The sequence below is a fragment of the Pocillopora damicornis genome, chromosome 10 (assembly GCF_964200805.1).
Source record: "Pocillopora damicornis chromosome 10, jaPocDami1.2, whole genome shotgun sequence".
NCBI lineage: Eukaryota > Metazoa > Cnidaria > Anthozoa > Scleractinia > Pocilloporidae > Pocillopora > Pocillopora damicornis.
The window spans coordinates 2,726,565-2,857,500 of record NC_142679.1 but is presented as its reverse complement, the minus strand read 5'-3'; the positions used below and the strand labels follow the sequence as shown (position 1 = coordinate 2,857,500).

The following is a 130,936-nucleotide window of genomic DNA, read 5'->3' as shown; positions in this document are numbered from 1 at the left end:
GTAAAGCTCCGCTTGCTGAGCGCTTTCTGTGTCCGTATGTTGACGGTCTGCAATTGGCTGATTCTAACTTCCGGGCCAAAGAGCACCGGAAGACGTTCCGGTCTCTGGTCATTTCACCTCGCGTGGGAGTACACGCATTACCGCTAAATTCAGCATTAGGCTAAACTTCCCAACCGCTCTCTATTACTTAAATACAACACGTTCGCTCGATATTAAGAGACGACTTCGACAAATAAGCTATCATCAGGCTAAAGGGCAAATCGTAATCTCAAACACAAACACTGGCAGTATTACGAGGGTCTACAGGGATGAGATCTAGAAATTACTGGGATTCGCGTGTCTCTTGCATCTCGGATGTGCATTTTAATCAGGGCAGCCGCGCGTCAAATCAAACAATAGAAATCATGAACCAAATGACAATCATTGAAGCAAAGTAAGTGGCCAATGAAGCACGATAGTCATAACAAAACAAATAAGTCTTGGCTTATCCATTTTTTCTCTGTAATTCTTTAACGGTATGTTTAGTCGGTACGACAGTTACCCTAGCGAGTTTTAATGCAAACCTCTGCCACCCGTAACTTTTAAAAGCCACTGCAGCCCGCCTGATGACATAAACTCTGGAAAGGTTGTTTTGGTTAGCAGAAAAAAATTTAAAATTTAACTTAATTCAATTTTCAATCAGACGTCTTCCATGAGACAGCAACTCAGAATTACTCTCAAAAATACGAAGCGTACGTTTTTCTGAAACTTATCTGCTGGTATACCGGTGAAATCAAGTCTTTTAGTTATAATCGTGATTGGAAAACGTTTCCCAACAATATAAAAGTAATCAACCTAACGAAACAGAACTTGAATGAAACCGTTTCTTCACCAGCGGGTGGCAGGTTTGGGGATTCCCCGCCAGTATATTTGCGTAATGATGACATCAGTGCTCTTTTGAATGTCACGTCACATCACCCAATCTTAATTATCATTAAGTGCCTTCAAGCAGAATTTCAGAAACAAAAGGGGATAGAATTTAAAACTCCCCCCCCCCCCCAAAAAAAAGTAGTTTTTAAGACTTTGTATTAAGTTATGTCGTCTTTATCTGCCGTAGAACACCGCGACTCGATCACAATGAATATGGCTCAGGCTGCATTCGTGGAAGAGGTTTGTAGTCTCTAGTTATGTTAAATTAAATCGTATTACCTGTTCCGACCTCAAGGCATAGAGGCTGTCTTATCTTGTGGTTACTCGCATCAAAACACAGGTTTGAGTGAAGATAAGAAAGCGTCAGTCGGGGGATTCTACTTTCGCTTCTTTTCAGCGATTCTGTAATTTTCCTTCTTTTTTTTAATCAGATCATATTTAGACCGTGAGGCAGAGCATAACGAGTTAAACATATCAAGGTTGAACTAAGAAAACGAAAGAACAAGGATAAAAAAACCAAAAAAAAAACTGAATGAAACAAGAACATCAACAACACCAAAATTTTGAACATTCGTCAAATGCTGCTTCATGCATTCTGAAAGTAACCCGTTCTCAGCTACATCAACGAGCCGATTAAGGAAACAAAAAGGCAGATCACTTTCAAAGCCTGGACGTGCTCTGGGCGGGAATATGGCAATGAGATCACTTTCCATGAAGAGGAATCCAAAACCATTTTTACAGCGACACGACAACTTCGTTTTTGAAGGACTGCCAAGATTTCCTTTATCAATAATTTTCAAATACTGAAGGTCACGCCAATTGGACGAAAATTACTTGTACACGTGAACTCACCTTGGTATCTATTTTAACCCTTCACTCCCTAGCATCATTATGCATATTCTCTATACTGGTCTCTACAAATTTCCTAGTTTGCTGACAAGGAGAATTTGTTTAGCAATCAAGAGCCTCTTTACTTGGTTATAATTTCCTTTATTTTCGCGACCTATAACCGCTGGAACAAGGGAAGCGAGGATTCCACCAACTTCATTAACAGCGCCCCATTAAAATCGTAACCGACGGTTGTCTATCGTCGTCTGTCACAGACAAACTGAGGGTGTTAGGCACGTGGGCGGATTTTGTTAGTATCACGATGCAAAACTTCCCTAATCCCCCCCCACGAAAATCGGCGGTGTAAACTGCAATAAAAATTATATGAAAATAATTTTCATCGAAGGAAAGAATGACTGAAAAAGACGAGAAGAATTTTATGCTTGCTTTGTTGTTTGCTTTGTACATGTATTTGCTTTCTCGACGCTACAGCTTATACTTAATGAGAAACATAATTGTTTACACTATTTCAACTGAGAATATCTACTGTCCTGTCAAACAGAGTGCGTAATACAGCATAAGACAATTCAGCCATCAAATGTTCTGTCCGTTCTTCTGTTGTAAGTCCATCATCGAATCGTAAATTCCTGTAAACAAAAGTTTCCGTAAGTCTCTTTTGACAGCGTAACTAATCAAAACATGGATAAAACTAAGCTGTCCCGTCTGAACCCAACTGGAGATGATATTTTAATCCCAACTAACTCATCAATTCATGGCGTAACCAATCATTGCATGATGAAAACTCGTTTCCCCAAAATTTTTTTGTTGATTGAGTGAAAAGCAAAAAAAAGGTATTTCATAATCAGGAAACTGTGGAATATCTTAAGAGACGAATGATTTTTATTCCGGGGTCTTGAAGCAATAACCATATCTTGAGGAATCACACTTAAACCCGCGCGTCCCCGCGCCCGCGCAAAAGTTTGGTTTGCGAAATTACTAACTAGTCGACAAAACTTCTATATGATTGAGATCAGGAGGTTCAGGACAGTGTGCACCATGGTAGTTTAGTCACACTCTAGAATTCGGCAATTTATCAATTTTTCTTTCTTCCGTTTCGTCTCTTCCAAGCGCTTCCACTCACCTGAATATAAAGTAGGCATCATCTCCTATCCCCATCTTTCGTCATGTTCTACTGGTATCTTATGGTTCCTCGTCGCTTCATTCTGCGGCGAATTCCAAAATTTTAACAGGAGAAATGATATTATGCCGCCAATAGCAGCGGATAATACGTACAACCAAACATTTTGATACACACACATCCTTTCACCTCCGTATCATACGAACAGCTTTTTTCGACACGCGCTATTTGGTCTGCAATTGGCTGATTCTTACTTCCGGGCCACAGTGTCACAGCTACCTAAAGACGTTTCCTGCTGACCATTTTATTTTGCGTGGGAGCTACCTTGGCTAAATTCCCAACCGCCCTCTATTACTTAATAATACAACACGTTCACTCGATCTTAAGAGACAACCTCAACAAATAAGCTAGCATCAGACTAAAGTGCTGGTATTAAAAGGATTTATGGGGATGAGAAATTACCTGAATTGTTAATAAAAGGAGTCACAAGCCACTTTTTTTCGTTAGTCTCTAGCATGGCGGAGATGCATTTACCAATCATTTCTTCTAAGGGCAGCCGCACGTCAAATCAAACAATAGAAATTATGAACGAAATAACAATCATTGAAGCAAAAGGTGGCCAATGAAGCAAGTTAGTCATAACAAAACAAATAAGTCTTTGCTAAAATTAATTTTTTCTCTGCAGGTTTTGATGCGAACTTCTGCCGGTCATAACTTTAAAAGCCTTTTGGGCCAAAGGAAGGCCTTCACTCAACTTGGCAAATCTGTTTACGTTTTTATGACGTGCTGACGTGTTGAGCGTTAGCCCTTCATCTCAACAATTGAATTTGTTCTTGAAACAAAAACCGTGATCATTGAGTAGTCTGATAGTTTCTTTTCAATTATGATCGAGGAGATGTGGAAATGGTTCAAAATCGCAAGCAGAATGTATTATGAATTTATTCATTTCTGATGTAAATAAGATCAGTAACCTTAAAACCATCTGGAGGCTCTCGCTGAACGTATACAAATTCTCGAGCGTAAAGAATGCTTGAAATCACTTTTTGACTTAATAATTGAGCATTTACATTTACAGCTGAGATCTTCCTTTTAGTCACGCGACTGGAAAAAGATCACCCAATTTTCATTTCTTTTTTATGGACGACAACACTCAAAAGAACTTGATTGAATTGTGACGCCACTACCTCTACAGTCTCATAGGACACATCGTTTACACTATTCCAAAAATCAAACGATAGTTGGTTGAATAAACATTTACATAAGCCAATCAAAACTAAACAGTCCATCGATTAACTGTGCTGTTTCTTCCTCCGTTGGGCTCGACAGGCAATCTTAACACGTCTTAAAGGAGACAGAGAGAGGGAGAAATGCAAAAAAGTGACGAAGTTTCTTTTAATTAGTCTCTTTCATAACATATTCAGGCAAAGTGGAAATGGGGTCCATGTCCCCACCAGGAAATGAGGGATGCTCGGGAAATCGAGATTATAAGTTGGAGAACAAACAAAATTATTTTCGCTCACTCACCGAAAATTTGTTTTCAACTAGCCCATTCTTTCGTCATGCTCTTGTGGGACTTTACGTGTCCTCATCGCTTGATTCCCACATCTTGGCTGTAACACGGACACCAGGAGTACTATAATAGCACCCCTGGCAGCGGATACAGCACACAGCCATATATCTTTGGATGGAAATATCTCCGCTTTGGCCTCTGTGCTCATGACGGCCCATTACAAGACATAGTGAATGCAAATAAGTTGGCAGCGGGAAAGGCGATTCGATTCTTTTTGTCCGGAGTGAGCGTTACGATTGGTCGCAGCTATGCTTGCGATAGTAAGGGGATTCCCCTTTCTTGAGGATTTTTCTTCATAATTTGCATAATATTTGGATGTCGCGCTATTTTGGTTTAACACTTTTTTTCGTTCTTTTATCGGACAGTGGGCCTCTTTTATTGTTGGAAGTTTGAAGATTGCGACCAGAGCCTTCCAAATGACAATTTCAGGTGAATAAATCGCCTGATCGACAGCAGTTCTTGCTGAAATGTGAATCATATGCTATTCTACCGTCACGAAATATTCGACCTGTCTTCTTCCTGAATACAAACCACGCGAGTGCGACGACATATATCTCACATTTTTAAAACTATTATGACTTGAACCCAAGTTCTAAATTTTAAACTTTAATAAATGGGAGCAAAACTTTTTAAATCAGAATTTAAAAGTAATTTTAGATTCATAAGTCGCAAAGACCGAGAGGCCTATGAATAATCTCAGATAAACAATTATATTTCCCAGTCATAAATCATTTCTTTTAATGAAATGTTTAGTATTTTACTATAATACATTTACAGAGCTGAGGAAAAAAGTACTATATCAAGGCAGAAGCTCATTACCTATCATGGAAGTAATGGGCTCCTGATCAAGGTTTATTCGTGTCCTGTTACAAAGTTTTTTGGTTGCATTCGTGATTTAACTGCACCTAGTGTGGAAAATTCTGGAACTATGAAACCATTGTAACACTTCTTTCACGGCTACTCTCCTTTTTAGGGAGCGCTACATGTCCGGGGTTAGTACAGCGTAGAACGGCCAATTAAGTCTCTAGTTGAAGAAGTAGGGACAGTGGGAAACTGTAAATTTTTCGTTCTAACAGTAAAGCATGATAACATGGCCGCTTAAACACATTATTGTGCTTCAAACTTGTTCGATCGAGCATGTCGTTAGACGAACTTCGTTGATGCTGTGTAAAAGTCTGAATAAAGTTTACATAGATCAAACATAGCGAATGGTGTTTCTATAAAAAGAAACCGCGTCTCGAAAAAATTTCGCATGCTTGGCGAAACGAAAATAAGGTTGTATTGAATGATTATCTTGATAACGACTTTTCAAAACAGTGACGTGTTTCCAATAATTCACTAACCGTGGCCATGATGCACCAGTTTGATGTTTGAAATATATGCTTACTAGAACGACGTTGAATTCTGTCAAACAGAGGATCAGTTTTAATACATAACTATCAAACTTTACTCTTCTTTGGCGAGAAAAGAGATTGTTTCAGTCGGGAAGGATCCACTACCTTTTGTGCTTACTGAACGTCAAATCAGGGAGACCATGATCTTCTGATTTGTGTTTCGCAGGCAATCGCTCACAAGCGTGAGGTAAACTCCCGAAAAAAAAATAATAAAGCGTGTCCCATTTCAGGTAATTCAACTAACAACTTCAGCCTCAAAACCATTTTTAAGACTAAAAAACCTTTGTATAACATCATCTCCCACGATTAGTTTTTTTTTAGAAAGCTCTTCATACCCGGAATTGGCGCGGCGGAAAAAGGCCTTTAAGTTTCCGGTTGAAGAAGTATGTACACTGGGAAACTCTATAACTATTCGTTCAGAGAGACCTTTCTTCAAGGCACGCGACTGGAAGAAGGTCACGGAATTTTCATTTCTAGTTTATAAATTAAACTATTACCCGTTGTTATATGATTTAAATAAACTCGTATATGCATGTCGATGAGATATTTTGCCTTCGTAAGCAAACCCCGAAACCGCTTTCAGCTCTTACGTTTTACTAAAAATAAAAACATTAGCATAACAGCACATCACGCAAGACGACCCCTATGTTTTCCGTGAGTGACGTGATTATTTCTAAGTCGAGTTCAGACGCAGTTATTCAGTTACTGCAAATAGATCACACGAGTGTAATAACGGTAACTTCTTTATTTTGTCGATAGTATTTGTCAACAATGCGGTAACATTCAATACATAACAAGAACTTTGACAACAGAAACATAGAGGGCTTGAAATATGTTACAGAAACATCACAAAGAGGAGCTCATTGACGATATAAACAAATTGCAATATCCTCTCTTACTTTTCCACTATGGTCTATATATAATATAACCTCTATAAGCATAGGCCGGGGCACATTTATGAACTGCTGCACGCATTTTTTACGTTAAATATGCAAAGTTTTTGTTCTAAAATTCTTGACACTATAACACACGTCATGAGACATTAACTGGATCACAGCGCTGAAAAATAGGTTTATTGATTTTACAGGAGATCTCCATATCTGCAGAATTAAAAAAATATAAAATGTTTGACAGTTCATATTCTTATCTAAAATTTGCCTACATTTCCTTACATTAACGACCTCATTGTTACTTGTTTCCGCGAAAATGGAACGCATGCATTTTTCTGGACTTAAATTTCGCAATTGGCCAAAAATAAATTTTCAAAGCAGCAAATTTCGCAAAAATCATCAAAATATTGACCTGCTTTAACAAACAGACAGTCTCAACCGATTTTGATTTTCCAGTTTCCATGACACCGTAAAAAAGAATTTTGTATTGGTCAAGGCTGTGAGATAATTATTTGTGTGATGCACGGTTAGATCTTTCATTTCTGTTAGCTTTCTCTTATGTCCCTTGCCCCAGCCTCGCAAACCATAAGAATCATCCACTGTATCCTTGAGTGGGTTAATTTAATATTTACTGGGCTAAAGAACGAAAAGTCCAATAGTGTCGAAGCACTTAAATCTGCAAAATCAGTTCTCATTTTTCTGCCAGAATTCGCATCGCGTTTGGGAATCGTAGAATTGTTCACTCGAAAGCTCTTTCCGTCACTTCGAAGTCTTAGATGTCCATTGCTTTCCAAATTGAGCATCCTTTTCGTAGTTTTGAGTACTTTTGATTTAGAGCTTCTAAGAGGTCATTCTCAACGGAAGACCCAAGTAAAAAACTCGTGGATGGATTTTCGACTACGTGACATCACAAAAGATTTGAAGGAAGCAATGTCGACATGAAGTTTGACAAAAATTATTAGAGCACTACCGTACGTCTTGGGCTATAGGAGGGACATATTCATCTGTCAGCAAAAATATATTTTCCCCTCTTTGATCCGAACGAGAAGCATATGATTATTTTTCTGCTTTAACATTTCACGTGAAAGTGTCTTCTTGTAAAGAGAGGACGGAGATGTCAAAGAAGTCATTAGGAGAAGAGTTAACATACCTCGAAAAGTTTTTGGGAGATAACTATAGTTCTACCAGATGCATAAAAAATTACTCTTACCTTCTCAGTTAAACCTTTCGTCGTTTTCCTCAGGCTGCCGAGCCTCGTTTGAATCAAATTGTCTTCTGATTTCTCTCAGCAGTGATTCTTTATTTTCCCAGATCTTTAAAATCGCAATTGCACTTACTCCACCAACAGCGAAGAAGAATACAGCACGCAAATATTGATCGGAGAGGAATGCCATTTCTCCCAACTCGTTTAGTTCTAGACAAATCGCACCTCGAGCTTTGCCAGTGAAACACAATCGGCAAGCGCCAGCGCAAGTGGCTCCCTAACTTGTGCTCAAAGTATTTATTTGCCATTAGTGAGTGACAGCGATTATAAATAATAGCCTTTTGTCTCGTTTGTTTTTTCACGATGTGATTTCTTTTGTTTATTCCCCCAAGCCTCAGAGCCAAGTTTGAATTTTAATATATCGAAAATGGCCTATTTACCACATTCGTCCGAAGGTATAAAGACATCCTTCCCAGTCGAACTTAAGTGCTTTATCAGTCTAATCCCGAACGTAGCTATATGCTCGTCGCAACCTGTAGTATAAAAGCCGCGCTGCTCTGTCATTATAAATAGTAGCTCCGTAGTCTCGTTTGTTTTTTCACGATGTGATTTCTTTTGTTTACTCTTCAAGCCTCGGGGCCAAGTTTGAATTTTAATATAATGAAAATGGCGTGTTTGCCACATTTTATCCGAAGGTATAAAGACATGCTTCCCAGTCGAACTAAAGTGCTTTATCAGTCTAATAGCGAAAGTAGCTATATGCTTTTCGCAACCTGTAGTATAAAAGATGCGCTTCAACCAGACGTCAACGATAACACAGCGACTCAGACGTATTCTCATAAATACGATGCGTACGTTTTTTTGAAACTTATCTGCTGGTATACCGATGAAATTAAGTCCTCTAGTCATAATCATGATCGAAAAACGTTTTTCCAACAATATAAAAGTAATGAGCCTTAACTGTAGAAAATATCTTTCTTTTTTTTTATTTCAAGTAACAATTCAGTTTCTCGTCCTCTCCCTCCTTCGTATTCTTTTTGTATTTACAAGCGGGGCGCGTGATTTCCCAAATTAGCCAATCACGTCAAAGAACTCTAACATTGACATTGGAAAACTGACGTGGACATTTTCCGCGTACATTTAATTTGTTTTCGCGGAGGTTTAGTCAGTTGTTTTTGAGCTTTCGTTCGCGTAAACTCGTTACCCTTTGTTTGGAATTTTAAGAAGTTTCGGAGCTTTTATTTCAGCAAAATGTTGTGGTTCATTTAACAAGTTTAATAAATATATTTTAAGAGTTTGGACTCCAGCCTCTTTTTTCGTAAATTGATTATTTACACTTAACGAAACAGAACTTGGGTGACAACCGTTTCTTCTACTACGGGCGACAGGTTTGGGGATTCCCCGTGAGTTTATTTGCGTAATGATGACAGAAGTGCTCTTTCGAATGTCACGCCAGACCACCCAATTTTATGTGTCATTAAATGCCTTCCAGCACAATTTGAAAACAGGGGCTTGAATCCAGTTCTCCAAAATACTAACAATAAGTCATTTTCAAGAATTAATATTAAAAGCAAGAAGTTTGTAGCCTTTAGTTATGACGTCTTTATATCCCATATGCCACTGTGACTCGATCACAGTGAATATGACTCTGGCTGCATTCGTGGAAGAAGTTTGTAGTCTCTTGTTATGTTGAGTTAAATCGTATTACGTGTTCCGACCTCAAGGCACAGAGGCTGTCTTATCTTGTGGTTCGTCGGATCAAAACACAGGTTTGAGTGAGGATAAGAAAGCGTCAGTCAGGGGATTCCACTTCCGGTTCTTTTCGGCGATGCAATGTTTTTTAATTACTAAGTTTACTTGTACTGGATAAACTCTACAGAATTGCGATGATCTGTTCATGCGAGTCAGGAAAATCAAATTCTTTGTTCTACATTTGCCTTTGCTGTATTGAAGTTCAAACACTAATCGCACACAGCTTCTACTCTTCGCTCCATAATTAACTGTGTACCCTGAAAAAAAAATCATAACATCAAACAAGCACTCTTCCCTCTGCTTAGTTGATTAACGGATTACACAAGAGAAACCTGCCAACTTGTGTCACGGAAATCACATAAATAAATTGACCTGTCAGTTAAATAGGGCTTGTGAGCAATTAATACTTGAGGATCATGTGGCGTTACTTCATTCGTGTCATTAAATCTAATCCCCTTAACAGAAAGCCTTGGCATCTACGTAACAAAAATGCTATTTATTAAACGATAAATATGTTCCCGAATGACGGCCTCAAAAAGCAGCAACAATAAAAATTTATTCGAAAAACTAGATTCTTGTGAAGCTATGGACTTTAAACCTAATGTTTTTGAGGGGAAAGCCTTAAAGGCAACGAGGCTTCGAAAGAAGTTTCAGTTCCTTAAATACTATTCCGTCTAAGGAATGTATAGTCGTATTCGTAGTCCTTTATCAGTCATATCACATGATGGGGTTGCGACTGAAAGTGCTGCGTAAAGCTTTTTTAGTGGCTGGGTGCCAAGTCGTTACATCTTCAGCCGCATTTCTCGCTTGCTCTACCAGGCGTGGTTGGGCGCTTAATACATAACAGCGGGAATTATACTCTCGCGTATTTATTGTAAAGGACAAGAAGTGAGATATATTTGTGCAAACTAAAGTCAACTCAATACATGGCATAACAAATCAATGCTGGATCACAACTTTAAACTAAGATATCGTTTGACCTTCTTCCCTCAGGACCTCATGCGTGACTCGTTTTCAAAAATTTCGATTTTTTTGTTGATTTAATGAATAGATTTTCAAAAAGGTATCTCATAATCAGGAAACTGTGGAACATGTTAGGAGACGGATGGTTTTTATTCCGGGGCTTTGAAGCAGTATTCACATCTTAAAGAATCACACCTAACTCTAGACTTCCCCGCAGCAGCAGTTCACTCACCTGAATATAAAAAAGGCATCGTCTCTTATTCCCGTCTTTCGTCATGTTCCACTGGTATCTTGGGCCTCCTTGTCGCTTCATTCTGGGGCGAATTCCAAACTTTTAACACCAGAAATGATATTAAACCGCCGATAGCAGTGGATAAAAAATACATCCAAATATTTTGAGACACACACATCTTTTCACCTTCAAGTACCGGAGTTTAAGTACCGCCAAAGAACCAAACATTATTATTTTCAGCCAATGTTATTCTTCATCTGACGACAGCTACTCCGTTATGATTGGCTGATTCCACTTGATTGGCGTCTGCGAAAAGCGTGATGACGCACGCCGCATTTGTTTCGATCTTGCAATCAGCCGTTGCATTGACTTCCAGTTTTGAAAGGGCGATTTCGTGCAGCTTAGCTTATTGATGATATCAAATCTCATGATCATAAAAAAAAGTTTTAACGTTGGAAATCGGAAGTTGTGCAAAACTGTCTACTGTGTCTAATTCGAATTTGCATAACGTATTAGAATTGTCCCTATCCCCATCTATTACTTAAGTACAACACGTTCATCCGATCTTAGGGCCTGTTTACATGGAAGTGGGGGACCCCAGGGAGGTGAGGTAACCCGTCTGTCCATATAATTTCTTATTTTATTTTGATCACGTTTATATGATAGGTGGGGTGACCCGCCGAGGCGGGTTGCCCGGTCTGCCAGGTAGGGTAACCTTGTCAGCCGGGGTGACAATTTGCCATGCATGTAAACGTATCAGCCGGGGTCGCGTTTATGGCAAAAAGCTCAAAAGCGAAACATGTATGTTTTAAAACTTTGTACATTTCCCAGCCGTCTCATGGCAGAAATCACCAGAAACCGCAACGGACACACAAGGAGTGTAAAATGTTCACATTTCGGAATATTTAGCGTTGTAAATCGACCATATTTGGTTTCCAAAACTATTCCGTATAACGTATTAAGTCAACGGTTCCTCGCGAAACCAAACTAAATAATACTAAAGGGCAAACCGTAATCTCACACATACAACACTTCCGGTATTACAAGGGTATATAAGGATGAGAAATCACCGGGATTCGTCAAGAAAAGGAGTCACTAGCCATTTTTTTCTCGCTCGTCTCTAGCATGGCGGAGATGCATTTCTTTCAAGGGCAGCCGCACTTCAAATCAAACGACAGAAATCACGGACCAAAAGACAATCATTCAAGCAAAGTAAGTGGCCAATGAAGCAAGTTAGTCATGACGAAAACAAATAAGTCTTGGCTGATATTAATTTTTCCTCTGTAATTCTTTAAGAAGCTCTTGGTTTATAACTTCTGAGGCGCGTGAGATAACCGAACGAGAAAAGATTCCATTCCCACAGCTGCTCTCTACTAACTCTCGTTCAGCGCTCTTCCCTGTGCGTGACAATCTTAGTCTTGCGTAGGTTTTTCAGATATTGAAATATGTCTGCTAGTAAATCACACGACATATATATGTTGTTTAGGCTAATACACCGGTTAAACTAAAGTTTCTAGCCTCTGTATCATGAGCACTATTAATGTGAAACATTTATCTTTCCGAGGGAGATAAAGAATCAAACGGTGTAATAGGACACCGTTCACGTCTCACTTTTAGGGGATTCCCCTAAACGTTTAAACACAATGCCATTCGGGTCACAATTCTTTCACCGCAGAGAGTCAGAGTAATCCTCTTTCTACTTTGATTTTTTGAACAACTGTTAGCTTTTCATTCCCATATTAATCCATTTGACTAAAACTCCCCCTCCCCCCCCCCCAAAAAAAGAAGAAAAACTCAAAGAAAACCATTTACTCCAGCAGAAAAAAAAAGCTGCAGTTATGTTTGTCGTGACCAGGTATAAAAAGAGAACACTAAATATAATTGAAACCGTTTACACACCGCGCGAAACGACTGATCCATTAAAAATTTACAAGCTCCTTCACGTTTTAACAAGGCGTGGATAAAATACACCTTTAGTTATAACTTGAAGACTACAAAAAGTCTTCTTTTTCCGTCCCGATCTTGAGCTACATTTGTCTACAAACACAAAGGGAAGACATTAAACAGCGACAGGATTTAATTACTTCAGGTTTTCTAATAAAACGACTTAATATTCTGAATTCAAGTCTGTCTCATAAAACGTGAACTTCTGAAACGAGAAACAAATTATTAGCCTCTAGTGACTAGAAAGCAACCGTGCCCTAATGACCACGGCTTGACTCACTTCGACGAGTCATGGTTAAAGAACGATGCGCGATTTGCTTCAGCGCGAGCGTGTTTTGCCACATGCTAGAGGCAATGGAAAGAGTTACCCCGAGGATTTGTGGGTTACGTCGAAAATTGTAGCCTGAATTTGAGCAATGACACTAAATGGGACATTCCAATTATCAATTTTGCCTTCACTACACAACCGAACACACTCAAAGGTTGAGGCATGGGCGCGTTGGTCAGCCAGGCCCAAGATAGATTTTAATTGTGACAATGAATTTACAACAAAGTGGATAAGAGATACATCAAGTAACGTCCTACATGCGCCAAAGCCGGACACGTAAACCCCAAAAACCTCTTGTTAGGAAAATAGGGACCGTGTACCCCCGACCAAATGCAGTGGCGCCACCTTTGGGGTTTTAAGGTTGATCTATAAACAATGAAGAGAATGAAGAAAACAAATCATATCAGGCTAATTACACAATAAAAATAAACCTTATGGGAAAGTGCTAGTGGCAAGGCTGACCGTAGAATGCCACAAGTTTCTCAACGATCTCTTCTTACAAACATACTACCCATGAGCCTCCGCGTACTACGCTCGCACCCAGTTCTCTGTTCCGTGTCGGCAAAATATTAATTTATGTCAATACCGATTAACACAAATTACATATTTTGCCTTCACTACACAACCGAACACACTCAAAGGTTGAGGCATGGGCGCGTTGGTCAGCCAGGCCCAAGATAGAAAGCTAAAGGTAGGGCTTGAGCTCAGAGAAACAGAGCCTTGGAAACTTCTAGCCTACTGGAAAGAGAATCCTTAACATAAATGTTCTTTGCTGTGACCGAGGCCCAGCGACCATGGCGCTGAAGATTCCTCTCCGAAATGCCAGAGCTGGCAGCTAAAGTAGCTCCACCTGACCTAGCTGAATGAGTGCTATACTTAGAGATATATGGTACAATATTCGCGAAAGACTTCTTAAAAGGACTGCCTTTAGGTAGAATAACAAATCGGCTTGTTTACAGAGATAAGGCGCTTGTGATTGCCCGAAGCTGAAATGGCCCTAAAAAGATACTCGTCTGAATTTTCAGGAATCTGGGCCTTATGCATATACAGCTTAAGTAAAGAACAGGGACACGTGATAGATGAGGACTCAGCAATAACGACCGACCTGCCCTCCCTCAGTTGGTCCGTCTTGCTTTTCTCTATGCTGATTGTAATGTAACCCTCGTTAAACTGAACATCTCTGCTACGCATAACGCATAACTCGGAACTTCTAAGAAAACCGGAAAATGCGAGAATGAACATAACTAAATTTCGTAATTGTAAAAGGTCTTCTAGATTAGTCTCTGCAGCAAGGACCTTGAGGTGGTGGGCGTCCAGGGGCTCCTTTCTATTGACTATTGGCTGACTGGCAAGGCGAACAGCTCCTTCCTTTACGGCAATAACAGTAGGGTGTAATGTTGGAGAGTCTACGCCTGCAAGAAGATGTACCCACTTGAACGCGTAAAAGGCGCAGTTGATGGAAGCGACGGACTTGGACGACCCGAAGAAGTGTTGCAAGTAGAGGGCACAATCGATTGGACTGACTGGAAACTCCGAGGTACCCAAGACATCACTAGCAAAGGGTCTCCACTTGTTAAACGCCCTCAAGTAATTTGCGAATGTCCCAGATGCTCTGGAAGCAAGCACGGTAGAATTGAGATTCTCTATTAGCTGATCCACTCTCGGGGAATTCTGGGCCTCTGAAGACCAGAAAACGGAAGTGAAGATATCTAAGGATAAAAAAAAAAGAAAAAAGGGACAAAAATCAATGAGACAGGCAGCAATGCACACAATGCTGAATTACATTCAACTCACTGTCATCACTCAGGAAGACCACTTTGCCGATCAGGCAATACACTTCTGCGTAAAACGATACAAGAGAAAAAACCATGCTATTCTAGTGGACGTACCCCTCTAGGGCGTTTGCACAATGCCAACAGAAAATACCCCTCTAGGGTACAAAATGAAAATACATATGACAAATCGCCCCTCTAGGGCCTCTCCTGGATGCCTCTCTAAGGCCTAACACGTTTAACTTAGAAAATGATTATCAACAAATAATAAGTACTTCGCGCAAATATAATACGCCTTATCGGTGCATAGTGGAGACAGCAGCGAACTCTAACCCGAATGGAATAAAGCACAAGGAACTAGAAAACTTTGACGAGATAACTCGGAATCTAATCAGGGAATGATGCTAAAGACAAGACGTAGAGCTAACGAAACGAAAGCCAATGGCTTGCTACCAAAAATAGAGTTCTTAGCTTTTCCTCTAATGAACAACTTAGGAGACTTAGGCAGGATAACCCAGTCATGGATAAATGTACTCCAATGGAAACCATCCGAACACAGGATGGGCCAGAAGTGGGCTGACTTCCAAAGGGGAACGATCAGAGTTCCTTGAGCACAGCACAGCTCCATATGCTTAATAACTTTACACGTTAAATACACAGGGGGACGCAGCCAGTTATTATGATGAGACCAATCCTGAGAAAACGCATTGACGCCACTCGAACCAGGCTGGTAAAACCTTCAATTAAAGCATTGGACTTTGGCATTGTAGGAACAAGCGAACCTATCGCAGGTATGTGGACCCCATAAGTCGTCAAGAACACTGAAGACCGTATCGTTGATCGTGTAGTCGTCATAATCAATGAAATTGCTTATATCGGCCGCCGCACTATTTAGGTCTCTTGGGATGCATTGCATATCGATGTTAATAGCACTAAGCAAACAACTACGACGGATATCCATTGCAAGCTCTTGTAATGCTGGAGTCTTAGACCTTGAATTAACGATCCGGACAACGTTCTGATTATCCGTAAACCACGTGAGCAGTGGCAGAAACTTCAGAAGTGGAAGTATTGAGAACGGCTCCGAGCCAAGTAATAACCTGAGTGGGCTCCCAAACGCATTTGGTTTCAATAGACAAATCCTCACACCTGAATCGGCATTTGTAAAGGAACTGATTAACGTGGCGAAGGTCTAAAATTAGACGCTTTTCGCCTGATTTTTGAACAGATACGGACAAAGGATTGATGATAACAGGAGCTTCAAACACTTCAGTGACGCAACCGTTGATAAAGAGATCGTTAATGGCACTTTCGACAAAAGGTGCCTGCTCCAAAGCCGAACTGTTATTTTTAGCTGTGAAGGGCGGAGGAATTTGGAGAAGCGGTAATTTATAGCCATAATCAATAACAACCAGGATAAATTGAGGGGCGTGAATGTCGTTCCAGAATGCGAGGACTCCACGTAGCCGTCCTTTAACGGACGAGAAATCATCGCCGGATTTAACCTCGAAAGAATTTCCATTGACACGAAGAGAAATTAATTCATCGCTATCCTCAAGAACAAGGCCTTGTTCCAAATCGACGTCCGAAGTGAGTCATTTGGGATTCTGACCGGTATTAGAAAGAACATCAAACCGCAAATTAGGGCAGAAAACCCTCCAATGCCCGGGTTTGCCACAAGCAAAGCACAAACCAGAAGACGAACTCTGGGACGAAAGCTGCGGGTTTACACGCGAAAACAAATCGGGTAGCTGTGAGGCGGAAAACTGCGGAGTTGTTGAAGTCGATGTAACATTACTTCATTGCCGGGTCGAGCGAGATGTGAAACGCTTCGTGGACCTAGCTGCTCTGGATTCGGCCCTGTATATCTTTTTCTCATCTTCTTCGTCGTCTGCGAGATCATGGTGCTTGTATTCGAGGACCGTCTTCCACCCGTACTGTGATTTATCAGCCAGTAAAATTAATTTTTGACGCTCTTGAAGCAGCTCCATACCTTTATCCAAGGATTGTTTGATCTTCTCGACGTCGTTCCTTTCGAGGGCAATCTGGGCGTCTTCAACAGCATCTTTAACAGCTTTGTTAGCTTTGTACTGCTCCTCGTTGCTCTTTTTGTTGAAGTGAGGAACGGAATCGCGTTTCAACCTTTTAATCTCTGACATCTGACGCCTGCTTCGTCCATAACTAGGCAAGGAAAAGTGATGAAGACAAGAAATAAACCTTATGGGAAAGTGCTAGTGGCAAGGCTGACCGTAGAATGCCACAAGTTTCTCAACGATCTCTTCTTACAAACATACTACCCATGAGCCTCCGCGTACTACGCTCGCACCCAGTTCTCTGTTCCGTGTCGGCAAAATGTTAATTTATGTCAATACCGATTAACACAAATTACATTTTCAGTGACCGAACTTGCTCAGGTACATTAACGACCTCTAAAGGACTTTTCCTATTGGTTAAGAGAAGGAATGGTTGTCCTCTCGTGATTGTGTAGCATGCATACAGAGAAAAATATACTGACTTTTTGATGTGACCTTGGTGTAAATGATAGCTCGCAAAAGATAGATTTATATAAATTTTTTTTTTTCACTCAAGCAGACTGGCATCTGATGGTCTATTGACCTTCTATTGTGATAACAATAAATCATCGTGACCTTTTTGTTGTTTTTCAGAAAAATCTCACTTGGAAATCGTGGAGCATGCTAAGAGACGAACAGCTTTGCTTCTGGGACCTTGAAGCAATATTCTTATCTTAAGGAATTACACTCAGCTCTACACGTCCCCGCGCCGCAAAAGTTTGGCCAGCGAAATTACTAACTGGTCGACGAAACTCCTATATGATTGTGATCAGGAGGTTCAGGACAGTGTGCACCATGGTAGCTTAGTCACAAACTAGAATTCAAAATTTACCAATTTTCTTTCTTTCTTTTCGTCTCTACGAAGCCCTTCCACACACCTGGACGTAAAGTGGACATCGTCTTCCATCTGTCTTTCGTCATGTTCCATTGGTACCTTGGGCTTCCTCGTCGCTTCAGTCTAAGGCGAATTCCAAAATTTTAACACTAGAAATGATATTATGCTGCCGATAGCGGCGGACAATACATACATCCAAACATCCTTAGACACACATCTTTTCACCTCCGTGTACCGCTCGTTTACTTTTCGCCACTGCTATCCTTCGCTTGATGAGTGCTATTTCTTTGGAGTATCTTAATGGTCTGCACTTGGCCAACTCTAACTCCCGGGCAAAGGCGAAAACAGCTGAAAAGTCAATGCGAGTGCCACCAATTGTTGTGGTAACGGATCAAGATCAGTTTTGGGTACCCAACTCAAGAGTATTAAGCTCCATTCCTTGGTTATCGAGCTCGATTTAATGGTTTTAAAAGTTGGAAAGCAACTAAACAGAGATAATCAAAAGTTGGGCAAACTCTCTACAGTCTCTCGCGAATTTGCATAACGTATTAGAATTCTTTTACTTAAAAACAACACGTTCACCCGATCTTTGGAGACGATTTCAACAAATAAGCTATCGTCAGACTAAAGGGCGAATCGTAATCTCACACACAAACTCTGCCAGTATTACAAGGGTCTACAGGGATAAGAAATTACCGGGATTCGTCAAGAGAAGGGGTCACCAGCTATTTTTTCTCGCTCGTCTCTAACATGGCGGAGATGCATCTTAATCATCTGTATCTGTATATTTCAAAAGGAAACAGAGCAGTAACTTCAAAATATTCCAACGTAAATGTCGTTCAATGGAGAGTAAAAGAGAAACCACTTCCAATTTAATTGAAATAACATTAGACATATTTTGTGGTCTATTGTCACCGGTGTCTGAATACTCATAGGAAAAATAAACTGCATTGGTGCCAAACTAACTGTGGTTTCCTTCGCGGCCGTTGATTGGTCTTTTTCTGCAAAGCGTTCTCTCTCCCCGTTGCGTGAGGTGATCGAACAACGACTACGAAGGAGATTACGCGAGCTGGGCCCTAATCATTCGCATTTGGTTACGGGCGTGTCTTCCTCCACGAGGAAGTAAAAGCCACACGGGCTGGAAAGTGGTCTGCAGGGAGTTCAGCCCTGATATTTAGTGCCAGACCCCCGGAAAACCTCTCCCTAACTTTTCTCAAATCTTCCCGCGGGCGGACAGACGCCCGTCCAGCAGTGCCAATACGCAAGCTAAGACTATGCTTACGGCCGTTCCTTCGTCAGAGACAAAGTTATTATTATTGGATTACAGTTAGATGCGTCGAAAATGTTCTTCCACATATTTTGCTGTGGAAGGACACACGAAAGACATGAACCATTACTGGGTAAATGAGCACACTATTCTTTATTTTAAAATGTCATTCTTGGTGCATACCAATGTTGGATTGACTCCATGGAAGCAGCATTTTGCGGTACCCTTATTCATGATATGATTGACATGAGGACAATCCACCTAATGGTGCGAGCTTACCCCAATGATGTGATCTGATTGGTGCGGATACATACCACTCGATATACTAGGTTGAACTAATCAATAAGACAACTTTCTGTGACACTCAATTTCACGCTTACGCGATCATCATACAGATTTTAATTTTAATGATCGCGTAAGCGTGAAACTCAAAGTCACAGAAAAGTTGTCTTACTGATTAGTTCAACCTTCAGATATATATATATATCTATATATATTAAATCAAGAGGAAAATTTTGGAATCTTCTTTGTAGTTGTCCAGTGTGCGCCTTTCTTTCACGTGAGGTATGTTTAGGGCGAGATAAAATTTTCGAAATTTTCCACTCTTTTCTCACATTTTCATTTCATTAAGTAAGTACAAACATACACTTAAACTTTTTCCTACTATTACGTACGTAAGTCGTATAATTAGTCATTCTGATAGATGGAAGTCCATTATCAATGAAAACTTTACCTCAGGCCTGAATTTTCTCTTCTGCAGTGTATTTAATTGCATAATATCGTTCAGTATTTTACTTCAGATTGACCAATCCCTTAAATAAATCAATATTCCGCTTGACACTTCGTTACGGCTGGTCCAGATGTCTTATTTGGCAATAATTAACTTGCAATTTGAAACTTAATTTTACCTACTAAAATATCTTGCAAGGTAAGTTCGACATTTTTACCAGAAAACCCAAACCAAATTATTTTAAAAGCTTTCCAAAACTGATTAGTATAAGAACAATCATGAAAAAGGTGATGAACCGTTTCGGGACTATCTCTACAAAAAATACAAAGATCATCTGGGAGGTAATCTATTTTGACTAAACGAGAATTCATGAAAATTTGTTGGAAGTAGGATGTAGCAGGTTAGTGTCATTCATTACATTGACCAATGAAAAAATGAGACGCAGTTGGAGAAAAGGAAAGGAAGAGAAAAAGCACTCATTTTGTAAACCTAATCCAAGTTGATGATTTTGAAGGCTCAGTAGTGATGAATTTATCTCAAGGTGTTCGGAAACCAATGGAACATAAAAAATTGATGATAAAATAGCTTTAAGATAAACGTAGGAAAAAATGTTCTGGTATTTAATTAAATTTTCTTATTGATGGTTCTTGTATGTTTTGTACTACTTTCCTAAGAAATAATACCTGCCCAGATTGCCACTTTGAATTGAGGGCAGTACGAAAATTATTCACATGCTCTTGATCACTCTGGACAGCCACTCTTCCTTCCGCTCTTGAGGTGTTAACTGAAAGAAGAAACAAAAACCAAAAGCAGCACAGTGAAAAGGTTCATTCATTTTTCCTCAATTCAGATTACACAAAAGTTTAAAAAAAAATTCCTTCATATACATCATAACACTTCCTTAGCTAATTTGAGACCAGCTCTCTCGCAGATCAGAGACTGTCCATGTGATTTTTACCGGTTGTCATGCAATATTTCATCGGGCACGAGATCGTGTTAACGATCAAAACAAAATTAAATTCGAGGTTGTTATATGCGGGTTTCCACTGTACTTTAAAACTGTCCGTGTAGGCGAAAATCATCGAAAATAACACGATTTATTTGAAACCTAGAGACTGGCTCACTAGTCGAAAGATCTTCGAGATCTGGAACTCTTCGCAAAGGGTTCGAATAAGGAGATTTGAAAGACCTTTAAACCGTTTGACGGTTAATGTCGAGCAGCTCTATTGATGGTTGACCGCTGAGCGCGCCACTTTTCTTTGAGGTAAGCAGCTATATGGTTGACATTCGCTTATGATGATTCACGTAAAATCTCGAGGTTCATAGTATACTCAGGCAAGTAAGGAGAAAGAGGAATCAACCCATTAACCCCTTAGAGTGACTAGCATCTAGTTTCTCCTTACAATATCACCCCTGAATCCAACATTAACGTCATGAGAATAAAGGAAATGATCACCAACAAAAGAAGCTCTTGGTTGTTAGACAGCTTTTCCTTGTTAGGATCTTAGGAAATGTATTGGGAATAGTATGGAGAATATGCATTTTGATGTTAGGGTGTAAAGGGTTAAGAAGAAAGCGACGCAAGACGAGGACTTTTGTCACGAAAGTACATTATCCGCTCCCACTTCAAACCATACAAACTCTCTTATAAAAACGTAACAACTTGCTTAGTGACTGCCGAACAGAGGTTGCCGACTTAGAGATTTACGCCAAATGTTTATTCAGTCACCACTGCGCTCCAAACGGTCGAAGCCTGGAGTGCTGACTTCATGAATAACAACGCTCTAAGTTGCAACCAATTTGTCACCATGACGACTTGCAAAAGATTTGGCAACTACATTTGCAACCCGAGACGCTAATTTGGAGACCCGACTATGTTGGGCGGTCATGAAGTTTCTTGAAACTTCTTTATAACTTAGTTTTTACGTCCTGGCGTCAAAGGAGACAATCGTTTACATGAAATATTATTTATATTTCGTCGTGTTTCTCACAAAACTTTGCAGCTTTCCTCTAAGTTGCGTATTACTAGTTCGTATGGTAAAATTGCACAAAGTAACCACTTCCCTGATGAAATTGGACTCGACTCTAAGAAAAGCAAATTAATAAAGAAGGTAAGTTTCTAAAGAAATTGTGGTGCTGCGTTGGAGGGAGAGTATAGCAGATAATTTAGTATTGTCAACTGGGTTGATAACGTAAATTGGCCACCGTAAAGGGTTTAAAGGCTGACATTTCGAGAGTTAGCCCATCGTCAGAGCGATTGGAGGAATTGTGGGTTGAGTATGGGTTTATAGTCGCAAAATGGAGCTACGCTATTGGTGGGGATATGGTGACGAGAAAACAAAAATAAATTAGGTGAATGAAAAGCGCTCGTTACTACCAAGGGGATCAAGAGAGCCAATTTGAAAGGTAAATCTTGGTTCTAGAGTTTCGCGGCTTCCCGAACTGCCTAGATGTAAGGAAAGGCCACAAACTGCCATATGCTGCTTAGAATGATTAGGGAGATTTTAAGTGTTTCGCGGCTGGTTTGGGTGCGTCCTTATCATTTCTTTCTACGTCGCGAAGGTGTTCTCGGAATCGGTCACCTAGTCGACTTCCTGTTTCACCAATGTATAACTTTATGCAATAAGTGCAAGTTATGCAGTAAATGATATAAGTGGAAGCGCACGTAAAGTGATCTGTGATCTTAATGGATCTCTTGGGTCCCGACATTTTCTCCCCGTTATGAATGAAAGAACAAGTTTTGCATCGTGAGCGAGCGCATTTGAAAGTTCCAGGTTAGTCAGTGGTTTGAAATGAACTTCTAACAAAAAAGTTGCCAATGGTTTTTTCCTTTTTGAATGAAATTGGTGTCGGCCGCTTTAATAACCATGTCTTTGCGTTTTTTAGACTTTTCAGTGCCGACCACTCTTCCGAAGAAAGGTTGGTAAAATTTGGTGTTACGATTGAATTTAAGTTTGTTGATATCGTGGCAACATTTTTAAGTGTTTTGAAAGTATCTCAGTTAGAGGTGTTAGAATCACCCTCTTTCTCGCAAAAAAAGGCTTTCAGTTGAACGCGGCGAAGGAATTTTTCAACGTCTTGCTTAACTAAAAATTCGTCGGTTTTTTTGGAAATGGGAACAAAATTTAAGCCCTTACTGAGAACTAATTTTTCTGAATCGGAAAGTGGTAAAATTTTCTGGTATGGTAAATACAGTTTCGAGGCTTTACACACGTAACAGATGATTTTCTCATGGCCATTGATAAGAGTGAAGTGTCCGTTGTCGTGCTACAAGTCTGTGTGCTACATCGATGACTGTAAACTATACCTATCCTTACGCTCAACTGACATCGCTCGCGTATTTGGTTATCTGAACGAAGATTTGAGAGAAATTTGCCGATGGTGCTGTCAGAATTCCCTTTTAATAAACCCAGCTAAAACTAAAATCTTACTAGTTGGGGTTCCTCAAACTACTACGGAAATTGCCTCCAACGTCAATTTCACTCGTGGGAAAGGAAATAACACCTGTCCCTGTGGCAAAGGACCTTGGAGTCTACATCGACCAGTCCTTAACATAAAACGATCATGTTGCTAAAACTACTTCTAACTGTATTTTCAAACTAGTACAGATTAGCAGGATTAAACACCTCTTGATCAGGAAAACCCTTTTACTTTTGATGAATGCTTTTGTTTTTAGTATATTGTATTACTGTTCAACTGTATGGGCCGACACATCTCAAAGAAATATAAAGAAGCTTCAGCTAGTGCAGAACTTTGCTACCCGTATTGTATTAGGTTTTAAGAAATTTGACCACATCTCCCAAGGCATAAAATCTCTTAATTGGCTCACTGTTAAGGAGAGACTTTATTTTAACGATGCTGTAATGGTATTTAAATGTGTAAATAATTTAGTTCCTGAATATCTGGCTAACATGTTTGTCCCACGATCTCGTATTCATAGTAGGGTAACAAGATCATGTAATCTGCTCCACATCCCACGATGCCGCCTGTCCTCTGGGCAACGTGCATTCACGTATCGCGGATGCAAATTGTGGAATAACCTCCCAAATGACTTAAAAGCAGCTGAGAATGTAAACGCCTTTAGGCTCCGCCTACTGAATGCGCTCCTTAGTGGAAATGTTACGCACAGATGAATCATTTCAATCTTCTCTTCTTGTCTAATTTTAGTTTTAGTTCACTATTGTGTTTTTAACGTGCACTGGCCTTTTGTATTTATATTGTACTAGCCTTAGTTTTCACTTATATATGTTTTTAGGCCAAGACAATGTTACTATAATATTACAATAATTTTAATTTAGGCTTTGCAACTGAAAACCCCAGCTTGGGAGTTGCAATAAACGTATGTATGTATGTAGTAATTTGAGGACCGATAAGTTGGTCGAGTTTTTGGGCTTTAATTTGGTGCAAATGGTTAAAAAGTTTAGAATTGGCATCCTGAATTTTTGCACGAATAGATTGTACTAAAACAGCTGGACAGATTTTGGAAAGCGGTGATGGAGAATTTATTCATTGAGTTCGTAACCTTTTTGACACACAGCTCTGATTGTGATTCTCATAATATTATGTGAAAAAGAATTTTGGGCACACTGAATTTGGTGACGATATTGATTAGAATGAGAAAAAGAAGGTACATAAATATTCTGACTCTATCGGTGGATGTGGGCCACCGATAGAAAAGGAATTATGAAAGGGTCAGAGCGATTGACGAAGAGCTAACGCTCGAAACGTCATATTTAAAACAATTTAAAACCCTATCCAAACATTGCGCTTGGGGCAATGGATTGTGCATCTCCCCCGACAGCGAGAGGGTGAGGGATCGACTCCGGGCGGGAACAAGATCTTAAACTTTCTTTTTTAAATGCATTCTTCACAAGCATGTTTTCTTTTTTCATCCGGAATGTTGCCCTTTTCAAAACAGAAAACGGTATTCTAGAAGCCAATTACCGACGCAAGTTACTACAACAACGTTTGCATATGAGGCCCCTACGAATGATGACATTGTTCACGGACGGACTAACGGCCACAACAACAAGGAATTAGCCTATGTGTAGCCGTACCCTACCGGACGGACGCTGATCGAGTTTTGTGAGGTCACTCTTTTGCATGAAAATATGTGAATTTTTTATTGATTAACTCCTTTTGTCGATTACTTCGTCAATTCGGTTGGCTAGAATCGGTAACTTATTTTCATATTAACGAACAAGATGGTGAACAAAATGCTTTCATGGTCAACTTTTCAGACAACAGCGATCTACGACGAGGTTTTAAGGTAAGTTTGGGTGACTTCTGGGATAGAGACATTTTCAAGAAGAGCAGCAGAAAGCGATAGATATGGCGGAATGGCGGAATGGTGGAATGGTGGGATGGCGGAATGGTGGTGGAGTGGTGGAATGGTGGAATGGTGGAATGGTGGAATGGTGGAATGGTGGAATGGCGGAATGGTGGAATGGCGGAATGGCGGAATGGCAGAATGGCGGAATGGCGGAATGGTGGAATGGCGGAATGGTGGAATGGCGGAATGGTGGAATGGTGGAATGGTGGAATGGTGGAATGGCGGAATGGTGGAATGGTGGAATGGCGGAATGGTGGAATGGTGGAATGGTGGAATGGCGGAATGGTAGAATGGTGGAATGGTGGAATGGTGGAATGGTGGAATGGTGGAATGGTGGAATGGCGGAATGGCCAAATCCTAAAACACGGCACGGATGTCAGGGCATGTTGCACAAATTTTGTACAAAGACACCAAGCACTTGGCTCATTTATCCCCACGACGATAACGCGCGTGACTAAAATTAAGTGTTATTAATTTTTTTCTTTTACTGAGTGGTATAAATAATATGCTGCGACTTTTTATGCCGCGACTAAAACTCATTGCAAATTTTGCATAACAAAAGGTAACTAAACAGGTTTACAACGCGAAAACGCAGCTATCTTTCATGCATAATGGTTCATTATTATTTATACCACTCAGTAAAAGAAAAATAATTAGTAACACGTAATTTTAGTCACGCGCGTTATCGTCGTGAGGATAAATGAGCCAAGCGCTTGGTGTCTTTGTACAAAATTTGTGCAACATGCCCTGACATCCGTTCCGTTCCGATTTGGGGTCATTTTCTGCCGTTCTGTGTTTTAGAATTTGGGGTCATTTTCCGCCGTTCCGTGCTTTAGGATTTGGGGTCATTTTCCGCCGTTCCGTGCTTTAGGATTTGGGGTCATTTTCCGCCGTTCTGTGCTTTAGGATTTGGGGTCATTTTCCGCCGTTCCATGTTTTAGGATTTGGGGTCATTTTCCGCCGTTCCATGTTTTAGGATTTGGGGTCATTTTCCGCCGTTCCTCGTTTTAGGATTTGGGGTCATTTTCCGCCGTTCCGTGCTTTAGGATTTGGGGTCTTTTTCCGCCGTTCCATGTTTTAGGATTTGGGGTCATTTTCCGCCATTCCGCCATTCCGCCATTCCTCCGTTCCGGCTTTTAGAGTCGCCCCGATAAAACGTAACGGTCAGCCTTCAGGCGTTATGCTAAAGGTAAAATCGAATAGGGAAAAGTAACCGGCCTCAAGCAACCTTCATTCCGCTTTCCTCAAAGCTGGCTTTTTTTTCACCTAAAATGATCGAGCGAAATTCTCTCATTTTGGTGCTGCTGGGTTTTGCTACGAACGAATCGAGAATGCACGCTTGGGAACACAGAACAGGATTCCCGTTTACCTTTGGTGGGTCAGGGATTCCTGTAACCCACCAGACCGACCAAAGACGGTGACCTTGTAAGAAACGGCCAGCAAATTGTCAAAGAAACACGGTTTAGGTTGCTAGTTGAAGGCCGTTCTAGTGGCACGTATAGACAAACATAGCATGAGTTATGCAGGTCACGTAATGAAATCCTGGGCGTCCGGCATGCGTTCAAAACCTGGGGTATTGTCAAAATGCAACGTTAATAAGAATAGAGGTTGATAACTTAGCCAATCGCAATGTGACTTGTATACGCATGCAAGACAAAAGGCTGATTCATCTGGGCGCTTCCAACATTTCCTTGAGTGAGGAACACGTCAACTATACTTCAAGCAAATAGGTGAGGAATTGGCACTTCACTTTAAAAAGCCATTAAATTTAACAGAGTAATTTAGTATTATCAACTGAGTTAATAGCGTAAATTGGCCAACGCAAAGAGTTTAAAAGCTGCCGTTTCGAGCGTTAGCCCTTCGTCAGATCTTAGAAGACGACAACAACGCCCTTCGAACCAATTGCCTTTAAAAAACAGATTAGGCTCTCACAAACTCGTCTTCTTTTTCAGCACAAGTCTCGAAGACATGGATCAAAGAGAAACGGTGAGTAGTTAGTACACGCAAAAGCAATCCAAACAATAAAAGTACAGCCATTGAACACTAAGCTCCCCTCTGTTGTCTGCCACACGTCTGATTATATACTCGTCAGTTTGCCACACGATATCAAAATACCTGTCCCTAAGGTTTTGAACACTGTTACAGGCGCAAATAAAACGATTCTAAGGTGCACTTAGAAACCTGAGGAAATGAAATATTTGATTTACAATATGTAAAGAGTAATTGTCATAACAAGTCTTTACAAATTTTGTTGTTCTCAATTTATTTCAGGGAAATCAACGCCAAACGTAAGTAGATATTATTGATTTCCTATTTACAAGCAATCCACTTGCTTGCTCTAATATAAGCGCAAGGAAACAGAGACTGCGCCTTATGTTCACAAATAGCTTAGAGGGTTATTTGCAACACCAAACATCGCGAAGAAATAGTTACTGTCACTTATTCCCTGATATCGATAACTCCTCAAAGCAATACAAATGTAGTTATGTCTTGTGGTTGTCTGAGCATATTGATTTCTCAACCATTTCTTGTAAAGTTATTCACGAAAAGGTGTTTTGTTCTCAAACATCAGCTCTTAGTTGATATTCGTTTATGTCCCCATCACTGGTCTGTCAAAGTATTAAAAGTTGTACGTACAAAAAACTTCTTAGATGCACCTGGATATCTAAGGGTATAAAGAAGCACTGCACAAGTGAATTGTCTTACTCTAGACACCAAAAACACACTGACAGAGTTGGGCTAAGATTCACACCACTAACCTCAAGGTCCAACACACTAATCATGAGGCCCCAGTGAAATCTTACATTCAGCAATTAACGCCTCATGACATGTACATTCACCCAGAAAAACTATTTACTTGCAAATCCTTCAAATATTTTTGATTTCAGTCTGCAACCTTAGTTCAGCACAACGAAGTTAGTATTGAAATTGTAACTAAAGAGGACAGAGCCTTTTCAAGCTTTGCTCTTGCACATTATTTTGCCTCTAGAACAAACTGAGTCCAAAAACAAACATTCAAACATATCTTCACACCAGATGGTATTGTTTTTTTCATACAGTCGAACCTGTATTAAGCAATCACCCTGTATTAAGCAGTCAGTTGTCAAAGTCACCAATTTGTTTACCATCAATCATGGTAATTTTCACCTCTAGTGAGTAGTAATATCTATGAAGGGGTCATGGTCACCTTTGAGTGAGTCCCAATAGTCTGTTTGTATTGTCTTTCACCTGTATTGAATGGTCACTTAGCCCTTTAACCTCTAAGACTGACCAGCATCTAATTTCTCCATACAATATCAGCCCTAAATCAAACATTAAGGTGATGAGAAAAGAGGAAATACTAGAGCAGCTCTTGATTATCAAACAAATTCTCCTTGACAGCACCTTAGGAAGTGTATGGTGAATAGTATGGAGAATATGGATACTGATGTTAGGGTGCAAAGGGTTTAAGTGGAACCATTTCAATGAAACTAAGAATAATCGTTCAAGTAAAATTCAATTCAAGTTTTTCTCTCAAAATCATTGTTTGTAGTATTTTTGAGAAAATGTTTGTAAAGGTAATCACATGATTTTTCTCATGCAATTTGGAATAAATAAACACTTTTCAAAAGCCACAAATTGCACTTGCCCATAAAAGAGTTTAAAGTCCAGCTAAACAGTTCTAGGAATTGTTCAGTCTGGTTTGTTACTTCTCTGCACTAAATCAACCCTCTTCTGCATTGAATTACCTGAAAACTGCATTTATCTTAACCCTTTGACTCCCATGAGTGACCAAGACAGAATTTCTCTTTACAATATCCATATAAAATCAAGCAGACAATTGATGAAATATCAATTAGGGGATTATTTGCTAGTCCAATAACAAATTCTCAGAACTAAAATCATAGGAATTGTATGGCAGTCATTCAGAAGAAGAATTACTTAAGAGATCTTGGGAGTGAAAGGGTTAACCAACCAGAACTGAGTAATTTTTCATGAAAATTATTAGTAAATTAAGTGGTCAATTATGGCATTTTTTTGATCCTTTTTTTATTATCACCCTTCTTCATTGAAAACTTTATTTAGCAGTCAACCTGTATTAATCAGTCACCTCACCCCATTCTCCCAGAAGTGATTAACATGAAACTTCTTCCCACGATATCAATATATTATCCAGCAAAGGACTAATGAGAATACCCAACCTTATCAGGCAAATTCGCCTCATTTATTTGCCAGGAATTGTGTAAAAGCTAGAGGTGAGAATTAACAATCAGATCTTGGGAGTTATAGGGTTAACACAGATTTGACTGCATTAGATAATTTTATAATCAAGTAGAGGGTAGGAAGGGAGGCCTACACTTGAATTCTTCTCCTAATATGCAGAGTCCTCATTCATGGAGCAGCCAATTTGAGGATTCATGGCAATCAATCCATGCTTTTTCAAAGGTTGTTTCATTCAACACAGATTATCGCCAAATACAATTATACAGCTTTTATTTCTGTTATGGAATTTCAGACCTCCCACATTTTTAGTAAACACTTGCATTTTTATGTTAAATATGTCCTGACTTGATATAACTTAACTGTAACTACATGTATAACTACCAATGGTGTAAATATGAGAGTTTTAATTTCTAGAATAATAATTTACATGGCAATTGTACTTACTGTGTCCTCCATGACCTACATTCTTCTAGGCCTCCAAGGGATGAGTTGGTCTGGTGGATCACATCTCACAATCCAATTTCACATCTTGAAGAGGTAAAAACTGAAAAACAATAATAAACTGTCTCAAAATATTTCATACCCCTTCACTCCAAAGATCTTATTAGTGGTTCTTCTTACTTTTTGCTCTACGATTCTTATGATGTTGGTTCAGAGAATTTGGTTTTGAACTAATAATCCCCCAATAATAGTTTTTTAAATTCTCATTAGTTTTCTGCTTAATACTGTCATGATATTGTAAGGAGAAATTCTGTCCTGATCACTCATGGAAGTAAAAGGACCAAGTTGGTTATTTCAAACATATATTAATGTTTTCATCCTAAAACTTATAAGCCACTACAAGGAAAGGATAATTACAATTACTTGTCACAGAGGCTTTGTAACTATGTAACTGAGTGAATGAAACAACACCCTTAGCCTTTGCATCCTGACTTGGCAGGGGAATTAAAATCCTTATTTTGATATCATACAGAATATTACTTTTGACTTTGTATAGTGTTTTAAGTGACAGACAGCATCACACAAAATTAAAGGGAAAATTAAACCTGTCAGTAAAGAAATACAAATAACCACATTGATCAAAGGAAAAGTCAGTAATTACCCAAGACCATAAGCACTTGGATATTGACAACTTGGATCTTAATCAAGTACATAGATTTCAATTCATGTTTCATTCTCCATTTACAGCCAACAGAAAATGAAAATAAATTAAGGTAAGATGTAAGTGAAGAAAATTTAACTAAATTTCCTACTGTATGCTGGATGTACATCCCAGCTGAACTGTACAGTAACGTATTTATGATTCTTCAGAGAAAAACAATTGACTTTCTGACTGCTTTGCATAGACCCAAATTGTATTGGGAGGCAACAGATGGCATGTTACAATTGGCTATTCACTCTTTGGCAGGCTAAAGAATTCAGTTTGAAATATATTTTTGTAAATAACTCGCATACCTTTTGATATTTCACAAAACTTTCTCCCAAGAACTGGAGCTGACATAAAAATGTTGAGCTTTACATAAAAAAAGTTGGCCCTTGAAGGTCTACCATATCCTTATCCTTTTAACCCCTAAAAGTGACTAGCATCTAATTTCTCCTTACATTATAACTAGTGGTTCACACATTAATGTCACGAGAATACAGAAAATGATCACAAACTAGAGAAACTCTTGACTGTTAGACAAATTCTCCTCATCAGCACCTGAGTAAATGTACAGAGAACAGTATGAAGAATATGAAAACTGATGTTAGGGTGTAAAGGGTTAAGGGATCTAGATCTGTACAATCTACATGATGCAAGAAGGGATGATGAGCCACAAGGACTGTGTAATAGTCTTCCAACTTCCTTTGTACTGTCGTTGGTTTACTCTGAGAAATGCCCCTTAACTCCCTTATCTACATCAAGTCCTCAACTAGTTAAGAATTTACCCACTATTCTTAATTTTTTAATTTCAGGAAAATGATAGCCATCTGGCTATCACAAAAAACCAAGGTAAGATATGGTTATGATACAAATCAATATCATTATTCATACATGTAGTTCACAGACATGAAGTGCCTGAATAATATTGCACCTTTTAAGTTCACATGGCTCATTTGACAAACTTTCAATCAACAGCAAGACTGGAGATTCTTCCCTCATGACAGAGTAACCCTGTTTCTATTCCTACAAAAAAAACCCAAGCAACACAGCACACTCTTGCCCCTTTACCATTCCCCAATACACTGACCACACATCCCTAGAGTAGATCTGCTTAACATTTAACTCCCAGAAGTGATTAACATGGAACTTCTCCCTGTAATATCTGTATATTATCCAGCAAACAGGTATTAAGAATACTCAAACTTATCAGTTAGAGGTTTATATCTTGATCTAACACCCAATTCTTCCAACTAATTTACAAGGAAATGTGTAGCAGCTAGAGGGGAGAATTGACAATTATATCTTGAGAGTTAAAGGGTCAACAAGCATGATCCTAACAAAAAATTCTTTGATTCTTTTACCAAAATAGGTGACTCAACCTGAACTGTAAAAGCAGAGATCAATTTAGCTAATAAAATTTTGATCTTATTATATAGTAAGCAATTAAAGTATTTTTGTATCACAAGAATGATGTGATTCTATTTTATGGCTTTTGAGAAAGAGAGTGTTTTTTGCCATTTTCATCATCAATGTTGTTTTAAATTAGCAGTGAGCTAATGAGTTACAGTCTGATGCAGCACAAATATGTATTTTCTTTCTATGTGAAAGTGATCAAGTCTTGCAACATTATATTTTTGTTATGTAAGTAACTATGTATTTTTAAAATGCAATAAAGATTTCTTAAATTCATTTTATAGCTTTTTGAGAAAGACAATGATTTGCTTCATTCTTATCAATAATATTGTTGTAAGCTAGTTAAACAGTAATTTAAAAATTAACCATCCTCCTCAGTTGCAGTCTGATGCAGTGTGAATATGTATTTGCTTACTTTGCAGAAGTAATCTATCATCACAACATATTTCCAAAGCTTTCAGGTGGATAGACATTCAGAAACATAAATGTTTGCAAAGATGACAAAATATCATCACCAGTTCACACACAAATCAAGGTTTCAATAACCAGAGAAAAGAGGAACATTAAAAAATAAATTATCAATAACACTCTTGGAAAAAAAATTACAAGGAAAAAAAGGACAAGAAAGAAAGCAAGGATGCAAAAAATTATTTCAAAACTACAATAAGTGTGTGTATATCAACACAGTCGAGCTAAATCCCCACAACTGAATTCAGTAGAAACACAATCATAAAATAACCTCGAAAATTCGCGTGCTCGAGTCAATACGAGTGTTAAATTGAGTGTATAAAAACTCTTTCTGTTGAGACATTTTACAGTTGGTTTTGACCTTCAGCAACAACAATAACAACAACAATCACCCTTTACGTTTAGACTCTCTTCTCTCACCTACAATCATAAAACTTACTGGGTAAGAATGAACAATGATTCAAAACATCAAACACAAGGTTTGAATCAGTGCAACAACAGTGGTACTCGGTCTCTATGGCGTCGCACAAAAATTTCGAATGTTTATGTTTTATGTCGCCATTTTTCCTTTGGCATTAAAATTACCTTCCTGGAAAAGAGTGGATCAGCAGTTAACCTTATCCAAATTCGTTTGCAAAGGTTGAACTCCATTGCTTAGACGAATACCTCTTTGCTCTAACATTACTCTTCTATCTACTGCGCGTGACTAAAGTAATTCACTAAACTCTGCAATCTGATTGGCTCGGGCAACTGGCGGAATTTTCCCGTCAGGCCCGGCCCGCTTTGGATCAATTGCTGGTTTTCACGTGACGTCACTAAATTTCAGACTTCAGAACTATTGATCCTTCTGAGATTTTACTTTCATGATGTATTAGAGCAGCTAAAAACTAATAATCAGACAAATTTTCACTCCAAATGGGTTCTTGGTTTAGTGATAGACTACTCTTGAATTTCTAAGCTTTTGCGTGACGTGGCCTTTACATGACGAGCGAGAGAGCTGTTATGAAGAGGGGTAGTGCCCCGTATGGGACTCCATGTCCCGCTGCACTAACCCATTTGGCGTCCGTCTATCCGTAGACGTACCCAATAAAGTTGTTATAAAGGTATAAAGATAAAGGTAAAAGGTGACTTATTTAGGGAAATTCAGCTATCTGAACAGTTCTTGTATTAGAATAAAGTATTATTGTTACGTTTATGAGTTCTTAGAGAGATAAATTCACGCTTTTGTAGCAAAACTCAGTGACAGATGTTTCTGCTGGTTTCCGGCCGCCATGTTGGTGCCCATCTAGGTAGGCACCAGCATGGCGGCTCCATACAAATCTCTATAAATTTGGGAAAAACGTTTCTCCTCATATCTTCCGTAAGAAAAATTGCTGTGACCTGAATCTTGGCGAGAGTCTTTACATATCTAGCTTCTTTCTATTTCCAGATTCTAGACTAAATCGATTGAACGGTTTTTATTTTTTATTTTGATCTATTTTGAATGGCGTGACACTGAAAACCAGCAATTGGATCAGCAGGTCAGATGGCCACGATACTCTCCATAGATCATGCGACATATACAACTCAACAGAAACTCACGGGCACTGTTGGAAGGAGTGTCATGGAACTAGTTTCCATGACAACATTACACTGACTTACTGAAAGCTAACCAAGGTATGATTCCGAAAAGGCTCAAAATTTAGCGGATACTTGTACGGTTGGGGGAAACTTTGTGCTCACGCGACTTCAAAGGGTCGTACTTTTGTTGGTCACATCTTCAACACATGTATAACAAACTTTACGAATGTATGGATAATAAAAATCGTTCACAAAATTGTAAAGAATTATTCTATACCCTGGGCAGAAATGCAGCGCGTTTTCCCAACAAAACTAACCGAACTTAATAATTTTTAGGGTTGATTGAGGGGGAAAGGAGTTTTTTTTTTGGTGCAAGATTAAGTGTTTTTCATTTCCGTGTCCTGTGAAAATATGACCTTAAGACCCCGTGAAATTTGAAGGTTTTGCTTTTCGCGATATGAGAATTATCCTATTTTCGTGATGCGTTATTTCTACTTTCTGATGTGCGTGAAACATGCACAGGACCTTTCACCCCCTTCCTGATTGATTGATTACAATTGGACTTTCTATAAGAAATCAAGACAACAGGAAATTGCGGATATATCGCGCGCAACTCTCTGAAGAAGGCGAAGCGAAGCGAGTAAATAAAATTAAAATCGGACAGTTCTTAGAGCTTATATAGACTATGGAGAAAAATTAATTTGCCAATGAGGCATTTATTTTCCAATAATTTACTAATTAATCAGCCAGAACTTAGGTAAAATCTTTGGCGAGGAAGTTGCTCGGCTTACACTTTCAACTGGAAAAAAATGCTGCAAAGCAATGCGACAACACAAGTCTATCACGTAGTTGTGAGCCCGCACATCAGGATGCGGCTTCCTTTAACAACGTTAAAACTAACACGGAGGGAAACTAAGTGTTCCTTCGGATATCCAGACTACGTTGTTTTTTAACGGCACATCAAAACGTGGCTTTGAGGCCAAGCTTTTTTTCCGGCTTTTCGAATCTGTCACAGGTAAAGTGTTATGTGAACTAAGCATCGGAAATGAACATCTATGAAGAGCAGGATCAGTTGGATTTTTACGTTAAATGGAACTGGTTACAAAAGCAGAAGAAACATTTGAAGGGATTCAGGGTAAAATTTCTTTACAGCCCCATACTACATTATACATTCAGTTCTTGGATAGAGAAAACAATGACAAAAACAATACATCGCCACTGGGAAAACAGATTTGTTTTACAATAGTATGGGGCTGTGCGGAAATTTTACCGGATTCAGTCATATTGCAGTACTTGTTCCAGATGAGGTGAGCCTAAGTTCATTATTTCCATTTTGTTCCATTTCTGCTTTACCAAGTTTAAGTTAAAGCTTTCGGCATCCATTCGTCTGTAATTCGCTTGTGCACCGTTGCATGTCCACAATTTCTGCCCAAAACAATGTAGCGATGAAAATTTACATTAAAATAGTTTGATGCACAAACCTATGTTATGGTTTTAAAATTTTGCATTAAATTATTCACCAAGAAATTTTTCTTGCAGTCTGTTATTTATACAACTATTTGGTAATAGGACTTTGTCTCCTACAATCCAACACTAACTGTGCTTAATAATCTGTTCATGTTGTAAAAGAACATCTCAATAATGAAAACTCGTCCATGAAAAAACATCTCTATTCCTGCCAGAACAAAGAATATAAAGGCATTGGCGTCAAGATTATTATGAGTGAAAACGACCCTGATTATCTACGCCTTTATGAAGCATTTCACATTAGAATCTAGAATCTAGAATTAGAGGTCCTTTGTCTAGAGACAGTCCATTATTGGAGCCTTGTGTTCCATTCACAGCTTATTTCTACAGTTTTCATACGGAAGTCACATCTTTTAGACATTTCAACCTACTCTTTCTTCAAATATATATATAGCGCACACGAATATTTTTTCATCCCTGATAATGCCTTGATCGGCGAAAGCTTGAATTTTAGATTTTACTTTTTAAACAGCAAAGAAACAGTAGAGTTAATATGATTTGAGTTTCACCGATTAAAGTTGATATTCTAACAAGCAAAGCTCAAGTGATCATTACAGTGCTCATAAATCCAAATTAGACTCATGCTAAGTGTTCACTCAATCTTAATCCCTAACCCAATTATTCCTGTAACAGTATTGTGGCTGACACCACAATGCAGGAAACTTACTGATGGATTGTTTGTGTTTTAAGAAAAAAAATTACACATTATTTGGCCTATAGCTTGATTTGTGATACTGTAACTTTAGCAACAACTTAGTATACTTTTCATATAGTCTTTTCCTTGAATTTGATTGGTTTGCATGTTGTCAGTTGTTAAATCTTATTGGCCAGTTGGAAGTAACATTTTGGCACAACAAATATTGACTGGTTTACTGTAAAATATTGACAATCAAAGAGTTCTGGTGAGGTATAGCCAAACAAGGCATAGGCTAAGGACATTTTCTGTGGATCTTGAACATTCTGAATAACTGGTGACTTCCATGTTGATCTTTGTTGGCTTGACTTTACAGTAGGTATCAAAGTACTGATCAACATGTCTGATCTATTCGTTAGTTTCTTAAATTGTTGCTCACCCTTGAGGGTAATTTTTCCCTATATTTCATTGGTGGGTCAAAATATCATTTATTTCTTTTAATTACAGTCCAACTCCTTTACCAGAAAGAGGAACCATCTAAAATTTGGTTTGGTCCTAAGACATGACTTTGTGGCACAACTGGTTGTAGCCCCTGCCAGTATCTGGGAGGTGTAGTTCAATCTCGTTGAAGCCTTTTTTTTTTCACGCATCTTTCTTTTGATTGCAGCTTTTCTGAGAGAATCCTTCCTTGACTTAATAATAAACCGTTTAATCGTTTGTCTCACGATGTAGTCACTTAAGATGTAGATCACGACGTTTCGACTGCTTACTGCTGGTCTTTATCAGGCGATGTGGTCGACTGCTAATGCGTTGCTGTTTGTATTACGGCGATTTAATGCGATTGGCGGATTTCGATCCCATTGTTCCGGTTAGTACTGATTTTCCGAGTTGTCTTACTCCAAGTTGTTCCCTCGGCGGTCTGCTGTAGTACCGGTCTCTCTTTATGTTTCTTGATCGTTGGTATCCACGCATCAGAAATTCCTGTTGATGGTACCAGAGTGAGGTCTTATGTGGGTAGCTTTCTTGACTCTTCGAGTGTACCAGTGTGAGCCTCGATCAATAAATTTTACTTCGTTCCAAAGCGAGCGGTGGCCAGTCTTGTTGGCGTGCTCAGAAACGGCCGAGGTCTGGGTACGGGCTAAACGTATATCCCTCTCATGTTCCTTTATTTTAGAGGGAAGCCGCGTCCAGCCTTGCAGACCGCACGACGGTAACACCTGCTCAAATTGCAGGCCTCTTAGACTTCGTATTGAGATCCACATACTCCCTGTATCACGGTTCGATCTACGAGCAGCGAGAGGGTTCAGCCATGGGGAGCCCGGTTTCCGCGGTTATCTCTGATTGCTAACCTCTACATTGAGGTGTTTGAAGAATAAGCAATAGAATCTACAACATAGAAACCCAAGATCTGGAAGCGCCACACCTTCGCAATCTTGGATCGCAGTTATGTCCACTATTTCCTACAGCATCTCAACAGCCAGCAACCTACCATCCGATTCACCATGAAAACTGAGAAAAACAGCAGGATCGCCTTTCTCGACACGTCAGGTACGAGGGATTCAGACAGACGCCTGACCACCAGTGTCAACAGAAAACCAATTCACACTGACCAGTACTTAGCGTGTGATTCAGACCACCCTCAATCAGTAAAGCGCGATATTGTTAGGTGTTTGCATAACCGGGCGAAGCGTTTCGTGACAAAACCATAAGTCAACTCCGAGGAAAAGAAACATTTGTCATCAGTTCTTGTTTCTAGCGGTTATCCCTCCTCCTTTGTACAGAAGGTTGCAAAAACAAGAAACTCCTCCCTGAGCAGAAAGCCTGTGACGCAGTTCAAATCCGCAGCGGTTTTGCCTTGTGTAAAAGGTGTATCAGAGCCTCTTCGCCGTTGCCTATAACAACAAGGCGTTCGCGCAGACTTCAGGCTCGACACGACACTCAGATCGCATTTATTACGACCAAAGGACACTGTCAATCCGGTTAGACAGGACAGCATGGTTTTCAGAATTCCCTGTGAATGCGGCAAAATCTACATCGGTGAAACGGGAAGACCAATTCAAGTATGTGAGCAACTCAAAAGAATGGAATGACCGTGACGTGCTTTGATAATAAGGAGTACGATTACACAGCAAATTGGATCATCTCAATTTTTGGCAAAAACAGATTTATATATGTGGGAATGGGCTTGTAATTCGTATTTTCAAACTCAAGGAACTGTAGATATAAGTTAACAGTTGGAAACGCTCAGGAAAGTCGACAACGGGGATCCAGAGACAACTTGGCTCCAACGTTAAGTCAAGAATTTACACATTGATTTTATCACTCTCGTAGGAGAAAATTTCAAAGGACATAAATCATTCTAAAATTTAACCCAGCCATCTATTGACCTTTCTCACTTGGCAGACAAGTTTGAGCCTCCAGGAATAAAAGTTAAGCTTTGTTCCTTTACATCTAACATCTTACATCTTACATCTAAGACTTTTTATGTAAACACAATTCTTTCTGTTGGTGAGGACTCCTTCAATTGTTCACTTACGTGAGTGAACGTGTACAAAGAAAACTTTTGACCCTTAGACTTCATGGAGTCTTTAAAGCGGGCTCTACAAAAGATGGTTATCAAGCATGCCTTTCTAGAAGGTGAAGTTTGTTGGAGCGCAAAGCGTTGTTTTTGATTGGTATTGTTGTAATCTAGATTTCAACTTGTTTTAATTTATGCTCAGTCGAAAAGCAGACTTATCATAGACGTTGTTTCACAAGTTAACAGTATTACCAAAGTGACTTTCACTTCATATTATTGATAAGTGGAATAGGACGACGATAGGATAACTTAGACCTAGTAGCATGTGGCTTATGGTAATCTTAGGATATCAAATTCTTAGGTCCATTCACGAGGTCGCACGTACTTAACTTCGCTGTATAACTCACCTTATAACTAGCAGCTCGTGTTTCAGAAAGACACAGTGTTCAGTTTAACCGAATTGATTAAAAGGATCTATTTAAGGATCTTCTTGATTTTTGTGGTTTAACAGTTCCGTCGGGAGCTAAGAGAAAAGAATACTGGTCACGTTATAAACTCTCTTCGCAAAGGCAGACATTCATATAAAATGATGAAAAGTACCGGAATTGGAAGGAACATAATAAGATGTGTCGTGGTAAGCTGTTCTGATATGTGTACTACGCATATGTATCTTATGTACATCATATGTACATAAGATATAAATGGACTTTTACTTGTTATCTATACCTCAACCACCCACCACTTCTACTATTTAACTCCTTACGAGTAGAACAGAGACAAGAGAGTGATAGTGTAAAAGGTAAGAGTGATTAAGGCACGGTTTGCTTACCATGAATATGCGCCATACCTTCGTTGCATACAATGATAATCGATGAACAAGATCGATTCTGAACTTCGAACGCTTTGAACTTTCGTGTCAGCTTTCGCTTTACGGTGGGAAGCAAGAAGATGAGAAGAAAGCTGTGTATTTGCAGCGAGATCTCGAGAAAGGCTGTAATGATTTGTAAGGTTCTGTCGTTAGGGTGCTGGTGCCCTCCGTCGTGTAAGGTTCTGTCGTTAGGGTGCTGGTGCCCTCCGTCGCCCTGTAAACAACAAAGAATCAGCCATTGCACAGGCTACACAAGACTCTTCGATGTTAATTTTACAACTAAGGTAACACATAGTAGAACGTACCTTCAGTCAAACAAGATCGCCGAAAAGTCAATTTTAAACTTCGGTTTCACTTCGCCATTGCGTCCTTCAAAGGACAGAACTGTTGTCATGGATGGTGACGCTCTCGCCACAAGCAGTCAACTCAACCATGACACTTCACTTCAGTTCTTTGATATCTTACAATAGAGTTGTTTAGCAACACGCTTGGAAATTTTGACCTCAAACTCTTTCAAACTCTTTCAAACTCTTTCAAACTCTTTCGGCCGCGCAGGGTCTGGGCCCATGTACACAAACAAATCAAAATGGCGTCCCAAAGTGAGCCTGACCAAGAAGAACTTTTTAATGGGATCAAAGGAGCATTAAAGCGGCAGAAATCGAAATTCGAACGCCAGATTTCAAATGTTCACAAGTTGAAAGATCTAGATGAGACATTTAACGCACTAGAGAAACTGGCCGAAGCTGTTGTGAAAGGAAAATATGGTCCCCTTCGCTATCGACACGAGCATGAAATCAGTCATGTATATCCAATGTTGGAACGAACAATGATAAGAGCTAAGAATGGAATTAATACACGCCTTACTCCACGGATGAGTAAAATCCATCCTTGGGTGATCTGTTTCGATGTTCCGATGCCGCAGGAAGTGTTCAGTCTATTAAACAAAGGGATCGTAAATCGCACAAGTTATGGTGTAGATGTTTCGGAGAAACCCGGTTCAGTGACAATAACATTCACAAATATGAGAAGACTGTGTGCTTTGTTCAATAAATTTGAGGACTGCGAAGCATTTACAAAGGAGCTAGGAGCTGGAAAAGGGGTGGTAAAACTTATTGTTGACGACAGGAAGAATGGAATTATGAGATACAAGTTTAAAGAGGAAATTTTACAATTTAATTTCCATTACGGGTACTGGAATGCATTTGGCATCATTCAGCATTGAAACAGGAGCAGTTTGTTTTTCCAGTATTGATTGGATGCAGTGGTACATTCTTAAATTGTAATCGAGTCGAGACAACAACATATATGTAATAGATGTTATATTTATGATTTTATACACTTCTAACACAATTGTGGGTACATTAATTGTCTTATATGTTATTGTTGCAATGCCCTCAGTGGAATTAAAATATAGAAAAGGGGAACAGTCTCTGGCAGACCCCTAACAATAAAAATTATTCTCTTAAGGAAACTATTAAGCAGATTTACTAACAACACTGTACATTTAGAATATTCGTTACATTTAGAATATTTTTGACATTTATTATAGTTATAATTACATTTATATTCTTAATTAATTTAAATTTAAATCTGTATTTGTAATTGTATTGTGTTTAGCTGAAAAACCCTTTCTAGGGAGCATCAATAAAAGTATGTATGTATGTATGTATGTATGTATGTATGTGTGTGTGTGTGTGTGTGTGTGTGTGTGTGTGTGTGTGTGTGTATATACATATATATATATATATATATATATATATAGACATACATATATTTAACAAATAGATTCCAAGTTGCCGTGCGTCTGTTCAGTAATAGATCATAGAGGACGTCAAAATGTGATAAGAACAAAAAAGTGGCACACGAGGCACAGCCAAGTGTGTCACTGATGTTCCTACCACATTTTGACGTCCTCTGTGATCTATTACTGAACAGACACACAGCAACTTGGAATCTATTTGTTTTATATAATAAAGAATTAAAAAAGTTTTAATGATGACGTCATCATAAGTGAGAACCAATCAGAATGCGTGCATAACTGAGCTTCTTATATAAATGTATATATATACATATATATTAAATTAAAAGTGGAAAATTTTTCTTGGAATCTTCTTTTTGGTTGTCCAGTGTGCGCCTTTCTTTCAAGTGAGGTACGTCATGTTTAGGGCGAGATAAATTTTTCAACTCTTTTCTCGCATTTTCATTTTATTAAGTAAGTACAAACATACACTTAAACTAGTTCCTACTATTACATACGTAAGTCGTATAATTAGTCATTCTGATGGGTGGAAGTCCATTATTAATGAAAAATTTACCTCAGGCCTGAAGTTTCTCTTCTGCAGTGTATTTAATTGCATTATATCGTTCAGTATTATACTTCATATTGACCAATCCCTTAAATAAATCAATATTCTGGTTGACACTTCATTACGGCTAGTCCAGATGTCTCATTTGGCAATAATTAACTTGTAATTTGAATCTTACTTCATCCAATTTACCTACTAAAATATCTTACAGAGTGAGTTTGACAATTTCACTAGAAACCCCGAACCAAATTATTTTAAAAGCTTTCCAAAACTGATTAGTATAGGAACAATCATGAAAAAGGTGATGAACCGTTTCGGAACTATCAGAGGATCTTTGTATCTTTTTTAGAGATAGTTCCGAAGCGGTTCATTACCTTTTTCTTGGTTGTTAGACAAAGATCATCTGAGAGGTAATCTGTTTAGACTAAACGAGAATTCATGAAAATTTGTTGGAAGTAGGATGTAGCAGGTTAGTGTCATTACATTGACCAATGAAAAAATGAGACGCAGTTGGAGAAAAGGAAAGGAAGAGAAAAAGCACTCATTTTTGTAAACCTAACCCAAGTTAATGATTTTGAAGGCTCAATAGTGATGAATTTATCTCAAGGTGTTCGGAAACCAATGGAAATAAAAAATTGATGATAAAATAGCTTTAAGATAAACGTAGGAAAAAATGTTCTGGTATTTAATTAAATTATCTTATTAATGGCTCTTGTATGTTTTGTACTACTTTCCTAAGAAATAATACCTGCCCAAATTGCCACTTTGAATTGAGGGCAGTACGAAAATTATTCACATGCATTTGATCACTCTGGACCTCTACTCTTCCTTCTGCTCTTGAGGTGTTAACTGAAAGAAGAAACAAAAACCAAAAGCAGCACAGTGAAAAGGTTCATTCATTTTTCCTCAATTCAAATTACACAAAAGTTAAAAAAAAAAATTCCCTCATATACATCATAACACTTCCTTTGCTAATTTGAGACCAGCTCTCTCGCAGATCAGAGACTGTCAATGTGATTATTACCGGTTGTCATGCAATATTTCATCGGGCACGCGATCGTGTTAACGATCAAAACAAAATTAAATTCAAGGTTGTTATATGCAGGTTTCCACTGTATTTTAAAACTGTCCGTGTAGGCGAAAATCATCGAAAATGACACGATTTATTTGAAACCTAGAGACTGGCTCATTAGTCGAAAAATTCTTCGAGATCTGGAACTCTTCGCAAAGGGTTCGAATAAGGAGATTTGAAAGACCTTTAAACCGTTTGACGGTTAACGTCGAGCAGCTCTATTGATGGTTGACCGCTGAGCGCGCCACTTTTCTTTGAGGTAAGCAGCTATATGGTTGACATTCGCTTATGATGATTCACGTAAAATCTCGAGGTTCATAGTATACTTAGGCAAGTAAGGAGAAAGAGGAATCAACCCATTAACCTCTTAGAGTGACTACCAGCTAGTTTCTCCTTACAATATCACCCCTGAATCCCACATTAACGTCACGAGAATAAAGGAAATGATCACCAACAAAAGAAGCTTTAGGTTGTTAGACAGCTTTTCCTTGTTAGGATCTTAGGAAATGTATTGGGAATAGTATGGAGAATATTCATTTTGATGTGAGGGTGTAAAGGGTTAAGAAGAAAGCGACGCAAGACGAGGACTTTTGTCACGAAAGTACATTATCCGCTCCCACTTCAAACCATACAAACTCTCTTATAAAAACGTAACAACTTGCTTAATGACTGCCCAACAGAGGTTGCCGACTTATAGATTTACGCCAAATGTTTATTCAGTCGCCACTGCGCTCCAAACGGTCGCAGCCTGGAGTGCTGACTTCATGAATAACAACGCTCTAAGTTGCAACCAATTTCTCATCATGACGACTTGCAAAAGATTTGGCAACTACATTTGCAACCCAAGACACTAATTTGGCGACCCGACTATGTTGGGCGGTCATGAAGTTTCTTGAAACTTCTTTATAACTTAGTTTTTACGTTCTGACGTCAAAGGAGACAATCGTTTACATGAAATATTATTTATATTTCGTCGTGTTGCTCACAAAACTTTGCAGCTTTCCTCTAAGTTGCGTATTACAAGTTCGTACGTTAAAATTGTACAAAGTAACTATTTCTTCCGACCAAAATGTCATTTCCGGCGACAATTTTGGTGATTTAGCTCAGTGAATAGCGACTTTGAGAAGAAGTGGAACTTGGAGTCCAAGAGAGTAACGCATTTCTTTACCGTTACTCTAAACACAGGTATAATAGCTGGCTAATTTAAACACCACGCACACCTTATTAAAAATAAGCACCCAATGGGTACACGAGTCTACCGTGCTCTTTGTTTTTTACACTGGGCCTCAAATATCCTCTAAAGAGGCTCAAATATCCTGTTACAAGGCACATTTCTCCATATGTGGATTTTCTCAAGCGCCGCATTTAGTTAAAAAGGTCTTTTAAACTCAACGCAAACCCATGAGGATTCATTTTGCAAAGCTTAAGGTGATATGGCTGGAAGCAATTAGGGGGTGATGTGACTCATGAAACCAGCGGTGCAGCCATGACATGTTACCACTTCATCCAAAACTGCTACTAAAAACCGGAAAAAGCTACCAGAACTAGGCATAGCGCTTAGTAAAAAGGTTAATGAATGCTGTGATAAAAGTTACGATTGTGCAACTAAAAATGAAAATTACCACTACCCTGATGAAATTGAGCTCGACTATCAGAGAAGCAAATGAATAAAGGGGGTAAGTTTCGATAGAAACTGTGGTGCTGCGTTGGTGGGAGAGTATAACAGGGTAATTTAGTATTATCAACTGAGTTGATAACGCAAATTTACCACCGTAAAGAGTTGAAAGGCTAACGTTTCGCGAGCTAGCCCTTCGTCAGAGCGATTGGAGGAATTGTGGATTGTGTATGGGTTTATAGTCACAAAATGAAGCTACGCTATTGGTGGGGATACGCTATTGGTGGTGATTTCTGAATCGGAAAGTGGTAAAATTTTTCTGGAATGGTAAATACAGTTTTGAGGCTTTCAGGCGACGAGTCGCTGGTAATTTGAGAACCGATAAGTTGGTCGAGGTTTTGGGCCTTATTTGGTGCAAATGGTTAAAAAGTTTAGAATTGACATCCTGAATTTTGGCACGAATAGACTGTACTAGAACGGCTGGACAGATTTTGGAAAGCGGCAACGTAGAATTTGTTCGTTGAGTTCGTAACGTTTTTGACACAGCTCTGATTGTGATTCTCATAATATTACTTGAAAAAGAATTTTGAGCGCACTGAATTTGGTGACGATATTGATTAGAATGAGAAAAAGATGCATAAATATTAGAGCGGAAACTCTAAGGGATCTTAAGGGTTAGAAAAGCATCCACTTGCAAACGATGTAAACAAACGTGAAAATAAAACTGGCTGTGGGCCACTGATAGAGTCAGAAAAGGAATTAACGTAATATATAATGGCAATTTACACCTTAAAATCAATGCAACGTGTGCTTGGCGCAATGGATTGTGCTTCCCCCTATAAGCGAAAGGCTGAGGGGTCGACTCCGGGTGGGAGCAAATTATTAAATTTTTTTTTTCTTTTCCCTATTTTTTTTTAATGCATTCTTCAAAAACATAAGTTTTCCTCTTTTCATCCGGAATATCACCTTTTTCGAAGCAAATTACCGACGCAAAGCGTTTGTTTTTCCTTTTCCGCTTCTGAAAAACGAGGTGGTTTTAATCATTCCATAATACAGTTCATCGATATCGTAATTTCTTAGTGATCGAGCATTCAGATTCCGGATCAACAAGGTTTAGAAACAAAGCCTAAAAATACTGAAATGTCAGACGGCTTGTCGCACTCCAAAGTATATTTATCCGAGCGCCTCGTGTGCGCAAAATTTGTTTAAACCGTTGTTGAGACCTCATGCACGCAGTCTTAATTTCAATCGATTTTTCATCCTCCAATAAAAACTTTCTGGCCTCAGCTCTTGGCTGTCGGTTAAATACACGTCAGTTCGCAGCAGACTGTTAAAATTTCCCATGCAAGAATTCAAACTGAACATGCGAAAGCCTTAGACGCTAGCGGACTTACCATAAAGTTAACAGGAGTGGAAAGAAGAAGAGGAAAGAAGTGACTGAGTGATGGTTGCAAGGAGTAAATTTTAGGTCAAAACAACAACTCCGAAATTTGCCTACAGCCATTTTCCCACACAAGTTACTACAACAAAGTTTGCATATGAGGCCGCTACGAATGATGACAATGTTCACGGACGGACTAACGGCCACGACAAGAAGGAATTAGCTTACGTGTAGCCGTACCCTACCCTCCTCCCTCCCAGGTAAAACGGATGCTAATCGCGTTCTGTGAGGTCACCTTTTACATGAAAATATGTGACTTTTTTTTGGTTTACCCTTATCGTCGATTACTTCGTCAATTCGGTTGGCTAGAATTGGTAATTTATTTTCATACTAACGAACAAGATGGTGAACAAAATGCTCTCATGCTCAACTTTTCAGACAACAGCGATCTACGACGAGGTTTTAAGGCAAGTTTGCGCGACTTTTGGGATAAAGACATTTCAAGAAGAACAGCAGAAAGCCATAGATAAGTTTTTCGAAGGTAACGATGTCTCCGTTTCGTTGCCAACTGGCTGTGAAAAATCTTTAATATCAAGTAAGCGCCAGTGATCGATCGCCTCTCTTCTCTAGAAGAAACCAGTCACTACACTTACTGTGCCACCCGTTAAAGCTTTCACAGAAGACCAGGAGCACATCATAATTTCCTTGGGCCGAGAGGATTGTCGGCCTTCAACTTTCGGTCTCTTTGCGAACGGTGCTGCGAAGCTATTAAATTAAACTGAGCTAGTTACTTCTTGGAGCGACTGCTGCGACTGAGAAAAGAGTCGATCCTTCTTCACCCTAACAGCGTAACTATTTCTTAAAGAAATCTGCAACAGCCTTGAGATTCTACAGCAAATGGTCCAACCTTTTTCGACGACCGTGGCACTGTTTACAAATGAAAACAGACACCGCGTGGACGTTGAAATCTAGTTTCGCACGCGCGATACTAATCGAACATCGTCCTCTTCTTACTCCAAACCAAAAATCGCTCATAATCTTTTCCTATATCCTTAAAACCAAGTATATATTTGAACTCAGACGCTGAATTGCAAGTTCACCCGAAAAATGGAAAATGAATTCACTTCAAAGTTGTTGTTAATCTCAATAACCTTCACGCTAACACCTGCCAGTTCGCAAAAAAACTTCCTAAGTAACATTATTTTGCATAAATTAGAGTGACGTCACGGAACACGACTGGCTTCCGTTTCATCTTGGGGGAGGGTGCGGCTACACGTAGACTAAAATAAAACTTAGTCAGGAAATGTAATCTTAAACGTCACGTGATCAACGATTTCCGAAGCAAACATAACGGTCAGCCTTCAGGTGTTATGCTGAAGACAAAATCGAAGAGGGAAAAGTAACCGGCCTCCAACAACCTTAATTCCGCTTTCCTCTAAGCTGGCCTCCGGAAAGATAGAAATCGTCCATCACCATGGCGGGGAAATTGAAAACAGTACCTTCATGAAACAAACGTCGCTAGTGAGTACTTAAGATTGCAATCTGAAAAATAATGAGACTACTTTTTGCGCACTTTTACCTTAGATGATCGGACGGAATCCTCTCATTTTAGTGCTGCTGTGTTTTGCTACAAACGAATAATCGAGAATGCGCGCCCGGGAAGGCAAAATAGGATTTCCGTTTTCCTTTGGTGGGTTGGAGAGGTTTGTGTTCGAATTTTAGATATCAGTGTAGAGTACGATTGATGAATATGTGAGTCTATTGCAGATTCAAGTAGGCTTATGATTACTGATATAAGCTAACTGAGCAGTATGCTAAATTGCATTGATTTCTATCGTCCAGGTACTCTAACCAGCCTCTGAAACCCGCTAGGATGGCTGTGATCAATTCAATCACAGATTCCTGTAACCCACCAGGCCGACCAAAGACGGTGACCTTGTAAGAAACGACTAGCAAAAAGTCAAAGAAACACGGTTTAGGTTGCTAGGACCAACGTTCTAGCAGCACATCGCTTAGCGTGCCATAAAACATAGCGTGAGTCACGCAAGTCACGCAATGCAATCCTGAGAGTTGGGGCTAATATGGGTGCATAGTTGCACCAATCGCAGTGCGACTCGTATGCGCGTGCGAGGCAAAAGGCTCTTTCATCCGGGTCGTTTTCAACATTTCCTTGATTGAGGAAGACGTCGATCATACTTCAAGCAAATAGGTGAGTTCCCCGTGAGGAATTGGCACTTCACCAATCGTCATTCTCTAAGGTGCGTTCGGTTCTATACCATCGGACTCAGTTTTCATCTTACAGATATTGATAGAGCAAACAACCACACAATGCACACGTAAAGTACAGTTTTAAAGCAGTAGATAAAGTCGCACCCTAATAACATATTCATTGTTAGGAAAACTCAATTAAAGTTAATAGAGTAATCCAGTATTGTCAACTGGTCACCATAAAGAGTTTAAAAGCTAAATGATTCGAGCGTTTGCTCTTCATCAGCATCTTAACCTCTAATCTCCATCTCACCCTAACCCTAACAAATTGCCTTTACAAAAAAGATTAGACTCACCAACTCGTCTTCTTTTTCAGCTTAAGTCTCGAAACATGGATCAAAGGGAAATGGTGAGTAATTAGTAACTGCAAAAGCAACCAAAGCATATTTAGGCACACAATAAAAAAGTACAGCTATTAAACAATAAGCTCCCGCCTGTTGTATACCACGTAACTAATTATATACCCCCGTTTGCCACACGATATAAAAATACCTGTCCCTAGGGTTTTGAACATTGTTACATTCGCCAGTAAATCGATTCTAGAGTGTACTTAGAAGCCTGAGAAAATGAAATGTTTTGATTTTCAATATGTAAAGAGCAATTGTGCTAACGAGTCTTCGCAAATTGGACCAATTTTGTCTTCAATTAATTTCAGCAAACTCAAGGCCGATTGCGAAATCCGTAAGTAAATATCCTTTACTTTATTTCCCATTTACACGAACAGAAGTGTTAACTCCCAATCCACTTGCTTACTCAAATATATACGCAAAGAAGCAAAGATTGAGTTTTACGTTCACGAATACTCTAGAGAGTTACTGCACCACCTAATATGAAATGATCATCTTTAGTGCAGTTGACCCTCTTGCTTTAAATAATTGAAATTGCTGATAAATCGACAGCATACGAAAAGGTTATTCAAGACAACAAATGTCGAGTAATTCTGTCCCAACGTCTGAGCAAGTCACATTAACAACAACACAGGATTTTAAAACTGCTTAACAGTACTCTCACTAACTCGCCGATATTTACATGTATTTAACACTCTTAAAAGCACTAGATTCCTCAAAGCAATACATAATTGTCTATACATTTCAATTTTTACCCATTTCTTATAAAATATTAATGACTGAAATTTGCTTTGTACTCAAACATCAACTCTTAGTTAATATTCATTTGTGTTCCCATCATTGTCATACAGTCAAACCTGTATTAAGCAGCACAGTATTAGGCAGTCACCCTCTATTAAGTTGTGGGTTGTTAAAGTCCCCAGTTTGTTTCCCATCAGTCATGGTAATTTTCACCTCTATTGAGTGGTCAAATCTATGAAGTGGTCATGGTCACCTTTGAGTGAGTCCCAACAGCCTGTTTGTTTTGTTTATCACCTGTATTGTCTTCCACCTTCAACCCCTAAGACTGACCAGCATCTAATTTCTCCTTACAATATCACCCCTGAATCAAACATTAAGGTAATGAGAATAGGGAAATGATCATCAACTGAACAGTCAATTAAAGCAGAACCATTTAAATAAAACTAAGGATTATCTTTCAGGTAAAATTCAATTCATGTTTTTCTCTCAAAAGCTTTTTTTTAGTATTTTTGAGCAAGTGTTTGTATAAGTAATCACATGCTTTTTCTGATGCAATTTGGAATAAATGAGCACATTTTTTCAAAGACCACAGATTGCACTCATACATAAAAAAGTTCAAAGTCTGGCTAAACAGTTCAAGGAATCAGAATGCCTGGTTTGTTACTTCATTGCACTGAATTAACCCTCTTCTGCATTGAATTACCTGAAAACTGCATTTATCTTAACCAATCAGAACTGAGTAATTTCTTCATGTATATCATTGGTACATTAAGTGGTCAATTATAGCATTTTTATTAATCATTTTTTTTATCACCCCTCTTCTGTGGAAACTGTATTTAGCAGTCAACCTGACCCATTCCCCAAGGGTGACAGCTTAACCCTTAAACTCCCAGATCAAATTGGTAATTCTCCTTTCTGTCAACCATACAATTCTTATCATGTTAGTTCAGAGAATTTAGTATTGAATCAACTAATTATCCCCAAATTGATATATTTCTTAATTCTCATCACCTATCTGGTTGACATTGTTGTGATAGTGTAAGGAGAAATTCTGTCTTGGTCACTCATGGGAGTTAAAGGGTTAAAACAGGTTTGACTGCATTACAAAAATTTAAAATCAAGTAGAGGGCAGGGAGGGAGGTCTACACTTGAATTTTTTCCTAGTATGAAGATTTCTCATTCATGGAGCAGCCTATTTGAGGATTCATGGCAATCATCCATGCTTTTTCAAAAGTTTTTTCATTCAACACAGATTATCACCAAATATAATTATACACCTTTTATTGCTGTTGTAGAATTCCATTTTAAACAAATTTCAGGCATCCCACATTTTTAGTAAACACTTGCATTTGTATGTTAAATATGTCCTGGCTTAGTATAACTTAACTGTAACTACATGTATAAGGAAGCTAATGGTGTAAAATTATCAATCTGATAGTTTTAATTTCTAAAATTATAATTTACATGGCAATTGTACTTACTGTGTCCTCCATGACCTACATTCTTCTAGGCCTCTAAGGGATGAGTTGGTCTGGTGGATCACATCTCATGATCCAATTTTCAGTTTAGAAGAGGTAAACACTAAAAAATAATGGTAAACTGACTTAAAATATGTCCTACCCCTTCACTCCCAAGATCTCATTAATGGTTTCTTTTTACTGTTTGCTTTACAGTTCTTATGATGTTGATTCAGAGAATTCAGTTTTGAATCAATTTATGATCCCCCAATTATAGTTTTTTTTAATTCTCATTAGTTTTCTGCTTAACCCTTTAACTCTCAAGATCTGATTGTTAATTCTCCCCACTAGCTGCAACACATTTCCTTGTAAATTAGTTATGAGAACTTGGTGCCAGATCAAGATAGCAGCTTCTACCTGATAAGTTTGAATATTCTCATTACCTGTTTGCTGAGTAAGGTATAGATATTGTAGGGAGAAGTTTTATGTTGATCACTTCTGAGAGTTAAAGGGTTACTATTGTATTGATGTTGCAAGGAGAAATTCTATCACTAAAAGGAAGGGATAATTACATGTACTTGTCACAGAGGCTTTGTAATTATCTAACTGAGTGAATCAAGCAAAACCCTCATCCTTAGCATCCTGGCAGAGGAACTACAAACTTACTTTGATATCAAACAGAATATTACTTTTGACTTTGTATAGTCTTTCAAGTGAAAAGGGAATACATTAACCACATTGAACAAAGGAAAAAGTTAGTAATTTCACAAGACCATAGGCACTTGGGTATTGATAACTAAGATTTTGATCAAGTGCATAGATTTAAATTCATGTTTCATTCTTCATTAACAGGAAACAACCAAAGGTGAAGATAAATTAAGGTAATGTAAGGGTGGAAATGATGAAAAAATTTAACTACATTTCATATTGTATGCTGGATGTACATCCCAGCTGAACTGTGCAGGAACTAATTTATAATTCTTCAGAGAAAAACAATTGACTTTCTAACTGCCTTGCATAGACCCAAATTGTATTGAGGTAACCGATGTGTATGGAACTGATTTTGACTTCAAAAATTTCAAGTGCTTGTGTTCATTCATAAGCCATGATCTCTTCACAAGGATACCTATAACAGTGGTGGTTGAAATCCAAGAAGCAGAATATTTTGCCCCCCCCCCCCCCAAAAAAAAAAACAACAACAACAACAACAACAACAACACTTCAGAAGTCATATATGGTGACATGTCATAATTGGCTATTCACTCTTTGGCAGGATAAAGAATTCAGTTTGAAATATGTTTTTGTAAATAACTCACATGACTTTCGATATTTCACAAAACTTTTTTTTAGAAACTGGAGCTAACATAGAAATGTTTAGCTTCATATAAAAAAAAGGTGGTCCTTGAAGGTATGCCATATCCTTAACCCTTTAACCCCCAAGAGTGACAAGCATCTAATTTCTCCTAACAATATCTCCACTGAATCACACATTAATGTCATGAGAATAAAGGAAATGACCACCAACCAAAGAAGCTCTTGATTGTTAAACAAATTCTCTTTATCAGCGCCTTAGTAAATATACAGAGAACAGTATGGAGAATATGAATACTGATGTTAGGGTGGAAAGGATTAAGGGATCTAGTTTTAAATGATTTATATGACGCAAGAAGGGATGGTATAAATTTGTCAGGGTCTATGAGCCACATGGACTGTCTGATAGTCTTCCAATTTCCTTTGTACCCTGAGAAATGCCCCTTAACTCTCTTATCTACATCAAGTCATTAACTAGTTAGGCATTAACCCACTAATCCTAATTTTTTTTATCTCAGGAAAATGATAGCTATCTGGCTATCAAAAAAAACCAAGGTAAGATATGTTTATGATACTAATTAATATCATTATTCATACATGTAGTTCGGACATGGGATGCCTAAATAAATATTGCTTTTTAAGCTCACATGGCTAATTTATTCAACTTTCAATGTAAAACAAAACTGGAGATTCTTCCCTCATTACAGAGTAACCCTGTTTCTATTCCTACAAAAGAGCAACCCAAGCAACATGGCACACTCTTTCCCCTTACCATTCCCCATTACACTGACCACTCATCCTTAGAATAGACCTGCTTAGCCTTTAACTTCCTGAAGTGATTAACATGTAAGTTCTAGCTTTAATATCTGTATACCACCCAGCAAACAGGTAATGAGAATACTCAAACTTATCAGTTAAAAGTTTGTATCTTGATCTAACACCCAATTCTTCCAACTAAATAACAAGGAGAAGAAGTGTAGCAGTTAGAGGGGAGACTTGAAAATCATATCTTGAAAAATAAAGGGTTAACATGCCGGATCCTGTCAAATACATGTATTGAAGTTGGTGTCACAAAACAATAAATTCTTTGCTTCTTTTACCAAAATAGGTGATCCCACCTCTACTTTAAAAGCACAGACCAAGATTTTGTTTTCCCTCATTCTTATCAATAATATTGTTGTAAGCTTGCTTAACATTAATAAAAAAATTAACCATCCTACTCAGTTGCATTCTGATGCAGTGTGATTATGTATTTGCTTACTTTGCAGAAGTAATCTATCATCACAATATATTTCCTGGTGCAACCCAAAGCTTTTAAGTGGATAAACATTAAGAAACACAAATGTTTGCAAAGATGATGAAACATCATCACCAGTTCACACACATAACAAGGTTTCAGTAACCAAAAAAGAGAAAACAAATGATCAGTAACAATCTTAGTAAAAAATTACAAGGAAAAAAAAAAAAAGGAAAAGGAAGAAACCTAGGATACAAAAAAAATTATTTTACAACTACAGTAAGTGTGTGTATATCAACATAGTCACAGCTAAATCCCCAAAACCGAATTCAATAGAAACACAATCATAAAATAACCTAGAAAATCCGCGTGCTCTCATAAGTCAATATGAGTGTTTTAACAATAACAACAATCATCCTTTAAGTCTAGACCCTCTTCTCTGAACCACAGCCATAAAACTTACATCCGAGTAAAAATGAAACAATGATTCATTTCAACAAAGGGAAGGTTTGAATCTGCGTAACAGCAGTGTTACTCGGTCTTAATGGCTTCGCACAAAACTTTCGATTGCTTATATTTTTTGTCGTCATTTTCCCTTTGGTATTAAAATTACTTTCCTCGGAAAGAGTAGAGCAGTTAACCTAGCCCAAATTCGTTTGTAAAAGTTGAACTCCACTGCTGAAGCGGATACCTCTTTCCTCTAACATTACTTTTCCATCTACTACGCGTGAGCAAAGCAATTCACTAAACTCTGCAATCTGATTGGCTCGGGGAACTGGCGGAATTTTCCCGTCAGGCCCGGCCCGTTTGAAATCATTGAATCAGCAGGTCAAATGCCCACGATACATCATGCGATATGTACAATTCAACAGAAACTCACCGGCACTGTTGGAAGGAGTGCCAAGGAGCTAGTTTCCATGACAAGATTAAATTGACTTGCTGAAAGCTAACCAAGGTATGATTCCGAAAAGGCTCAAAATTCAGCGGATATTTGTACGGTGGGGGGAAACTTTGTGTCCACCTCCCACTATGCAAACGCTTGCAACAAGTTGCGACTTCAAAGGGTCGTACTTTTGTTGGTCACATCTTCAACACATGTCTAACAAACTTTACAATGTATGGATTATAAAAATCGTTCACAAAATTGTAAAAAATTATTCTATACCCTGTGCAGAAACGCAGCGCGTTTTCTCAACAGTACTAACCGAACTTAATAATTTTTAGGGTTAATTGAGGGGGGAAAGGGTTTTGTTTTGGTGAGATTAAGTGTTTTTCATTTTCGTGTCCTGTGAAAATATGACCTTAAGACCCCGTGAAATGAGAATGTTTTGCTTTTCGCGATATGAGAATTATCCTATTTTTCGTGATGCGTTATTTCTACTTTCTGATGTGCGTGAAACGTGCACAGGACCCTTCACCCCCTTCTTGATTGATTTATTACAATTGGATTTTCCATAAGAGATCGAGACAACAGGAAATTGCGGATATATCGCGCGCAACTCTCTGAGGAAGGCGAAGCGAGTAAAAAAAATTCAAATCGGACAGTTCTTATGGCTTATGTAAACTATGCAGAAAAACTCGTTTGCCAATGAGACATTTGTTTGCTCACAATTTCCTAATTAATCAGTCAGAACTTAGGTAAAATCTTTGGTGAGGAAGTTGCTCGGCTTACACTTTCAAATGGAAAAAACTGCTGCAAAGTAATGAGACATAACAAGTTAACATGTACGTATGAGCCCGCGGATCAGTGTGCGGCTTTCTTTAACAACTTTAAAATCAACATAGCGGGAAACTAACCTTTCTATCGGGCATTTATATTAGACTACTTTGATTTTAACGGCACATCAAAACGTGGCTTTGAAGCCAAACTGGTTTCCGGCTTTTCAAATTTGTCACATATAAGGTGTTATGTGAACTAAGCATCGGAAATGAACATCTATGAAGTGTAGGATCAGTACGGTACGGTTTTTATGTCAAATGCTTGACTGATTTAAAAAGTAGAAGAAACCTTTAAAGGGATTCAATCATATTGCAGTGCTTGTTCCAGGTGAGGTGAGCCTAAGTTTATTTTTCCATTTTGTTCCATTTCTGCTTTACCAAGCTTAAGTTTACGCTTTCGGTATCCATCCGTCTGTAATTCGCTTGTGCACCGTTGCATGTCCACAATTTCTGCCCAAAACAATACAACGGTGAAAATTTACATTAAAATAAATTGATTCACAAACCTATGTTTTGGTTTAAAAATTTTGCACCACCATAAATTATTCATCAAATAAGTTTTCTTGCAGTCTGTTTTTTATACAATTATTTGGTGATAGGACTTTGTCTCCTACAATCCAACACTGTGCTTAGTAATCTCTTCATGTTGTGAAAGAACATCTCAATAATGAAAACTCGTCCATGAAAAAACATATCTATTCCTGCTAGAACAAAGAATATAGAAGCATTGACGTCAAGATAATTAAGAGCGAAAACGACCCCGCTAATCTACGCCTTTATGAAGCATTTTACATTAGAAAGTGTAAGCTTACACTCAATTCCCGGGAAGAATGTAGTGAATTCGCATACCTTCTATTTTAGTATTTTATTTTATAGACCATTCTTTAGCGCTTTTAGAGGTCCTTTGTCTGGAGACAGTCCATCATTAGAGCCTTGTTTTCCATTCACAGTTTATTTCTATAGCTTTCATACGTAAGTCACATCTTTTAGACATTTCAACCTTCACTTTCTTTGTATATATATAGCGCACACGAATATTTTCTCATCCCTGATGATGCCGTTGATCGGCGAAAGCTTGGATTTTTTATTTTACTTTTTAAACAACAATTTAAGGCCTCATGAGAACAGTTTTATATTACAAACTGTGCTTGTTGAAACCGCCTCACTCTCATGCCTAACACGAGTTGGATTACATGTAACACAAGTTTTCGAGTAGAGTTAATATGATTTGAGTTTCACCGATTTAAGTTGATTTTCTAACACGCAAAGCTCGAGTGATCATTAAATTGCTCATAACTTCAAATTAGACTCATGCTAAGTGTTCAGTTAATATAAATCACAAATCCAATTATTCCTGTAATAGTATTGTGGCTGATACCATAATGCAAGAAACTTACTGATGGATTTTTCATGTTGCAAGTAAAAAAACAGTATCACACAGTATCTGGCCTATAGCCAAACTTGTTATACTGTAACTTAAGCAACAACTTAGTGTACTTTTCACAAAGTCCTTGAACAGACCAATATGTTCAATTTATTTTCATTTGTAAGCTACTGCTTGGCAACCTGTTCACACCAATATTTTTCCTTGAATTTGATTGGTTTGCATGTTGTCAGTTGTTAAATCTTATTGGCTAGTTGGTAGTAACATTTTGGCACAACAACTATTGACTGATTTACTGTAAGATCAGTGAAAAACAGAGTTCTGGTGAAGTATAGCCTAAAAAGGCATTGGCTAAGGACATTATTGACCTTAATTTTCTGTCGATCTTGAACATTCTGTTCTCCGTGTTGACTTTTGTTGGCTTAACTTTGCAGTAGGTATCAAAGTAGTGATCAACATGTCTGATCTGTTCTGTAGTTTCTTAAATTGTTTCTCACCCTTGAGGGTAATGTTTCCCTATATCTCATTGGTGGGTCAAAATATCATTTATTTCTTTTAATTACAATCCGACTCCTTTACCAGAAAGAAGAACCATCTAAAATTTGGCTTTATCCTAACACATGGCTTTGTAGCACAACTGGCAATATCCTGTGCCAGTATCTGGGAGATACAGTCCAATTTCGTTGAAGCCTTTTTTTTTTTTTTTTTTTTTTCATCTTTCCTACAATGTCTTTAATTGCAGCTCTTCTTAGAGAATCCTTCTTTGACTTTATGTGGGTAGCTTCCTTGACTCTTCGGGTGTACCAGTGTGAGTCTCGATCACTAAACTGTACATCGTTCCAAAGCGAGCGGTGGCCAGTCTTGTAGGCGTGCTCAGAAACGGCTGAGGTCTGGATACGGGCTTAACGTATATTCCTCTCGTGTTCTCTTTTTTTAGAGGGAAGCCCGAGTCCACCGCTCAGGACATAACAGGCGCTCTCTCAGCTGACGATGCCCGGGGGTGCTGAGTAAAATCAGATCCAACGCTCAGAGAGTCTTAAACAACATAAAAGACCGTCAACAACGCAAGTTGGAAATACTTGTGTGCGAGAAACTGGTCTCTGTTTCACAAACAAGAACAACCTATAGAGAAAGGTTTTTCGTCCTGTCACGAGCGTGGGACGAAGAAAAAATTTTGAGTCCCCATGAGGAATCGAACCTCAGACCTTTCCACGCTCCGATGCTCTACCACTGAACCACAGAGACTCAACGGTGAGCGAGGTCTATTACGAAGTTGATATGACACGCGTCCCGCATACGCGTCTTAGTGACGCATCAATGCTGAGGTGTCCCTGTTAAAGAAAGGATTGCATTTTGCCGTGACTCCTGCGAACATCCTAGCTACCGAGATCATCGCTAATGTTGAATCAGCATTAAGACCACACAATGCGGAACAAGCAGACAACGTCAGAAAAGTCGTCAACGATATCCTTACAGCCTTCAAGAGGACAACTCGATCATGATCCTTGGATGAGGGTCGTGCTAGCGTAGGCACATACCATGTTAAGATGTCAGCGCTGATCGGGACTGGACCATAAACGCTCATTAAGAAAGATCCGACCGACCGTCTGACCCGCAAACTGTCTGAGCAGCTGCTCTCCTTAAAGAGGAACGGGCACATATCAGAGGCTGTTTACGACAAGATCAGACCGCGACGTAAGTAACCACCCAGGATCTGTGGTTTACCTAAGATTCACGGGGCTAACGAACCGTTGAGGCCTATTGCGTCCTGCGTAAACACCTTTGCGTATAACTGGTCTGCTTTCTAAGCTTACATTCTATTTCCCCTAAAAGGAAATTCAGATTTCACGCTGACCAACTGAGCTCACTTCTCTTCCACCGTCAGCAAGGAGGAGATTCAGAACCACAAGACTAATCATGTTGTCCTTCGACGTGTAGTCACTGTTCAGCAAAGTCTCCATCGAGGACGCCGTTGAAGCCGCACGACGAAAGTTCGAGTGTGACCCGTATTCAGACCACCCTCAATCAGTAAAGCGCGGTATTGCTAGGTGTTTGTATGACCGGGCGAAGCGTCTCGTGACAAAATCATCAGTCATCTCCGAGGAGAAGAAACATTTGTCATCAGCTCTTGTTTCCAACGGTTATCCCTCCTCCTTTGAACAGAAGGTTACAAAAATAAGAAACTGCTCCATAAGCAGAGAGCATGTGACGCAGTTCAAGTCCACAGCGATTTTGTCCTATGTAAAAGGTGTATCAGAGCCTCTTCGCCGTTGTCTTACACAACAAGGCGTCAGCGCAGACTTCAGGTCCGACACGACAATCAGATCACATTTAATATGACTAAAGGACACTGTCAATACGGGTTGACGAGACAGCGTGCTTTACAGGATTCCCTGTAAATGCAGCAAAATCTACATCGGTGAAACGGGAAGACCTATGCAAAAGAGGATGAAAGAAGACGAGGGAGATGAAGGTTGGGGTAAAGAAACCTTCCAGCAGGCAATAAAAGGGTCACACAGCTGATCTATTGATTTTCTATGATAAACAATACTCCAGAGAAAATTTGGTCAAAATTGGTGTGTTCACAATTATTCCATAAGCTCGCGTGGGATATGAAATTATGAAAATAAACAGTTATCAGGGGTTGTAATTATCCCATAGCCATCAAGCACACGAGGAAATTTTATTTCTTATATTAAGACTTGGAAATATTTCTTAACCAGTCACAAATATTGGGTGAAAAATGTTCCATTTACGGTAAACGCATGTAACATGTCGTGTGTGGTCCATGGTAAATGAAGTAAAGACTATGAAATTGCAATAATCGGGGCAGCGTTATTAATGATGGTGACTGGGGTGATACGAGTCCTGTTTTGGATTAATTATATGAGCAACTCAAAAGAATGGAATGACCGTGACGTGCTTTGCTAATAAGGAGTACGATTACAGAGCAAATTGGATCATCTCAAATTTTGACAAAAACAGATTTATCCATGTGGGAATGGGCTTATAATTCTTATTTTCAAACTCAAGAAATCGTAGATATAAGTCAACACTTGGAAGCGCTCAGGAAAGTCGACCAGAGACAACTTCGCTCCAACGTCAAGTCAAGAATATAGACATTGTTCCTTTTCACTCCCATAGGTGAAAATTTCAAAGGACATCAATCGTTCTCACTTGGAAGCCAAGTTGAGTTTCCAGGGAAAACAGTTAAGCTTTGATCCAATACATAAAGAGTTACGCAAAAAGAGTTAATATATGCTAAAATAAACTTTCTGTCCGTAAAGACTACTCTAATTGCTCACCCACGTGAGTGATCAACCACAAAGCAAACATTTTGACCTGAGACTTCATGGAGTCATAAAGGCCGAATCTATAAAAGATAGTAATCAAGCATGCCTTTCTGGAAGGTGAAGGGAAAGCGTTGTTTTTGATTGGTATTGTTGTAATCTAGATCTCTACCGTTAGTTTTCTATTATTTAATGAGTTATTGGTTCTAGCACTAATCTTTAATCGTAGGCTAAAAGGAATCTTAATCAAGGAATCTAATTTTAAACGTCATATGATCAACGATTTCCGAAGCAAACATAACGGTCAGCCTTCAGGTGTTATGCTAAAGGCAAAATCGAAGAGGAAAAAGTAACCGCCCTCCAACAACCTTAATTCTGCTTTCCTCAAAGCTGGCCTCTGGAAAGACAGAAATCGTCTGCGCAAGTAGATTACAAAGAATTGGTCCATCATCACCACGGCGGGGAAATGGAGTACAGTACCGTCACAGAGCAAACGTCGCCAATGAATACTTAAGATTGCAATTTGAAAATTGATGAAACTACTTTTTGCGTACTGTTACCTTAAATGATCGGTGTGTGACCGAATTTTAGATATCAGTGTAGGGTACGATCAATGAATATGCGAGTCTATTGCAGATTCAAGTAGACTTATGATTGCTGATATAAGCTAACTGAGCAGTATGCTAAATTGCATTGATTTCTATCGTCCAGGTACTCTAACCAGCCTCTGGAACCCGGTTAGGATGGCTGTGATCGATTCAATCACAGATTCCTGTAACCCACCAGGCCGACCAAAGACTTTGTAAGAAAACGGCTAGCAAAAAGTCAAAGAACACGGTTTAGGTTGCTAAGACCGACGCTCCAACGGCACATCGCTTAGCTTCATTTCAAACATAGCGTGACTTCAAACATAGCGTGACTTCAAACATGGCGAGTCGTGCAATGGAATCCTGGGAGTTCATAGCTTGGGGCTAATAGACAAAGAGGGTAAGTTTCTAAAGAAACTGTGGTGCTGCGTCGGCGGGAGAGTATAGCAGGTAATTTAGTATTAACAACTGAGTTGAAAACGTAAATTAGCCACCGTAAAGAGTAAAAAAGCTAACGTTTCGAGCGTTAGCCCTTCGTCAGAGCGATAGAGGTGCATACGCTAGGCATAGAGGTGGATACTGGCTAAAAGGCTCATTCATCCGATTGCTTTCAACGTTTACTTGATTGAGGAAGACTTCAGTCATACTTCAAGCGAATAGGTGAGTTCCCCGCGAGGAATTAGCACTTTGCCGCTCGTTATCCTCTGAGGTGCGTTCGGTTCTATCATCGGACACAGTTTTCAACAGAAATTGATCGGCAAACAATTACACAATGCACACATAAAGTACAGTTTTAAAGTCGTAGGTGTAGTCACACCTTAATGACACTAGAACACCTTCATTATTAAGAAAACTCAATTAAAGTTAACAGAGTAATTCAGTATTATCAACTGAGTTGATAACGTAAATTGGTCACCGTTAAGAGTTTAAAAGCTGACGTTTCGAGCGTTAGCCCTGTGTCAGCGTCTTAGAAGATGACGACGTCTTTCTAACCAATTGCCTTTACAAAACAGACTAGACCCTCACAAACTCATCTTATTCAAAGAATGGATCATCAGAGGCAAGCGGTGAGAAGTTAGTACACACAATTAAAATTAATTATATACTCGTCAGTTTGCCACACGATATCAAAATACCTGACTCTAAGATTTTAAACACTGTCACATGCGCAAATAAATCGATTCTGGAGTGCACTTAGACACCTGAGGAAATGAAATATTTGATTTACAATGTATAAAGAGCAATTGTAATAACAATTCTTCGCAAACTGAACCTATTTTGTCTTTAATTAGTTTCAGCGAACTCAAAGGCGATCGCCAAATCCGTAAGTAAATCGTTTATTTGATTTCCTATTTACACGTACAGAAGTGTTACATCGCAATCCACTTGCTTCCTCGAATATAATTATGCGCAAAGAAGCAGAGATTGAGCTTTACGTTCACGAATACGTTAGTCACTGCACCACCTAACGTAGAAATGATCGTCTTTAGTGCAGTTAATCCTCTTGCTTTAAATAATTCAAATTGCAGATAATTTGACAAAGCACGAAAAAGTTATTCTAGGCAACAAATGCCAAGTAATTCTGTCCCAATGTCAATACTGGGCAAGTCACATCAACAACAACTCAGGATGTTTAAAACGGCATAACAGTGCTATCACTAACTCACCGATATTTACGTGTATTCATTACTCTTGAAAGCACTAAATTCCTCAAAGCATTAAAAATGATTTGGTTGTGTCTTGTGATTGTCTATGCATTTTAATTTCTCACCCATTTCTTGTAAAATATTAAATAACTGAAAATGTGTTTTGTTTTCAAACATCAACTCCCAGTTAATATTCATTTGTGTTCCCATCACTCGTCGGTTTGTCATACAGTCAAACCTGTATTAAGCAGTCACCCTGTATAAAGTTGTGGGTTGTTAGAGTACCCAGTTTGTTTCCCATCAGTCATGGTATTTTCACCTCTAATGAGTGATCAAATCTATGAAGTGGTCATGGTCACCTTTGAGTGAGTCCCAACAGCCTGTTTGTTTTGTCTTTCACTTTTAACCTCTAGGAGTGACTAGCATCTAATTTCTCCTTACAATATCACCCCTAAACCAAACATTAAGGTAATGAGAATAAAGGAAATGATCATCAACTAAGGTGAATGGTCACTTAAAGCAGAACCATTTAAAGAACGCTAAGAAAAATCTTTGAGTAAAATTCAATCCATGTTTTTCTCTCAAAATCATTGTTTGTAGTATTTTTGAGCAAGTGTTTGTATAGGTAATCACATGATTTTTCTTGTGCAATTTGGAATAAATAAGCACTTGAAAATGTTTTCAAAGACCACAAATTGCAATTGCCTGTAAAAAGTTAAAAAACAGTTCAAGGAATCAGAATGTCTGGTTTGTTACTTCTTTGCATTGGATTAACCCTATTCTGTGTTGAATTACCTGAAAACTGCATTTATCTTCACCAATCAGAACTGAGTAATTTTTCATGCATATTATTTGTACATGAAGTGGTCAACTTTGGCAATTTTTATCATTTCTTATATCACTCCTCTTCTGTGGAACCTGTATTTAGCGGTAAACCTGTATTAATCAGTCACCCTGACCCATTCCCCAAGGGTGACTGCTTAACACAGATTTGACAGCAATACATCATTTTAAAATCAAGTAAAGGGCAGGGAGGGAGGTCTACAGTTGAATTTTTTCCTAGTATGCAGATTTCTCATTCATGGAGCAGCCTATTTGAGAATTCACATCAATCATTCCATGCTATTTCAAAAGTTGTTTCATTCAACACAGATTATTACCAATTATATTATTGTAGAATTCCAATTTGAACAAATTTCAGATATCCCACAATTTTAGTTAACCCTTGCATTTGTATGCCTAATATGTCCTGGCTTAGTATGACTTAACTGTTACTACAAGTATAAGGAAGCTTATGGTGTAAAATTATTAATCTGATAGTTTTAATTTCTAAAAATTATAATTTACATGGCAATTGTACTTACTGTGTTCTTCATGATCTACATTCTTCAAGGCCTATGGGGGATGAGTTGGTGGATGGGATCACATCTCATGATCCAATTTCCAGTCTTGAAGAGGTAAACACTGAAAAACAAAGATAAACTGTCTTAAAATATGTCATACCCCTTCACTCCAAAGATCTCATTAGAAGTTCTCCTTACTGTTTGCTCTACAATTCTTATGATGTTGGTTCAGAGAATTTGGTTTTGAATCAGCTAAGCCACTACTAGGAAGGGATAATTACACATACTTGTTACAGAGGCTGTTACTATGTAACTGGGTAAATCAAGCAACATCCTTAGCCTTTGCATCTTAACTTGGCAGGGGAATTACACCATTATTTTGACATCATACAGAACATTACTTCTGCCTATGAGTGTGTTTTAAGTGATAGACAGCACCATAAAAAATTAAAGACAAAAGTAAACAAGTACATGTAAGTAAAGGAATACATTGACCATATTGAACAAAGGAAAAAGATTAGTAATTTCCCAAGACCATACACACTTGGATGATGATAACTTGGATGTTTATCAAGTACATAGATTTCAATTCATGTTTCATTCTTTGTTTACAGACAGCGAGTGACAGTCAAGAAACATTGAGGTAAGAAGAAAGTATGGAAGCAAAGAAAATTTAACTACATTTCCTAATGTATGCTGGATGTACATCCCAGCTGAACTGTGTGGCAACTAATTTGTGATTCTTCAGTGAAAAACAATTGACTTTCCGACTGCCTTGCATAGACTCAAATTGTATTGGGAGGTAACAGATGTGTGTTGAATTAATTTTGACTTCAAAAAAATTTTAAGTATTTGCATTCATTCATAAGCCATGATCTCTTCACAAGGATATCTATAACAGTGGTGGTTGAAATCCATGAAGCAGAGTGTTTTTCCTCACCAAACACTTTGGAAATCATTTATGGTGACAAGTTATAATAGGTTATTCACTCTTTGGCAGGCTATAGAATTCAGTTTCAAATATGTTTTTATAAATGACTTGCATGCCTTTTGATATTTCACATAACTCTTTCCCAGAAACTGGAGCTAACATAGAAATGTTTGGCTTCACATAAAAAAAAGTTGGTCCTTGAGGGTCTACCATATCCTTCACCCTTTAACCCCTGAGAGTGACTAACATCTAATTTCTCCTTACAATATCACCAATGAATCAAACATTAATGTCATGAGAATAAAGAAAATGATCACCAACTAAAGAAACTCTTAATTGTTAGACAAATTCTCCTTGTCAGCACCACAGGAAATGTACAGAGAACAGTATGGAGAGTATGAAAACTGATGTTAGGGTGTAAAGGGTTAAGGGATCTAGATTTGTACAATCTACATGATGCAAGAAGGGATGGTATAAACTTGTCAGGGTCCATGAGTCACATCAACTGTCTACTGGTCTCTCCATTTTTTTCATACAAAGTTGTTGGTTTACCCTGAGAAATGCTCCACAACTCTTTTATCTACATCAGCCACATGTAGTTGGGAATGAACCCACAAATCTTAATTTTTTAATCTTATTTCCATCATTTTTAGTAAACACTTGCATTTCTATGGTAAATATGTCCTGGCTTATTATAACTTAACTGTTGCTAAATGTACAAGGAAGCTAATGGTGTAAAATTATTAATCTAATAGTTTTAATTTCTAAAATTATAACTTACATAGCATTTGTACTTACTGTGTCCTCCATGACCTACATTCTTCTAGGCCTGTAGGGGATGAGTTGGTGTGTGGGAACCCATCTCATGATCAACTTTTGCATCTTGAAGAGGTAAACACTGAAAAACAAAGATAAACTGTCTCAAAATATATCATACCCCTTCACTCCAAAGATCTCATTAGAAGTTCTCTGTTTGCTTTACAATTTATATGACATTGGTTCAGAGAATTCTGTTCAACTGATACCTGAAAACAAATGTACAGTGTCAGGAAACTATTGCATGACTAGCTATCAACATAAACCATGGTAAGATACGGTTATGATACAATTGTGGTTCATGGACATGCAATGTCCAAATAAATATTGCACTTCTTAGGCTCACATGGTTAATTTATTCAACTTTCAATCAAAGTCAAATCTAGATATTCTTCCCTCACAACAGTGTAACCCTGTTTCTGTTCCTACAGAACTAACACAGCACACTCTTGCCCCCTTATCATTTCCCATTATACTGACCACTCATCCCTTGAGTAGACCTACTTAGCCTATAACTCCCGATAGTGATTAACATGTAACCTCTCCCTATAATGTCTGTATACTATACTATCAAGCACACAGGTAATGAGAATACTCAAACTTATCAGTTAGAAGTTTATATCTTGATCTAACACCCAATTCCTCCACCTGATTTACAAGGAAATGTGTAGCAGCTAGAGGGGAGAAATCTACAATCAAATCTTGGGAAATAAAGGATTGACAAGCATGATGCATGTATTTACATATGTGCTGCAAAACAATAAATTCTTTGATTCTTTCACCAAAATAGGTGATCCCACCTGAGCTGTGAAAGCAGAGAAGAATGATGTGAAGATTCCATTCCATAGCTTTAGAGAAAGACAGTTTTTTTGCCATTTCATCATCAATATTGTTTTAAATTTGCAGTGAGCTAACGAGTTGCAGTCTGATGCAGCATGGATATGTATTTTCTTTCTTTGTAAAGGAATTGTATTTTTTTAAAATGCAACAAATATTTCTTAAACTCATTTTATACCTTTTATACCCTATTTTTATCAATAATATTGCTGTAAGCTAGTTTAACATTAATTAAAAAATTAGCAAGCCTACTCAGTTGCAGTCTGATGCAGTGTGAATATGTATTTGCTTACTTTGCAGAAGTAATCTATCATCACAACATATTTCCAAAGCTTTTAGGTGGAAAAACATTCGGAAACATAAATGTTTGCAAAGATGACAAAATATCATCACCAGTTCACACACAAATCAAGGTTTTAATAACCAGAGAAAAGAGGAACATTAAAAAATAAATTATCAATAACACTCTTAGAAAAAAAAGGACAAGAAAGAAACCCAGGATGCAAAAAATTATTTCAAAACTACAATAAGTGCGTGTATATCAACACAGTCAGGGCTAAATCTCCACAACTGAATTCAGTAGAAACACAATCATAAAATAACCTCGAAAATTCGCGTGCTCGAGTCAATACGAGTGTTAAATTGAGTGTATGAAAACTCTTTCTGTTGAGACATTTTACAGTTGGTTTTGACCTTCAGCAACAACAATAACAACAACAATCACCCTTTACGTTTAGACTCTCTTATCTCACCTACAATCATAAAACTTACTGGGTAAGAATGAACAATGATTCAAAACATCAAACACAATGTTTGAATCAGTGCAACAACAGTGGTACTCGGTCTCTATGGCGTCGCACAAAAATTTCGAATGTTTATGTTTTATGTCGCCATTTTTCCTTTGGCATTAAAATTACCTTCCTGGAAAAGAGTGGATCAGCAGTTAACCGCATCCAAATTCGTTTGCAAAGGTTGAACTCCATTGCTTAGACGAATACCTCTTTGCTCTTACATTACTCTTCTATCTGCTGCGCGTGACTAAAGTAATTCACTAAACTCTGCAATCTGATTGGCTCGGGGAACTGGCGGAATTTTCCCGTCAGGCCCGGCCCGCTTTGGATCAATTGGATCAGCAGGTCAGATTGCCACGATACTCTCTATCGACCTCTCCATGCATCAAGCGACATTTACAACTCACTGGCACTGTTGGAAGGAGTGCCATGGAACTAGTTTCTATGACAAGATTACACTGACTTACTGAAAGCTCACCAAGGTATGATTCCAAGGCTCAAAATTTAGCTGATACTTGTACGGTTGGGGGAAACTTTGTGCTCACGCGACTTCAAAGGGTTGTACTTTTGTTGGTCACATCTTCAACACGTGTATAACAAACTTTATGAATGTATGGATAATAAAAATCGTTCACAAAACTGTAAAGAATTATTCTATACCCTGGGCGGAAATGCAACGCGTTTTCCCAACATAACTAACCGAACTTAATGATTTTTAGGGTTGATTGAGGGGGAAAGGAGTTTTTTTTTGGTGCAAGATTAAGTGTTTTTCATTTCCGTGTCCTGTGAAAATATGACCTTAAGACCCCGTGAAATGAGAAGGTTTTGCTTTTCGCGATATGAGAATTATCCTATTTTCGTGATGCGTTATTTCTACTTTCTGATGTGCGTGAAACGTGCATAGGACCCTTCACCCCCTTCCTGATTGATTGATTACAATTGGACTTTCCATAAGAAACCAAGACAACAGGAAATTGCGGATATATCGCGCGAAACTCTCTGAGGAAGGCGAAGCGAGCGAGTAAAATAAAATTCAAATCGGACAGTTCTTATAGCTTATGTTGACTATGGAGAAAAATTAATTTCCCAATGAGGCATTTGTTTGCTACCAATTTATTAATTAATCAGCTAGAACTTAGGTGAAATCTTTGGCGAGGAACTTACTCGGCTTACACTTTCAACTGGAAAAAAAAGCTGCAAAGCAACGAGACAACACAAGATTATTACGTACTTGTGAGCCCGCACATCAGTATGCGGCTTCCTTTAACAACGTTAAATCAACATGGCGGGAAACTAAGCGTTCTTTCGGATATCCAGACTACGTTGTTTTTTAAACGGCACATCAAAACGTGGCTTTGAGGCCAAACTGTTTTTCCGGCTTTTCAAATCTGTCACATATGAAGTGTTATGTGGACTAAGCATCGGAAATGAACATCTATGAAGTGCAGGATCAGTACGATTTTTACGTCAAATGGAACTGGTTACAACAGCAGAAGAAACATATGAAGGTATTCAATTATATTGTAGTACTTGTTCCAGGTGAGGTGAGCCTAAGTTCATTATTTCCATTTTGTTCCATTTCTGCTTTACCAAGTTTAAGTTAAAGCTTTCGGCATCCATCCGTCTGTAATTCGCTTGTGCACCGTTGCATGTCCACAATTTCTGCCCAAAACAATGTAGCGATGAAAATTTGTATAGGTAATCACATGATTTCGAGTGCAATTTGGAATAAATAAGCACGAGTAAATTTTTTCAAAGACCACAAATTGCACTCGCCCTACGGGCTCGTGCAATTTTGTTAGTCTTTGAAAAAATTGACAAGTGTTTGTTTATTCCAAATTGCACGAGAAAAATCATCTGATTACGTGTTAATAATATACATGGAAAAATGCGAGATGGCTTATCATAATTAAACATAAGCAAAGCGCGCGCATCAAGTGCAAAAAATAATTTTTTCAAACCGTGCGTTCGGTCAAAACAACCGCGTACGATCAAAACAATATTATGCAACGATATCTTCACATCTTTAAGGTTGAAAAAGTTTAAAGTCCGGCTAAACAGTTCAAGGAATTGTTAAGTCTGTGTCCGAATCACTTTCGATGAAATGGAATCGTCGTCTCCGAGGTTAAACCATGTTTGCTTTTTTTTTCGAGCAAATTGTTAAGCTAGGTCGGCTCGTAATTTTCGATTTCCTCGGCAATTCCCTTCTCTAAACACCACTTTTTCCAAACCGACATCCAAAAAGCAGTGCTTTTTACAGTGTTTTCGTTGTTTAAGCTGTTTGTCAGCTGAGGTGGCGAAAGGAAACCTACTTAAAACGCCGGCCACTGTTTCGCTCGCAAATTTTCAAATGTTCAAATTTTGTTGCGGCATCCAAGGCTCGTATTTGATTGGCTCTCTGTGAGTTTCTTTGATTATTGACCAATCAGAATGTCTGATTTGTTTCTTTCTTTGCACTGAATTAACCCTCTTCTGCAATGAATTAACTCTCTTCTGCACTGAATTACCTGAAAAACTGCATTTATCTTAAACAATCAGAACTGAGTAATTTTTCCATGTATATTATTAGCATTAAAATAGATTGATTTACAAACCTATGTTATGGTTTAAAAACTTTGCACCACCATAAATTATTCATCAAGTAAGTTTTCTTGCAGTCTGTCATTTATATAACTATTTGGTAAAAGGACTTTGTCTCCTACAATCCAACATTAACTGTGCTTAATATTCTGTTTATGTTGTAAAAGAACATCTCAGTAATGAAAACTCGTCCATGAAAAAACATATATTCCTGCCAGAACAAAGAATATAAAGGCATTGACGTCAAGACTATTATGAGTGAAAACAACCCCGCTAATGTACGCCTTTATGAAGTATTTTACATTAGACAGTGGAAGCTTACACTCAATTCCTGGGAAGAATGTAGTGAATTTGCATACCTTATATTTTAGTATTTTATTTTATAGACTATTCTTTAGTGCTTTTAGAGGTCCTTTGTCAGGAGACAGTCCATCATTAGAGCCTTGTGTTCCATTCACAGTTTATTTCTATAGCTTTCATACGTAAGTCACATCTTTTAGACATTTCAACCTTCACTTTCTTTGTATATATATATAGCGCACACGAATATTTTCTCATCCCTGATGATGCCGTTGATCGGCGAAAGCTTGGATTTTTTATTTTACTTTTTAAACAGCAGTTTAAGTCCTCATGAGAACAGTTTTATATTACTAACTGTGCTTGTTGAAACCGCCTCACTCCCATGCCTAACACGAGTTGGATTACATGTAACACAAGTTTTCGAGTAGAGTTAATATGATTTGAGTTTCACCGATTTAAGTTGATTTTCTAACAAGCAAAGCTCGAGTGATCATTAAATTGCTCATAACTTCAAATTAGACTCATGCTAAGTGTTCAGTTAATATAAATCACAAATCCAATTATTCCTGTAATAGTATTGTGGCTGATACCATAATGCAAGAAACTTACTGATGGATTTTTCATGTTGCAAGTAAAAAAACAGTATCACACAGTATCTGGCCTATAGCCAAACTTGTTATACTGTAACTTAAGCAACAACTTAGTGTACTTTTCACAAAGTCTTTGAACAGAACAATATGTTCAATTTATTTTCATTTGTAAGCTACTGCTTGGCAACCTGTTCACACCAATATTTTTCCTTGAATTTGATTGGTTTGCATGTTGTCAGTTGTTAAATCTTATTGGCTAGTTGGTAGTAACATTTTGGCACAACAACTATTGACTGATTTACTGTAAGATCAGTGAAAAACAGAGTTCTGGTGAAGTATAGCCTAAAAAGGCATTGGCTAAGGACATTATTGACCTTAATTTTCTGTCGATCTTGAACATTCTGTTCTCCATGTTGATCTTTGTTGGCTTGACTTTGCAGTAGGTATCAAAGTAGTGATCAACATGTCTGATCTGTTCTGTAGTTTCTTAAATTGTTGCTCACCCTTGAGGGTAATGTTTCCCTATATCTCATTGGTGGGTCAAAATATCATTTATTTCTTTTAATTACAATCCGACTCCTTTACCAGAAAGAAGAACCATCTAAAATTTGGCTTAATCCTAACACATGGCTTTGTAGCACAACTGGCAGTATCCTTTGCCATTATCTGGGAGATACAGTTCAATTTCGTTGAAGCCTTTTTTTTTCTTTTTTTAACGCATCTTTCCTACAATGTCTTTAATTGCTGCTCTTCTCAGAGAATCCTTCCTTGAATTAATAATAAACCGTTTGATCGTCACGATGTAGTCTCTTAAGAAGTAGATCTCGACGTTTCGACTGCTTAATGCTGGTCTCTATCAGGCGATGGGGTCGACTGCTCATGCGTTGCTATTTGTATTACGGCGATTTAATGCGATTGGCGGATTTCGATCCCCATTGTTCCGGTTAGTACTGGTTTTCCGAGAGGTCATACTCCAAGTTGTTCCCTCGGCGGGTTGCTGTAGTATCAGTCTCTCTTTGTGTTTCTTGGTCGTTGGTATCCACGCTTCAGGAATTTCTATTCCGCTATGCCTGTTGATGGTATCAGGGTGAAGTCTTATGTGGGTAGCTTCCTTGACTCTTCGGGTGTACCAATGTGAGTCTCGATCATTAAACTTTACTTCGTTCCAAAACGAGCGGTGGCCGGTCTTTTTGGCATGCTCAGAAACGGCCGAGGTCTAGACACGGGCTTAACGTATATCCCTCTCGTGTTCTCTTTTTTTAGAGGGAAGCCGAGTCCACCGCTCAGGACATAACAGGCGCTCTCTCAGCTGAAGATGCGCGGGGGTACTGGGTAAAATCTGATCCAACGCCCAGCGAGTCTTAAACAACACGAAAGACCGTCAATAACGCAAGTTGGAAATAATTGTGTGCTAGAAACTGGTCTCTGTTTCACCAACAAGAACAACCTATAGAGAAAGGTTTTCCGTCCTGTCACGAAGAAAAATTTTGAGTCCCCCACTCAGACCTTTCCACGCTCCGATGCTCCACCACTGAACCACAGAGACTCTACGGTGAGCGAGGTCTATTACGAAGTTCATATGACATGCGTCCTGCATACGTGTCTCAACAGTGCTGAGGTGTCCATGTTAAAGAAAGGATTGAATTTTGCCGTGACTCCTGCGAGCATCCTAGCTACCGAGATCATCGCTAATGTTGAATCAGCAGTAAGACCACTCAATGTGGAACAAGCAGACAACGTCAGAAAAGCCGTTAATGATATCCTTACAGCCATAAAGAAGACAACTCGATCATGATCCTCGGATGAGGGTCGTGCTAGCGTATGCCTCGATACTGAAACATATCATGCTAAGATGTCAGCGCTGATCGGGACCGGACCATACACGCTCATTAAGAAAGATCCGACCGACCGTCTGACCCGCAAACTGTCTGAGAAGCTGCTCTCCTTAAAGAGGAACGGGCACATATCAGAGGCTGTTTACGACAAGATCAGACCGCGACGCAAATAACCACCCAGGATCTATGGTTTACCTAAGATCCACAAGGCTAACGTACAGTCGAGGCCTATTGCGTCTTACGTAAACACCTTTGCATATAACTTGTCTGCTTTCTTAGCTGACATTCTATTTCCCCTAAGAGGAAATTCAGATTTCACGGTGACCAACTCAGCTCACTTCTCTTCCACCGTCAGCAGGGAGAAGATTCAGAACACAAGATCATGGTGTCCTTCGACGTGAAGTCACTGTTCAGCTAAGTCTCCATCGAGGGCGTTGTAGAAGCCGCACGACGAAAGTTCGAGTGTGACCCAAGCCTTGCAGACCGCACGACGCTAACACCTGCTCAGATTGTGGACCTCTTAGACTTCGTATTTTGATCCACATACTTCCAGTATAACGGTTCGATCTACGAACAGCGAGAGGGTACAGCCATGGGGAGCCCGGTTTCCGCGGTTATTGCTAACCTCTACATGGAGGTATTTGAAGAATAAGCGATAGAATCCACAGCATAGAAACCCAAGATCTGGAAGCGCTACGTTGATGACACCTTCGCAATCTTGGATCGCAGTTATGTCCATTGTTTCCTACAGCATCTCAAAAGTCAGCAACCTACCATCCGATTCACCATGAATACTGAGAAAGACAACAAGACCGCCTTTCTCGACACGTCAGGTAAGAGGAAACCAGACAGACACTTGACCACCAGTGTCAACAGAGAACCAACTCACACTGATCAGTACTTAGCGTATGATTCAGACCATCTTGAATCAGTAAAGTACGGTAATGTTAGGTGTTTGTTTGACCGGGCGAAGCGTCTCGTGACAAAATCATCAGTCATCTCCGAGGAAAAGAAACATTTGTCATCAGTTCTTGTTTCCAACGGTTATCCCTCCTCCTTTGAACAGAAGGTCACAAAAACAAGAAACTGCTCCCTAAGCAGAGAGCATGTGACGCAGTTCAAATCCACAGCGGTTTTGCCCTATGTAAAAGGTGTATCAGAGCCTCTTCGCCGTTGCCTAAAACAACAAGGCGTCCACGCAGACTTCAGGTCCGGCACGACAATCAGATCGCATTTATTATGACTAAAGGACACTGTCAATCCGGATTGACGAGACAGCGTGGTTTACAGGATTCCCTGGGAATGCAGCAAAATCTACATCGGTGAAACGCGAAGACTTATGCAAGAGAGATGAAGGTTGGGGCAAAGAAAGCTTCCAGCAGGCAATTAAAGGGTCAAACAGCTGATCTATTCATTTCCTATGGTAAACAATACTCCAGAGAAAATTTGGTCGAAATTGGTGTGTTCACAATTATTCCAAAAGCTCGCATGGGATATGAAATTATAAAAATAAACAGTCATTAGGGGCTATAATTATCAAGCCATCAAGCACACGAGGAAATTTTATTTCTTATATTAAGACTTGGAAATATTTCTTAACCAGTCACAAATATTGGGTGGAAAATGTTCCATTTACGGTAAACGCATGTAACATGTCATGTGTGTGGTCCATGGTAAACGAAGTAAAGACCATGGAATAGCAATAATCGGGGTAGCGTTATTAATGATGGTGACTGGGGTGATACGAGTCCTGTTTTGGATTAATTATATGAGCAACTCAAAAGAATGGAATGACCGTGACGTGCTTTGCTAATAAGGAGTACGATTACAGAGCAAATTGGATCATCTCAAATTTTGACAAAAACAAATTTACCCATGTGGGAATGGGCTTATAATTCTTACTTTCAAACTCAAGAAACTGTAGATATTAGTTAACAATTGGAAGCGCTCAGGAAAGTCGACCAGAGATAACTTCGCTTCAACGTCAAGTAAAGAATATAGACATTGTTCCATATAACTCCCATAGGAGGACATTTCAAAGGACATCAATCATCCTAAAATTTAACCCAGCCATCTATTGACCTTTCTCACTTGGAAGTCAAGTTGAGTCTCCAGGGACAAAAGTTAAGCTTTGATCCAATACATAAAGAGTTGCGCAAAAAGAGTTAATATATGCAAAAAAAAAACTTTCTGTCCGAAAGGACTTCTCTAATTGCTCCCTACGTGAGTGATCAAGTACAAAGCAAACTTTTTGACCTGAGACTTCATGGAGTCTTCAAGGCGCAATCTACAAAAGATACTTATCAAGCATGCCTTTCTAGAAGGTGAAGGGAAAGCGTTGTTTTAGATTGGCATTGTTCAGTGTAATCTAGATCTCTACCGTTAGTTTTCTATTATATAATGAGTTAATTGGTTCTAGCACTAATCTTTGCCTGCTTTGATCGTTTTTATCCGAGGTGCACATTGATTAAACAAAACCTCTCATTTTAGCTTATTTTGTTTACCATTATTTTTATTTTGACATGTAAACAACCTAGTTAACTTTATTTTTCTGGGGAGCAAAAAGTATGTGTACACTTCATTCGAATGGAGTGCATAACTACAGTCAAAGAAAACAGTCCTCCTAGTGGTCCTTGTTAATACTAAATTGCAATCACGTAACCATAATACTAAACTGTTAAATTAATCAAATAGTTCAAATATTTTATCACTTCCGAAGCTGCCAGGTGTGATTTTTCTCAAGATAAAGTCACAGTAACTTGTTTTTATCTATGCTCAGTCGAAAAGCAGACTTGATCATAAACGTGGTTCCACAGTTTAACAGTATTACCAAACGGACATTCGCTTCATATTATTGGTACGTGGAATAGGAAGACGATAGGATAACTTAAACCTAGTATTATATGGCTTATGGTACTCCAAGGTTAGCAAATTCTTAGTCAGGTAATCAAGTTTATGTCCATCCACGAAGCTGTACGCACCTAACTTCGCATTGGAGTGTATAACTCACCTTATCACTAACCTTATCGAAGCAGTAGGTGTTTCAAAGAGACTTAGTGTTCAGTTTAACAGGAGGAATTAAAAGGATTTATTGAAGGATCTAATTGATTTTTGCGCTGAATCGTTGTTGGTTTAACTGTTCTGTCGGGAGCTAAAAGGAAAGGATATAGGTCACCTTTTCTCCACATGCTTAATCTCAAATCTGAAGGCTTGCAAGAGCTTTGTAATATTTAAAAGAAGTAAAACTATTTCTTGCTATTTTAACGTTGACCAAAGTTGAACACACGTCGGTTTATGAAACATATTTCTCTACAATGTAACCGATTGGTTTCGAGCTAGAACGAAGACTCAATGATATTTCAGATATAGGCCAGTTCTCAACATCTACCTTAAATTTCATGTGGAAATGATACCGAACAACTCAATACTACGGTGTTCATATTGGCAGATGAAGCCGAGTGGCTTCGAGTACTTCCATCTATCAAAGTGAATCTTAAATCTTTACATAGTGCCGAAAGAATATGAAGGTTCACAACTAGTGAGGATTACATAAACGTTTGTGGCTGTAGAGTTTCGTTGAAATTAAACGTTAACAGAAAGGAAATGGATAGAATACTGATCATATCTTTCGTATGTTGTCCAGAAGTTTAGTCTCCCAATGCGAAGGCTTCCCAAAGCTTAATAACATCAAGAAGATGTTAAACTTTTCCTTTCTATGAGAGCATTGGCCAAACTTGAACACTGTTAGCTTATGGCAAACCTTGCCTTTGTGAAACCGTGAGGTCTCAAGTTAAAGCTGAGAATGAACAATATTTTTCTTGAACCCCTTGCTTTATTTATCTACGACAACCCTTCATATTTCTCCTCGCAGGTCAGTTCAACTAGTATTGCTCCAGAGAATCGTTGCAGGCGAACATTTATAGAAAAGAAATAGAATACTAATCTTATCTTTTATTTGCTTTACGTTTAATATCAAAAGGGGAAGGTTTGACAAGGCTTAGAAACATTTAGAAGAAACAAACTACTGCATTGCACTTTTTATTAATGTTGCAAACTTGAACATGTGTCAGCTTATGGCAAATCTTGCTCCCGTAAGTAGAAGAAAAGCCACAGATTGTTTATTAGTGCGGGTAACACCTCGCAAGTTTCTCCCTAGATGAAATGTTGGTGAAATGAGTTTTTTTAAATGAATTAAGCTCTCAGTATGAACCGTAATTTTATATTGAACAAATACAGGATTACTCAAGATTACAACGATCCGCGTAGAGAGTGACTATTATCTTTCAAAATTTAATCATGAATCTTTTGATAGCGACAGAATAAGACTACACAATGATTAGGGAAGAGAAATGTAAAAACTTCTGACGACAAAACCTTAAGCATAAAAGGAAATGAAAACTATACAGAGTTTCTGTCAGGAAGAATATTCTACGTCTGATTGTTTACTCTCGCCTAGAAAGTTTTGTGAGTAGAAGTGAAGTGAAGCTAGTATCAAACCAATTAAACGTGCGAAGAAAGTGAATTATGCCTATTTTGTAAGTATAATCAACCAGCAATGGTGTAAGAAACTCTCTTTACAAAGGCAGACACTCATATAAAATGATTAAAATAGCACCAAACTGTTCTGATACATGTACTATGCACATACATCTTATGTACATCATATGCCATAAGATATAAATGGAATTTGTTTTCGTGTGCGTGGAAGAGCGTGTTACATTGTTACTATGAAGCAATAATAACAATATTACAATTTACTTCTACCTCAACTACCATCACTACTAATCAATTCCTTACGAGTGGAAAAGAGACTAGAGAGTGATAGTTTGAAGGAAAGATTTATTAAGCCACTGTTTGCTTATCAAGATACATACCTTCGTTGGATCGATCGATCCTGAACTTCGAACGCTTTGAACCTTGGTGTCAGCTTTTGCTTTACGGTGGGAAGCAGGAAGATGAAGAGAAAGCTGTATATTTGTGGCTAGATCTTGAGAAAGGCTGTAATGATTAGGAAGATACTGTCGTTACGAGTGCTAATGGTCAACGTCGTTCTGCAAAGCACAAGAGGGGCCTTTAGCAGTTAGGACTGCAACACTAAAGAAGACGTCGATTTAAAAAATGAATATAGATTTTTAGTCGGAATCTCGGGAATTACTGGATGTTTTAGTCGGAATCTCGCGAATTACTGGATGTGCTTACTATCTCTTAGGCGCCGCAAGTCCACCTCAGCACTACGTATGAGAGCGGCGTGGAGTACTAAATGGAAACTTATTTGCTGTCGGGTTACGCAAATTTTGAAATTTGCATGATTTGGATGATTTGGATGATTTTGCGTTACTTTGCAGAGGACAGTAAGGCTCAGTTCCAACGTCGAGCTCAACATGTGTCAAACCCGATACCAATTTGGGTCGACTTAATTAAGTTCGGCAAAAAATGTATACAGTTTTAAGACGTACGTGCCGAGTTATTGTTCTGCTCATCAGATTTCTTGTTTTACCACGTCCAAGTTGCCCACTCTTCACTGTTAATTTTTACGTAAGATAACATATAGTGGAACGTACCTTCAGTCAAACAAGATCGCATCAGAGAAGTCAATTTTAAGCTTTGGTTTCACTTCGCCTTTGCTTCGTCATTCTTTCCTTTATAGGATGCAGCCGTAAGGCTTCCCCCGGGAATCCGACACTACTGAGTCGCGTTCTGTGACGTCACCCTTTTGTCGATTCTTTTGTGAATCCTGATTGGCTAGAGTTAGTAATTTATTAACAAACGAACAACGGACAAGATAGTGAACCAGGCCTGATAGTGAACAAAGGGGGTAAGTTTCTAAGGAAACTGTGGTGAAAGTAACAATGGAATTTGGTTTTATCAATTGAATTGATCACGTAAATTGGCCACCGTAAAGAGTTTAAAGGCTGACGTTCCGACGGTTAGCCCCTCATCCATCGCTCTGACGATGGGCCAACGCTCGATACGTCAGCCTTTAAACTCTCTAAGGTGTCCAATTTACGTGATTAACCCAGTTGATGATACCAAATTAAGATGGTGAACAGATTGCTTTGATGGTCGACTTTTCAGTCAACAGCGATCTACGACGAGGTTTTATGGCAAGTTTGCACGACTTTTGGATAGAGACATTTCAAGAAGAACAGCAGAAAGCCATAGATATGTTTTTCGAAGGTAACGAAGTCTCCGTTTCGTTACCAACTAGCTATATGGAAAATATTTTATATATCAAGGAGAGCCAATGATCGATCGCCTCTCTTCTCTAGAGGAAGCCGGTCACTATATTTATTGTGATGCCTGTTAAAGCTCTCATGGAAGACCAGGGAACGGCTTCACGAAGGCTTCAGTGACATATAATAAACGCCGCATCTGAAACGCTTGTAATTTACTATCTGGGTTTCGTCGAGTAAATAGGGAAAAATCAACTCAAATCCAAGAACAAAAGTGGCTGTGCACTCGGCCGCCTGTGGCTGAATACTTTTATATGTAACGACAGGCGGCCCAAGCTCCAGCTGTGAGATTGTCATCTTGCTAAATAAAAGTCGTGGCGAAATCACGAGTTTGTATGGGAATATTTACGACCGCTCTTAGGAATAAAAATACAGTCCAATTCTCAATAAAAAATACCACACCTTACTTACTAAGTGCATTGCTTGTCATCTGACCGCTCACTACGTTGAAAAGAACCCATTTTAACGAGTTATTCATTTCTAGCAGGTAATTTAGTGTTGACAACTGGGTTGAAAACGTAAATTAGCCACCGTAAAGGGTAAAAAAGCTGACGTTTCGAGCGTTAGCCCTTCGTCAGAGTGATAGACGAAGGGGCTGGGCTAACGCTCGAAACGTCAGCTTTTTTACCCTTTACGGTGGCTAATTTACGTTTTCAACCAAGTTGTCAACACTAAATTACCTGCTATACTCTCCCACCGACGCAGCATAACAGTTTCTTTAGAAACTTACCCCTTTATGCATTTCTAGGTTTACTACATAAGAAAGGCCCTCTCACCAGAGGCTTCGGCCGCCTGTGGCTGAATACTTTTATCTGTAACGACAGGCGGCCTAAGCTCCAGCTGTGAGATTGCCATCTTGCTAAATAACAGGGCGTGATGAAATTATAAGTTCGTCTGAGAATATTTACGACCGCTCTCAGGAATAAAAAAACACAGTCAAATTCTCAATAAAATACCTCACCTCCACAGTGCATCGCTTCTTATCTGACCGCTAACTATGTTCATTAAGTTCATTTTTTTTCTTAGATTTACTATTTATAATGAGGAACAGAAATTTTTCATCGAAATCCACGTTCTCTTTTAAAGACGCTTAGGGGCAAAATTCAAGGAACGAATTACAGTAAATCGATGATGAGGAAAACATTGAGCTTCGAGGAACAGATAATGTCCAAAGGCAAATATACGAGCAGCATTTTCGCGCAAAATAGGGGCTATTAAGTTGCGATACGCGTGAAAAGGTATTTACGCACAGCTTACTGTTTTCTGCGTAGGATATTCCCTTTTGAGTGTTTTCTGGTACGACTTAATGAACAAACAAATGTATCCCTTCTGTAACAACCATAAACGCTCTCTCATCTTGAATTAAATTTTAAACAAAGACTTAGTAGAAGTAAGGTTGGAAAATTGGGAAGTCTCCTCGGATATCCCCCATTTTTTAGTTGAGGAATATTCGTGAATGTGATGCGTTTAGACCAGTCGCGTGCGAGCGATGATGGGTCATAATCGAGGATGTAACCCCAAGAGATATTCCCTAATTTTCAAGCTCTTTGTCCATTACGATAAGTCTCCGTTTTGAGAGCGTTTTGTCTTTGTTAAGAAAGAGTTAATTAACATGCTTGTTTGTTCATGAAATCGTACCAAAGAACACTTAGAAGTTAACATTTGACGCAGTGAACGGTTGACTGTTCGTAAAAATTTTGTTCCTGTAATTTGCAAAAATATTTGAAGGATAATAAAAAAAAATAGCCTTCATTTTGTGTGAAAATATGCTCGTTCGTTCACACCTTAAGGACGAGATCATTCATGTTTACGGGAAACCTTTGAAAGTGCAGGAGTCGCACACTCGCCGCCAATATTCATGCAAATTACCACTTTGACGTCTCTAAAAGCGGGATTGGGGAATGAGGAATCGTAAATTGAAAATAAGAAATTAATCTTTTTCTGAAATTTCATGTTTTTCAGTTCAGAAGATACACCAAATAACGGACCACTCATTAGTTCTCGCCTTTTTTTGGGGGGGGGGGGGGGAGGTTTGGGGCGGGGAAGGGTAAGAGATTTTGAGGGAGATCACGTGGTTTTCACGAAGGGGGATTAGTCGTCGCCAACAGAGTCCAAGCTCCTGCCCCCATCCAGGCTATTACTTATGACTGGACCCTAAAAATAAATACAAGATCAGTTTAGGATTTATAAGTCTTCACCGAGTACACTTTGAAAAGACTTCGACAATGAGAAATTTAATCATGCATTAATTGAAAGAATACACTTGAGCAACAATGAACAATGTGATGTGCAATACTGTAACAGCTTTTTAAGCACTGAGTTCGAGGCCCAAATCTGTATTTACATCTTAAACCAGTTCAATAACTAAAATAAATTACGTTCAATAGAATCCTGACTCCTATGTTATTTGTATGAGTTGCGATAAAACAGTCTCGGCTACTGCCTCCCAAGACATATCTTGTTCATGCATGATCACAAAGCTTCGCCGAAATTCTCGGTCTCCGAGTGGATACTGATCGGTAACGTCCGTGACGCATCCTACTCTAGTTATTTTCATTTTGTTACATTGAAGTTGCATGCATGTCAGTGTGTGTTAAACAGTACAATGTTGCTATAAAGATAAAAGAAAAAAAATAATCATTTAAAAAAAAATCTATAGATGATTCTTTAGAAATTAAAAGTGCTGATAAAGTTAAATGGTGGAAAACCCTACTTTTGTTCTTCAAGTCTCAGTCCTTCTGCCCTGGCATGCCTTGCGCATCGAGCGCACAAAATTTTGCCGCTGTAATATTCTTTTCAGTTTTGAACAATTTGTTCAAATCAATAACTTAAAATCACTTTCCTCTTAAGTCATGGAGTAGTATCTGCCGTACTTTTGTTGTGGTATTTGATCTTTCGATGTAAGTGCCACGAAAAATCCATATTCGCCTCGAGACGGCGAAGGGGAAGAAGAAAGAGAGCCAGTTGAAGATGATCCCATACTTTGTCTTTTTCGACGCATTTTTTCCAGATTTCGGACTCCAGGAAAATCGGGACCAAGTCGAAGCAACCTGGGACGGCTGTAGCTAAATCTGGCGGGATCGCGCTTTCTGTAGGAGCCTTGGTCCTGGTAAAACGCCGAAGAAGTTTCCGATGTGTCATCACTAGGATCGTAACCAAATGAGCTGTCGTCGTTTGGGTAGTCTGGAGGTTGAGCATCGACGATAAGATCTTTGAGACGTATCGATAAATCCTCGGTACTTCGGGTAGGGCCGTTGAAGTCTTGATGAAAATTAGGCAGAGTGGCGCACGAGAGTCTGTCGTCTTCGATGTCTTCCGAAAATGTGTCAAACTCGTACGCTAATGTTGGAGGTGCAGACTTCGGGCGTTCGGGTCTCTTTCGAGATCCCGAAACGACGGGGTTGTTGAGTACGCACATGCGAGATCGACGGTGAGGGATTCCGTTCGGTTCGATGTCCACCTTCCACCCGGCAATGTGTGAGCGAGGCTCGCTTGGATCAAAGTGGTGCGTATATTGTGACACATACATCTCCTTTAGAGAACCACTTCTCGGAGAATGGCTGTGCAAAGGACAAGCACCTTCCAACTGGACCTCTTCTCGTCGAACCTGGACCGCGTCTATCGTGTCCTCGAATACTTCCGGAATGGGTTTCATCTTGACGCGGTATAAGTCCGGTATGGACAGAGTGCGGTTGTTTTGCCCAAACCCTGTGGTACCACACATCCGAAGCTCGATGCGATCTGGAAGGGGCGCCTTGGAGGCTATGAAGTAATTTCCTTCGGAAACTACAGAGATGTACTTTTTGCAAGACGGGCCTTGTGGCTGTGTGATTCCATTCATGAGGTGGGTTTTGTCGCTCTTATAGTCTTTATCCCAAGCCTCTCTTCCCCAGCTGTGGGACAATTCGACACGTTTCTCTCTCTCCCACGGGTAAGATCTTTGTGTATCACCGCGGTTTGCGTAAGCCCGCATATTTACCCTGCAGAAAAGATCACAGAGAAACAAGAACGATATCAAATAAAGGTAGTCTTTAGATTTTTATCAGACAATTGGCAACAAAAGAGAAAAGCAGAGTATTAGAAAACTTAGGCGTGTTACTGCTGTAAAAATGCCAGGAATAATAAGAATTGACATGTTTAAAAAAATGCGCTTGCAATAACCAGACGTTAACAGGGACAGTTCTCTTTACAAGAAGGAGCTAAGTTAACGTTTGGGAGAAAAGAAAAAGCTTAACAGGACTGTTGATTACTTTTTAAGTGGAAAAACGGAATGTAAGCCCTGGGCTTTTTGGAATTTCAAAGAGACAAAAAGAAACGGCATGAAATCATTAAAATTGTAAAAGAAAAATAAAAGAAAAAATTCTCATAATGATAATCCGCCTCAGTCAGCAGCTAACGGCAAGAAGCCTCCAACATTTCAATATTTGTAGAAGCAATCATTTTAGTGTTTTAATAATGACAATGTGATACACAATTAAATAGTTCCACGAACAGATCAATAATTTTCTCTGGGGTTGCACATGTTACAAGGGCCATGTTGTAAGCTACGTATTATAAGCCACTGGCGGATTGCACAATTACTCAGTAGTATAGGCGTTAACTTTGTCAAAGAAAGGAAAAAAAAATGATTTCTCTTTTAAGAGCCATTCTCTTTAGCCACTTCAAATCCATTTTCTTAGTCAGGCTCGAGCAAACATTTTTAAATTTTTACATTCCGTTAAGTACCTTGAAGTAACAGTTATATCTTGACCCCGAAAGCCCATTATCATCGTTCTTTGAAAACGTTGTCAGGTAAGATATTGTTCCTTCCTTCCAAAGTTTACGTATGACGCACAGAGGTTCTCTGCCACAACAACCTTACGCCTTCACAGACAAAGAGTCTAACACTCGCTTGGTTTTTGAAACTACGGTGAGAAAGTTTACAGAGCGACTTTTATGTCAGTTCCCACGCTCTGTGATGCGACACATGCAAATGTAGCCACACCATCATAATAGAAACTCCAGTCTTTTGTCCCACTAGACACAAAGTGATTGTAAATTTGCAGAGGCATGCCAATTGCCCTCCAGAGAGTAGTTGTTAATTTCTAACGTTATTGTTTAACGGACGAGTGACTGCAAGCGGGAAGCTGAAGTTTCCAGAGAGAGCTTGTGTTCTCTGAATGCGAGTCAAACGCACGTACCTAGTGTACATTATAAAATATTGATGTATAATTTTACCTCGAGGCGATAGAAATCTTATAGGCTTTTTTTCGGTGTAGAATTTTATAAGCATGAACCTGCTCGTTCCACGCAGAAATATACGTACATCGGAAAGTTTAAAGAATTCTCTAGTAAAATTCATAACATAGCAAGAAAAAAACGAAAGTAATTATAGAAAGATTTGTTTCCCTTTTAATTAAAGCCTCACTGCCACTTTATCAAAATGAAATGAAAAATTGATTTAACTGTGGAATAGTTCACGTTTCTGTTTTTGTTTTCAGTAACGTTGAGAGAATATGCGCACATAGATATTACCACGAAAGCTTTTTGAAGCAGCATCTTGCAAAGACTGGAACAGAATGCATTTCATAACATCTACAGAAGACATTTTTTTTTTGTCTCATGAAGCAGTCATTCTCTCCTCTGCTCGTTCATTCATGCTAAAAAACATGTCTCTTGAATTCGATAGGGAGATGTTTATAAACCTCGTGAGTTAAAACGAAATCAGAAACAATGAATTTCTCAAAAGAGCTCTCGATTCAGTTTGATACGTGGTTTCCATACTGCTTATCGTCGACTTCTTTGCCAAATAAGTATTTACTAAAGGAAGATAGCGCGGCCAGTTTTGCGTTTCTGTCGCTTGTAAGTATTTAAGACAGAAAAACACATTAAACTAACTTGAAAGACAACGATGAACTTACCTTACAAGAGCGAACTGTCGCAATAATATATCCAAATTAATTGTATTCTGCCTCTTTTGGCTCAAAGCTGTTTACATAACAGTTGGTGTTTATAGCAGGTACTTTTGGAACTGTTTAAGCGGCAATTAATATCTTTCCAAAATTATTCAATAGAAATGCTGTCGCTAACGTCTGCGGAAAAAGCTGTTTAGGAACAAGTAAACAAACTAGAGAGACAAAGAAAAATGGAGGAGTAACTTATCAACAATTATTTTTAGATCGTATAAGAAATTTTGGTTTTTATTGTAAAAAAATGACATGTGACCTTAATTTGTTTTGGGCCTAAAATTTCCCTTCGCACCCACGCACCACCCCCCACCCTCACCAAACGGAAAAGGAATTAAAAAACGAACAAACTTGGATGTCGCTCGCAATCTTTTCATGCGTTACTGATTTTTATCCTTCTCTCAATTTCATGACGAGAAAATTTTCGCAAACGCGCGAGTCTCGTGCACAACATGGAACTTAATTGGCTACCTAGGGTACTATTCCCGGGACCGCAAATTGAATACGTTCTTTTAACAAAAGCGTTTGGTATTGAATAAATTAAGGCTGTTTTAGTTATTTGATGGCGAGAAGGTCGTCATCTAACCTGTGTTTATTGTAAATTTGCACACACATGCTAATTGTCTTAACAAAACAGAGCAGAAGAAAGATTTCATTTGCACCAACATGTGGTTCGCTTGGCAGGCACGGAACCCATTTTCAAACAGTGTCTTTTCATAGGATTTTTATGCGGTATGTTGAGGAAACGATTTGCGGTTTTGATCACTAAACGTTCCCTATCATTTCACAGTGGCATACTTTCTATTGTTTCTCTGGTTTAAGAGTTACTTGAAGAAAAGAAATCACAAAAAAACTTTTCTATTTGGAAAAATCAGTACTATTTAAGTCCATAGTTGAAAAACAACAAAGAAAATACATGATTTTTATTCGGGATCGCGGTTCTTTAGTGGCTTAGTACTGATACACGCTTTGCGATGGACAATATCCTAAAGAGCTCAGCCAGGATCCTTTTAAGTGATTAGACGTCACGTTTCAGTGATTAAAAAGCCGCCTACACTTATGCACATTTTTTTTTCGAAAAGTTCCTTCCAATGTTCGTACACAGTTACATACTAACGGGAAAGCATTTAGTTAACTACTACAGGCTTTTGGAAAGGGGACCCTTGGGTCAGATAATTGAGCCTATAAACTAACAGGACTATAATTACTTCTATTGTGAGCTTGATCCAATTCTGCGAAGACTCAATTATTGCTTGGATACGAAAGACTTTTAAGCCCGAAATAGTCGACATTTTTCATTCTCAATATTTGCTTTTGACGTCTTCTACCGCATAAATGTCACAGCACGCACCTTGTGCACTGAGGGTATACAAAAGGATTGTACCTCGGGTTCTTGAGTTCGACAGGAACTTCAGAGAAAAAATTAATTTAGACATCTGTTGGTTTTTTGTTTCATATGCAAATTGCATCGATTGGAAAAAGGAATATTTTATCCACCAACTCATTTTCAACTTTAAGATTCGATTATTAAGGTCCTCAACAAAGCGAAGAAGTGGATGTGATATTACAGATCGAGTAAAACGCATGAGCAAATCTTGCATTAAGCAGGACGTTTTTTAAACCTCAGTAGCAAAGTGGGCATGAATTAATCTTGTGAAAAACGCAAATGCATGGGTCATTTAAACGTGTTGAGACTAGCGAATGTAAAGCTAACACAACAAAATACAACGAAACCTGACTTTTATGGTAACAACAACCACAATATGAAAATAATGGCTGGAAATAAAATGCAAAATCTTGTTAGGGAGCGCTCTTTTGTTGCGCAGTCTTGTAGAACTCGATCATTACCCGAATTTTCCATCGATGACTTTAGCAATTAAGTAAAGCCTCGAGCAACGCATTAATACATTTTAAAGGCTAATTCTGTATGGTGTCTGCGTAAAAATTATACTTTTCTCCTAACCAACGATATTAAGGACACTGGAACAAGATAAGAAATTCCATACCCTTGATGGAAACCATTTTAAGATCAATTCACAGACACTATTTATTCTGTTCTACAAATAATCTGCACACTTTTTATAAAAGCAAAAAACCAAACCCACATTGTCATTTAGACACTAAACGTCAACGTCAACTGAATCTGTCCAAATTACTTTACGTCGACAATAACCTTATGCCGTCGCAGTATTATATTCCTTTGAACTCTTGTAAGAGGTTAAAAATTCGAGAAACGCAATGGTATTATATCGACCGTCGCTAAATCGAGTGGTCTCGGCGACGCTCGTAGAACACGCTAGAGATCTTTTGTTTTCTGGCAGAAAGCGTGTAAAGCTAGACGGGAGCCGAATAAGACTTTTGTATATTTACAACCTGCAAACTTCTAATGTTCGATTATCGTTTCAATTTTGAATCTCGCATTCCTGGCAAAATAAGACTGTGTACATGCAACAGTTCCGAAGTAGTTGACCCCGATTTAGGGAACACAAAACTCCTGGAACAGTCCGATTTTAAATATTCTTAATCAAAAATTAAATTGAACGGTTTGTGAGGCGGGAATATAGCAATTGCGAAAGACTGAAATACGAGAATTTCCTTATGATCTGTCAAGAGAAAAAGAACTACTCAGAGAAATATATCGTCGACGACTCTGTAATTTCAGGACTGCTAAACGTTGTACTCACCCCTTGTAATCTTGTCAAAAATAAATACCAGTCGAGAATCTCGTTGATAAAGGCTCTGATCGTACGATCCAAACTCGCGAAACGCTGTTATGAGGGTAAAAAAGACGAATTGATTCACGACGATTTTGTAATGGTTTGACTCGGCACCTCGGACCGAGTTTCAAAATGCACTAGCCGAGTGCCTTCAAAACAAGAATCGCCCACGAAATATATTCAAACGACGAAAGAAATGTAAATTGCTTTTCTTCAGAGCTAATCAAAACACTCTTTTGTCGTCAAAACGTGTCACGTCGAGAGCACCTGATTGGTTGATCCCAAGAGGTCAAAACAAGTTGGCTGATTGAAGAGTGCGAACGATTTCGCGCTGTTGTAATGTTTTTGTTGCGTAATCTTATTTTTCTGCCACAAGGTTTTATTTTTTTAGTGGAATATTATGCTTTTGTTGCGATTTCTGTTCAAGACATGATCAAAGCAAGTTGAACTGGTTAACAGAAATGTAAGAAAAGTGAAAATAATTTTATGTATCGCTATTTTCTCTTTTTGAAAATTCACTTGTCGGAAATAAACCCTTTGAAAACGACACTGATCCTTCTTTTTGAGCGTTACATTCATTGCTTGAATAGTTTTCAGGTCACGAGGCTCTCACATTCGAGACCCTTTAAGAGCTTTTTCACACGATACAGATAAGATACCCTGCAAAACAATGAACACTAAACACTTTAAATTGTACTGATTACAATTATTGAAGGTAATTTCTGCGATAACAGAACGATTAGTCCATCCATATACAGAATGTTCCGGAGTGGGATGGAGCCTTAACATATCAACAGTTCCATGAAGGGCTGGTTTTCGTCTTCAATACTTTTTATTTCCCTCAAGGAAACGCACAATTTGATCCCTCAACCTGTCAACAGGTACAAGAAACGTATATTCTAGAAATGGTTCTGTTGCATTTGACGCGAAAACAAGAGTGCGTAATGCGTAACCACTTTCGAGGGACGAAAATTATCATGCAATGGAGAGTTATTCCAGAGCCTCAGCAATCATCGTACTCCGCTCTGGAAAAAACTTAGAGGATCCGGGCAAAATGATGGAAGAAATTTACAATCAGATCAGCATTTTTAAAATTGCTCAGATATGGAATAATTTCAGCAAAAAGGACCGCGAAAATTCATGGCAATAAAACGTAAAATGAATGATTATAAACATTTTTTTTTATAAGGATGAATAGACACTTGGTTAGTCTGTTCATTAAGAAACTGTTTAAATCGTTATTTTATTTTGCATTTTTCTCTTTGACTGGTTAAGCCAAAAGATAATCTTCTTTAGGACCAGTGCTCAGCAAACTTGCTATGTTTTATAAACTGAATGTTGGGTAAATGAAAATATTTTTTGCACCGTACGAGATTTCTTATCGCAGTTCTCTCCCTCCCCCTTCTTTTAGAAGGGGGAGGGAGAGGGTAGGGGAAGGGAGGGGTGGGGGAGGGAGGGGGTGGGGGGGAGGGGGTTGGGGGAGGAAGGTGGTGGGGGGAGGGGGTTGGGGGAGGGAGGTGGTGGGGGGAGGGAGGAGGGGTGATTAGGAGGAGTTCACTACAGAGGATTAATTCATCCAAAACAGTCAGATCAAGGATGCAGTAAGTATAGGTAATAAGATGATTTCGAATGGAATTCGGTGTAAATAAGCACGAGCATATTTTTCAAAGACAAAAAGTGCACGAGCCCGCAGGGCAAGTGTAATTTGTAGTCTTTGAAAGACAGACGAAATTTTGAAAGCACACTGTTTGTAATTTGCACTCGTGTTCGCGTTTCAACTTTGCACTCGTGTTACAACTTTGCACTCGCGTTACAACTTTGCACTCGTGTCACGTGAGAATGCACTCGTTTTCGGCCAATCAGAAGCGCGTAATATTTTTAAGTGCACTATTACCGATAATATCACGCTGGAAGTGGAGAGAGGTTATCAGAGGCGGGGTGATCAGGTGACCGTATAAACACGTGCGCATATGCAAACCTACAGATCATAATGTATTTTAAGATTGAGCAGCCAAAAGTCTCCACATGAATCAAAATGGTTATTTTCGTAAATTACTCCATGTCACCTTCCTGTTGGTTCATAGTATATATTTGGAATGAAAACTTTGCCGGTGTTCAAAACCTACATCGGAAACCTAAAGCAAAATAGATCGGACTCCAAAAACGGAACAAATCCCAGCTCGATCGTGAACTCCCTAATCACTAATACATTGAGGGAGGAGAGGTTATCTTGCCTGGTATAATTCTCCAGATACATAGGATATATGAATGTTAACAATGTTTAGTCAGCATTCTCTATTCTAAAGAAGAGATCTCACTAATGCCATTGTTTGGATAGTTAAATCTTATTGGGTAGAGACGTTTGCTGTTAACTTTTGTTGACTGTTGAATTTCCATTCGGATGGGTCCAGTTGTAACTAGTTTGTAAGCAGAACAAGTCACTTCAAACAGTTCAGCCAATCAGATTTGAGTAGTTTGTCAATGCAAAAAAAAAAGGATTTTGTTATGATACCTATCAACTATAGGCTAATTTCTTTAGCTTAATCTTTTGAAGAGTTTATTATTTCTGCCAATCTTTCAATTGGGCTGCTGCAATAATAATTAGAAAAAAATGAAAAAAATCACCATGGCAAATCTTCTTGGAAAATCTTCTTTTTCCCTCTCTACAAATTATAAATAATGATCATAACAACAACATTGATGATAAAAATCATCATAATTTCAACAATTATATTGATCATGATAATAAAAAAATGATGATTTTTATCATCAACATTATTAGTATAATAATTGTAACTTTGACAACTGATTTCCTTTGTGGGATCTGCCAAGAAAATACACAAAGTTTGAAGAGGAAAACTTCTTTCAGGAAAGAATGAATGGTATGGGGCCTCCACAATCACATGCTGTGGTACTATGTTCTGTGTAATTTCCTACACAAGTTAATCCTTTACACCAGAACATCATAATCCATATTCTCCATCTGTTCTCCATAAATTTCCAAAGGTGCTAACAAGGAGAATTTGTTTAACAATCAAGAGCTTCTTTAGTTGGTGATCATTTCCTTTATTCTCATGACCTTAATGTTTGATTCAGGGGTGATATTGTAAGGAGAAATTAGATGCTAGTCACTCTTAGGGGTTAAAGGGTTAATACTATGTGGTGAACTCTGATCCACTATCAGATCGAATGAAATACAACCATCATATCATATTGAGCTAGGTCACTATGGCAATCTTTCTATCCCTCTAACTATGATAATTGTTGCTCCTGTGTGATCCCCTAATAACCCTGTAATTCCCATGAGTGACCAAGACAGAATTTCTCCTTACAATATCAATACAATATTGAGCAGAAAAGTGATGAGAATAAAGAAAAATATCAGTTAAGGGATTACAAGTTGATCCAATACCAAATTCTGCCAACTAACATCACAAGAACTGTATAGCAGACAGTAAGGAGAATTACTAAAGAGATCTTGGGAGTTGAAGGGTTCAATACCTTAACAATGACATTAAGTGCCTGTTCATTTATGGAGCAGAAAAAAATACAAGCATGATAGAGAGAGGGACAAATTTGGAGTGGAAGTAAATAAAGTCCTTTTAAAAGATGTAAACACTATCATTAAGCTTGGGATTATCATTTCAAAAAATGATATCACATGATGGATGAAATAGTTAACATGCACCTGCTACCTCACTAAAAAAATGTTTTTAATTTGACTCACTAAAGAAAAAAATTATTTATGAGGAGTGTTTCCTCAAGGTTAAGTTTGGGTGCCATTTTTATGGTAAAATTTCCATCAGGAAGTGAGGGGAATACTCACTCTAAAAACCATGATCTTTTGATATTTATTCAAGATTCTTTAGAAATTGATCTGTCTAAAATTGAAATTAGGAATAAGATATGAGAATTTAAAAGATAAAGACAACTTACATGATCAAAGTAGTCTACTTAACAAATAGATTCCAAGTTGCTATGCGTCTGTTCAGTAATAGATCACAGAGGACGTCAAAATGTGCTAAGAACATCAGTGACACACTCGGCTGCGCCTTGTGTGCCACTTTTTTGTTCTTACCACATTTTGACGTCCTCTGTGATCTATAATTGAACAGACACACGGCAACTTGGAATCTATTTGTTTTATATAATAAAGAGTTAACAAAAGTTTTAATGATGACGTCATATATACGTCTGTCCTCCAATAGATCATAAGTGAGAACCAATCAGAATGTATGCATAACTGAGCTTATTATATAAAGGTAAACAAAACAATTCCTCATTCACATGCTATGCACGTTTCTTAAAGATGAGCAAAATAAACAGAATGGTCACAATTATCTTGTTTCTTCAAGCTAAAAGAATCTTAAAAATTCCTTTTTTAAAAAATTTGGGGAGGAGGGGGAGGGGGGAAAGGGGATAAAAGAGTCATAACATTTACCAACAAACATTTGCCCTGTACACACTTGAAAAATAAAGATATGAACGATAAAAGAAGGTAAAACTTAAATACATTGCTAGTTGGGTTTAACCATCTTAATTAAAGAAAAATAAGAGGATCATAAAGCAATTATTTTACCACTCATATAACAAACTTTAACCAAGAATTGGGAGCATAATGTAGTATAATAAAAAAGTTTCAGGAAAAGCAATCTCCTTGAAAATATTGCTATTCAGCAGATAAATTTATGCAGTCTTTTCTTCATTAAATATATTTGTAGCATACACTTTTCTAAAAATTCATGCTTCGATTAGTCCATCCATATACAGAATGTTCTGGAGTGGGATGGAGCCTCAACAGAAAATTAGCATTCGCTAACAAGGATTAGTTCTATGTATTTGTCAAGTAAAGATAGTGAAGCTGGCTAGGACCAGCACCTCAATGACAAACTTCACTCACTCTGTGCACATTTCTTGCTCAGAATTATGACGCAAATGTCATTTCATGGTTCACCAGAGTGATCAGTGTGTCATTTGTCTCATTACCGAATGAATGTGTACTATCAGAAGCATAAGTTAGAGAACTAGGGATTGCATCATTAATTTGAATATGATAAAATTTTGCACAATAATTCCCCTGAACAAGAATTCTTGTAATGAATAATAGAAATTGAAAATAAAATGGACTGAGCAATAGCCCATCCAATAAATAAATGCCGCATCATCCGCAGTAATGGTTTCCGGTGTAACAGTTATTTCATTTGAGGCTTTGACTTTTAAGATTAAGTGAGGAGAATTAAATATTTTGATTTGGACCTTACCTTGATGTAGCCTTCCCCCCTAAAAAAAAAAAAATTGGTGTAGACAAGGAGGTGGCAAATTGATCAAACTGTTTACATTATTTCAATGTTTTCCCCTTGACTGAGAGACTGATATAGGAGACGCTAAGACAGTGGACAGGAAGTCTGACCTTGACTTTGGCCACTTGGGGATATTTAATAAAAGCACAAATTTGATGTGTACATGTGATTAAACACTATCCAATGTTCTGCTAGTCTGTAATTCATAATTTCTCAGTAATCTTGGCAGGCTTGACCTACTGAGCCTAAAATTGACACCATTTTTTTAACGCACACTATATATTGTGTGGCAAGGCTAACAGGAGATTGCATTCCAAAGTCCGGAAATCGACAGCGTACTTCTCACGAAACAATGAGAAATTGAATATTGTCCCATGCAATTCACGAGCGCAAACGGGCAGCTTGGAACTTCTAGAAAAAGTGATTAGTTTATCAGCGATGTCTTGTATTTTAAATAACCCTAATGAAGTCAGATAAAAACAAAAAACATAAAACAAAAAACGCTTCATCGAAACAAAGCAACCGCGTTCAAATATACAAGCTATGATCAAACGCCACGAGCAATTTCTGTAAGGAAACAAAGACACCTCATTTAGACACTGCCCACAAAAATTTTTAATATCAGTCTTTAACATTTGATCTTGATCAGAACCTCGTCAAATTTGTAACACAAATTTTCAAAACTCATTTGAAAATCGAAGAAAGTTTGCAGTAATAACAGTTTGGTATTTCGCTTTCGACATCTCATAAATTATACATTGGCTCAAAAGAATGCACGCCAGTTTCGCAAGGCGACCTGTCTATAATACTATTCCACTACGCTTTCGTTCATCAACATGGTGATTGTCAACATCCCCAAATTATTCGAAGTTTAAGTCTTTCGCTAAGTTCTTCGAGAACCACAGTATTTTTAGCTTGGAGACGACTTTCTCCAGAGTCTCACCGATTTGCTTATGAACATCAACAAAATATTTCCATTTAAACAGTTTTCTCCAATATAACGCCGGGTAACCTTCACTGTCCACGCGCTTTCCCCACACATTTTCCCTCGTCTTTCTTCATATCTTGGCTAGTAGCTTACTGTACGTAGTATATCTTCTAGTTCTGTTCCTTTAACGTACTATTACAAAAAGGGTACCAGTAATGCTGCGTTGAAGAAAGATACGGCGGAATTATACAAATAGAAATGGATAGTGCAAACTGACAACAACACGCTGCTACGAAATCATCTCACTGGTTGATGATTTGCGTTTAAAGTTTGTGTCTTGGGGCTTGTATCGGAGGCTTGAAGTTTTGCGAAAGCTGCCAAAGCATCAGGAAAGTTTGGAGGTGTGGCCGGCGTATTTGCCGGCGTTACAAGCTAGAAGGAGAGAAGTAAAAATTCTTGAATTAAGGTCATCAACGACATGAATTGCCAACGAGAGTGATACGAAGGACACTTACCGGATTGTGTTGATTATGCGACGGAATCGCGACTTCTTGAAAAAACAGACTTAAAGCAGTCTAGAGAGAAAAAGGAAAGGATGTAGTCAAACATTTTAGACGATTAAATCGAAAGTACACATCAGTAAATACGGTGTGCCAAGCCGATTCGACATTACGTCGAAATCAAAACAATCGCTCTATTACCTCAAACTGCCAATGTGCGGCCTGTAGAAGTTGTTTTGCCTGCTCTCTGGCGCACCCAGCAACCATAACAAACTGATTTATCATGGCTTGCTCTTTTAATGCGTCCATCTCGGCAAAAAAAGGACCGAAAATCCCAAACACTTGCACCCGCTTTCACTGTCGCCGAGGCGAAAGGCCGAACACACCAAGTGTGTTTTTGCTAAATGATCACGTGTCATAACATGACGTCACTACAAAACAAACGAATTGATTGGTTGATAATTTTAGAAAGATGGTCTGATGTGACATTGTTATGGAAACGTAAGGGGAAAGAGCAAAAAGTTCAAACCAGAAGTGGCTCGCATCCAAGTGGATGTCAATCAAAACAATACTTTTATCCGCTATATTCTGTGAAATTTACTTTCACTGAAAAACTTCCTGCCAGCAATCTCCAGCAATCAACTTTGCGTAAGGCTTTTATCTGTCTCTAGTCTGGTCGAAGTAGATCTCCGCTGTCAGTTTGTTTGTCGTGTTACGTAAGTACACGTGTAAAGTACATTTCAGATGGTTAAATCACACGATAAGGAAACTGAAAGATTCGCACATGTAGTCACTCTGCTTGGATCACTGTTGTTCCTTCATAAATTAGCTTGATCAATTGAAAACTGAAAAAGAGATAACAAAGGGAGAAGTGACGCAAAGCGAAAAAACGGAAATTCCTTTGTAATATTTGGTTGATTTTGTCACATTTCACTTTTACATAATTGTCTTTCTCGGAATTATGACCACAAGACTTCTTTCTCACAATGGATAACTTCAAGCTCAGTGTAGGAAAATTAAACAGAAAATTCAAACTTGCTTTTGAGGCATTGTTGTGGTTGTTGATAAAGTTTGGCGGAAATATTTAAATATATTCCTCACGATTGAACTTGGCATCGTGTGTGGTCAGTAACAAAGCAGGCTTGTATCGATAGCATCATGCAAATTTTTGAATCGTGTTCGACCAAACGGAAAGAACTCTTCCCGCCCTCTGGGTTTTGCGCTTTAAGCTTTGCGGTCAGATTTTTATTTGCATATGGGATTGGGTTACTGTGTAAACTTTCCGTGCGTGCTAAGCCTAAACTCATCCAGTCAAGTGTGACCTAAACAGCCCTTCGAAATATTTTATCTTTTTAAACTATTTTTATTTAAGCTTAGGAACACTTCTCAAATCTTATACAAACTCACGGAAAATAGCTTGGCTTACAACTATTGACGTGTGTTTTCGTTCTTGCCGCTTCCATATAGAAATCTCTGAATTGAAATAATCAACTTGCCGAAAACAAAAAAAATAAGGGGGAGGAGAATGCAAAGTAAACTAGGGTGCACTAAAATAGCTTAGAACTCCTTTCCGGAAGCCTCTTTGTTTATATTATATTCCTGTAGGGGAGGGACAGGCTAATATAAGTTGCCGTCCACACCCGTGTGAAACGCTTATTACCGAGAAGGACTGGGAGTCAATTGTATTAAACCGTTTATGTTTTAAAGTTTTGAGATGTACTTTCAGTTATCATAGAATTGCTTTATTCTCTGCTAAATGCCCTCCAAAAGAAGCAAGTCCAAAACATCTTTCAAATTATTTTCAGCAAATAATTATTCGCGGTTTGCGAGCAGATTCCCATTCTTGAAAGAACGACAGATCAAGACAAAACTTTTTCAGTCATGGAGGAAGTTTAAGTTCAGTCCCGAAACCACGACGAACAAAGGAGGGATCCAGAAACTAAAATGTGTGAATGAAATTGTCGCTAATGGAGGTGAGGTTGTTTAAGTTTTTGTCTTTCAATGAGGTAAAATAACGAGGAAGCTAGATGTAAAATTAACGAAGTTTTGAATGCCCTCGTTCTAAATTTGTTCACGATTATCATATTAATTAGACAGTCCATTGGGAGAAGCCAAACGTTACTTACTTTTTAACTAATGACAGCTTAAAAACTTGGAAGAATGGAAAGTCTTTCCGGTTTACAATTTGTGAAGCAAGTTTTACAGTCCGTTGAGAGCAAAAAAAGATAGAAACAAAAACTTGATGGTTTGATTTCCTTCACAGATCATGGTGAATTATTCTAAGGCAAAAACAGAATAGTAAATTGTCCTCTTAGATTTTAAAACACTATTCAACAATGGAGAAATATTTTGTCTCTATATTGCATAAATAAGGCTGAAACCTGTGAAGGTTACGGTTAGCTACAATTTGAGACACGTGAAAAAGTTTTTCAGCTGTCATTAGAAAAATATTACTAACTTTTGGTACGAACAAAAACAGCAGCATTAGTCCTCTCCAAACCAATTGAAAGACTGCTGACTGCTGAGGGATAAACGCATGTTTTATGTTATAAATGTCACGTTGGGAATTAAAGAACTGTTGATTTTAAGCCGAGAGTGGCCCGCCAAAGAAAGGAGAGGAAGATGTCGCGGAGAAGAAACCTGAGCGTTCACCCATTAATAAATATTCAGTCAAACAGCGTAATCTTCAAGATGACCGTGCTAAAAGGAAAAGTATCGGAACAGCAAATGAAGAGGATGACATATCCCCACTGCGCAGAGCTTCTAGGAGTTTGAAAATGACGGACAACACACTACTCACAAAACGAAAACAAAACGAGTTCATCGATCTATTTGAGGAGATAAACGCAGAAACGTTGTTGATCGAACCAGTTGATATCAGCAATATTGAGCTCTTATCGAGTGCAAGTGGCAGTTTTGATCGCAAAGAGTGGCTAAAGAAGCTTACAGAAGAAGGGACATTTGAAAAGGTACGCTAGGAGAGGGAAGTTACTGCCTCGTGACGCGAGGCTTTGAAGGAATCGTTGCGAGACAGCTTAAATGTCGGCGGGAAAGCGCTGCGCCAATCCTTTTCATTACTGTTTCTGTTCTCTTCAGAAGTCCTCTTTTAATTAATATCATCTAATGCAGCCACCCCCCTCTCTAAAAGTAAGCAAACATTCGGGAGCAACCTTTTCCTACTAGACACTGACAGTGACTATTCCCTTCGAGGATGAGAACACAACCAAGAGCACGAAAGATCGAGGATATTTTACTATCACCAATATTTCACGTCCAAAACCTAGTTGATGTTTAAAAGCACTGCCTCTCCGTTGGGGAAGGGAGAGAGGGGGGAATCTTTTTTTTCCAATATGGTAAATCAATCCAGTTTGCTGTTGGGTAATTATTCTGCCAAAGTCATTTCCTAGGGTAATGTTTTACCATAGGAGGCCATTTCAAACGTCACGTTTTTCGATTTGAGTTATCTAATTAGTCAAGTTACCTCATTTTTAGAGCAACAACACGGTTTCTGGAATGTTCAAATGGCGAGCCGACGGGAAAAAGAAGAAAAAAGTAAGAAATGGGGAAAAAAATAAACATGAATCAAGGTAAGATCACTTTCCCGACTGCAAGTAGTAAATTTCTAACCGTAATTTGTCGTGCACGAGATGCCAGCTCTACGGAAGCGTGTGTATTTCATGCGTGCTGCACCGCTGGCCGAGAAGATAGCGGGAGCGAAAGACAAAGATTAAGCACGGTAGTACTTCATGTCAGATTACTTGTTTCGTCACGATTTTTGACACATCATTTCATCGACAATCAGGAGTACATCAAGTTATACCTGTTAAAAGATTAAAGCTTAAAGTTACAAATATTTGTGTGTAAAGGATTTAGATGGCATGCGTTCGAATCCTAATGTTGATTTTCTTTCAGGTTTTTAGAGAGTAGCAAATGTGAAGGCGGCAGGAACTTCTTCAGCATGTTTGAACGCGAGGACGATATCTTTCTTTGAGCATGAAATTTATCCTGACTCAAAAGCTGACTTAAAGCTAACAGGTCTATTTTGACGATTCCAACCGATTGAATTTTACGCCTTGTAATACAAACATTTTTATCCACTAATGTACTGCAACACTTCAATTCTCTCGTTTGATGTAAACCCTTTATCTCTCAGATGTGATCGGCCTTCCGCAAACAAGTGATGAGAATACTCGAACGCATTAGGAAGATGTTATCTTGATCTACTACCAAACTCCCGAAACTCAAATGCGTAGCAGCTAAAGGGAAGAATTAATAATCAGATCTTGAGGGTTACAGGGTTAATGAAATTCAGTGAAGTGGGAAAGGCAGCCTGAATAACCTGTTAATTATTATTTATTATAGAACCTGCTTTCAATGTTTATATCAGTATTCATTAGTATTCATTTCACAAAGTGATATATTTTCCTCTGTTTTTTGAGGGCATTAAGGACGGATTTTTTAGTTAGTTTTCGCACGACAGCTGGAAAAATGACTTTCCAAAATGTTATGAACAACAAAGTTTGTCTTTTAAATGTACTTTAGCAACGATAAATGCCATTAACTTGAATTAAAAGAATCAAAAAAACAGAACACCATCAATATTTGGTATTGAATACGTATAGCAACATGACGATAGTTATGCCGAGACATCAAAGAACTTTTTCATCATGACTTCTACAGCCTCCACAGAGTATTTGATGTACTTTTCAGGATTCTTTGTAAAGGGTAAATTAGCAAATCTACAGAAGAAAAAGAATCAGATTCAACCGAATCAACATGACATTAGAAATAAAGTGTAGCCTGTGAGTAAGCCCTTAGCATTAGTGCTTCAGGATGAGCGTTTCTTCGCCTGCAGGAAAGTATGTGACCTTCGGCAACGCCGGTGAGATTTCTGCTAGGGGTTCCAGCATTATTAGGGCCAGACCCCTGGCAAACCCCTCCCGACTCGTATTTAAATCTTTCCGCGGGCGGAGAAACGCGGGTCCTGCAGCACCGATAATGAAGGCGTGTGAACTAGTGCAAGTAACCATGCACTTCTCATAACCCCCTTATGACCAGCGAGATTTACTGGTGAGGTTTCTTGGGAAGGGAGCAACTTAGTTACTATCTAAGCTATTAAAACAATCGAACAAAATTGTGCGACGCCCTATCATTAAAGACTTCATTCCTGGGACTTCCTTCAACAAATAATTGAGTCACTTTCCCCTAAGTGGTACATATAAGAGAATTTCTTCGTAGAACTGAAGCACCCTAATCACCAAGGGCGCATCCAAGAATCTTCAACGGGTGGGTCCAACATTAATTTAGAAACCACTGATATGTTTTGCATTTTCAAAGCTAGAGCCTGAAAAAGCTAAGAAATACTGATTTCAAGTCACTACTTACTTCTGTCGAAATGAAGTGTACAGGGGTAAAATAAGGGTCACATTTTCACCCCGCAGTTGATCTCGAAGCTGTGTATCAGGGACTGCATAGGTTTTCTGTATCTGATAAAGCTCTTCAAATTCTGTATTAAAACCCTAGAAGAACAAAAACGGGCATTTTCTTGGTAATGACATTTGTAGACCCTATTTGAGTGCTTGCCAACCCCCACCATCGGCAAGGACTAGAACTAAAAACGCGATGTGAACAACCCAGTCGTTCTTACCACTACCCCCCCTCCCCCTCAAAAAAAAAACCAAACAAACATACAAACAAAGCAAAACAAACCAAAAAAAAAAGATAAAAAAAAAAGAATGCAGTCGACTATTATAAGGTCACCAATACAAAGGCAATACTCGACTTGGGAGGAAAGAGTTAGGGGAGGGGGGGTGGGAAGGGAAGAACATGCTTTCATAAACTCACTTTTATCAATGTTTACCTTAAACTTATCCTTTATCATTTGTCGCTGTTTATCTTTCAGCTACATAGGAAGAGAGAATAAAGGTAAGGTTGCGTATGAAATATGAAAGTAACAAGTTCATGTTAACGTGAAGGCCTCAGAGAATAAAATCACGTGGGCAATTTTTTAAGACGTGTTTTACTAGGAATAAAACAACAAATATTGTAGACAGCAGTTTGACTAGTAAAACTCTCATAAAAGAGGACCGAGTTTTCAGGGTAAAGTTATGAAAAAACAAATAAACAAACCAAACGAGGTGAAACAAAAATGTCTTGCAAGTAGCGGGAGTCAACAGTGCGGCAACCCACATAATCCTTTCTCGCCGCAGTTACGACAAAATAAATATCCTTAAATGTCCTGGTTCTTTTAAACTTACCTTGGCCTGTGGATCATTTCCTTTATGACCTGACATTGGTTTCTCCACTTCCATTAAAACAGTAAGAACTTTATTCCAGCTAGAGAATAACAAACATTTGAATCAATCTTAATATCAAGCACACAACGGCTTAGAGCTAGTCTGTCAGTCAGACAGTCAGTGAATTCAGTCAGTCAGTCAGTTGTATATCAGTCAGACAGTCATCAATTTAAAATTAAGTCAGTCATCGAGTTTTTCAGTCAGTTACTCAGTCAAGGAGTCAATCAGTCAAGCAGTCCGTTGGCCAGTCCTTCTGTCAGTTAGTAAGTTATCAATCCGTTAGTCAGACAATCAGTCAGTCGGTCCCTCCGTCAGTCAGTCAGACAGTCATCAGTCATTCACTCGGTCCATACGTGAATCCATCAGTTAGTCCGCTAGTTTGTTAGTCAATCAATCAGTCAATCCTTTCGACAGTTAGGCAGTGAGTTAGGCAGTGAGTTGGTCAGTCAGTCAGTCAATTAGCCAGTCCGGCAATCAGTCAGTATTTTCATTGTCCGTTAGATAGCCAAATCAAACAACCAATCGTGACTCGGATATATTTAATGTAATACCACTTCTGATAGGTTTCTTTATGCTCAGCGATCAACTGCTGGTATTGATCTTCAACCCCTGTAATTCCACCTTCCTGAAGAAGAGTGAGGAGACCTGACCTACAAGCGACAAGATGAAAGTTTCGGCGACAATGACTCTCAATTTTACAACCAGAGAGAAATTTGAAAATTAAAAAAACAGTTTTTTAGTAATCTATGGTAATTCGCTCAGAAAACCCGCGTTTTTATTAGCTAACCCATGTCATGAAAAGGGGTTCTGATTCTCAGAATTGTCATAAATTTAACAGCTGTCAGGATTTTCAGGAGCTCAGTTATAAAACGATCGCAGTGCTTACATTCGAAGCCCCGTCTCGTAAGGCCACTAGAACTTTGAAAGGTTTATTTCGCCGCCTCTGTTTGCGGCTCAGACAATCCTGTTTCATTCACTCCAAAGGCAAAAAATAAGTACTGACTAAGCATGCGTAGAATAAATTTACGTTGCCTTCAATCAACAAGGCTTCAGACGCATAGTTGTCTTGACAAAAAAAAAAACGATATTCTGGTTTCGTCTACCATAGCGCGCGCATATGGTGATTCCCTTAAGCTTATAACTCTGCATACGACTTCCAATGCTGATTTTTCAAGGGTCGCGAATGGTTAAGAGAACAAACCCCGTCATGAATCAAAACATTGATGCCACTAAGCTATTTTACCCTAAGAATTGTCTCAATATACTCGCCCCTCTTACCTTTGTAAGGCTTTTACTATGTAATTGTAATTGTTCAGCAGGAAGAGAGAACTAAGCGTTGGTGCCTCGTACACTGTTGCCTTGAGCTCAAGATTCAGACCCAGTGCCCCAAGTACACGTTCTACATAAGACAGAGAAGTATAAAGGGATTACTTTGTGTATTACAATTTGTATCCATACAGGTTATTCGAACTGTATCTACTGAAAAACACTTTCCCTCTACAAATATTTTTTTCACTCTTGTGTAAGGTTCGTATTTGCTTCTAACTGAGTGAGTGATGAAGCGAGTTCCTAAATCACTTGAAAACAGAAGTGTAAAATTTGTAAAAAATACACGAAGTGAAGACAACTTGATACTCACGAATGTATTCAGAAACAACCTTTACGAAGAGTTCTCTTTCTCTTGTGAAGAAATTTCCGCTCTGGTCCTCTGCAATATAAAACGTAATCAACAGAGAAACCTAGAGAAGGCAGCGTTTTAGTGCGGTCAGACCATACATGCATTTCTGATCTTTGCCGCAGTACTTTGCGTGCTAACAGTACGGCAGGAACATACGTATCAATTTAAACTAACTGATGGAACGAGTGGATGGAACTCTTTCCGCATCGCAGGTGCACGATTTAACCAGGCGCCAATGAGCGAGGCATCACGCGCGCATGTATGACCATCATCGAAAATCTTCGCGCGTTTACCGCGCGATATCGCGCCTGTCACGTTGGCTAACTCTTACCTTGCATAGTTACCAACATGCTTCCTACTGTTTCAGTGTAGGGTAGGAGCTGTTCCATGAAAATAAGTGTCTAAAAACAAACGAAACGGTGAAACAGAGGAAAGCGCAAAGTATGTCAAGTGCCCTGATTTGACTTCGTCGTGCTGTTCAGGAGTAGTGCTGATAAGAATATTGGAACAATCCATATCTGCTGGACATCATGGAACTGTAATACGTGAGACCAGCACTCCGATAGCTTTATCACTTTCTTGTCTTATACGGCATTACTGCCTAACTAAAAGAAAGGTTCATAACATAATAAAACGTACGTTTCTAGTGAGTTCATGAACTGTTCCATCGCTTGGCATGTTAGAATGTTTGTCAGGATTTTGCTGAAATGAAAATTCAAGATAAATAAAAATTCAAGATAATTTTATGAATAAAACATACGATTTAAGTCTAAGTTTAAGTCTTAAGGTGTTCTAGGAGAAAGGTTATGCCCATCTTTTATGAGCGGAAACTGTAATTTCTTCAAGAACAACACACATCGTTGCCAAGGCAGATAAACGAGACAATAACAAAATTCTTACAAGCCCAAAATTGCATTAAAGATAACTTCATTTTCACCTTAATGCCCTCCTTAAAATCGTCCAAGGCCTTGGCAGACTATGAAACAAAACAAAAAAACAATGGGTTATCTTATAAATATGTGCAGCAGCTTTAATTTCATGTCAATATAAAGTTGTTTTTCGATGAAACCGTCCAAGATTACCCAACAATGCTAACAATAAGTAAATGAAGTTTCATAATAAGTATATCTTAAGTGGTTTGTATTTTGTTTCCCTTTCTTTTTTGGCGAAGTGTCTTATGAGGTAAACCTGTCTGCTAATCAATCAGTTTGAAGTTTCAACATCTCCCCCTCCTCCCCCTGAAACCCAGGGGCATTTGACCGTCGTATGAGCCCGGGGGATGGGGAATTCGAACCCCGCCTGGCTGGGGTGGGCAATTTGAACCAGAAGTTTCGGGTCTTTCCAGCGGAATACAAGTTTTATATGTCTTTAACGTAAATAGTTGACTTTCGCAAGAGAATGGCTTACAAGAAAGGTCTACATGGTCTAGGTTTTAAAGCTTGGTCAACGTGTAGAAAGTCATGGTCGCTGGTGTTTCCTTTTGCGGTGGGGCAATTGATCAAAATGTTTTCCCGTGGGGCAGGAATTTGAACAGAACAATCTTCAAAAGTTCAAATGCCCAGGGGGAATTGCCAAGGGAGGATGTTGAAGCTTAGAATGAATGGACTCATTACTTTATTCGCTAGGATGACTTACCAAGGACTCCAATTCATGAATTAGAGTTGGGAATTGTTTTTGAGTTCTGTGAAATGTCTCCTGCAAGGAAAAAGAATCCAGCTCTTGTAAAACAAGAAAACAAGATCTCTTTTGAAAGATTCTGTCGAGTCTCTAGAGAGAGCCGAGCGGCTAGGACTTGTCCTTTTATCTATTTTATCTCTACAGGAAAACAAACTAAAACAACATCAACAGTACATTGAAATAAATATCATCGTACCTGCAGTGTGACGTAGAAATCAGGTTGAATAGCATTGAATTCCTTAAGTATTGGAAACACCTGTTGAATGGCGGAGTAGTTGTGCTTGCCAAAATGTCGCTTCAGGATATTTATGATGGACTGAAAGAGAAAAAAATTAATGTTTAAAAAGCTTTGTTGCGCGTTCATCAATGATATGACGGACAGGTTTGTCTTTGAAAACATGTAATTAGCTCCAAGTTCTAAGAAACATGCAACTGGCTCCAAGCGCGGGAAAAAATGCAATCGCATCTAAGCGCCAGAAAACATGCAAGCAAATCCAAGTGCGGGAAAACATGCCTATGGCTGCGAAGGAAAAAAACGCCACAGACTACAAGCGCTGATGTAAAGGTAAAATCGGTACCAACGTACAAGAGGAATGCGCGTTTCGACTGATTTTTAATAATTAAGACCAAGATTCGTTGTGTTTAAATGTTACTACACGAAGAGGAATTGCAAAAGAATATTAAAAACTGTCGCGTGATAACATGGGGATCACTTACCTCCCCTTCGGCAATGAAATCCTCCATAGCGGCCTGAATAAGTGTATCAAAAGTGGTGCTTTGACTCTGCTCGGGAATGATGCTCTTCATTAGCTCTCGTTCACTCTAACAAGACAGTATGGATACAACAAAACACAAAAACACTAACATTAGAGATAACATCTCTTGCTGCACAAACAGACTAGACAACGTTTCTTTTACGGGTAAAAGATACCCTCAAAATTTCTAGAGTTTGTGTTGACTTGCAATATTGACCAAATTATACCATTTCTTCTTAAAAGATTCACAATAACTGTAAAATCCTCAGTGGGATTAAGAATCGAACCCAACAAATCTTCTCCTGTTTCGTCTTGGATACTTGACGACCCTTTTATCTTACTTCAGACCACACCGCACTTTTTGCAATTTCTAATCCAACTACTGACCTGTATGAGTCTCAGCAAAGATTTACAAAACACAATGTAGTTTGCAGCATCAATTTCCCTTAAAGAAGTGAAACAATCAGATAAATTAGCTTACTATCGCGGATATTAGAATAAGTTTTGCCGTAATACGGCAGGAGTTTTAAACAGGCGTGTCTTTCACCATTGATAATTGATACTTCAAAGGTTAAATTAAAACTTACTCTTCTTCTTCTTTGGAAGCTCCAACCTCTGTTGGGATGGCTGAGGTACGACGAGGAAGACCTGACAGAATTTGAACGAAAATAAAAGTCACCTTAAATCATGCAATAGGAGCACATCAACTGATATCCTTCTCATTGCTCAAAAGCAAGTTAAGTTCTTTAGTGACAAGCTATCAAATATTTATTTCAATGGAAAAAACACCTCCTTCGAAGAAAATCGTGGAAAATAATCATGAAAACGTTTACCATGATGTTCTGACTTTGACGGAACACGACGCAAGCCTCTGAAAAAATAAATTAAAATAACTTTCTGTCAGGAACTAGAGAACAGATTTTACCTTGTAATTCAAGACAAGGCACATGGACTGAAGCAGTCTGAAATTACTCCCCCGGTAACTTCCTGAATTGTACTCTCCTCAGTCCTATCTTTTTCCAACAACAATTTAACCCTCAGATGCACCAGAATGAGGAGATGGGATCTAAATCTTTCTACTTTTTTCTTTCTTTTTTTCTTAAAGCAAGAACTATTTTATTTTGCCATTTTGAATGAAGATTAGTAACAGTGAGTATAGTTGGGTGAATTTGTTAAATAAATGGATAGGTCTTAATTAATAAGAGGCCGAACCATTTTTGAAGAAATTGTGAAGTTTCCATCATTTTGAGCATACATACTATGGAACCATTAGATCATTGAATTTGCATGTACTGTTTTGGTAATTCAAGTTACTTCGTAAAAATCCAAGTTGGAGACCAATATAATTGAAAGTTAAGTTATCAGAAGTGAGAATTGACTAATATCAGCATACTCTCTTCTTTTAGCAGTTCCTTTTCTGGTGGGTGTGGTTATACCACCTGTCAATGATAAAAGAAACAAATTCAGAGTTGTACAGTTAATTCATTGAGTCACATATTGTTTGAAAAAATAACAAATCCCTTACAACCATATAAGTAACAACAATAAACCAACAAAGGCATTGCTTGTAACAAAGACTCTCTAGTATTTAGTGTTTTGGGGAAAATAAAAGAAAAGACCAGAACCGTCCTTCAGTACAGTTCTGAATCTCCTTGCTATAGCCTGTGTGTAGCTGTACCCTCTCCCCCAATGAGCATCAGAAGGGGGGGGGAGAGGGGGGTACAGCTACACGCAGGCTACCTTGCTCTATGGCAGGTGAGGTAGTGCCTGCACATGGGACTACTGAAGATAAGTCAGGGAACTTATTCTTTTCTCGGTATCATCAAGTGACTTGGACTGTGGCTACCCCTATGAAGAGGGGAGGGGAGGAGGGAAGGTCAATGGCAGCTTACCCCACAATTCTAAGTCAAGTTTCCTTAAAAGCATACTGGGGTTCACCTATATTCCTGGGTGGAGAGGATAAGTATACAATTTGTACAATAAAACTGACTGATACCAACCTGGAGCAGACTTCATCTTGCTGCCATAACACTACATAAAATCAAAGAGACCAAATACAAAGCATTGTTTACTTTTCAAAAAGAAAACAATTAAAAGTCATGAACAACTTTACATTTTTAAGTACAGGTATCACACAAACAAATGATTGGCATTCTGTTGGTGATAAAAAATAGAAAAGGAAGACTAACTGAGTTTTAGGAAGGAAAGGTCTCCTTAGTTTGAATGCAAATGAAAAATAAATAGTTACAATACTTTCTCTGAGTAAAATACATGTTTTTAATGCAGATCACCATGACTTAATATGCAGTTAACTTTACATTCTACCCTTTTAAATGAAAGAAACTGTACTTACATCTTTTAACCTGAAAAGAAACCAAAAAAAATGTCAGTTGACATACAAATCTTTTATCTCTTTCCACCCTAAAATCAGTATGCATATTCTCCATACTGTTCTCTATAAATTTCCTAAGGTGCTGACAAGGAGAATTTGTTTGACAATCATGAGCTCTTTTAGTTAATGATCATTTCCTTGATTTTCGTGACCTTAATGTTTGAGTCAGGGGTGATATTGTAAGGAGAAATTAGGTGCTGGTCACTCTAAGGGCTTAAAGGGTTGAAAGGAAGATTTCTAAATGCAGCTCATACATGTAACAAACTTTTCTTTGCAACTAGAATGACTTACCCCTGTAGAGATCGCACAAGGGAATTAGATCTGATTTGGGCATAGACACTCATAAAATCTGAAGGACAAACAAAATGTTAAGTTCTATTGGGGAAGTGGTTTTGAAATCCTAATAGTGGAGCTTGTGTAGCCCCATAATTATACAAAATAGTAGTAACCCATCAAGCCGAAAAAATTTGGACGTACAACTGTACAACCAGCAAAGGTGCTACCTTTAACATGCGTGGTCAAGTGTACCACGGGCACACCAATGCCACGGCTTTGTCCAGTAGTCCAGTGGTCAGTGCACTGGGCTTTGAGTCAGACGACCCAGGTTCTAGTCCTGGCCGGGGCAAGGCGTTGAAACATACAGGAAAAAAAAATGCGAGCTCCTCTTTTAGGCTTAGCTAAATCTATAAATTATCACATCACAAGAAAATGACCTTTTGAACTCTCTGAAGCAATTGTTTATCAAAAGGTCCACCACATAATTGCTGGCAGTCTAGAACACACATGCCAAAGACATATCTTAGCCCTTAACACTTGATATCAGTATCCATATTCTCCATACTCTTCTCTCTACATTTTCTTCAGTACTGACAAGGAGAATTCAATTAACAATCAGAGCAACTTAGATTGGCGATCACTTCCTTTTATTCTTATGACCTTAGTGAATGATTCAGGAGTATCACTGTTGGGAGAAATTAGATTCTGGTCACTCTGAGGGTTTAAAAGGTTAATTCACAACTCAAAAGTTTGCATGTTATTACAGAAAAAAACTAAAAATATATTAAAAGTATTTAAATAAACAAATTTCTAGAAAATAACAGTGAAGGATAAAGCTCCACAGAGTAAATTACGTTTTCTTACCCACAGTTTCATCATATCCAGGTCCATTCAGCCAGTGGGTTATGGTACATAAGTCTTCCAAAACTTTCTCTGTAAAAGAAGAGACAGAACATTAACACAGATCTGACCACTGATAACATAACAGATGGTTTTATGAACAGAGGGAATAGGTTTCTAAAGAAACTGTCGTGCTGTGTTGGTGGGAGGGTAATATAACAAGGTTATTTGGTGTTATCAACCAAGTTGATAACATAAATTGGCCACCGCGAAGAGTTTCAAAGCTGATGTTTTGAGTGTTAGCCCTTTGTTGGAGTGAATGCGAAGGGCTGATGCTTGAAACGTCAACTTTGAAACTCCTACCCGTGATAATACCGTTGATAATATTAAATTGCCCTCACATGACTTCAGTTGTGACCTAAGTCAACACAGTTGACATGCACTCCGTGCTTGCTATCTGACATTACTTTAGACCTCTACAGCTTCCAGTCTGTCATATTCATTTGAACTTAAATAACAATAATAATAATAATAATAATTATAATTAAAATAATAGTAAGTTCTTGGTTACAAACCTGATAAATGCTCTAGCTTGACATTTTCCTTTGAGTTTTCTTTAGAGAAAAATGGAAAAAAATAAATGTTTAGATTAAGATGGCTTAAAGGAAAGCCCAATTCATCAATAACACTCTTTAAGTAAAAAATATAAATTGAAAAGGAGGGAAAGCCAATATAATATAAAGTGATGTATTACCATTAAAGTGTGAAGTGCTCTAAGCTTTCAATCTCTATTTTGCTAACTAAAGCTGATACATTTTGACAAGACTTAAAGTATTCTATTTTTGTCCAGTGTGTTGTTCATGTTTAAAAAAATATTTCATATTAGAATGATTTCAAACAAGTCTGATTTGTTTTTCATTTGGTTTAAGGGTTGCAGTAAAAAACCTAAAAACCAAAGACCAAGTTGAATTAAATTTAATTGAAATCATTTTGAGCCAATACTTGTGATAAACTACAACAAGTATATCCGGTTTACACAGGGACAACTAAATGGTAAAAATTTTAACTAAGAAGCAACCTGTCTCACTCTCCACCAGTTCCACAATCATCTCCACAGGAACAGGTTTACTGTGCCTGTTTAACATCTGGCGGAATTCTTTCTCTAATGAGTCACGTCCATAATCACGCAGAGCAGTCTGCAAAGAAATGACTTGCTTTACCAACAGTGACTAGAACAAATTCTTTCATACATTACGAGACTACTTTAATCTTACTTTTGGCCACCACCTTATCCTTTTTGGTCACCTTTTATATGGCCACTTTGGAAATCATTGAGCTTATAGCAAGGTACAGTTTTGCAAAAACAACTCAGTATACATACCAGGCTAGAGAGTTCCATGCAATTAGGATTGTTGTGATTAAAGAACTCAATTGCATCTAGCACTCTTTCAAGATTTTTAATGTAAGCTTCAAGTTGACCAGTGGGGCTGGAGGAAAAACAGCATTACAATAATAAGTGTTACAGCAATTATAACCGTTTTAACCAGTCATTTCACTCCCAAGGTAACATTTATTAATCAGTAATTCTTCTTACTTTCTGCTACACATTTCTTATGATGTTAGTTCTGAGAATTTGGTATTGAATCAACTAATATCACCTAATTGATATTTTTCTTCATTCACATCATTAAATATATATTGTCTTGATATTGTAGAGAGAAATCTTCTCTTGGTCATTCACAGAAGTTAAAGGCCTAAGGAAATCTCCTATGTTTGCCCTGTTTGAAAATGTGCACTTGCACAATTAATACTTACGAATCTCTGATGACATGTTCCACACTAGCAGAGACATGGTGATAACTAATCACATGATCCAATGCCGACAAACATTTATCAATATCTGGGAATGGTTAAGAAGTTTAATGTTACATAATAATTTAATGAAACTGAGCTTTGCTCTAAGACTGCTTAAAAAACAGCATGTGCCTTTCAAACTAAGCCTCCTTCTATTGGATGGACTTCCAATTAAAGTTTGTTCTTTGTTTACTTATACATAGTATACCATAATATCTTTTTGGTGTGCTTTCCTGTTTCATTACAATTTAAATTAATAAACAAATTTAATGAAACACATCTGCACACTAAAAATGTTCAAAAACCTGTTGATGCCTTAAAATTGCTAGCCTCTCTCCCAGGGAGGAATTTCTCCGTATCTTAATTTCTTAGAAATGTCTGAAGGAGAGGCTGAAAATGCCTATTGAGTTAAGTTCATAATTAAAAGTACAGTTGTACCTGTACTAAGCGATCATCCACAAGGAATGATAGGGTGACTGCTAAATAAAGTTGATCACTAACTACAGGTTTTACAGAATGGGTGTATCACAAAAAGCATCATTTTATGCCATAATTGATCACTTTTGATGTACAAGCACTCACTCAAAATACTACTAACATTTATTTCAGAACATGGTATAAAATGACTTGAAATATTACTCTTAGTTTTATTTGTCTAATGAGTGGTTTTATGCTTTTTAAGGATACTAGCTTGTCTTCTTTGCAAGTCATCAGTTTCCCGATGAACAGGAACAATGGTGTCTTCCAGTTTATGTATGCGCACCTCAAACTTGGACAAGATATCAAGCTATAAATACAAACAAGTAAAACGGTAATAGATTTTCACCCTCATGACAGGAAAAAGATCCCAACTAGGTGGCATAAAATATCCTTTGAGGAAGCACTGTTTTTCACTGCATGCCCTTGAATACTGATGAGAATATTAGATCTTAACATTAGGAGGATCTCTCACCAGATACTAGGACAATAATTGTTTAATTTATAACATCACATAACATTTTTTGCATCATCCTCCCCAGGGTGAGTATTACTTATATTACCAGGGGTATCCCCCAAACCACTGGCCAGAATCATGAATAAAACTCTTGATAGAAGTCATAAGCATGAACAGTCAGTGTGTTGAGCTCTGAGGCAAACAACCTCTGTGGGACAGTCATGTTTTTGTTTATTTATAAGTTGACTCATTATCATTGTCAATTGTCTGGATAAGAAAAGTTAGCAACATGGAATCAAAAGTGGAATTGTACTCACCATGTTCCCTGTAATTTGATCAGTCTTTTCCAAGCTGTCTTTGAGAAAAGCTAAGATGTTTTTCTCCTGAAATGAAAGAAAATTTGTAAAAGAGACTCGATACCTTCTTTCCTTGTTCATATAACCTATCTCTCCAGAGCTTTTGGTACTCTTTACTCCTAGAATTTAATAGCTAAAATGGTATCATCATGCTAACCCTGCACAAGCAAACGTACAGGAATAACCTGCGGCTTATGAAGAATTAGAGACAGTGTTGTTTATGGAAAAGTAATATTGAAAAATCATGTGCGATAAATGCAAGATGGTTCTCAGTACTCTTCAAAATACAAAAGTGAAAAAAGATTAAGATGATCATTACTTACCAGCAAATCATTTTGCGAATTACCAAAGAATTTTAATCGATAAACGTGGGGCTGGACTAACCGACAACATACTGAATAGAGCGAATTTTACATGGGCAATATCTCCTTCTTTTATTTTAGGCCATAAAAATTAACTTAAGTGTAGAGAAACGAATAAATGTTCAGAAAGTCGAGTTAGACGCACAGAAATACTTATGTTGGGTTTAATTTCCTGCCAGCCACCAGGAGTGGAAATTACCCCAGGGAAATACCTGAGCTAGTTTGTCGTCCAGCTGTCGTTTCCTCAGAGAAATGTCATCCATCGTTATCCACAGCAAATCGAGCTACTATCCTACTGGTTTTCGATCGAAGTTCATTTTTTTTTCGATGAGAAACTTATTTTTCAACGTTTGGTTGCCAAAAAGTTAACGGCTCCTTTGCTGCGAATCTTCTCCGATGTTTTGATTGCAGTCGAAAATTACCAGCGGCATAATTATATGAACGTAAAGTAGAGTGTGTATTGAGCATGAAGTCTCTCAGAGAAATCCAAAATGGCATCCATGAAAACATCTCCAAGTCTGGTCAATTTCTTTATTTACAATTCCACTTTTGGACCTAAGGAAGGAATGGTATGTTCTGTTTTTCGTTTTCTTCCATACCGATATTTACATAATGGCGTTCATCGTTCGTGGAAAGGAAATTAAACTTCATTCAACCTTTCCAGAGTTCCTGTGATTATGAAATCCTGCAACAGTCGTGAGCAAGTTATATCCAGTTTTGTGAATTTCTGAAGTTTTTTAGGGTTTAAACAGGTCGTATTTTTGAAAGGGAATCCATTGAACGACCATCCTAGCCCAGAATACTACTCAAAAGGTCTCTTTATTTGTAGCTGGATCGAGGAAACCTGAGATTAGGTGATTTTAATAATACTTTGTTTGTGAGTTTGTTTTTTTTTTTCAAACAACAGGAAAAGGAAAAGATAATTCTCTACATCCCGACTGGTGAAGAACTAGACAAGAAAATAAAAAACATTGGCCTTTGTGAAGCATTGGTGAAATTCACTGAGTAAGATGAAATCTCCTTGAAACTGTCTTGTACTTGTTGGAAACGTTTTCGCAGTATTAGAAAAATATTATAATTATATATATTTGTATGCGAGCTCATTAACAATCCAGGGTTTGCAAAAATATTCAGCACTTGCATGGCTAAGCTAATCTAGCAATAGATAAGGCTAAGCTAATCTAGCAATAGATTCCAATTACCACTCCTAATATACGTCTTTAAACAAAAAACAAGAAAAAAAAAACCCAAACAAGTAGGAGGCCAACAGGTCTACCGTGTACAAGAAAATTTCATTTTTGATTTGATACACATTTTTTCAACTTGCATACTTTAGGACATTCTCACCAGAAAAACCCTGCAACTCTTTGCACACACAGAAAACAAGACAGGTCTTCTTTGAAGCAGAACCAGAATTCTGGATGATTATGGTTGGTGTTTTTTGGTTTGTGAGATATGTAACAGTTTCATAAATCAGCATTTGAAAAGGTAGCATTTAATTTCTATGAAATCACAATCGTGGATATCTTGCCTTGAGCTAACCAACAGGTACAATAGTATTGTTTAACCCTTTAACTCTAAGATCAAATTTGAAATTCTCCTTAATGTCAACCATGGAATTCATATAACGTTAGTTCAGAGAATTTAGTATTGGATCAACTAATTATCCCCAAATTGAAAATTTTCTCAATTCTCATCACTTATCTGTTTGATATTGCATTGATATTGTGAGGAGAAATTCTACCTTGGTCACTCATGGGAGTTAAAGGGTTAACACTTAGGTAACTTGAAATTAATTTTGCAGACAGTGAGCATTCCCTTCAGTGAGAAGATGACTAAGGATGGCAAGATGTTTGTTGAATATCATGATGAAGATGTTTTGGTGAGTACCAATACTTGTTTCCTTCTGTAAATGATGGCTTAAACATATTTTCTTAGTTATTGATTCTTTATTCCCCACTCAGGATTCTGTGCTAGATGGTGTTTTAAAACAGGCATACAAAATGTTTAAGGTAAGAGAAAAGTGTGTGTATTGGGAGAGGGAGGGGTGGACGAATGTGTTTGGATTGCTTTCATGTTCATGTCTTAATAGAATATAAACAATTACAAACCCACTTTCAATTAATTATTATCATTGATTTCTAAATTAATAATTGATGGGTATTTCTCAGCTTTTCAATGGCACATTCTCCTACATTTTGAAGACCTACAACATTGAAGCTCTATGTAAGAGATTGGAGCATTTTTATACCTCTGTAAGTAAACACACTTTCCTGTTCTCTAGATGTTTACTTTTGTAGATTTAAATTTTCTATCATTGTAGTAGACAGTGTTTATAATGATTAGTCATAAGAACCATAATTAGATCAACTATTAACAATATATTTTATAACATATTATATATTGTTAAATATATTGTCACAATATATACAATATATTGTTAATAGTTGATTTAATTATGGTTCTTACCTACTGTATTCATTAAATCTTACTTTAATCCTTGTCATGTCATCTTGAAACCTTTTTGCTTACAATTTCAGTAGTGTTCGGTATTGCTGATTTTTTAGAAGTTGAAAGTTGCTGCTAAAATAATTTTGCAATCATTTTAAGTATTTACAGACCCTCAACTTCTCTCAGTTTAACCTTTTGGATGTCTTTTCTGGTGAGTTAGTCAAAACAAATCATGATAAATTGATTAATTAAATTAAGTATTTTTAAAGGGAAAATGTCAAAATTTACTTCCTCATGAAGACTTTTGAAGATAGTGTATCTTATCATATTTACAGAAAGTTGAACAACGTTTAATTTATATATTTAACTATATGCAAAAAAATTTCTTTTCTCACTCTGCATAGTTAATATTGTGTTTGTCAACTTCTTCTTTTGTATTTTCAACAATATTTACTTTGCCATTTGCAGACAAATGTTGAATAATCAAAAGGATTTGCTAATTTTTATAACCTTTTTTTTTTTTTTAAGGGATCAATTTTCTACCATTAGATAAAAACACCTTTTTAAGGATACAATCTTTTATCAATGTGATTGAACATACATTCAGGTAATTGTTTTTAAGTAATGACTAGTGAAGAGGAGTTGTTTCTTTGGGTGTACATTTGTAAGGAAAAATTGTTTTCACAGACAATTTGTAAATTTACAATTACTAAATGCATCTGCCAAAATTTTGGCCGGTTTTTTCTCTCCTGTAATTTTGTCTCATATTTTAGAGCTATGTATTTGATAACCCTCTCTGAATAGTGGTAATTCTTGTGAACAAAATACATGTAGGCAAATTAAATGCATCCTCTGGTTTTCCTGTTCCTGATCATTCAAACTTCAAACAGTTGAATTTCTCAGTTCAACTCTTGTACTGATTATTACCTAATATCAGTTGAATATCTTTTTGGCTATGTCTTATGATCCATTGTATTTTGCGACAAAATGAAAACCTTGCTCTTTGTGACTTACCTTTTCTTTTTAAAATATATTTGGTGTAAGCCTCTACTTATTGTTATCTTACCATTGAAAATGTTAATAAAACTGATCTCTCTTTCAGTCAAGTAAGATATACATCCTTCCTTTATTCTGAAAAACTGGTCTGGTGAGTGATGAATGATCTACAAGAATAATAATTTTATTTTTTTATTATAATTTAATGTTTACCACTGTTAATGATAATTTTATTCTTGCTGTTTTCAAGGTAGAGCAATGTAAACCGCTGACCCAAAATTTTAATTCTGATAGGTTTATGCTGACCAGTGACTAAACTCAACTGGCTAACAATATTGTTTCATCTTAATATTCACCATATTTGGTTGCTAAACTGTTAACTGTTTAACAAATTTGTTGCTTCTCATTACACTCACAGGAGTGGTCTTGAGCAGGAAGACATGCGTATCCTTTACAAGTACTTGGTGACAAGTTTGTTTCCTTCCACAATAGACTTAGAGGTACTTATTATGCTCTCTGCATATTTTAACTTAACCCTTTACCTCCAAGATTGAATGTGTAATTCTCTTTACTGTCAACTATACAATTCTTATCACGTTAGTTCAGAGAATTTAGTATTGGATCACCTAATTATTCCCAAATTGATATTTTTCTCTATTCTCATAACTTATCTGGTTGATATTGTATTGATATTGTAAGGAGAAATTCTGTCTTGGTCACTCATGGGAGTGAAAGATTGTACAGTTGTTACTCTGATTTTTTCTCTTTTCTTTGTGTGTTATTTGCTGTACAGAATTATTGTTAATTAGTCAAGAGCAATCCTCAAACTAGTTATTTCACTGAGCGGTCCTGATACATAGGTGTAAAAAATATTTTAAAATTATCAAATTTTTTTATCTGTGGTTCTTCTCCCTCTAGAGTATGGAAAATCCAAGATCTCAAGGATATGTTATAGTACAACCCAAGCCTCACCATGGAAGGTACTACTACATCAAAAACTGACCATACTTTAACTTTATTAAAATGATTCATCCCTTACTAGCTTATGGCATAAGTTGACAAAAATCAAGCAGGAGTTAGGGATGGAGAGGTGACAACTTTCCTCTTCATGACTATACAAGAGACTCTTGCAGAGACTGCCTGTATGATGAGAGACTCAGAATTAAAAATGAAACATGTTCAGGCTTGATTGATAGGATTTTTCCATGCACAAGGGCAATATGTTCATTCACAAAAGAAAACTAGAACATTAAATTCTGAATTAGGATGTCAAGAGTTTTTCTCTATTTTCAGGTTCATAACAGGTCCCACTGAATTGGATGACGTTCCAATACCAAGAACCCCACCAAAGATATTTGTTAACACAGATTCTGAACAAGAAGAACTTATATTAGTGGTGTACAAGGTACAGAGTATGGGGTGATGTCAAAATGGAGTGGAGAACAAATTACTAATTTGAGAGACTTGCTGTCTATTAGTTAATGGCTTGTGAACTAGGCTCCCACTTCAAAAGATCAAACTTTGCTAAACTTATGTGCAATTAATTCGGAATAAATAAGCACTTGTGAATTTTTTTCAAGAAAACAATAATTTTTATTGCTTTTAAAATAGAGTTAGTAAAAATTTTCCATTGGGAGAGTTTTGTTATTTTTCTCAAATGATAATATTTTTATTGCTACCAAAAAAATTATGTTTTTAACCCCAAGATCTGATTGTTAATTCTCCCCTCTAAATGGCACATAATTCCTTGTAAATAAGTTATGAGAATTTGGTAACAACTTCTTCTTGATAAGTTTGAGTATTCTCATCACCCAGTGGCTGGATAATGTAAGGATATTATAGGGAGAAGTTACTAGTTAATCACTTGTGGGAGTTAATGGGTTAATTGGTTTTGAATTCTTTTCTTTCCTGACCAGGCACTTGAAGCAACAATATGCCTGATGATCTCTGGTATGTCAAATGCTGATACGATGATGCTGATTAGCAGGCTTCTAAATAAATATAAATTGTTTATTTATCAGATTTATAAATTAACTTCTTTCTTAACAATTACCATTATGTTAATTAAATGTGATATTTTTCTCTTTCAGGTTCATACCCAACTCTAGACTTTTTTAGGAAGATTGACAACTTTATTGGCCCTCAACTTACCACACTGGCCAATATTATTGGTGAGCAAAGTGCCAAGAAACAGCAAAGGTATTTTCTATACTATTCCAATAATTATCTACTTAATTTATGAACTCTCATCTTGTTAATTTTCATCACTATCCTCTTGTGAGACTTGTCAGTTTAGCTGTTGTAATGTTTTCTTGATCATGTATAGCTCAGACCAACAATATCGCTATCTGTACTTCAACCACATGAACTTGGCTCAGAAGTCATCTGTTCACTCCAAAAAGTCATCACTTCCATGTGTTGCACCTGAGATAATGAGGCTAATGGGTGACATAAGTGCTGACTTTGCAAGGTAAAGTTTAACAGTCTTGAATCATTCTAACTAGAAAGTGGTTGTGTACATTGAAACTATTTAGCTAAAAGTATAAAAATTATCTTCTCACCATTCTTAATGAACATACCATACAGTAATTTTCACATCAGCATACTGAAATATAATACTTCTGTCATAAATGTTGGCTCTTCCCAGAGTAATTTCATGAACTAATAAATAATTATAAAATTAATGGTTTTGCTCTATCTTTAGTTTTCAGGAGGATGGTGAAACATTTGTGAAAACAATGTCAGATTGCTGGATTGTGGGAAGAAAATCTGACCAACGAGAATTATTTGTGATCTTAAATCAAAAGAGTGCAAACCTCATAGAGATTGATGGTGAGTGGTTTGAACTAAATTTTTCATCACACTTATGATAAGCCAAAGATGAATTAGTACAAAGTGTAAACAATAATAGAGGATTGGTGATTTCCTTTAATAATGCTGCAATTTCAATTACTTTGCAGAGGAAGTTAAAAGATTGGGCATCACACAATTTCACAACATCTTCTTCCTGGACTAGCATGAAGAAAAACAGTGGTACTGCAGGCAACAAACATATAGTGGCTGTCTCAGGGTAAAATGGTCACTCAAAATAGATTATCTAGTAAACAAGATGTGGGCTGACCTCCCTTTTTGGACAGGGAAATGTCACTCTGTCAATGAAACGGTAGAATAGTTGGGATCTTGGCATGAAATGGAACAAAATTTTTATCAAAATTGCAGGAATGGGAATGGAACTCTATTGGTTTTGAAAAAAAAACAATTTCTAATAGGAAGGAGGACATATCCAAAAAAGTATGAAATTAATTTAGTGAAACAAATTTAAGAATAAAAGTTATGAAATATGCTTTCCTCTATTTTCTCTTTTTTGTGGTGTAGATGTTAGTAAATCAAATGTAAATGTAAGTGAATTACAATTATTGGAAGTGCAAATTTTTCAAATATTGTTATTATGTTGTATTTAACAAATGGCTCATACATTGGCATGCATTCATTGAGATATGAAGCACACAGGAAGTTTGAAGAGCACAAAAGATGCATAAAAGTTGCTCGAGGCTATGCCTTTAGCAGCTTTTAGCTTCTTGAGTGCTCTCCAAACTTCCCAAGTGCTTCATATCTCAATGAATGCACAGCTGACGTATGAACCAATTGTTTTATAACATTTTCAACCCAATGGTTTAAATGTTGTAAAAGGGTTTATATCCTTCAGGAAAACATTTTGCTATGCAGTAAATGATCTTGTTTCCATGTTTAGCTTAAATTGCTTCCTTAAAGTCTTGACCAGTTTTTTAGTAGTAAAATCCCACAGTAAAAAATCGTGGAGAAAATTTTTTTTCTCAAGGGATTTGTTTGCTGACATCATGAGCATGCACAATAGGAATATGAAGCACACTCACGCAATTGAATTTGATTAGATAAATTTGCTTGTTTGTAGTAAAAGTAAAGAAAAAATTTCATCAAATGAAGGCAGTAATTATTTATTTCAAGTAAAATTGTACAAGATTTACAACATTACAAATTGCTGTTCTTAAAATTCAAACTTTCCCATTTTTATATACAGTAAAATAATATTAATAGTAGTTGAATAAAAGGTAACTTTGACAGGAAAAACATTTAACTTCGGTATTGTCACCAAATCAGAAGTAATGAATTAATTGAACACAAAATATATTAGTTGACAACATTATGTTGAAGATGTAGGATATTTTAAATACTTTGACCCTTCAAAGTGACAAGTATCTCAAATTTAATGCAATATTGGGCAGGAAGGTAAACAGAATATCAAGATTACAGTATCAACTGATGGATTTTACTGTAGTATATCAGGGTGTTCCTCATGCATTGAAAACAAACTCTATGCTAATTTAGCAAAATTCCTGGGCTCAATTTCAATAGCCTGTGCGAAATTTTTCATTCAGATGTTGAGAATGTTACTCAACACTACTCCCCTGCCGTATACCAGTTAACTGTACCTTTCTTGATGGGAAGCCTGTGATATGGCACCAAATTTTCAGAAGTAGTCAACAGAGAAATATATGGCCATGAGATTAAACAAAAGTCCAAATTCACTTAGACCAACAGTTATAGAACAGAACCAGCAGAAGGGTACAAACAAAAAGAAGAAGGGATAAGGTAAAATTGTTTAACCCAATCTCCTTCTTGTTCCTTGCTATCATCTTGGGCTACTGGCACTGTTATGCAGCTGTTGTGATCAACTGAATGCCTGGCAAAGGCTATAGAGAGCATGGAGAATGAGTTCTCAGATCCTCTGAGGGAAAAAATGAATTCTGTATGCATTGTGCAAGCCCAACACTGCCACTAGTTGTAGTTCTCTGTAAAAACATGAATAGTGCATGCCAAACACTATCATGCAGGGAGGCCATGAAATTGTTTTAAAGAAGTCAATCTTGTCTTAAATAAATGTAATTTATGTCTAGAACATCTTTCTGACAAATTAACATTCTAAAACTACTTCATCAGCCACACCAAGTGGCGGAAGCCCCTCTAACATGGACCACTTTCTTACCACAAACATACTACAAGAGGTCAGAACAACTTCATCAGTGATGAAGACCCAAAACAAAGTTGGCAAACAAGGTTACCCTCATTTTCCTCTCTGGACCTCAAGACTTGACATTTGTATGATAAAAACTTCATGGAGGGAAAGAAGCTGGCTATGTCACTTGAACAATTCCCTCATCCTGTGTTGTCCTTGGCTTCTTGTGAAACAGAATCAGAAGCATGAGGATTGGGAGGTAAATCAGACTAAACCGAAAAAGTTCCCTTGCAGATCTTGAATCTGAGTCTTTATAAAACTGATATCCTAAATAAGTATTCCAAAAGTTAAGTGGTAAAGAGTCCAAAGCCAGCCACCATGTTGTGACTCCACATGCTGGTAGAAGTGTTGTAAGACCAACCAATGCTAAACAGTGTCTCAGTGTCACCCGTCTGCACAGGGGTGCATTTGTTACACACATCATGCGATAACCAGCTATGGTAAGACAAGAAAAACAAAACAAAATTAGGATAGGAAATTTGCTGATAGCACAGGAAGCTTACTATGATCTGCAGAAGGACAAAGAGATGCTGTATGCACAGATAAGTTTTGGGTTCTCTTTGGCTTAATCACTGTTATAAAGTAAGCTAATATTGATTATCAAAAGTTTTCTACATCAAAAGAAAAAGGATCAAGTTACCCAGTCTTGGTAGGAAAGAATAATAAAGCAGCAAATGAGTAAATGTATATGACATGTTCACCTATTCTTTTTTCATATTCAGAGTTCACTTTGGACACCTGAGCACTGTATTGCTTAGATTCTCATATAAACCCTTTCATTTACATGATCTAATGAGTAATTCTCCTTACTCTATGCCATACAACTCTCATGATGCAAGTAAGGAGAACTTGTTATTGGATCAACTAATAGTCCCCATAACTTGTCTGCTTGATTTTGAATTAATATTTTAAGGAGAGATTCTGTATTGGTCACTCATTTGAGTTCGAGGGTTGAGAATCTCCAATGAAAGTAAATTTGGGTTCTAAAAATAGTGGAGAAATAACATGATCATCCATTACCTCTTGAATAATCAGCTCTGAGATTCCAGCTCAAAGCATTAAAATGTGGAAACTGCCAAGAGTACAAAATTCCTGCCAACACTAATCCACCAGCATCTATTCCTCCAGTACAAGCAGCCCAACCCATCAGGGGGGGCAATGCTCCCACTACTGACCCCACCCAAGTATTCACAATACTCAGACGCTTCATAGGGGTGTAGACAGATGTGTAGAGTATCAGGGTGGCTGCCCCTGTCAGAGAACAAAATAATACAACGTTATAATTTTACTTAGAGTCGCTAACATGCCTTCAGCATGCTCAATAAAGTCAAACCTCCATGTGAAGTGAAGTCACATTTAGTTAAGTGTAGTACTAACCCAGGGCAGCAGTTAATCCATTGACTTGACTGGTTAATACAGAAACACCCATTACACCAGTTGCCATGGCAAACAGCACCACATGAAGAGGGCTATGGATAAACAAACGCAAAAATAACATGTATAAGTGACCAATGACGTAACTGATCTCAAAATAAAGAACACATGAGGGACTCCTTGTCATGGGATGAATCTTGTGTTGTTTAAATGTTACAATGCTTACCTCAAACGGGCCCTGACAAGAACACGGTTTTGTGTGCGGCTCATTTGTGAGTCAAAAGGCACTTCCAGCCACTTTAAGAAACAATCAAACAAATTTAATCTGATTTTGACTCAATGTAAGAGAATAGAAAATCACAATTGGATGACACAGGACCACCACAACTTACACACTTAAAAATTTTTTTTTTTTTTTCAAGCATTTGCAATCAAATATGCATACCTGGTTAAATGCATTTGCCGAAGATGAACAGAGGCCTGTTCCTAGTCCAGCCCAAAGAAAAGTACTAAGATTCATGGCCCCTGGTGCAATGGCATATCCTGCCATTTCTGTGATTACCACAAGACCTACAGCAAAAATGGAAATAATACTTACTGCATCTGACTAAAAAACACTCGCAATACTATGTGAACTACCGGTACATGTATTGGAGAAGTAAATAGAAAGACAAGCTTTTTTTCCCCATCCCCTTCCCCTCTTGTACCCACTCTGGCCTGGTAAAAAGTGAACTATAGGAGTACTAAATAGTAACACAAACCTCTTTCCCAATCCCCCCCACTGCTACTTCTCATCTTCTAAGCCCAAATCAAACAAAATTCTAAGTTGAATTTTTAGTTATAATAATCTTGCACTGAAGGTTGCAAAATGTCCCACAACTAAATAAAGAATACAAACCTGTTAGTCTGATCTTTGACAGCTGCATGTACTGTCTTGGCAATTTTTTCCAATCAATTTTCTGTTCCACCCACTCCTCCTCTGTGTCATCACTCTTCTCCTCTACATGAGAGAGACTTTCCTGGGCCTCTACACCACATGTTGTCTTTCCAATCAGTGCCACTGAAGTTGACTTTGGCTGAAAAGAAAGGGTACATAATGTCAACAAATACAATAGAACCTGCTCACTGCGTTAACTTGCACTCCCTGCTTGCTAAAACAAAATCCTTGATCCCTTGGATTTTACTCTATATTTCGAGTCATTTACTATCTGTTAACTTGAGCCCAAGTAACTCCAACTATCTAATTTTTTTTCTTCCCTTTGCTCAAGTTTACTCTGATAACTTAAACTTTAAGTAAAACTGTGCAAAGCTGTACAGAGCTGTACAGCACTCTATTGAGCAAAAATCTTCTTTCCAGGTGCTAAACATTGTCCGAAAAAGTAGCTGCTGTTATTCCAAGACTACACAGCCCACTTAGTAAGTTACTCTATTTGAAACAGCAGTTTGTATATTGACCAGTTCTAAGAATTTCTCATCCTAAGAATGTCTGTCAACAGAAGCTGCAGCTGTGATTCCAATAGCTACATTGCAATAAATTCATTTTTTCTTGTAATATTTTAAAATGTCTAAAAATTAATTCTCCTGAATTGTGTATCAATTAATGATTTGCCACTTGGATCTATCACTGTTAGCAAAGATTAAGAAAATTTGGAAATATTCACAAAAATACGGTGATCTCTAATTTCGTGTTAGATGGTCTTGACTTCATTAGCATATATTAATATTATGTAATCTCGGTAACATGGCGACAGGACCTCAGCATCTGTCGTTTGGATCTTTACAGTCTCGCAATTATCTGAACCACCTTTGAAAAACACAGGTTACACGCTGAGGGTAAGAGATCAGAGATCACTTTAATTACAAAGCGTAGTAAATTTTCTTAACTTGTCCACGTTTAAGTTTACCTTTACCTCCCCCGAAACTTGATTACAGAAAAGCCTAAGAACATGCTGGACCCACCTTGCTTTGACAAGCACTAGTACTTTTAGGCTGGCCATATGAATCACTCAAAAGACGTTCTTTGGGCTTGACTCTAGAGAATCGTGCTTTATATTGATGCAACCAACGGAGAGTGGGAGAGACATGCCGGTAGAGGACCACGGCTCGATGCAGCGAACAGGCACCTAAAAATAAAACACTGGTTAAACGCCCTCTTCAGCTTGCTTATTACTACAATAAAATTGCCACTTACGACACAACAGAAGACGAGAGTTCATCATAACTTGGTCATTTTGCGGCTAATACTGGCCGCCATGTTTAATCGCACGTTTCATGTCAGAAACGGCAAGACATCAGCGGTTGTTTGTAATAGCCCCAGTCTCCTCGACCAGTTTCCAATGCAATCTTTTCATCACCATGAAATCTGTTGATAAAATGGCGTCAGAACCTTAAGGCTTACTTTAGTAAAGTTACCATGGGTCGAAAGAACAAAAGTGGTGTGTCTCCTCAGAATCAAGAATCATGTCATAAGCTAAATTTCTTGCATCAGGTAAGTAAATTTTTTAAGATTATTAATGTATTTTGTACCTAGCTCAAATGCTGTCCAAAGCTGAGGTTTGATATCTAACTGCTAAACAAATACACTTTAATTTTGATTTAACCACTATTTTCTCATAAAAACAAATATTTGTTCATTATTCTACAGGCTTCCCATGTAGTGCTGGCCATCAACCCAGAAAATGTGGAAATGTCAAGATTTTATGCAAGCACAATGAAATCAACAGCTCAAAAACTTGTGTTTAAATTGTATGTGTTTTAAATCAGCACTTTATTGATATAAGAATATGGTAGGATGGTCTGGAAAACCTATAGGATTATTGTTTGCGTAGAATCAACTCTATTTAATTTATATGAAATTGGGGGCTTCATTTTCCTGCAAACAAATAATGAGAATACTCACCAGTCAGATAGAAGTTGTTATAATTTGTGATCTTAACACTAAATTCTCGTAGCTAATTTACAAGGAAATGTGTTGCGTTTGGAGGGGAAGAATTAACAATCAGATCTTGGGAGTTAAAGGGTTAACTGATTAAGAAACTTAAGGTCAACACTGGGTGAACCAGTCATGTGATGTTTTCAATGCTGGATTCTATATTGAAAGGTTTGGGTTCTACCCCTGTCAGTGTCATACTGTTGTGTCCTTTAGCAAGACCTGACTGACTATTTACAACAAGGAGTTTAAAGATTGTGAACTATCAGGGAAACCTTACAAAATTCTTGGCATAAGCAGGAAGTAAACTGCCATGTACAAGCATCTCATCCAGGAAGAGTTGCAATTGCATTGTTTTTCTATTCCACTGAATTATTTTTTGCTTCTATTGAATGAAATTAGTTTAGTGTGAGAGATGGCAACAAAAATGTCACATGACAGATAGTTTTTTTTTTAACTTTAGCAGAGAGAACAGCCCTGTTACCTTATTTTATCAACCTCTTACTCAAAGTAACATTCACTTTATTTGAATATATTTGGTGTGTGTAACCAAACTGTTTCTTCTGTCAGGGATCCAAGCATCAAAAGGACTATTTGCAAGCACTGTCATGCTCTTCTCATACCAGGAATTACAGCAAGAGTCAGAGTCAGACGTAAGTTGGACTAACAGCTTGAGTTTCTACATGAAATGTAGAATTTGTTTACCCTATGCTTTTTTACGCAAAAAATAACCATTGATGCTTGAAGTGTTATTTTCCAAAGAAGCAGTTGTAGTGTTGTGGCAGTCATAAAAGTTATAGTTAAATGGAGATTTCTACTTTGATACATGTTGTTCAAAAAAACAAGATAGGCTTTAGTGTGACAAGACAAGACAACTTTATTTTACCAGGGTAGCCCAGTCAGCTGCAAGGCTGGTATCCTTAGGGGCCCTGTGCCATATCCAGAGTTTAATTTGACAAGACTCCATATTTCTAGACTTGTAGGTATTAAGTCTTTGTGTTCTTTTCTTCAGGGAGAAGAGAGAGACACATTGTGGTTACATGCCTGGAATGTCAGACCGTCAAAAGGTATCTCTGTAGACCTAACCATGTTTTGTGGAGTGAAAAACACAATACCACCAAGCAGCAAGATAATGACAACGATGAGGTTGTGCAAGAAAATCAAAAGGAAAGACAGGAGAACAGTTAATGATTGTCAGTCTTGAGAAAAGGAAAAGGGGCACTCTCCATTTTTTTACTGCAAGGTTGGGGAGGATTTTCTGTCTGGAGGAGCAGAAAGATTTTTCGACCAATAAAATTGAACAGGACAAGTGTGATCCTTCTGCATAGAGTTTACTTTTTTCCTTTTTAGAGCATACATACTCAAGTGTGCATGAACAGAAGCCAACAACTGGATAATTTATAATGGCATATGTTTCTAGTGAATAGAAGCAAACAGTAAAGTAAATTTTGCTGTTTTCCGGTCATCTCAGATGTTAGAAATGACAATACGCATTACATCATAAACATGTGACACACATCACAAAATTAGGAACACATCACACTTTAGTGGTCTGGCCACCCAAGATGATAGGTGGCCTGTTCCAGGTGTTCTTTCTGTAAAACAGAGTGTAATAAACAAACTGCACCGTTTGTTTTATTTACTGAACACTTGGAATGGGGTAGGATTTTATTGAGCTTGTAAAGATTCACATGACTATGAGTCAATGAAAAACTATTTGCTTGTGAGACAGCACTGAAAAAGTAAAAGACTGTAGGATGAAATAGGATAATAAGGAAATTTTTCACCAGGCATAACTACTTTCACTGTGTGATCAACTAGTTTGTATGGATTTAGGTGTAAGGAAAGCAATTAAAATTTAAGTCAAATTTTCCTAAGAAGAAAAGAAAATGAGTTCAGATGAAGAACAAAATGTTTCTTATTTTTTAGTAATAAGTGAAACATAATCCTTTGTTCTGACTGCTTCTTTTTGCTTTTGGCAATTAATTCCTAATCTTAACTTATTCTCATGATTTTCTTTCTGTCTGCCTGTCTTGCCTGATTTGTATTATTAACTAACACTCAAGGAGTTTTTTCTTCTATTTTTCGGGTTAACCTATTATTAGCAGGTGTTTACACTGTTGCATTGTAAATTGTAAAGCGAGTCACTCATTAGAAAGGTGAATAATTGTAAATATTGGGAATCAAAATGATTCTAAGGGAAATGATTTTGGAAAATTGTGTAAACAATTTGAGGCAAATCTGAAACCATTGATGCGCAACTTTGGACAAGCAGCGGTCATTTATCGGTATAGTTTAATCTATCTGAATTGTAATCATACCTTCCAGTCAAATTAAAACGTGTGTAAAGTATTTTTATGAGAGAAGCGCTAAAACGCTTTGAATAATAACTCGACGATTAGAAGATTTGCCAATAATTCTCAAGACAGCTCATGCAAACCAAATACTGTTATGTAATGACAGGAAAAAGCATTTCTATATTCACGCCGTATCAGCTTTGAAAATCCAAATCCGAGAAAATGACAGGTTTGAATTGCTAAGATTTAAAGGCGTTCTTTGTCCAAACGGAAATAAAATCTTACCAGTAGGAGGCCTGTCAAACATGAAAAGATAATTGCCCTTGAAAAAACAGCTTGCTTGACTTGTGAATTTCTTGAATCTTTTGTATATTGTGTTGCATAGACAAAGATCAATTTTCTTATCAACATTGGCCGAATTAAAATTTTCAATGCTTCTGTTGATCCTTTACAACGTTACTTCTTTGATTTGGTGGATCTCACCACTAGATTATTACTCGGATTCTTTGCCATCATCTTCTGAGGCGTGAGAAGGCGAGATAGTTCTTGGGGTTTGATTGCCTTTCTTTGTTTCTACATTTTCCGCTGCGGCACTAGCAACGCCGTCAAATCTTGAACTCGTGGCGTCGCTGAATTCATCGCCTGACAAACCACCCTGGCTAGTATCTCCGTAGTTCATTCCGTGTACGTCAAGTGAGATATCGACATTTGTCGTCACGCTAGTTGGAAAAAAATGCGCTTGTGGGTATCCAAATGAAGTAGGATGATGACGTACCATTGGGTATAAATTATTTCTTTGAGCGAGGTTTTGCGTTCGCTGTGGGGCTGGATAGTAAGTGTTTCCATCTGGAAAATTAACTTCCGCAAATCCATGACCTCGATGAGCGTACAATGGTGTAGAAGGTGCCATCGGGTATTCTGGCGGTTGTGGTCGATGAACCCTCCTGCTCGAGTTATTTCGAATCCTCGGCGAATATCCACGCCCTTCTCTTCTTAAATGTCTAGTCCAAGCACAGCAACAGACGATAAAAATCACGCCGAAGATTCCCACATAGCATAGCGTGGTCACGATCAGGAACTTGGAATCTACCATTGTCGGGCTTCGCTGTCAACTAGGCCATGTGATACGCACAATGTTCTCTGACGAATGTTTATACTATTAAATAGCAGACGCACGTAAGGTCAATAAATCTGTCAAAGCGTTATTCTCATAATGAAGAGTGCTAATCGACTCGTGCGAGCCAAGTTCGAGCTGAATTTTAAGTCTTCCCACTTGGGGCGTAGTAAATGATTAAAAAAGTCTCACACTCTGGCGTAGTTTCTAAACTCGTGTCAAGTACGGCAAAGCGACCTCAAAATCGTCACTTTAATTTTTCGGAGAACTTCTGATATTGTTTTAGAACGCTCTCGAATGTTGGTGCGCTGCTTCTAAGCAAGCGATCGGAAACACAGTTGAATGAATGAAATATCCTCAATAAATGAATAATAAGAGCCGACGAACACAACAAAGAAATGTCAGCGGAACCGAGATAACACTTATCGATAGGGGCAGGAAGTGTGGGTCAGTATTGACCGTGCCATGGATCTATTAAAGTGTCGTTAAACTGAACAGTTTCTTTTTTCAAAAAATATAAGGATTTAAAGCATCTGAATTTTAATAAATATATATAGCAGTTCTTACAATTACAACCTTGATAAGTACTGGAAAGTCACCGAACACACAGTCACAATGACAATCCCACTCTCTTTAGTATAATATCAGTTCACACCAAGAAACTTAGCCACTTTTCACTCAGTAGATGCGTTACTAAGGTACTATGCTTTCCTAAAGGATTTTACCTATGGACATAAGACCGATCGCAGTCATAAATCGACTCTCTTTTTTGCTTGAACGTTTTATACTGACGTGCACATGTACAGTTAGCATGCCGCTCGCCCCTTTAAAAGTTCAGTTTATACGACAATGTTTAACTAAAAATCCAAAATTACGGTATAATTATTTTCCCGATACGAACGACTACGGGTGTTGAAACCCAAAAATAATACTATGAAACTACGAATCTGCTATAGCTAAGGTCCAGCCCAGCTAACCAGATCTATACATGTTCATATACGCGCTCACCTGGTGAACTACTGCAATTGAAAAGTTTTGTTTTGAGCAACACACACTCTTTGCAGAAGAAGTATATATTATGTCATATAAATTTTATATTATACTATAAAAAGGGAGATCTTTGTAAATGCACGTGATGTCATATACTATGATGGGCAAAACAAATCAAACCAGCGAAATTGATTATATATTTTCAACCGGAAATATATTTGAGAGCCCATACAAATGAAAATATTTACGAGACAAAATCTGCCGTAACTCGCCGAGCGCGCTCTCGTTCGGAGACAACCACAGTATCTTCTTTATTGAGGGTGGAAAACGACGCCTGAAGATTTTATGGATCCTCGTTATGAACTAGCGAATCTGTGATAAAAATGGAAATTAACCCTTAAACTCCCAAGATCTCATTAGTAATTCTCCTTACTGTCTGCCATATAGTTCTTGTGATGTTAGTTTGGCGAATCTACCATTGGATCAACTAATAATCCCCTAATTACTGTTTTTCGTTATTCTCATCACCAGTCTGCTTGATATTGAATTGATACTGTGAGGAGAAATTCTGTCTTGGTCACTTGTGGGAGTGAAAGGGTTAACGAAGACCAACACCAGCGACAAACGTAAGTCATAGTTAACGTAGACCCACGAGCAGTCCCTCCTTTCCGGCAAAGACTATTTTGCTAGCGCAAAAGACTTCGCTGAAAAAGGGGGAATACGCATGGTCTATAATTTGAAGCAATATCTTAGCAACCTTTTTTTCGTATCCGGTTTTTTTTTGCGGTAATTGATTTTTCTCAATTTTTACCCCTACTTCCTCACTTTTTGCCCTTTTTTCCTTTATTATTTTTTCCTTTCTTGCTTTTACCGCCGCGCCTTGAGTCGTCATCGTCATCATCATCATCATCGTCATCGTCATCATCATCGTCATCATCGTCGTCATCGTCGTCATCATCATCGTCGTCGTCGTCGTCATCATCGTCATCATTATCGTCATCGTCATCGTCATCTTCGCTATCTTCAGTCCTCTTACTAGGCGCCTTATTTTCCGTTCGTGAAGAAGTCGAAGCGCTGGCTTTTTCTTCGCTCTCTCGTTGTTCTTTCTTCTCCAAAAGGCGATACCACGCCTTTTTGATGGCCAGCATCTTCCATGACTGGTAGATTCCCCACTTGTTGACTTCCAACAGGGCGAATCGCATTCTACCAACTCCTTCCACATATTGAGGTATGCAAACGTTGGGGTGTCTGTGTTTAACGAACACACGTCGATGATCTTGAAGGTAATACCGAATAACTTTGTTTACGTCTTGTTCAATGGCATCCTGTTCTTCATTCCGCTGGAGCGAAAAATAGAAATGAAAATTGTAATGAAAAAAGTTCAAATTAATCTGAAACAAGCATTCATGTTTCCTACAGGCATAACAGTCTTTTAGAAATTGGGTAAAAACACAAAGACGAAAAAGGAGGAGAGAATTTGGATTCATCATAGCCATAACTTTAACCGTCAAGTCACGCTTTTCAAGCATTTTGTTACGTTCTCACATTGTCACGGCTGGGACGAGTGCTAAGAGTGCTGGAAAGGAAGTGGGGAAGCATGGAAATATGCCACGATGAATGAGAAATTCCTCCCTTGTTTTCCTAATCCTTTTTCTCCTCCTTTTGGAAGAAATAACCTGAACAGAGTATTATCGATAAAAACTGAAAGAGGATTAGGATAGATAATTAAGGCTAATTGGATGGATGAAGAAAGATAAGGAAATATTTTCAAACGTTTAAGAATCAAAAAGGCTTAGAAATGGTAACATTTACTTCACTCTGTAAATTTTTAAAAAATGATTGCAGTTCAATGTCCATACTAGTTTAAAAAGGAAGCGTTTAAAAATCCTTCAAATTTAAGGTTTCTTCCATAAACTTAGTAACATTCAACCCTTTTACTACAGGACGTGATTGGGATTACTGTTACTGTTTACTATTCATTACTAATACATTATAATACATTATCAATTTATTTCCTGAAACTTAAATCACCACAGTTAATAATGACGATATGGATGAAGTCATCAGTATTAACACAATAAATTTAACAATGTTACTTGATAATCATATAAATTTACTGATCACTTAACAATCCTGGGTTACTTGCGGAAATGGCAAGCCGTCATGACAATTGTTATAGTTATCAATGTTGCAAGTACAAATAAATGAAATAAAAGGTTTAGTGTTAATGTGTATATCTTACATCTGACCTCTTGACGCTCCTGTGCGACTAGTAAAAGACTAAAAATTCTTTCTCACTTCAGAAAATCTAACATTGAACTGTTTGGATGAGACTTATGCTTCAGAAAAAATCTTAAGGTGAAATTTACTTACTTCCTTGAAAAGTTCTCAATTCTTGTTTTTTAACAAAAAAAACGTTGATAACCTTATTAGTTCAAAATGTCTTGAAAACAGTTTTAAAACAAATTTTTATTGATTGAAAGTCACATTCTTAATATATATATATATCTGATATATTTTAAATTTAAGACTAGCCAAGTACTCTCCACATGCAGTGGTTCGTTCAGCCTCACTTCAATGTTTAAACTTGTTTTGAAGATGTAATTGCGTTCGTTTCGATTTTCCTTCACATTTATTAACTCCTTAAGATATTATTTTACCTGTCCAAAGTTCATTGCATTACCGATACTTTTACAGACAAACATGACTGAAAACTTTCAAGATCCTTTCTAGTTTTATAGGAAACTGATGGAGAGATCAGTATTTCTCGCTTGAAATTAAAAGACAAATTTTCAGCCGATTTATTCCAC

The 130,936-nt window shown here is 38.0% G+C and overlaps 11 protein-coding genes, 4 long non-coding RNA genes and 1 pseudogene across 49 annotated transcripts in view; 8 read left to right on the top strand and 8 right to left on the bottom strand.

Moving 5' to 3' along the window:
- Window positions 1-11,960: 11,960 nt before the first annotated feature.
- LOC149038462 (uncharacterized) lies at window positions 11,961-18,792 on the top strand. Its single transcript, XR_016180169.1, has 2 exons — window positions 11,961-12,092; window positions 17,591-18,792. It is a non-coding gene; the product is annotated as an uncharacterized LOC149038462 (long non-coding RNA).
- Window positions 16,663-77,586, bottom strand: LOC113683640 (uncharacterized). Of its 24 annotated transcripts, none has more exons than XR_016180148.1 (9): window positions 77,441-77,586; window positions 76,754-76,930; window positions 64,929-65,028; window positions 63,221-63,320; window positions 50,707-50,806; window positions 48,434-48,501; window positions 20,512-20,612; window positions 18,528-18,611; window positions 17,875-17,954 (listed from the first exon to the last, which is right to left on the bottom strand). XR_016180148.1 is itself a non-coding variant. In XM_089183852.1 (3 exons), exon 3 carries the CDS (start codon window positions 17,081-17,083, stop codon window positions 16,724-16,726), a length of 360 nt encoding a protein of 119 aa, XP_089039978.1. In that variant the 5' UTR covers window positions 17,084-17,105; window positions 20,512-20,612; window positions 29,808-29,909; the 3' UTR covers window positions 16,663-16,723. The 24 variants fall into 24 exon arrangements, 1 of the variants encoding a protein (XP_089039978.1); XR_016180161.1 differs by having other exon boundaries at window positions 76,754-76,877; window positions 77,441-77,566; XR_016180166.1 differs by lacking the exons at window positions 76,754-76,930; window positions 77,441-77,586 and adding an exon at window positions 66,701-66,803 and having other exon boundaries at window positions 17,829-17,954.
- LOC149038461 (uncharacterized) lies at window positions 31,231-32,297 on the top strand. Its single transcript, XR_016180170.1, has 2 exons — window positions 31,231-31,356; window positions 31,877-32,297. It is a non-coding gene; the product is annotated as an uncharacterized LOC149038461 (long non-coding RNA).
- LOC149038460 (uncharacterized) lies at window positions 46,257-53,212 on the top strand. 2 transcript variants are annotated; one of them, XR_016180168.1, is made up of 6 exons: window positions 46,257-48,486; window positions 48,793-48,818; window positions 50,736-50,799; window positions 51,535-51,563; window positions 52,512-52,548; window positions 53,102-53,212. It is a non-coding gene; the product is annotated as an uncharacterized LOC149038460 (long non-coding RNA). The 2 variants fall into 2 exon arrangements; XR_016180167.1 differs by lacking the exon at window positions 53,102-53,212 and having other exon boundaries at window positions 52,512-52,713.
- On the top strand, window positions 55,153-59,081 carry LOC149038459 (uncharacterized). The gene is made up of 2 exons (XR_016180171.1): window positions 55,153-55,282; window positions 57,271-59,081. It is a non-coding gene; the product is annotated as an uncharacterized LOC149038459 (long non-coding RNA).
- Window positions 71,669-72,538, top strand: LOC149038458 (uncharacterized; annotated as a pseudogene).
- A 2,744-nt stretch (window positions 77,587-80,330) lies between the features above and the next one.
- Window positions 80,331-87,044, bottom strand: LOC113683644 (uncharacterized). 3 transcript variants are annotated; one of them, XM_027200896.2, is made up of 2 exons: window positions 86,742-87,044; window positions 80,331-82,092 (listed from the first exon to the last, which is right to left on the bottom strand). In XM_027200896.2, the coding sequence occupies exon 2, from the start codon at window positions 82,083-82,085 to the stop codon at window positions 80,958-80,960; it is 1,128 nt and encodes a 375-aa protein (XP_027056697.2). In that variant the 5' UTR covers window positions 82,086-82,092; window positions 86,742-87,044; the 3' UTR covers window positions 80,331-80,957. The 3 variants fall into 3 exon arrangements, with proteins under 3 accessions (XP_027056697.2, XP_027056698.2, XP_089039976.1); XM_027200897.2 differs by lacking the exon at window positions 86,742-87,044 and adding an exon at window positions 84,013-84,267; XM_089183850.1 differs by lacking the exon at window positions 86,742-87,044 and adding an exon at window positions 82,838-83,293.
- Window positions 87,045-92,665: 5,621 nt separating this feature from the next.
- On the bottom strand, window positions 92,666-93,928 carry LOC113683637 (UBA-like domain-containing protein 2). The gene is made up of 3 exons (XM_027200890.2): window positions 93,704-93,928; window positions 93,518-93,577; window positions 92,666-93,434 (listed from the first exon to the last, which is right to left on the bottom strand). Exons 1-3 carry the CDS (start codon window positions 93,809-93,811, stop codon window positions 93,300-93,302), a joined length of 303 nt encoding a protein of 100 aa, XP_027056691.1. The 5' UTR covers window positions 93,812-93,928; the 3' UTR covers window positions 92,666-93,299.
- Window positions 93,929-95,170: 1,242 nt separating this feature from the next.
- LOC113683636 (uncharacterized) lies at window positions 95,171-97,553 on the top strand. The gene is made up of 4 exons (XM_027200889.2): window positions 95,171-95,475; window positions 96,092-96,471; window positions 96,995-97,089; window positions 97,415-97,553. Exons 1-4 carry the CDS (start codon window positions 95,259-95,261, stop codon window positions 97,491-97,493), a joined length of 771 nt encoding a protein of 256 aa, XP_027056690.2. The 5' UTR covers window positions 95,171-95,258; the 3' UTR covers window positions 97,494-97,553.
- A 284-nt stretch (window positions 97,554-97,837) lies between these two features.
- Window positions 97,838-106,324, bottom strand: LOC113683635 (exocyst complex component 7). Its single transcript, XM_089183848.1, has 19 exons — window positions 106,262-106,324; window positions 105,909-105,939; window positions 105,302-105,347; window positions 104,742-104,779; window positions 104,496-104,556; window positions 104,296-104,353; window positions 103,871-103,975; window positions 103,350-103,469; window positions 103,112-103,171; window positions 102,414-102,452; window positions 102,116-102,178; window positions 101,808-101,877; window positions 101,438-101,506; window positions 101,077-101,197; window positions 100,350-100,448; window positions 99,760-99,838; window positions 99,363-99,404; window positions 98,888-99,021; window positions 97,838-98,241 (listed from the first exon to the last, which is right to left on the bottom strand). The coding sequence occupies exons 2-19, from the start codon at window positions 105,922-105,924 to the stop codon at window positions 98,139-98,141; spliced, it is 1,323 nt and encodes a 440-aa protein (XP_089039974.1). The 5' UTR covers window positions 105,925-105,939; window positions 106,262-106,324; the 3' UTR covers window positions 97,838-98,138.
- On the bottom strand, window positions 106,238-111,185 carry LOC149038457 (exocyst complex component 7-like). The gene is made up of 10 exons (XM_089184079.1): window positions 111,135-111,185; window positions 110,522-110,587; window positions 109,958-110,057; window positions 109,232-109,316; window positions 108,798-108,903; window positions 108,504-108,612; window positions 107,992-108,030; window positions 107,441-107,509; window positions 106,592-106,649; window positions 106,238-106,271 (listed from the first exon to the last, which is right to left on the bottom strand). Exons 1-10 carry the CDS (start codon window positions 111,183-111,185, stop codon window positions 106,238-106,240), a joined length of 717 nt encoding a protein of 238 aa, XP_089040205.1.
- Window positions 111,169-118,673, top strand: LOC113683650 (vacuolar fusion protein CCZ1 homolog). The gene is made up of 17 exons (XM_027200903.2): window positions 111,169-111,491; window positions 111,830-111,927; window positions 112,259-112,352; window positions 112,727-112,804; window positions 112,887-112,934; window positions 113,094-113,177; window positions 113,533-113,584; window positions 113,902-113,980; window positions 114,476-114,520; window positions 114,788-114,869; window positions 115,288-115,349; window positions 115,663-115,774; window positions 116,286-116,319; window positions 116,460-116,568; window positions 116,696-116,839; window positions 117,074-117,201; window positions 117,330-118,673. Exons 1-17 carry the CDS (start codon window positions 111,414-111,416, stop codon window positions 117,383-117,385), a joined length of 1,383 nt encoding a protein of 460 aa, XP_027056704.2. The 5' UTR covers window positions 111,169-111,413; the 3' UTR covers window positions 117,386-118,673.
- Window positions 118,328-123,118, bottom strand: LOC113683655 (protoheme IX farnesyltransferase, mitochondrial). The gene is made up of 8 exons (XM_027200914.2): window positions 122,988-123,118; window positions 122,756-122,919; window positions 121,695-121,872; window positions 121,242-121,366; window positions 121,023-121,093; window positions 120,800-120,891; window positions 120,443-120,673; window positions 118,328-119,857 (listed from the first exon to the last, which is right to left on the bottom strand). Exons 1-8 carry the CDS (start codon window positions 123,013-123,015, stop codon window positions 119,541-119,543), a joined length of 1,206 nt encoding a protein of 401 aa, XP_027056715.2. The 5' UTR covers window positions 123,016-123,118; the 3' UTR covers window positions 118,328-119,540.
- Window positions 122,867-126,077, top strand: LOC113683657 (ribonuclease P protein subunit p21). Its single transcript, XM_027200916.2, has 4 exons — window positions 122,867-123,284; window positions 123,441-123,541; window positions 124,296-124,378; window positions 124,738-126,077. The coding sequence occupies exons 1-4, from the start codon at window positions 123,210-123,212 to the stop codon at window positions 124,911-124,913; spliced, it is 435 nt and encodes a 144-aa protein (XP_027056717.2). The 5' UTR covers window positions 122,867-123,209; the 3' UTR covers window positions 124,914-126,077.
- Window positions 125,355-127,682, bottom strand: LOC113683656 (uncharacterized). Its single transcript, XM_027200915.2, has one exon. The coding sequence runs from the start codon at window positions 127,113-127,115 to the stop codon at window positions 126,516-126,518; it is 600 nt and encodes a 199-aa protein (XP_027056716.2). The 5' UTR covers window positions 127,116-127,682; the 3' UTR covers window positions 125,355-126,515.
- LOC113683654 (coiled-coil domain-containing protein 154) overlaps window positions 127,635-130,936 on the bottom strand; it is a 20,730-nt gene continuing 17,428 nt past the window's right edge. For all 9 annotated transcript variants that reach the window (XM_027200913.2, XM_089183847.1, XM_027200908.2 and 6 more), the window contains one exon: window positions 127,635-129,466. In XM_027200913.2, coding sequence (XP_027056714.2) covers window positions 129,459-129,466 — 8 coding nt within the window. In that variant the 3' untranslated portion in view covers window positions 127,635-129,458. The remainder of the gene's footprint in view (window positions 129,467-130,936) is intronic.

Excerpts from the sequence above, each read along its gene's own strand:
- LOC113683640 (XM_089183852.1), bottom strand. The coding sequence starts at position 17,083 with ATGTCAGAGATTAAAAGGTTGAAACGCGATTCCGTTCCTCACTTCAAC.
- LOC113683644 (XM_089183850.1), bottom strand. The coding sequence starts at position 82,881 with ATGATAATGGGCTTTCGGGGTCAAGATATAACTGTTACTTCAAG. Across the intron at positions 82,093-82,837 it reads GATATAACTGTTACTTCAAG|GGTAAATATGCGGGCTTACG; the intron begins GTACTTAACGGA and ends TCTTTTCTGCAG.
- LOC113683637 (XM_027200890.2), bottom strand. The coding sequence starts at position 93,811 with ATGGACGCATTAAAAGAGCAAGCCATGATAAATCAGTTTGTTATGGTT. Across the intron at positions 93,578-93,703 it reads CCGCACATTGGCAGTTTGAG|ACTGCTTTAAGTCTGTTTTT; the intron begins GTAATAGAGCGA and ends TTTTCTCTCTAG. Across the intron at positions 93,435-93,517 it reads CGCATAATCAACACAATCCG|CTTGTAACGCCGGCAAATAC; the intron begins GTAAGTGTCCTT and ends CTCTCCTTCTAG.
- LOC113683636 (XM_027200889.2), top strand. The coding sequence starts at position 95,259 with ATGCCCTCCAAAAGAAGCAAGTCCAAAACATCTTTCAAATTATTTTCA. Across the intron at positions 95,476-96,091 it reads TGAAATTGTCGCTAATGGAG|CCGAGAGTGGCCCGCCAAAG; the intron begins GTGAGGTTGTTT and ends GTTGATTTTAAG. Across the intron at positions 97,090-97,414 it reads AAAAATAAACATGAATCAAG|GTTTTTAGAGAGTAGCAAAT; the intron begins GTAAGATCACTT and ends ATTTTCTTTCAG.
- LOC113683635 (XM_089183848.1), bottom strand. Across the intron at positions 102,179-102,413 it reads ATTTTAAGGAGGGCATTAAG|CAAAATCCTGACAAACATTC; the intron begins GTGAAAATGAAG and ends TTTTCATTTCAG. Across the intron at positions 101,878-102,115 it reads TTCATGAACTCACTAGAAAC|ACACTTATTTTCATGGAACA; the intron begins GTACGTTTTATT and ends GTTTGTTTTTAG.
- LOC149038457 (XM_089184079.1), bottom strand. The coding sequence starts at position 111,185 with ATGGATGACATTTCTCTGAGGAAACGACAGCTGGACGACAAACTAGCT. Across the intron at positions 110,588-111,134 it reads TGGACGACAAACTAGCTCAG|GAGAAAAACATCTTAGCTTT; the intron begins GTATTTCCCTGG and ends CTTTCATTTCAG. Across the intron at positions 108,613-108,797 it reads GCATGGAACTCTCTAGCCTG|ACTGCTCTGCGTGATTATGG; the intron begins GTATGTATACTG and ends ATTTCTTTGCAG.
- LOC113683650 (XM_027200903.2), top strand. The coding sequence starts at position 111,414 with ATGGCATCCATGAAAACATCTCCAAGTCTGGTCAATTTCTTTATTTAC. Across the intron at positions 112,353-112,726 it reads CAGAATTCTGGATGATTATG|ACAGTGAGCATTCCCTTCAG; the intron begins GTTGGTGTTTTT and ends TTAATTTTGCAG. Across the intron at positions 116,320-116,459 it reads AATATGCCTGATGATCTCTG|GTTCATACCCAACTCTAGAC; the intron begins GTATGTCAAATG and ends TTTCTCTTTCAG.
- LOC113683655 (XM_027200914.2), bottom strand. The coding sequence starts at position 123,015 with ATGATGAACTCTCGTCTTCTGTTGTGTC. Across the intron at positions 121,367-121,694 it reads GTCAAAGATCAGACTAACAG|GTCTTGTGGTAATCACAGAA; the intron begins GTTTGTATTCTT and ends TTTTTGCTGTAG. Across the intron at positions 120,674-120,799 it reads TGGATTAACTGCTGCCCTGG|GGGCAGCCACCCTGATACTC; the intron begins GTTAGTACTACA and ends GTTCTCTGACAG.
- LOC113683657 (XM_027200916.2), top strand. The coding sequence starts at position 123,210 with ATGGGTCGAAAGAACAAAAGTGGTGTGTCTCCTCAGAATCAAGAATCA. Across the intron at positions 123,285-123,440 it reads AGCTAAATTTCTTGCATCAG|GCTTCCCATGTAGTGCTGGC; the intron begins GTAAGTAAATTT and ends ATTATTCTACAG. Across the intron at positions 123,542-124,295 it reads CAAAAACTTGTGTTTAAATT|GGATCCAAGCATCAAAAGGA; the intron begins GTATGTGTTTTA and ends TTCTTCTGTCAG.
- LOC113683656 (XM_027200915.2), bottom strand. The coding sequence starts at position 127,115 with ATGGTAGATTCCAAGTTCCTGATCGTGACCACGCTATGCTATGTGGGA.